The sequence below is a fragment of the Miscanthus floridulus genome, chromosome 8 (genome assembly GCF_019320115.1).
Source record: "Miscanthus floridulus cultivar M001 chromosome 8, ASM1932011v1, whole genome shotgun sequence".
In the NCBI taxonomy this organism is placed as follows: Eukaryota; Viridiplantae; Streptophyta; class Magnoliopsida; order Poales; family Poaceae; genus Miscanthus; species Miscanthus floridulus.
The window spans coordinates 80767811-80910642 of NC_089587.1; the positions used below are offsets into that span (position 1 = coordinate 80767811).

Below are 142832 nucleotides of genomic sequence, written 5' to 3' on the forward strand. Positions count from 1 at the left end.
AAGGCTGCCTTGCCTTTCTTGAGGGTATAGCCTAATCCATCTTTGTAGAGAGAAGCTCTTTGGCTACCCAAGCACATAAGCAAGCGGTCCTCACCACCATAGGCCTTAGCCAAGGTGTGAGTGAGCTTATTGACCTCCTTCTTGAGGTTCTCATTCTCAACCATTTGTGAGGTATCACAAGTGAAACCATCACTACTAGATGAGGTGGGAGTGGAAATACTACAAGAAGGGTTAGTGGGAGCAACAATGATAGGCATAGATAATGATTCATCAATTATATCACAAGTTAAGCCTACATTGCAAGTCTCAACATGCTTCTTTTTATTTTGTTCATTAAGCAAAGAGGAATGAGCTTTTTCAAGCTTCTTGTGAGCCTTGCCAAGCCACTCCTCACTAAAATAGTGACCAATGTGCCAAATCTTGAAGGTAAGCATCTCAAGAATTTGTGGGAGAAGTCCTTATCCTTCACCTCTTCTCCAAGTGCTTTGAGATTATTGACAAGCACTTGAAGCCTATGAAACATTTTTGGCACACTCTCATCATCCTTCATCTTCAAGCTTGCCAACTTCTTTTTGAGAATGTATGCCTTTGCACCCTTCATGGCTTGAGTGCTCTCAAATGATTCCTCCAATTTCTTCCATGCCTCATGAGCTCTCTCAATATTCTTGATTTGCTCAAATGTTCTTTCATCCAAAGCATCATAGATGGCACTAAGAGCAATGCCATTATTTTGGAGTAGCATCTCTTCGACAGTGGTGGGAGCCTCTTCATCTTCAATCTCAATCTTGGTCTCCACCACATTTCAAACCTTCCTATTGATTGACTTGATATATGTTGTCATCTTAGCCTTCCAATAGGGATAGTTGGAGCCATCAAATTGGGGTGGCTTCTTTGTGTTGTTGATTTGAGCCATTTCTACACCGAAGGTTGTTAAGCCTCAAATCATGGTGACCTCAGCTCTGATACCACTTGAAAGGTCCTAATGGCTAGAGGGGGGTGAATAGCCTAATAAAAAAAATCTACAACAATACTAAACAAACCGGTTAGACAATTATGAGGTGAAGCAAGTGTTGCACTAGCCTATTTAAAAATGCAAGCCACCTACCATAATTCTAGTTTATGTAGTTTCTAATCACATAATGACTATGGCACTACACTAAGTTAGTGTGCTCTCAAAGGCTAACTAAAGAGTCACACTAACCAAACTAACAAGCTCTCACAACTAGCTACACTAAAGAGCTTGATAGCTAGTTTGCGGTAATATAAAGAGAGAGCAAGATAGTTATACCACCGTGTCGAGGAGTGAACCAAACAATCACAAGAATGAGTACCGATAAAGACCAATCACCTCCGAATCAAAGAATGACACAATGATTTTTTACCGAGGTTCACTTGCTTGCCAGCAAGCTAGTCCTTGTTGTGGCGATTCACTCACTTGGAGGTTCACGCGCTAATTGGCATCACACGCCAAACCCTCAATAGGGTGCCGCACAACCAACACAAGATGAGGATCACACAAGCCACGAGCAATTTACTAGAGTACCTTTTGGCTCTCCACCGGGGAAAGGTCAAGAACCCCTCACAATCACCACGATTGGAGCCGGAGACAATCACCAACCTCCGCTCGACAATCCTCGCTGCTTCAAGCCATCTAGGTGGCGACAACCACCAAGAGTAAGAAGCAAATCTCACAGTGAAACACGAACACCAAGTGCCTCTAGATGCAAACACTCAAGCAATGCACTTGGATTCTCTCCCAATCTCACAAAGATGATGAATCAATGATGGAGATGGGTGGGAGGGCTTTAGCTAAGCTCATAAGGTTGCTATGTCAATGCAAATAGTCAAGAGAGTGAGCTTGAGCCAGCCATGGGGCTTAAATAGAAGCCCCCACGAAATAGAGTTGTTGTATCCCTTCACTAGGCACTGCTCGGGGTGACCGGACGCTCCGGTCAGATCGACCGGACGCAAGACCCTAGCGTCTGATCACTCAATGCTTGCCACATGTCATCGGGTTCAAACGTTGTTCATCAGATCTCAACGGTCAAGTGTTGACTGGATGCTCTGCACAAACTGACCGGATGCTCCAGCACCAGCGTTCGGTCATTTCCAATAAGGTACCAACTGCGACCGGACGCATCAGTTGGATCACGACCGGACGCAGGACCTCACCATCTAGTCGTTTCCAGTAAGCTTCCACACGTGACCAGACACGTCTGATCAAGCTCGATCAGATGCAACCAGCATCCGGTCACACACTGCCTCTTAGTGTGCTGCCACATCAGTGCGATCAGACGCAGCCATCCAGCGTTCGATCACATTAACACCAGTGTCCGATCAAAGACCGATGATGCGTGTCTTCAACAGCAACTGACCAAACACGTCGGTCCATCCGAGACCAGCGTCCGGTCACTGCGTGACCAGCGTGACTAACCCCTTTTCAACTCTATCTTCTTCACCCTTGCTCAAATGTGCCAACCACCAAGTGTATCGCCTTGTGCACATGTGTTAGCATATTTTCACAAACATTTTCAAGGGTGTTAGCATTCCACTAGATCCTAAATGCATATGTAATGAGTTAGATCATCTAGTAGCACTTTGATAACCGCATTTCGATACGAGTTTCACTCCTCTTAATAGTACGGCTATCAATCCTAAATGTGATCACACTCGCTAAGTGTCTTGATCACAAAAACAAAATGGCTCCTATCATTTATACCTTTGCCTAGAGCCTTTTGTTTGTCTCTTTCTTCTTTTCAAGTCCAAGTACCCGGTCATCACCATGGCATTGTCATTGTCATGTCATGATCTTTATTTGCTTCACCACTTGGAGTGTGCTACATATCTCATGATCACTTGATAAACTAGGTTAACACTTAGGGTTTCATCAATTCACCAAAACCAAACTAGAGCTTTCACCAGCCCATAAGATGAAGCCTTACGGGGCACAACTCTGCTCGGCGCCTCCTGCAAGACACTAGGAAGATATCCTAAAGATACTACAAGATCTGTTAGGATATGTATGATCCCAAGATTCCTATAATCTGTTATTACTTTTTGGTTATCTCTCAGATCTAACCGACCTATAACCCTGCCCCGGACTATATAAGGCGGGCAGGGACCCCCTCCAAACTCACGCAATATTATACGATAGCTAATACAAACCAACAGACCACAGGAGTAGGGTATTACGTTATACTGACGGCCTAAACCTATCTAACTCATGTGTCTCTATTGCCTTCTTGTTCTTGACTGCACGCCTATCTACCGATCAATCTACCTTCATGAGATACCCGTCGGAGGACTGCCGATGATATTCTATCGACACCAGGTCAGCCTCCATGTTGGCAGCCGACGTGGGCGTACCTTTGGGACCAGGTTAGGGTTCCGCACGTGAGGTTACAGTGGGCGTACATTGAGTTCACGAACAAGCTAGACACGCTCACGGCATCTAGTGTAAGTAAATTTTATTTCCCATGCTGGTTTGAAATGGTTTAGTATACCATCTAACATCTTGTTTGGACATGTTGCAGGTGTCGTCGGAGTCGTACGATGGAGAGGGGCACTTCCTTTTCATTTGAGCAACATGTGTGGGTGCAACGATGACTTCTATAGGATGAGGTGCCCTCTAATATGTTTCTATGCTATCGAGTTCCACCTGCCAGATAGAGTTGCATGCCAATTTGGAGTAAGATAGCTTTGGCTAATGGCTCCATTCTCGATTGGTGTTGACTTACACAAGTAAGTGTTTTGCTATTTCAAATGTCTCGTGATGGTCCATTTCCATTAATATGGTGACATGTACATGGATTCAAGTAATGATGACATACGTGCAGGTTGGATCATCAGAAGAACAGAAAGATTTTTGACTAGGAGAAGCACCACCAGTACAACATTGAGCAATGGGAGTAGATGCACGACAACGTGGACGAGAAAAACAAGCTACACATGAACCGTGAGTTCAGGCGGTACCAAGCTTGGTACCAACGTGCGACATGTTGTAGGCTGAGGCTACAATGGACAGAAGATGACTACGCCGACATCGAGTCCTCCGACGATGAAGACACGGCGTACGACCAATCTACTAGTGTAGGAAGGCAAGTGGAGGCAGGACCAATCTTGGATAGAGTGGTAAGTCAATTGCCTTATTTTTCTACGTTAAGTTGCATACCAATACATTATGTGTTAGAGGTATCTATTTTAGTTAGTGTGACCTTTGAGCTATAGCATCCTTATAATATGTTAGATTCTTGTACAAAAAAACAAAACCTGTTGATATCTGTTCAGAAGTATTATTACTAAGAACTTTGTTGCAGGGAAATACCAGAAGTATTATTACTAAGAACTTTGTTGCAGGGAAATACCCTCAAATGCTCCATTGAAGACATTGAGTGCTTTCGTCCGAGAGTCAGGGACGACGACACGCGTAGCTTCCTAGACGTAAGATTCAAAATATTCTTTCAAACATATTATTAATACGTTAGATTCTTTCAGTTAACATAATTTTATACAATAGAGGTTGTCACGTCGGCTACACTGTGCGGCTGCTCGTTGTAGTTGTAGGATAGACACGATGCAAGACGTGTATGTTCCTTCCACAGGCAGAGGGGACTTAGGTTCCTGTAGCCAAGCACCTACAAGGGATGAGGACAAGGATGACGATGACGTGGACCAGAGGCACGAGGAGCTTGGCCCATCTTAGCTCTAGGACGCTCCCTTGACTCAGCCTACATAGCTTCCAGGCACTAGGCGACGCTGTCCACCTGACCCTTACACTCTAGGTACCAGCGCTCTTGGTCACAAGGGTAAGGGTAAGACTAGGAGGCAGTGAGGGTTTGTGGTAGATGTTAGTATGTACTATTATGGATTTTGTAGTTATTTTCCTATAACTATTTGGGACTGTATGGACATTGTGGACTATGCAGGACTATGCAGGATATGTTATGTTGATTGTGATGTTTGTTATGGTTGTATTGTGCTCTTTGGATGATTAAATGTTTGGATTATATAATGATGTCTCTATTTGTAACTGTGGATGCTCCTGAAACAAGGGAAACTCTTGCGATTTTTTTCCGTGAATCATTAATTATACTACACTGCTAAAAAGGCACAAATATAGCGCACATATTAAATGTAAATTCATTAGAACGTGTATAGTCCAATCGTATCGTATAGACGATTTGCAGATGAATCTAGGCTTTTCAGTAACAGTGAACGAATCTAGGCTTTTCAGACAATAAAAATAGACTTTTCAGTTACAAGGACGAGGAGTACGATGACAGCAGTGATTTATCACTTCATTTACATAGTACACCTATAACATCTAGGCTTTTCAATAACAGCGAACGAATATAGGCTTTTTAGACAATGAAAATAGACTTTTCAGTTACAAGGATGAGGAGTACGATGACAGCAGCGATATATCACTTCACTTACATAGTACACTTATAGCATCTAGGTTTTTCAGTGATTTATCATGTCAACGATGAATAGACTTTTCAGGAAACGAATCTAGGCTTTTTAGTGTCCACTGAAATAGGCTCTTCAGTGAAACTAATTAGGCTTCTTGTGACCAGTTAAAACACATTGAAACAGCAACTAAACCAGCCTCTGCCTATATACACAATGTTGGATGCATTGCTACTTACTTCCTGACTAGTATTTTCTTTCGTTGCAGTACCGATGTCTGGATGGTTGTCCAGAGGGAGAGGAAAGGGGAAGGGAACTACCATTGTGTGGGAGGGTTCTATTGGTCCTAATTTCTTTGAGGAAGCTCCTTTTGAGAGGTTCCCAGTTGAGAGCAAAAGTGATTTCACCAAAGAGGCACCACTGAGAGGATATGATGAACGGAAAGAAGAGTGACCAAAATGCATACATGGTGAGGACTGCCTAGTGTAGATGTTCACCGAGAGAATAGATGGAGGTCGTTGTTTCTTCAAATGCCCGCGAGCATGGGTAATTGCTATTACTATTTGTTTCTTCAATATGTTCCTCTTCTATACAACTTACATGACAAACTTATTGTAGTCTTCCTTGGCCGAAGAAAACTATGAGTTCACTAGGTGGGTCGATCCTCGACCTATTTATCCATATGCAGAGTATATCTACTACCTGCAGGACCGTATCTTTGATCTAGAAAGGGAAGTTAGCAGCGGTTACAAGGACCGAACGACAGGACGACAACAACAATGGTGCCGATTCACAGGAGGCACTCTGCAATGATCCATATTGCACCTGCACTAACCACAAGAACAAGGGGCCTTCGTCGTCACCCCTGTCACCACCAACACCAACAATGGGAGACTACTGTGGAGAAGGTGCAACACAATTTGTTATGTGGTCACACTATTAGGACGACCCTATCTTATTCACATGGCACATCCATGTGTTTGTTTTTTTGTTTAATTACCTACATGTTAGGTTTAGTCGAAGAAACTTTGTACCCTAGTTTGGTACATATTCTCACATGCCATTTCATGTGTTTTGTGTGTTGAATTATATAATGCCCTACTTCGTTAGGTTGTATTTGCAGTACGTGATCATATTTTACTATGTCTGCAACATTATACTGAATATTATGACCACAAATAATGAAAACAACCACATAATTAAAAGTCCAATACTATGCCACATTAAATAACACAATAATACTAGAAGTATGTGCCGATAATAGACAACATTGTTCATGAATAAACCATAGAACTAGCAAGTCATGAAGACTACTGAGTGCAACGAGGCCACTTTCCCTTCCTCAGGGCATTAGGATTCTCCTCCATCGCTGCTTTCGCTTGGCATGCACGCTCAAGCTTCGTCTCCCTCTCCTCCCTGTACGCAGCAACACGTCTCATTTCCTCCTCTTCCTTGTTCTCCTTTTTTCAGCCTCCTCTCCGTGTCTCTTCTCTATCATCTCCTTGTTCTCTACCTCCCACCGCAACAGTTTCTGCATTCATTCCTTGTCTTCAGGCTTTATCTCAGTGTCGATCCACTGCTCAAAATCACAGTGCCGTGAAGGGGTCTGTAAAAAATGTAATTGTTACAAAACAAAAAAATCATGCAAGATGTCATATGACACAAACATCAATTCCTTTATCTTGTTAATGCGACGCTGACGAAGTGTAGGCTCAAATGCAAAATTGAAACACATCCAATACCTCTGCCTATACGTGTCCTCTTCATTGGACTTGGCTACCTTACAAGGATCGCCGCAAAAGCACATGGTCACTGAAACACCACTAGGCAGAGGCAATGGGTCGAAGGTATTTTCGGTCATCCGGCTATAACTACAATACAACCAATTTCGTTCTAAGAATCGAAAGCAATTAACATTAAACCCTAAACCTAGGGTTTTCCATTTGATGCACAACAATGAACCCATAACATAACAACATACGCTGCGGTTACCTTGGTTTGTTAGTTTTTCTACGCATTGGCATCCTACGGTTGTATAATATAAATATTAAAAATTATATAAAACCCTAAGTAATGATGATTCTTAGGTTGAAAAATCCGACTAATATATACCGAATCGATGCGAAAAAAATTAGGACGGCTTGCTCTCGAAGATCTACGGATCAAATCAAAGTTTTCAAGGTCTAATATGCCGATTCGTGAGGTAGGACGAAGTGGGGAGAGAAAAAACCCGAGAGGGAGGAGAAAGAAGAGGAAGAAGGCTCGAGCAGGAAGGTTGAGGGCGGGGTTAAAACACCATATCGGCGCCATAGATCCTGGCGCCAAGCTCGGCGTCAGGATATACAGCGTTGAGCTGTCTGCCAAGTCACCGCCACGTCTACGTCGAGCCCAAGACCTCGGCGCCAGCAACGATGGCGTCGAGCTAAGGGTCTAGATTTTGAAATCTTATCTCCAGGGGCATATTTGTGAAAAATTTTCAAAAAAAAAGGCTAAAAAATAAAAAATTCGGTGCTATACACTGGGCTCTGCCTGTGTCCACGAGGCTAGCCCGGCGACACTTGGGCCTGCAGGGGGCCAATGGACACGGGCCGGCCTCCGACAGCGGCCCTTGGCCCATGTCCTCCCTCCGGCCGTCTTCCGTGTCCGTATATTTGGCAGTGGCATCGGCATGCAGGGCTCATGATGAGCCACACGTGCACACTGATTAGCTACCTAGCTGTGCTGCTAGTCTTTTTGCATGCATTGCCTACCTTTTAATTTCTGATGATGGTGGTCGATGATGATACTTGATACCTTATTATTACCAGCCTTTAACTTGAACTCCGTCGTCATGATGACACGGCCATAATTAATCTCTCTTTCGCGCGCGAGTGCCCAACGTACAAATTAATGTCGAGTATCTTTCTTATTGGGAACTTGATGCACGTAGACGGAGCTACCATACACCACATATACATACATGCACACACAAATGAAAAATGATACCATTTCATCAATTAAAAAAAACACTCTAAAAATGATGCCATTTCACCATCGCATCACGCACAAATGATGCCGTTTAGCCGTCACGCAGCTAGCACACACATCAACCATCTGTTTTTTTTTCTTTATATATATGTCGATGCGTACGTACCGTCTCCATCGAGACATAAGTTATATCGTCGGTTTAGGTTTGACCTAGCTAAAGGACTCCAGGAATATAATCAAGAATGCATTGGTCGTCACTCACACATCCACCATAAGTGTATATGCAACAACAACTACTTGAATAATTAATTGTTGTTCATATGATATGCATGCGTGGTTGAAGCATCTTTTTTTGGTCCCTCACATGCATACATGCATTCATGATTCATGGCCGTTGAATTGATCCATATCGTCCACGAACGATATTAGCAGTAGTTAGTCGACGACGACGTCGACATAATACCAGAAGCGTATATACCCGTGCGTTGCTGCAAGGATGAATTTTGGTGCATGGATGGTGCATCATGCTAACGTGGACAAATAAATGTATATTCATAGATGATGTGATTTATTGCTGATATGGATAGGTTGCATGAATTAATGTTCCATATAAAAATTGGATGCGCTAGTGGGACGTCAATTTGAATGACTTACATGTCTAGATAAAATTGTAGTCGGGTTTAAGATTACGAGAGACAGAGATATCATTCGGTGGAACAGGTCTGTGCCTCAGGCTCACTCGACTCGAACTGCAACGACAATTTGGAACAGTATCGTTCAGACTTCGCTCACAAGATTGTCATTTAGACTTCGCTCACTGGTACTAGAGAGAAACGCCGGGGACCCTTCTGCCTCGGCCTTGGGAAACTTGATTTCGGCAGCCTTTATCGTCTTTTGCAGCCCAGGATTGCGCCACCATACCCTGCTGCTAAGTTCATCTGGAATAGTCATGCTCCTCCAAGAGTCCAATTCTTCGTTTGGTTACTCGTCGCCCTGTGTTACTCTTCAGCTTGACAAGTCCAAACCACTTCCCAAGTAAGCACTTTCGTCGCCCTGTGTTACTGGAACTTGTGGAAACGTAGGAATGGAATCATTTTTAGAAATGAGGCACTCACACATCAACAGGTGTTTCGTCTCATTCACAGTGATGCAAAACTGTGGAAGTCCAGACTGCCAAAGAGAGACAAATTGATCGCTGATGCCTGGTGTAACATTCTGTTATCAAACATGTAGCCTAATACAATGATGATGATGTAAAAGTTGTAATTTTCGAACCATGATGGGTCCACTGGATCTAGATCAATGAAATCCCCCCACCCCCGACCGTCAAAAAAAAATCACTCGGCTGACTAGCTGCTGCAGCTCGATCGTAACCTCCAGAAAGGAAGGATGGATGGACGGCCAGCAGGACAGGTCACAGCCAGAAAGAAGTTTTGACGATCCGTCCTGGCTCCTTCCTGGGTCAGGGTGGGTCGGTTGCTGCGTGCCCGTCGACGGCGACACTAGCTAGCTTCCTTGTACGTACGTGCCGGCCCATGCCGCCCATCGTACGTACTTACGCGTACGTGCCGGCCCATGAGCTAGGCACTACTACCATGCATGCATGGCTACTGTGGCTTGCCCAGGGGCACGGGCAGCACAGAGGGAGAGCGGTGTTTTGTGTTTGGTTGGTGGTGAGCGCCGCATGCAGTTCGCTCGCGGATGATCAGGTACGGTGGAGCCGGCCGGACGCTGGCTGGTCCAACGTAACAGTGGTCGTTGCAGCATGCAGCCGGCCAGCTCCAGCGGCTCACACGCGCGCCAGACAGCGGCCTGCCGCCTGCCGCCTGCCGCCGCCGCCCCCGGCCCGCGTCGGCAGGTGGCTGGCTGCCTGCCTGTTGGCTGTTGCATGCGTGCGCACGGCAAGGCCCATTTCATTCGCCGCTCCGACCTAGCCCCGTGGGCGTGGCAGGAATGGATCACTGTAAAAAGACGGGATTTTTATCGCTGTGCAGAGTGCCAGCAGAGTGCTCCAGGCGGTGGTGGCGCAGCGCTGCGGCTTTCTCTGCTCGATCGCGCGCTCCTGCCTCCTCTGCCTGATGCCGTGCAGCACTCCACGACAGCTTTTGGCTTTTGGCTGCTTTTCACCCTACCCCGTGCCTAGCTCTAGCTTTCGCCCCTGATCTTCTCCGGGCCGCCGGCCGGTACGGCACGGCCGTCGGCGTCGGGCGTCGGCTCGCCTGGCCCGCGTCCGCGTCCGCGTCCATCCATCCCATCCCTGTCGTCGTCAGTGTCATCCCGACAGACCGACCTCTGGCCCGCTACCGCTCGCTTGCATTGTCCAATCATTCCTCACCGTACCTGCATGTTGTGTCCATCATCGTCTATGCATGTGTCCCAGTTTCGATGACCCAATTCTCAAGAAACTAATGACCTGCGCGCGTCGGTTTAGGGGACGTTTGGTTCGAGGTAGTAAACTTTAGCAGCTAATAAACAGTTTAGTCATTTTTAGTAATTCTAGAGTTACTAGAGAGGACTAAAGTCCTTTTAGTAGCTTTTAGTCATAGCGGTTGGTTAAAAAATTATTAAAGTGACTAAAAAATACTAAATTTAGTAGCTACTAGGCGAACCAAACAGGCCCTTAATATGGCCATGTTTGTTTCTATAGGACCTTCTAAAGCTCCTGTCACATCGAATGTTTAGATATATGCATGGAGTATGAAATATAGACTAATTACGAACTAATTACATAACTTACGACTAATTTACGAGATGAATCTTTTAAGCCTAATTAACCTATGATTTGACAACGTTGTGCTACAGTAACATATGCTAATGACATATTAATTAGGCTTAAAAAATCGTCTTAGAAATTAGTCTCCATCTATGTAATTGATTTTGTATTTAATCTATATTTAATGCTCTTTATTAATATCTAAACATTCGATGTGACATGAATTTTAGGAACAAATAAAAAACCAAACACCCCGTATATGTCATACGAGTAGTTCCCTCGTCTAAAAAACACCCGGCCGGCCGGTACGGTAGCTTAGCTTAGTCGTCGCATGTCAACTCAACCGCACCACCGCGCACTTTCGGTACACCAACACCAAACCGCTCAGAATCGCAACTTATTCACTCATCACGTAGGCAGCGCGTGGACTATCAATCCGCAGCAGCGACTGAGAGGCGACGGGCGACGACCGACGGCACAGCGGTGGTTGTGGCGGTTACATTGCAATCGCAACAAGCTGTTACGACGATCGAGCTGCTTGCATGGTGGGTGGCCCGCGGCCGCCCGGTGCTGCAGGTACTGGTAGCAACTCGCAACCTAATCGCCATCGCCAGCCACCTAATGACACACCCAGCATGCAGATGCAGCAGTCCCCTCACCTCTAGGCTCTAGGGACGACTCCTCGCTAACCCCTCGTCGCTTTCTTTCTGGCAGCAAAACGCGCGCGCGTCATTACTGAGATCCGCTACGGGTCGGGGTCGCCGTCGTCCAGCCCTCCTGCAGGTCACACTATTCGCTAACGGCTAACCCTCTTTGCCCTCCTCCTCGCCGTCATCATCGCCTCGCCTCGCCATTACTCCCGTGTCCGGCCACTGTTTGGACTCAACTCTGCTGGAGCCGGCCGGCCGTTCGCCTCTCCCTGTCCTTTTTTACTTCTTTTAATTAATATAATGAATTAAAATAGGGGAATGAATTAGCAGGGGCAACCCAAGGACGACGGCAGAGGGACCGGCCGGACGGCATCGTGATGGCGGAGGTGCCCTGCGTTTCTCTTTAAATTCTTTCTTTAGTGCTTGCCTCCTTTTTCTTAATCTTTTTCCCTGATGAGCGTTGGGCGTATCTTCCTGCAGGTTTCATCCCCTTTCTTTTGCATTTGGCCTCCTGCGTGGGCCACCTCATCATCAGTACCCACCGGCTACCTAGCGAGAGCTAATCCATCCTCCACAAATATCACCTCTAGCTTAATCCTCCTCCAACTCCAACCCACTATTGTTATCTGCCTACCGTCCGTTACCGCTAGCTAGCTAGCTATCATCATTAGCGCGCACAGCTCCTGTTCATCGTTTTCGTTGAGCTCCGCTGCGGCCTCTGGTCCCTTTGCACCTCATCACCTCACCTCGTATTCTGCTCAGTTCATGCCACGCAGCAAGAGCTCATAATACGTTAGTACAGTTAGCTCCTAGCGTTAGGGATTACATGATCTGTATCCTTACCTGAAGCTTGTCATGCACAATTAGTGTTGCTTACTTAGCTTGTATCCAGTTCCAGTGCATGCTTGGCCTTGACACTTGGTGACTGAAGAACAGAGCATCCATCAGCCATGGAGAACGCTGGACGACTAGAGGCGCTCAAGGAAAGAGGCTTCCGCGACGCAGAAACACCAAATGGGGGTCACTCATCTTCGTACCTGCAACACCGACACTCAAGAAGGTTAGCATCAAGCACTCCCTTCTATATTCATTCTGTTTTCTTTTTCTTTTTCTTCAGCAAGCATCATGTCGATAGGCCCTTCAAGCATTGTCAGCATATATTCTGTTTTTTTCTATTCTTTTTTTCAGCAAAAGTGACCATATATTCTTTCTACAAAATGCAGCTCTAGTGGTTTCCATTGACCTTTTTTTTCACCCCCTTGGTGTTACCGTTTTATCCTTATTTGATTGCACAAAATTAAAGTGAGCAGCATGGGGGTTTTCTTATTTCCACTCTCTACAAAAATAAACGTTTTTTTTTGTGCAATGGACCCACTTCAAGTGTTTCCTTCTGTTACTGTGCTCTGTCATTGTCTTCAGCAGATAACTTCAATTCAGGTGATATGTACTGCGAGTAATACTGAAAGTTTCTGTTCTAGGCTTCTTGCAGCCAGAGCGCTCTTCCATTTTCTGTCAGTGAACAATAAGAATCCAGAATAGCAATATAGACAGTTCAGTTGTACTCCCAAAATCATTTTCCAGCACCGTAGAGTAATCCCCCCACCTCCTCCCCTCCCCGCACACCCCCCGCCCCCCCGCCCCCCCCCCCCCCCCCCCCCCCCCCCTCTTCCCGGTGACATAAAAAAAAATCATCTGTTTGCTACTATGTTTCTGGTGCCCTTTGACTGAAAAAGAAAGGATCGATCCATCTCTGTCTGCAAAGTTATTCAGTTTCAGTAGCCTGCCTACCCAAGCTTTCAATTACACTGCAATTCTATGATTCGGTGTCTTTCTAACCTTAGTCAATCGTTGTATTTTCAGTGCTATGAGCACGTCTGTAAATGTTCCTGATGTGTCACCACGACTCTCCGATCACATACCTGTGGGTAATCTAATTTGTCTTTGGTTCTTGCTCATACTTGTCCTGTTCGTCAAACAGTACATGAAAAGATTTCTCCAGCTGATATATTCTTGCTGAAGTTTGCCTTTGCCACACCATTTCATGATTGTACAGGCAGTCAATCGCAGCAAGATGGCCAACAGAAGATATTCACTCAACCTCCCTGAACAATTGCCCGAGCATCGCATCATCACAACTGCAGAGAGAGCTGAAAGAAGTATTTCAAAGGTTAGTTCTGGACACTTAGCAAATTAGTTCATGATCTCGAGGGCCTAGTTGTTTCCAAAAGCTGAATAAAAGCTGTTACAATGCAGGTCTTCCGTCCATACTTTATGAATCACGTTCCTGTTCTTAATAGTTTAGTATATCTATCCCTGATGCCAACAGAATGATGCTTTGTCATATCTAGGGAGAAGTGACAAAAGTCATGAGTTATCATTATGCTTCTTTTTTTCTTAATGATGTACTACTAGTACGTGCTATAGTCAGGAACTGTGTCTCAATTCCAAAGTTTGAACAGCAATTAACAAGAAAGAGAGAGAGAATAGTACAGATTCAAGTACGAATTAATTATGCCTTTTATTTATTGATTCCTGATTTTGTTTTGAATGCAGTCAGTTGCAGATTTGGCCTGGGAGATAGCTGTCCTTGAGGAGGAAGTTGTTCGCAAGGAACTGCACCTGCTGTCCTTGTACAGAGCAGCATTCGATCAGTACCTCGGTGTCTCTCCTCGTGCGTCCGCTCAGGTACAAAACTTGTGGAACACATCAATGTTCAGATGTCATGCTGCATGCTAACGAAACAGTTATGTTATGATCAAATCAGGTGGAGCAGGAATCGCACCGTCAACACAGCAAAAGGACTACTGACGAAGGCACCCTTCGCCTGAAAAACATCAAGGAGTCTGCATCCTACAACCTGCCAACACTCTCAGATTCTAAACGTGTATGAACAGCATCTCTTATCTTCGACCCATCTTTCCAGTATTTACCATCCACTTAGAAAGATCCCACAAACGACACCCCATGCCCTTTTAGCTCTGTTTTTAGTAGCTGGTTCTTCACAACAGAACAGAAAGCATCTGACACAATTCTGATGTTGCTGAAGCATACACAGGAGCTGTCAAGATCATCTTCAGGGCGGTCTAGCCTTGCCAACTTCTTGAGCGCTTCGATCGCTGAATATGTGCCCGAGATCTCGTGCAAGCTTTCAGAGGACATACTAAGGTGCATTTCTGCTGTCTACTGCAAACTTGCAAGCAGGCCATTACAAGAGGCGAATTCTGAGACGGCATCCACACCTTCTTTCTCATCTGCATCGAGTTCTTTTTCTCTCAAGTACCCGGTCGATGGTTGGAGCCCTCGATGCTATTACAATGCCGATGCAACCTCAGATATATATACTTCATCTGATGGGAATAATGGGCAGTACAGTGGGATGATAATTTTCCCAAAGATACATATAGATGAAGACAAATTTGATTATGCCTCTAAAATGCTCGATACTATCAGGTAAGCAACCATGCAAAAAAGATTAGAACATAGGAAGGGGGAAATGCTTGATTTATAGGTGGTATCTTGTATCCCAGATCGCTGATAAAACGGCTGGAGAAGATTGATCCTACAAAGATGGCACATGAAGAGCAACTCTGTTTCTGGATTAACATCCACAATGCTTTGGTTATGCATGTAAGTTCAATATTGTTAACAACTGACAACTTAAAGAATATTCAACTTTAGCCTCAGCATGACGCATAACTAACTACCCTTCTGAAATATTGCAGGCTTTCATGGCCTATGGATTACAGGAAAAACGAATGAAAAGCACTGACTTGATTTTGAAGGTATAGTTACCATACTTTTAACAAATAGTCATTTAATAGTCACACGGGAATCACGTATGAATTTCTCTGACAGTGTTGAGCAATTTGTTCCAGGCTGCATATAATGTGGGTGGACATTCAGTAAATTCCCAAATTATTCAGAACTCAATTCTAGGATGTCAATCCCACCACCCTTCACTGGTATAGCACTTGTCTATATAGAAATCAGCAGTCAGGATTTAAACAAACGAAAAAAAAAAAGTTTCGCATCTAATCACTAACATATTGATGGGCATGAAATTACAGTGGGTTCGCACACTATTTACACCAATGAAAAAATCAGGGAGCTCCATACATCCATATGTGCTTCGTTATTCAGAGCCAATTGCTCACTTTGCTCTTTCGACCGGAGCATTTTCAGATCCACCTGTAAGTTCCACAGCTCTTGCTAGTTTTCCAACATTCCAACCATATGTTTCTTGAGTTATAGTTATTGTTAATGATCTATGCAGGTAAGGCTGTACACAGCCAAGAAATTATACCATCAACTGGAGCAAGCCAGAATCGAGTTCATTCAAGCAAATGTTATGGTCCGGAAGCAGACCATCTTCCTACCCAAAGTTCTCCACTTCTATGCAAAGGATGCTTCCCTAGAGTTGCCTGACCTTGTTGACATAGTATGCGAGAGCATGCCTGAGCTACAGCAAAAAGAGATCAGACAATATCTTAGGAGGAGGATTGACAAGTGTGTCGAGTGGTTGCCCTACAAATCTTCTTTCAGATACACTGTGCACAGGAGTTTGGCTGAGTAGGCACTCTTTTCCTCTATATATGTGCTTGTATGTAAGTGAGGAGCCAAGATTCTAAGAACAATCTGTTGGTGCATGTGTAAAACTGTAAATAGGTAATTGTGATAGTTCTTTCTTAGAGAGGAAAATTATAGCTTATCTTAAATCCAGTTTGTGCTTTACCACACTACTGCGAATTTGTGGATTTCAGTTGAGTGTACCGACAGAAGGAAACCACATGCTTTCATTTTGCTTGCTCTCAGAAAAAATATAGAGATTATATATACTCAAGGTCAAGGATACCAGTTGAAACTTGAAAGAGGACCTTGCATTATCAATTATCATTGCCCAAATATTCAAGAACAATACAACCTGATGGTACAAACAAAAAGATTCACCTGAGAATAAAACATACTACATTGGAACTAGAGACAAGATGAGTACCTAAACTGCAGTAACCAAACCGAATTTCATGGCAAACTTCTTCTGGTTACAGTCTAGCATCTCGCTGAGACTGCAACTCGAGTTCATCTGCTTGAGCACCTTGTGACGGTACTCCAGGCTCCTCTTGAGGCCATGGCGAAAGAACTGGGGATAATCTACCACCTCGCCCATGTCCCGTCCCATTTCCTCGACCAGGAACTTCATCCTTGGCTCCAGGCAATGTTTGATGCTCTTGATGAGAACAGGAGGGTATCCAGCTACCAATGCCGTAACCTGATTCCTGCTGAATCCACAGCTCTGCAGGAACGCTAAATTGGGCCACAGAATCTTATCCACATCTCGCGACAATATATCCGGGAAGCTCATGATCAGCCTTTTGAGATCTGCCCCCTGTAGCCCGACTGCCAACTTGAGGAACTCGGCAGTGGGACGCAGCCGCTTGTCGACACTGTACCCCATGATATACGGCTCCTTGGTGAGGATCTTGCCGATCATGCCTTCCTTGTCGATGCCGAGGCTGACAAGGAAGTCGACGGTCTGCGAGAACTTGGCCTCGATGCTGTAGCTGATGAGGCGCGGGTTGACCATGAGCAGTTTGGCGAGCTGCTTCTCGGAGACGCCGAGCGTCTGGAAGAAGGCGAGGAGCGGGCAGAGCTTCTCCTCGACGCTGTGGAACAGTATCTGGGGGAACTTGGCGATGGCCTGCGCCACCTCCCCGGGCCTGGCCTGCAGCGTGGCGAGGCACTGCACCGTGGGCACGAGCTTGCCGTCCACGGACAGGGTCAGCACCTTGGGGCACTTGGCCACCACGTGCCGCAGCTTCCGGCGCTCCATCTTGACGCACGTCAGGAGGTAGTCCCAGACGCCCGAGGCCTCGCCGGCGTCGAGGCTGTGCAGGTTCCTGCACCGCCTGGACATGCGCGCCACGGCGTCGTCGTCGAACCCGTTCTCCCGCAGCCAATGCGTCAGGCTCTTCCCGCTGCCATCGCTGACGCCGCTGGCCATCGCGACCTTCTCCCCCTGTCGAAAGACCGAAACTCTGTCTGAGATTCAGACGCCACACGATGGCATGGCGCAATAAAGAAACGAGAGAGGTGAATCGTCGAACAACACGCGCGCGCGCATGAGAGTGGTAGCCTACAACATCAGCGGCAGGAATTCTGCGCGCAGAATTGGGAACGAGATGCAGCACGTACGCAATGGGTTGACAAAGGAAACAACAGAAATCACCTTGGTCTTGCACCAGGCCGGTGGCAGAGAGAAGATGAGGGATGCGGACGCGTAGCCGAGGAAGGAGGGGAGGATCCGAAGGATAAGAGAAGATGAAGAGTGGCATCAGCTAAACTGACGCTGCTTATCTGTTGCATTGCGTCCTTTTTTTTTTTTTTTGAGCAACTACCCCAACCAACCAGAAGCTGCACATCCTCAAGGCCCAATGGCAAAATAGGCCCGTAAGAACCATGGGCTGGCCCATGGCTACTGCTATGCAAAGTGCTCACCTAGCGCAATCGAAATGCCTCCCCTAAAAAAAATGGTTGCTCAATCCAATGGGATAATCTTGTTCAACAATTGTAATCACATAAACAAAAGAAATGTGAGCTGAACAACCTTCCTCTTTTCTTATTTTTACTTTTTATACTATCTTTCTAGTGGTTACATAACCTTCTATGGTCAAACACCCCAAGATAGATAAGAGCAAATATAGTAAGGGCTCATTTGATGTGGCTATTGGAGCCTCCGACTTCTCTACTATAGTAGTAGGAGCCGGTGAAGCTCCCAATAACGGCTTCATTGCTCCTAAATTATTAGTTATTCTAACTTTATTGGAAAGTCAAAAGATCTCAAGTTTGATCAAAATTATAGAGAGGATTATAAAGATTTATGACATCAAATAGGTATATTATGATAATATAATTAATGAAAAATCTAATGATACTACTGTCGGTGTTTCGAGTTACCACCGACGAGTAAATTTCTAATATTACGCGTCTGGCTCAGATGGTGTGCTTAGGGGACACGATGTTTATACTGGTTCGGGCAAAAAGTCCCTACGTCCAGTTCATCACTACTGCTCATGTTACTAGCACTGAAAGTTTGTAGTATGGGTTACAAATAGGCGAGAAAGGAAAAGGATCCCAAGTCACTAGTGGAAAGAGTGAACGGGTGCTGAGAGCTCGATCGCTGCTCGACCGTGTGTTCGTGTCGTGTTCTTGTGTATTTATCTTGTGTTTTGATCGGTTCGGGATGATTCGATCGGCCCCCTTCAGGGGACGCCCTGTTTTCCCTTTTATAGGCCAAGAGAATGCACGGGTTACAACGGAGGAAAATGAGAAGAATGAGAGAGAAAGCGAGGAAAGCTTCCACGATCGCCGGGTCCTTCTTCTCCTTCATGCGGGTCTCACCGACCCTGTAGATGTCAACAGGAACAGCTCCACATCGTGGCCCTGTCCGTCACTGGTGCCACGTGCAGGCGTCGTCTGCCGATCATGGCGTTCCATCCTATCTTGGCGGACGTCGTGGTGAACTGACGTGCCTATCACCGTTCGTATGAGGGTTAGGTGGAACAGCACCAGCACGCCGGACGCTGTTCTTGATGTGAACCCTCTGGTATGGCTCGTCATGGCCACAGGTTACATCGAGGTGTGCCAGTCTCTTTCCTGATGTCATGGTCTTGACCCAGGCCCATACGCCTGTACCTAGAGTCGTTGGCGGTGATATGGGTGGTTGAGCGAGACGGAGCCTGCACCCACGGGGTTGGGCGAGGCGGAACCCACCCCCAGAGGTCGGGCGAGGCGGAGATCGTGGCCTCGGGGTCGAGCAAGGTGGAGATCGCGACCTCGAGGTCGGGCGAGGTAGAGCCCGCCCCCAGAGGTCAGACGAGGTGGAGCCTACGGCCTCGGGGTCGGGCGAGGTAGGGCCCTTCCTCAGAGGTCGGGCGAGGCGGAGCCCGCGTGCCTGGTGGTCGGTTGGAGCTATAGTTGTGCTCTTGACTGCTCGGATGAATCAATATTGATGACCATTAGTTCCTTCTCTTCGGGTACCCTAGTATTGGTCCCCGACAGTAGTCTCTGAGCCTGCAGAGGAGTAGAATACTCCTTCGGAGGCTTTTCCAAATGGGAGGACCCTGAGGGCCTTGGCCTTCTTTTGTCGCCCACGGCGTGACCTGGGGACGGTGATTCCCTTTCATCGAGATCAGACCCCTCGGGGGTATAGCCGTGAGATTAGGTGGGTCAGAAAAGGTCTTTCCTAATTTTGACCCCTATGGGGGTCTGCCGTTCTAAGACTGCACGTTCGGTCTTTGTGTGAGTCCAACTTTCCTTGAGCCCTCGCCCGTAGCAAGGGTCCAGTCGAGGATCGGCTCATCTTTGCGATTGTCTTCCCTCAAGCGTTTTTTTCGATAAAAATGGAGGGGTCGAGCTGTGTCATGATTTTTCTCTATGGACGAATTATGTTGCTCAGTGAGCTATTAATGGGCTAGTCCGAGTGCCGAGAGCTCTTTGCCTTTCTTCGAGGAAAAACCATGGATTGTATCTGGCCAAGACTTGAACATGGGCCGAGATGCCCGTGACGCTTGTGCGCCCGGGTTCTGGCTGCTAGCGGGCCCATCCCTTTCCATCCCTCACTCTAAAGGTGCTCAGAGCAGTTTGTCGAACCCATCGATGGGCCAACCTTCGAACTCCTAGGCATAGACGGGTTGTAGGAGGGTTTTCAGCTCTATATCCCTTTTACTTGTGACGGGTCGTGGCCCGTTCAGGGAGGCAAAATGTTTGGCGTGTTTTCTAAGGGGACAGCTATAGGTTGTGTGCGCACGCCCCGCGACGAGTCAAGGTGATAGGTCATGGCAGGCGTGGAGATCTAGGTGGACGGTTGGTTTCCTCGCACTCGTCACCCCTATAAAACAAAAGGGCTAGCCCTCCATGTTTCATACGCACGCCTACATCCCTACCTCCGCAGCCACGCCATTGTCGCCAACACTTAGGTTTCCTGCCTCCGCATCTCCACCACCGTTGAGCCCACATCCATCTGCCCCCACCTCTAATGGATCCGTGGTGCCATTTCGACATCACCTTCCAGCGCATCGAGGGCCTCATCCATCACGGTCTTCTCTACACGTGGACCTCGACCAAGGAGTGGTTGCTGCCCAGCAATGAGGATTTGCCATCACCGCTCGATGGCTACGTGGTGTCGTTCGCCCACTTCCACGAGCATGGGCTCACGACCCCACCCACAAATTCCTTTGGGGGCTGCTGCACTACTACAAGATTGAGCTACAACATCTCAATCCCAATGGGATCCAGCACATGGCGGTGTTCGTCGCGCTATGCAAGGGATTCTTGGGGATTAACCCCACTTTGACTTGTGGAGGCATTTCTTCACCGTCAACCTCTAGAAGAAGAGGGAGAAAAGCGGCAGGCAGGAGCTGCACATGCCGATGGGGTGCGTCGGCATCCAACTTTGGAACAATCGGGTCACACGAGTACCCGTCCATGCGGCTCTCGATGTCTAACAAGGGGTGGCACTCATAGTGGTTCTACCTCAAGAATGACGCCGCTGCCCCTCTGCCGGAGTTCACCGGGCGCCTGATCGAAGAGGCCTCAGAGCAGTGGGGGAAGTTAGGCATCCCGGAAAAGGATAAGAAGATCTGAGACCACATCGCCGCCATCCACATCCTAAAGGAGAATGGCCTGAAGGGGTCAGGCATCATCAGGGATTACCATGCAAGGAGGGTGGCACCGTTGATCGAGGCTTACCACGCAAGGAGGGTGGCACTGAGGGAATGCTCCCTAACTCTGAGATCACACAATACATCAAGGAGGCAATGGAGCCTTTGTGGGATGACATGGGTGCTGCCCTCAACTTCATCTACCCGGTGTCGGGGCATCCTCCGATGCGGCCAGAGCCAGGCTACATTGTCTTTGTAAGTTTCCCTTTCTCTTGCCTTCTCTTCAATTGATTTCCTAACCCCGTGATACTAATTTTAAGAGGGGCAAGACCAGTTGAGGGACCTCATCCTCATGGATCACCCAGCACCGTTGCCAAGGGATTTGGCCATGAGGACGGTGAATCACGCTGAGGGCGAGAGGCTAAGGAAGGCGAAGGAGGACAAGAAGAGGAAGAAGCAACAGAAGCTATAGGTGTATAAACAAGGGGAGGACACCGATGACAATGATGATGACGACGATGGTGATGATGACGAGGTGATGAAGGAAGAAAAATCAGTAGCCGACAATATCGAGTGGGACAACCTAGAGAACGAGGATGTGCTGATAGGTTTTGGTTCATCCTTGCAGGCATTGGGACCCTTCTCGTTCTATGGTGGGGAGGGCATGTTAGGGGAGCTGGCAGGGGCAGGATGTACTGTCGACCTGCCCTAGGAGCCAATAGAGGTGGATGACTCTTCCATCATGCCTGAAGAGCCAAGGCGAACAGGGTGTTCCGCTAGTGTGCCCTAGGAGCTGCCAGGGGTGAGCCCCTCTGCCCAGGAGCAAGGGGTAGGCTCGAAACGGCCTTGTTCCAACGAGGTGGAGCAAAGGTCAGGGGGTTTGCCCCCTAAACACATCTATCGCCCGATGGCGCTGAGGTGAGTTATCAATTCCTCTGTTTTTCCTATTTTAGTCAGATTTTATTATGACATATGTTTTTTGTCCCTTGTAGCATTGGCAGGCTGTGGAATCCTTTAGCACTGGCGCCAAAGAAGAGCATCGCCCTCCAATCGAGACGACAACCATTAGCTGGTGTTGTGCCCATTTTGGGTGGGAGCGGCGCCAGTGTGACCGTGTCATCAGTCGATCAGGAGCTGCCCACGGTGGCGCCTATGCCCTTGATGGGATAGGCGGATGCGGGCATTCAAGGGGTGCCTTCGGAGGTCACGGAGCAGCTGATGATGGCTGTGATACTACTACCGATGGCGGGACAGATGGGGCTACCTACCACGCTCGTGGCACCGCTGTAGGTGGAGGTGGCAGCGACTGTGACAAGATGGGTCACAGCCGGCTACAACCGTGGGTTGTGCCATCGGCGGCCCAAGCGACGGTGCCTGGCGTAGGCCGAATGGAGGGGTCGCTGTCGAGGGTCCCTGGGAGTCATGGTGCTTGGAGAGAGGTTGGCATCTACATCGCTGACCCCTTTTGTCGTCGGAGGGGGCATCCCAGCAGGGACGTCGCAGCAAGAGGGGTCTGCGGCGCTAGGAGCTGGCAAGGAGTCGTCCCTATCCCTAACGTCAGTGGGCAGCGGCTCGCCCACATGGGGCGAGCCCCTACTCTAGTGGCGGATCCACAGGATCCGGTGTCGATGCTTTTACCCTGGATGACGCTGCAGAGAGCATGGAGCAGGAGAGCCTTGACGTAGGGATCATGTCCGTGCTCGAGGCCCTAGAGCACACCGTGGGCGCATTGCATGACATCGTTGTTCCCTTCGGTCAGGTATTGCTTGGTCCTACTTCTTGCCCTTATCTTCCTTTATATACTTTTTGTATCCTGACCATTGTCTTTTTGTAGTCCCTTATAGCTCATAGCCAGGGGAAATCTCGGTTCCTTCGTCAATAGAAGGATACCTGGGACTGTCTCATCGAGGAGGCATAGCTACACGGGGATGTGATAGCTCAACTTGTTGCTGCCCAGCTGAGGGTGGCCGAGTTGACTCCCTTTACCGAGGAGGCAGCCAATCTTCAGTCATGGGTGGCTGAGGCCCGTCAAGATGCTGATGAGGACAAGAAGGCATTTGAGGCCCTATCGGTGAGGTCATAGAAGGATGGTGAAGAAGCCACTAGGGTCAGAAAGGAGGGAGATGAGTTGCTCCAGAAGGATGCCGAGACCCGCCAGTGGATCCTTGACCTTTTGGGCGAGGTTGAGAAGGAAAGGGATCTAAAGCTAGTGGCCAAGGAGAAGCTCGTGGCCCTAGAGAAGAGGGCAAGCCTAGATGCCATGGCGGTCGCTCGGCTACGCAAGGAACGGGATGAGCTGCTCCAAACCACGAAGAGGCTCCGCTCGGAACATGGCGCGGCTCGCGAGGAGCGTGACCAGGCTTTTCGAGAGCGTGATCAGGCCTACCAAGAGCGCGACGACACACAGTAGAAGGTCGGCTCCCTCTAGGCCAAGCTCGAAAGCGCGATGACCTACAAGCTGGAGGCCGAGAGCACTTCTGTTGGGCTCACTGTGGACCTCCCCAGGGTGAGGAGAAATCTTTAGGTGGAGTGTGACGAGCTCAGTATCCTGAGTGCTACCCTTAGAGTGGTCTACGATGACCTTGAGGTGGTGTGGTTAGAGGGGACTAGCTTGCTCGTGGCTTGTGCCATCGAGATCATGGCTTGGGTGCGCCAGGTCGAGAGGAGTGCCCTCTGTGCTGAGGTCAATCAGTCCTTTGTGATTGCTCATTCTTATTATGGGGACAACATCGATTTGAAGGCGATGAGTCATGGCTATGCGCCCGGTTATGAAGTCCATGAGCTAGAGGAGATGGAAACGGCAATGGCTCCCCTTTCGTAGGACATGGCGAACAGATAGAAGGCATAGTTCTCCCCCAGAGGGGCTAGTTAGTTAAATAGGTTGGGAGATCATTTTTGTAATAATTGAACAAGTTCCAACCCTTGTGTTTTGTTCAAACAAGTCTATTCTTTTTATTTCAGTGTGAACAAATTTGTTTTTTCCCTTTTTATGTATAAAAAGGGGTTAATGAGTTCTGACCCTTCCGTTTGTTAAGACCGGAGAGCTCGGGGTGTGAGTGAATAAACTCTGATCATGCTGGTATGGTAGAACCGCCTAATCTAATGCCCCCTAGGAGTGCTCGTCTTCCATTAGACACTAAGCACTCGAAGCAGGTGGTAAGCAATCAGAGTTCCTTTTTCCATCTTTCATCTTTTTGTTCTTACTACGGTGCTAGAATTTAGACAAGCCATATCGGATTTCCCAGCGATTCGTGAATCAATGCCCCTAGCTAGGTACCCCGAAAACACATGCCCCGCTTGTACCCTAGGCACAAGCAGGACCAACCCAACACCCTTCTGTCATAGGGTCTAGGTCCCCATCCAAACTTGGACTCCAAGCCCCTACTCCTAAGTCTCAGACTCAGTGCGGTGCAAGGACCTCCACCATCTCTGCCTCCAATCAGTCGGTTCGGAAAGAGCTAGAACCCACGACAAGAGAGCAATAAGTCTTCCAAGCACCCATACCTAAGTATGTGCTCGGGATAATAAGTCTGTGACTTGCCTAGCATCTTATGCAACGGCTGGTGCTTAACCGACACAGACAGGGAAAGCAGTGTAACCAAGCTATGCCCCACTGCCGCAGGACACAACCTCTTACACCCACCAATACCCAAACCATATCCCTGCCTGGTCACCATTTTTCCTTTCCACCATTTATATTTTCCAAGTGATAATAATACAGTAATATATTTCCTATATCTCGCGAATGACAGGCAATCGCTCGACTTCTACCGGAGTCCTATAGCATAGCAATCTACATGATCCTATCATACTAGTAAGACTCAAGGATAAAGATATATATGCAAGTGGGTTTCATTCAACTCCTTAAAACTTAATGCACAAATATAATTTAAAGTGCAACAAAATGAGAGTTATGCACCGGGGCTTGCCTGGGTAAAATATAACCAAAAGTTAGCATTCCATTATGGCGACACAATCTCTAAAAGCACCATTCTCCCACAACTCTCGATGACTCCATGATCCATTGACGTCCCTATTATGATATGCAATGCGATGCAATGCAAAGACGTAATTAATCAACTAAAATCATGACTCGTAAAATATGATTTATGCGTCTTAAGTTAACGAGCTAGTTCTAATGACTAATGTACTAAGCTACGTATCCAAGTTGGCGAATAAGGCATTATTTCCCAACAAAGGTTTAGTTATACAAACTCAAGTTGTTTCTTTGTTCCATTCTATCAATTTAATCTTTATTCGAAATGGGCATCATTATCTATCTAGCAACTAATTATTCTAGGGCTATAAAAATTATAGTGAGTAGCTAATCATATTAATAATTTACTGTAAAATTTTTAGAGTTAATACTATCACCGCAAATTAATTATATAGCTTCCAAGAATATTATCAAACTATGTGAACAAACTATACTAACAGATAGATCATGAATTTAGGAGCCTAACAAAATTGGTTTCATAATTTATGGTCAACTACACAAATTTATATAGATTTTACAAGTTTGTTTCCGAAACTAATTAACACTTGCTTTATAAAACTAAAAGGGCCACCGACCACCTATTCGGCCCAGCGGATGCACGGCCGAGGTGCTCAACGTGCGCATGCGGCCCAGGCATAGGAGGCACCAGGCCGGCCCTAGCGGGCACGGGCATGACTGGCGGCCCACCGGTGTGCTCGATGCAGCGGCCCAAGGCCGGCCCAAGTGTGCAGGCGTGGACGTACGCGGCCTAGGCGTGGGCGGCATGCGACCGGCCCAGCGGGGCGTAGAGCAGGCCATGGCCACGGAGACATAGGATGAGCAGCCCAATAGGCTAGCCCACGCGGACGAGCCCATAGGTGCGATGGCAAATTTGCACGAGGGCCCCCGAGTTCTCAAATCAACCCGCAGTACAAATGCACTATTCATGCGAGTCACGTATTTTACACCTAGAACTCTGTACAAACTTTCTACTTGGATTCTTACCCTTCTCTCTCCCACGGCAAAATAGAGGAACAGAGGAGCACCGGCTCTAGTCGATTCCTGCCGGTGGAACGGCGACCAGGCGGCACAGGAGTAGCGTTGGACCCGCCCGTGTGCACGGGCATCGGCGATGTGGCCAAAGGCGGCCCATGACACCCTAGCCTCACACACGTGCAGCTAGCCAAGGGGTGACGGTGTGGCGCGACAGGAGATGGAGCGGCGCAACACGAGGATGCACCGATGGCGAACTACGGAAGGTGCAGCGACGGCGGAGGTGGAGCGGCGCGGGTCTAAGCAGCCCGGGCATGCTGTGGACTTGCGCGCTCATCCACACGGTGGCAGCAGTGGAAGCAGCCACGGCGGTGTGGAGGAGCGAGGAGAGACGAACGGCGTGGGGGGAACAACAGGAGCTGGGACCACAGCTCCAGCGCGGAACCAAGGGAGCCTCACACACGGGAAAGAGCCAGCACCGGTGGACGTAGCCATGGCGGAGCGTTGTGGCTCGGTACGATAGGCATGGCCATAGCAGGGTGCGGCATGCTCGCGTGCGGTGCTTGGTGCTCGATGGAGGCAAGGTGGGGCTATGCACGGCAGTGGCATTGGGGGCGCAGCGGGAGCTCGGGCGCTGGGCAATGGAGGTGAAGCTACGATGGGAGCGGAAGGCATAGTGATGGTGGCCTAGCGACGTTGCTACTGAGGCGCATGGTGGAATGGCACGTGGGGCAATGGCGGCTCTGGAGGGGCAGCGCCATGGGCTTCGGTCCAGCGCATCCGCAGGGGCAGGGTGACGGTAGGCGCGAGATGCTGTGATGGCGGGCGTGGCCATGGCGATTTCTGTGGAGCAGCGGGCATGGCATGCGCCGGTGACCAAAGTAGTAGCTCGGGCAGCTGCGCAGCGACGAAGGAGCAGGGAGAGAGTCACGCACGGGCGTCGTTGAGCTACGGTGCGTAGATGCAGCGAGGCATGTTGGGGTCGGTGGCACGAGGAGCAGGCCAAGGTGACGTGGCCACAGCAAGCATTAGCTAGAGACAGAGAATAGGGCAAGGATGAGTGGAGAGCATGTGAGAGTGTGTGAGCAGGGCGAGAGCAGCTTGACGTCCTCAAGAAGCAGAGGAAGGGGCAGCAGCATGTGTGGCCTGGCACAACGTGGCCGGAAGTGACGCCTACACGCGCATAGAACATGAAGGGACACGGCGCGGTAGGGACAGAACCACGTGCTCTGCTAGCATAGGCAGGCTGAGTTAATGCAAGGAGACGACGTGGCAAGCAGTAAGGGCAGGAAAGCAAGCAAAACCGTACATGGCAGCAGCAGCAAGGACAAGGGTAGGGCCAACGAGGACGCAAGCGCACATGGGTGGCCGACAGTGTCGCATCAGTGCTGGGACCAAGACGTGACGCGAGATTGTAGGAGCACAGCGTAGAACGAGGCAGTGGCAGCGGTCGGAACGACGTCGTGCATGCTTTTAAAAGTGAACCGAAAACAACTTACTAAGGCGACGAAGGCGTAAGTACACACTTTGATGCAACCAATCGTACTAAACACGAAACTAAGATTTAGAAAATTTTGTTAGAATTCAAATGCCGAAAATAACATTTTATCTACTAAACTTGCACTTCAAACTTTTATCTAAATATGAATTACCAGCTATATTTTATTTGGTTTACAAAAATTGTTTTTTCACACTTAATCCCATAGAACAAACCATCCGCTACTTATTTGCTAGAATTGTTGTCAGACATTCCTAAATATCTTTACGCACTGAGTAACTTGGGCATTTATTTGAGTCTACAAAACTGAGTCACACCGAATTCGCTTATCGCTTCAAGTATGTTTTAAATAAAAAATCTGAGAAACTCGCTTCGGAAATTTTTCTTAGGCCTAAATCGCGGTGCTAAACAAGCTCGTAACACCAGAGGTGTTACAACCAACCCCCTTAAAAAGAATATCATCCTGAGATTCGAAGCAAGAACCAAAAGAGGGGAAACACGATTACATTCTATAGATCATGGATTACACGATAGATAACACGACTTCGAATACTAAACCACATGGGGATCTAGGGATACATGGTTTAGAGTGACCTAATACAACTAAGACTTAATCTAGAAGTTGAGATAGATGAGGGCAATAGAGAAACAACAAGATAATGAGTATCCAAAACATGACATAGGTCCAACAGATCCAGAAACAGTCGACTGAGAAGTCAAACATCATGAACCCAAAGGCCAAACTACCCAAGGGAACTTGAACTTCTTTGATAAACTAGATTCTTTCTTCTCCTCAGATTACACCATCACCTCAGACTAATGAACCTAGCTTCATAATGTCGACTAGATTTCGTAGCTCTGCTCCGAATGCGAGGGGAATGGAAATGAAGAAGAAGAGCAAGGACCAAGGGTATCTTATAGCAGCAAACGGAGGTGGGGCGTAACACACCAAAAGCGGATGCGGCGGGGATGGGATACACAGATGGTTCATGCTGTGGAGATAAGGTCGGACATGGTGTGCTTCCTGCGTGAGCGGGCAGAGGATAAGGGTGGGGAGAGGAGAGGGGGGCTCGCTCGATGAGGCAGGCGTGTGGATGGCCGTGTCCCCAAAAGAAGAAAGAAGAGAGGGTGAAGAGGGGGGGTTCGGTACGGGGGACAAGGGTGCGGGGTAGAGAGCCGAACGGATGCTAGGAAAAGGAAAACGCACAGTGCACAAGGACGGCGAGTGCGGCACGATGCTGTGGCCACGTGAGAATGGGGAGCTAGAGGGCCTGACATAGACGGCGTCCGCAGGGCACGTAGCGAAACAATCCGGCAGGCGTAGCGTGGTCAACTAAACACGGGGCTTGGGACTTGACGTCCACTCAGGCTTTTACAATCACTCCTGACTACCCAAGGCTAACTTTCCTTACTACTCTTCTTTTTATTTTCCTTACTTAACCACATCCGTCTTTCATGCAGACTAAGACCATGTCCTACATTCTTTCTCCAAAACCATGTTCTCTTGCTTTCTTTGATAGAACACTATTTCATCAACCCATTGTGGATTTCCCATCTGAACACCCGAATATTTCCAAGAAATATTTGTAGCAAAAGGGTATGGCAGTGTAATTTGGTAAGGGTACTTGACTACTTGGTCAACAACCTCTATACCAGCGCGTGCCGAGCAGCATCACCATGTGGCAGCTGTTCCACAGGCGCCCTCGGTTTCGTCGTGGCACTGTAAGCTATTAACCAAAGGAGTATTGCAAGGAAAGACTCAACAACAAGGGTTCCCTTCACAACAAGGGACAAGGAATTTAAATCCAACGGCAGATTTGATTTAAAGAGATTCATGTGTTCTGCTAGGACATCCATAATTAGTCGAGACAATGTCCTATGTTCTCCAATCACCACTGGTTTGCTAACCTTTGAATGATAACTTCTTTTGTAACCCACTTAATATTGCCCTTAAAAACTCTAAGCACATTTAACAAAACTTAAGGTAGATGAACTCAATAAACATAGTGAAATAAATAAATTGCACATTCCAACGATCTAATACGGGTACATCATACAGGCAGGCTCCCATTCATGGCACATGCTTCAGCTTCCCTACGGTGGACGATCTCAACAACTACGGAGCAACAACAATGGCAAGAGTACAATACCGGAGGACAACGACGAAAAGCACTACTACTATGGGTATAGCATCCCAAGGCGACTAATCTACTTGGGACCACGCATTTTCATTCCAGGGCTCAGTGAATTCTTCTACTTCCCTAGCTATGGATCTGCCTCTTCTCTTGGTAATGGCTGAGTGAGAGGAACCAAGGGTTATACTTCTAACACTTCTAAGGGTGGAGGTGCTGGCGACACTGCAACACCAGTTCTCCTTCTTTATGGTGGGTGGATAGGGATTCCCTCCATGATCAAGGGATCCTACCATTCCACAACCAGCGTCCTTCGCTTGGCCCTAGTGACAAGATAGGCCTCACCCAACTGATGAACATGCCGATCTTCAGCCTCCTTCAGAGCTTCCGACATGGTAGTGTCCTGGCTCTCAGCAGCTGCCGCACTGGCATGCGCTTTGGTGAGCTACACTTGGAGCATCCGGGTGAAGATCTCAGCTTCCTTGGCTTGATGGAGACACTTCCTCATCTCCGAGGCTTGCCGGTCATACTGCTCATCCAGAGCAAGCAGGTACATGGTCAAGTGCACCACGGTTGGACTATCCTCTTGCGTATCCCACCCTTGCAAAGCCTCCATGCGAGCCCACCATGCCCGTCGATTCTTGTCTAAAGGTGGAAAGAACCTCATGGGGGTACGGGCAATGGGCTCTTCATAGATTTAGCAAAGGTACAGCAAGGCTTTGTGGGCCACAACCTAGTAGGTGTCGACGAAGCAAAACTCAGTTGTGGTCACACTCCAGGCTTCAGTGAGGTCGGCGAACTCTTTACTCTTCCCGATGTAGACGGTAACCTCACACCGCTCGGTGCCATGCTCCTTATACTCACAACCCTTATACTCGGGATGATCTTTGACTCTGAGCTTTTGTAGGGTGGCATGTAGGATTCTGGGAAAACCCTCAATGTTCAGGCAGTAACTACTAACCTAGGCTCTTGCCATTCCTAGCGGTTGTTGCAAGGAAGGCTGAGTGAAAAGCTTGTTCAAAGGGAAAGTTAGGTGAGCTAAAGTGCACCGAGTGGTGGTACCAATAGCTAAGCCAGGCTCTACTTATAAAGGCAAAGCATTCAGTGGTCCTGGTACAATCCACTAGGGTTCCCGCATGGGATCACTATGAGTGAATGACCAAAATTCCACGCATTCGAGGTGAGCGATGTCCGAGGCCATTTCTGACTAGTATGACTATAAGGCAAGTGTCCGATAAGAGCACAAAAAAAGAGTACAGGGAGACATGGGTCATGACAAGCGTGAACCACGGGCGAACATGAAGCACGATGCCACAGTGCAGAAATAACTCCAGAACAGGAATGGTCAGTCGTGCACAATACGACACGCGTGACACCTATGGATGGCATATCTACAAGCAATATGAGCGCTACAAAGCACAAATAGGATATGCATGAATGCATGTCCTATATGTCCTTCCACTGTTACCAACATATAAGGCAACTATTCTCAAATTTTTGGCACATCGTTCTCTCCCTATAACTAGTTGATACTATCGGACTATGCTCGGTGTTAGTGTACCTATAGAAAAATTGATTAAACCTACCTAAGTCAGCAGAGTGCCATCTATCCTGGATACCTAACCATAGTAATAGGGCTACTTATATAACTTCGCATATAACGTCCTAACTTTTTGAAAAGTATTTGTTGTCAAATTTTATTTTAGAAAAAGGTTTTCAAAGCTTTATTTCCTCATTTATTCTCTGATACCACCTATGGCATAACCGCCTAATCTAATACCTTCTAGGAGTGCTCATCTTTTATTAGACACTAAGCACTCGAAGGAGGACACTAAATTACATGGTTCCATCGGGCACACCCCAGGGGAGAACCGAAAATCCACATTTTTCTATTAGGATCACAAATGAGAGAATAAAACTTACATCATTCTTAACCATTTCTTACATCTCTTTACATGTAACATCAGAGTATAACATTTATTATTTAACAGTGAAATGTATTCATATTATCAGAGTTATGAACAATTTAATGTAACAGCAGATTATAAATATGTGATCAGAATTACAACAAAAATAATTATCTATTCATGGCATGATGAAGCATTGATATGTAAACTATGACAACCGTTTATAAACTTTCATTTATAAAAAACATTTAGTGAGAGTTATAAATAAAAACTATGATCGCAGCGTAAAGGAATCCTCTCTGAGCCCACCAGGAGGAATCCACACACAAAGGTTAGCTCTAGCATCCACCTGTCACCTGCAACAGGGGGAAATAAAACCCTGAGTACTCAATTGTACTCAACAAGACTTACCTAATAGGAGGAAAGAAAAGATTCCAAGGATATGCAAGGCTATCTGACTTGTGGGTTTATTGCATCTGCAGGAAGCATTACTAAGCGTGCGTCCTTATATTCGATTTTTATTAGTAGTGCATTAGTTCATTAACTAACCATTCTATGTAAGCACATGTGCTACTTTCAAGCAGGTGGTAAGCAATTAGAGTTCCTTTTTCCATCTTTCATCTTTTCGTTCTTACTACAATGCTAGAGTTTAGACAAGCCATATCGGATTTCCTGGTGATTTACGAATCAATGCCCCTAGCTAGGTACCCAAAAACACACGCCCCGCTTGTACCCTAGGCACAAGCAAGACCAACCCATCACCCTCCTGTCATGGGGTCTAGGTACCCGTCCAAACTTGGACTCCAAGCACCTACTCCTGAGTCTCGGACTCGGTGCGGTGCAAGGACCTCCACCATCCCCGCCTCCAATAGACAAGCCGTACCGGATTTCCTGACGATTTGCTAATCAATGCCTCTAGCTAGGTACTCCAAAAACACATGCCCCGCTTGTACCCCAGGCACAAGCAGGACCAACCCATCATCCTCCTATCATGGGGTCCAGGTCCCCATCCAAACTTAGACTCTATGCCCCCGCTCCTAAGTCCCAGACTCAGTGTGGTGCAAGGACCTCCACCATCCCACCTCCAATTAGTCGGTCTAGAAAGAGCAAGAACCCACGACAAGAGAGCAACAAGTCTTCCAAGCGCCCAAACCTAAGTATGTGCTCGGGATAATAAGTCTATGACTTGCCTAGCGACTTATGCAACGATTGGTCCTTAACCGACATAGACAGGGAAAGCAGTGTAACCAAGCTATGCCCCACAGCCGTACGACACAACCTCTTACACCCACCAATACCCAAACCATATCCCTACCCGGTCACCATTTTTCCTTTCCACAATTTATATTTTCCAAGTGATAATAATACAGTAATATATTTCCTATATCTCGCGAGTGACATGCAATCACTCGACTTTTATCAAAGTCCTGTAGCATAGCAATCTACATGATCCTGTCATACTAGTAAGACTCATAGGATAAAGATATATATATGGAAGTGGGTTTCATTCAACTCCTTAAAACTTAATGCACAAATATAATTTAAAGTGCAGCAAAATAGGGGTTATGCACCAGGGCTTGCCTGGCTAAAATATAACCAAAAGTTAGCATTCTATCAGGCGACATGATCTCCAAAAGCACCATTCTCCCACAACTCCCGATGACTCTGTGATCCATCGACGTCCCTATTATGATATGCAATGCGATGCAATGCAAAGATGTAATTAATACACTGAAATCATTACTAAGCTACGTATCCAAGTTGGCGAATAAGGCGTTATTTTCCAACAAAGGTTTAGTTATACAAACCCAAGTTGTTTCTTTGTTACATTCTATCAATTTAATCTTTATTCGAAATGGGCATCATTATCTATCTAGCAACTAATTATTCTAGAGCTATAAAAATTATAGTGAGCAGTTAATCATATTAATAATTTACTGTAAAAATTTTAGAGTTAATACTATCACCGATTTATCACGAAAATTCCTACAAGTCTATATTTTTACAATATTAAGTATCTTAAATTAATTATATATCTTCCAAGAATATTATCAAACTATGTGAAGAAACTATACTAACAGATAGATCATGATTTTAGGAGCCTAACAAAATTGGTTTCATAATTTTTGGTCAACTACACAAATTTATATAGATTTTACAAGTTTGTTTTCGAAACTAATTAACACTTGCTTTATAAAACTAAATGGGCCAGCAGACACCTATTCGGCCCAGCAGACGCGCGGCCCAGGTGCTCAACGTGCGCACATGTCCTAGGCGCGGGAGGCACCAGGTCGGCCCCGGCGGGCGTGGGCGTGAGCGGCCTAGGCACACACGGCCTAGTTAGCCAGACTGGTGGCCCACCGGCGCGCTTACTGCAGCGGCACGCGACCAGCCTAGCGAGGCGTGGAGCAGGCCACGATAGTGGAGACGTAGGGTGAGCAGCCCAATAGGCTGGCCCATGCGGACGAGCCCATAGGTGCGATGGCAAATTTGCATGAGGGCCCCCGAGTTCTCCTCAAATCAACTCGCAGTACAACTACACTATTCATGCGAGTCACATATTTTACACCTAGAACCCTGTACAAACTTTCTACTTGGATTCTTACCCTTCTTTCTCCCATGGAAAAACAGAGGAACAGGGGAGCACCGGCTCCGGCCGATTCCCACCGGTGGAATGGCGACCAGGCAGCACAGGAGCAGCGTCGGACCCGCCCGTGCGCACGGGCATCGGTGATGCGGACAAAGGCGGCCCATGGCACCCTAGCCACGCACGCGCATGGCTAGCCAAGGAGCGACGGTGGGGCGCAATAGGAGGCAGAGAAGCGCAACACAAGCATGCATCAATGGTGAACTACGGAAGGCACAGCGATGGCGGAGGTGGAGCGGCGTGGGTCCACATAGCCCGGGCATGCTGTGGACTTGCACGCTCACGCGCACGGTGACAGCAGAGGAAGCGGCCATGATGGCGTGGAGGAGCAAGGCGAGGCGAATGGCATGGGGGGAACAGCAGGAGCTAGGACCGTGGCTCTAGCTTGGAACCAAGGGAGCCTCACGCGCGGGGAAGAGCCGGCACCAGCGGACGTAGCCATGGTGGAGCGCTGCGGACCGGTATGGTGGGTGTGGCCATAGCGGGGTGTGGCACGCTCGTGCGTGGTGCTTGGTGCTTAATGGAGGCAAGGCGAAGCTACACGTGGCAGTGGCGCTGGGGGCGCAGCGGGGGCTTGGGGCGCTAGGCAATGGAGGTGAAGCTGCGATGGGAGCGGAAGGCGCAGTGATGGTGGCTTAGTGATGGTGCTCCCAGGGCCCATGACAAAACGGTGCATGGGGTAATGACGTCTCTGGAGGGGCAGCACCATGGGCTTTGGTCCAGCGCATCCGTAGGGGCAGGGCGACGACAGGTGAGAGATGCTACGATGGCGGGCGCGGCCATGGCAATTTCTGCAGAGCAGCGGGCATGGCATGCACCAGCGACCGAGGCAGCAGCTCGGGCAGCTGCGTAGCAATGGAGGAGTAGGGAGGGAGTCGCTCGCGGGCACCGTTGAGCTGCAGCGTTCAGATGAAGCAATAGCACATCGGGGTCAGCGGCACGTGGAGCAGGCCAAGGCGATGTGGCCACAGCAAGCAGTAGCCAGAGAGGGAGAATAGGGCAAGGACGAGTGGAGAGCATGTGAGTGTGTGAGCAGGGCGAGAGCAGCTCGGCGTCCTCAAGAAGTAGAGGAAGGGGCAGCAGCATGTGCGGCCTGGCACAACGTGGCTAGAAGCGACGCCTACACGCACATAGAACATGAAGGGACATGGCGTAGTAGGGATAGAACCACATGCTCTGCTAGCAAAGGCAAGGCTGAGTTAATGCGAGGAGACGACGTGGCAAGCAGTGAGGGCGGGAAAGCAAGCAAAACCATGCACGACAGCAACAGCAATGACGAGGGTGGGGCCGATGAGGAAGCAAGCGCACACGGGCGACCGGCAGTGTCGCAGCGGTGTTGGGACCAGGACATGACCCGAGATGGCAGGAGCACACGCAGAACGAGGCAGTGGCAGCGGATGGAACGACGTCGCGCACGCGTTTAAAAGCGAACCGAAAACAACTTACTAATGCGATGAAGGCATAAGTACACACTTTGATGCAACCAATCATACTAAACATGAAACTAAGATTTAGAAAATTTTGTTAGAATTCAAACACCAAAAAATATTATTTTATCTACTAAACTTGCACTTCAAACTTTTATCTAAATATGAATTAACAGCTACATTTTATTTGGTTTACAAAAATTGTTTTTCACACTTAATCCCATAGAACAAACCATCCGCTACTTATTTGCTAGATTTGTTGTCAGACATTTCTAAATATCTTCACGCACTGAGTAACTTAACTTGGGCATTTATTTGAGTCTACAAAACTGAGTCACACCGGATTCGCTTATCGCTTCAAGTATGTTTTAAATAAAAAAATCCAAGAAACTCGCTTCAAAAATTTTTCTTAGGCCTAAATCACAATGCTAAGCAAGCTCGTAACACCAGAGGTGTTACAGCTGGTAAGCAAGAGTGCCATAGCTGCTAGGGTGTAGGTTTCTTGTAGTCTGACCAGCCTTACTCAGTCGTTAGTTTCTGCAAACCTTGCCACTATGTTTTTAATGTGAGAAAGGATCAGGCATGGCGACTATTTTAGAAAGGGTATATATACCTCTACCAGCCCTCGAGTAAGGCCTGACCCCCTGCCATTGCTGGGTCGGGTGTCACTAAAGATCATGGAGAGGATAGCGAAACTAGTAGGAGAAAGCATATCTTGTTTTAGAAACGTTATTCTTAGTTTTTACACATTCCCCTCCCTAGGATCTGAGCCATCGTTCTGTGACCGCGCATTCAGTCTCCTTGCGAGTCCAACTTTCCTCAAGCCCCTACATGTAGCGGGGGTTTGGTCGAGGGTTGGCTCGTCTTTGTGATCATTACCCCATCTGCAGTTTTCACAACCGGAGGGGTTGAGCTAACATCACTTACCTCAATGGCTCAAGTGACGCACTCGGTGAGCTCGCTAACGGGCATGTCCGAGTGGAATCTGGGTCCGTCATTCATGATGGGGTTGACATAGCCCTCATATGACATTCCACTGCTCCTTAACTTGCCTCCCGATAGATGCTTGAGTCATTTTGGAGACCGACTCAGGTGGCCCACTGGCCTCCCCTCGATGGAGATTCTGTGGGCTTGGCTCAAGGTTAGGATTGAACAAGAAGGTCGAGATGACCCTATTTGCTTCTGAGTAGGTCGGGCAAAGGCCGCTAGGGCTCATCTATGTTTTCTCCCCTGGCTCTATTTAACATGAGGCGGCCTCGAGCCCTTCGTGAGCTGGCCTTCGAACCTCGGTCGGTCGGATTCCCGAGTTGGGGTTGGGCAGCTCGAGCCCTCGAGCCCCGTTGGGCTCAGTAGGGGTCGGCCATGTTTTATGTGTCACCCCATCCACGGTTTCTGCAACCAGAGGGGTTGAGCTAACAACACTTGCCTCGATGGCTCGAGTGTCACACTCGGTGAGCTCGCTAACGGGCACATCCGAGTGGAATCCGGGTCCATCATTCATGATGGGGTCAGCAAAGCCCTCATGTGATATTCCACTGCTCCTTAACCTGCCTCCTGGTAGATGCCCGAGTCATTCTAGAGACCGACTCAGGTGGCCCACTGGCCTCCCCTCGATGGAGATTATGTGGGCTTGGGTCGAGGTTATGATTGAACGAGAAGGTCGAGATGACCCTTTCCGCTTCTGAGTGGGTCGGGCAAAGGCCACTGGGGCTCATCTATGTTTTCTCCCCTGGCTCTATTTGACGCGAGGTGGTCTCGAACCCTTTGCGGGCCGGCCTTCAAACCTTGGTCGGTCGCCGCTCATATCGAATGAGACGACTACCGCTTTGTGACGTGACATGAAGCATTGTGATACAATAATTGCTTATGCAATGCTTGGATGTACGGGATGAATGTATGGATGAATGTATGAATGCATGCATGAGAATGGATGAATGGATGATTATGCACTGGAAAAGTAAAGTGGGGGTTGGTAAAGTTACCTTGATGGCTCGAGTGATGGGTTCGGGCAGCTCTTACCGGATATGTTTGAGTGAAATCTAGGTCCATCATTCATGATGGAGTCAGCCTAACCCATGTGGGGCATCCTGCTACTCCCTCCCATCTCTCAGCAATGGCCCGAGCCATCCAATTGACTTGGGTGACCTGTTGGCCTCTCCTCGATGGAGATTCCATAGGTGGGCCCCTTCAAACCCTTCCTAGGAAGGAAGAGCCTAAAGCTCAGGGTGTGGGCAACAAACTCTGATCCTGCTGGTGAGCAAAAATGCCATAGTCGCTGGGGTGTAGGTTTCTTACAGTCTGACCAGTTTTACTCAGTGTTTGTTTTCGCACACCTTGCCTTTAGGTTTTAGCGTGAGAAAGGGGTCGGGCATAGAGAATGTCTACTGAATAGACACTCTTGCCAGCCCTCGAGTGAGGCCCGACCCATTGCCATTGCTAGGGCTAGGTGTCACTTAGAGATGACCCATCTCTCGGTAGCGGCTCGAGCCGTCCGATCGACTTAGGTGACCTACTGGCCTCTCCTCGATGGAGATTCCACTGGTGGGCCCCTCCAAACCCTTCTTGGGAAGGCGGAGGCTAAAGCTCGGGGTGTGGGGATAAAAACTCTGATCATGCTAGTGAGCAAAAATGTCATAGCCGCTGAGGCATAGGTTTCTTGCGGTCCGACCAATTTTACTCAGCGTTTGTTTTCGTACACCTTGCCTCTAGGTTTTAGCGTGAGAAAAGGTCGGGCATAGAGAATATCTACTGAATAGACACTCTTGCTAGCCCCTGAGTGAGCCCCAACCCCTTACCATTGCTAGGGTTGGGTGTCACTTAGAGATGACCCATCTCTCGGTAGCGCCCCAAGCTGTCCGATCAACTTGGGTGACCTACTGGCACAGGACTTACCTTGCTAGCTCGAGTGATGGGTTCAAAGAGCTCTTACTAGATATGTCTGAGTGGAATCTAGGTCCATCATTCATGACAGAGTTGGCATAACCTGCATGGGCCATCCTACTACTCTTTACCCATCTCTCGGCAGTGGCCAAGGCGTCCGATCGACTTGTGTGACCCGCTGGCATAGGACTTACCTATGGAGATAGAGGATGAGATCATCCCGCCTAAGAAATTAGTTAGGTAGATAAGCTAGGTGGCAAACTTGTATAAAAAGGTTAATGAATTCTGACCCTTTCCATTGTTAAGGCTGTAAAGCTCGGGTTGCGGGTGAACAAACTTTGATCACGCTGGTGAGCAAAAATGCCATAGCCACTGGGGCATAGGTTTCTTGTAGTCTAACCAACCTTACTCAGCATCTATTTCCGCAACCCTTGCTTCTAGATCTTAACGTGAGAGAGGGTTGGGCATAGAGAATTTTTGCCAGGTGGATACCCTCTTAAACAAGTACCGACTCTTTCCATAGTTAAGGCCACAAAAGCTTAGGGTGCGAAAAAAACTCTGATCACGCTGATGAGCAAAAACGCCATAGCTGCTGGGGCATAGGTTTCTTGTAGTTCGACCAGTTTTACTCAGCATCTATTTCCACAATCCTCGCTTCTGGGTCTTAACGTGAGAAAGGGTTGGTTGTAGAGAATGCCTACTAGATAGATATGCTCTTGTTAGCCCCTGAGTGAGGCCCGACCCTTTGCCATTGCTGGGGTCGGGCGTTACTTAAAGATTAGGGAGTTGATAGTAAAACTGATGAGAGAAAGTGTGCATATACTAAGGGTAAAAGTGACATAGCTTCTTAATGTTCTAAGCATTGATGAAGACTTCACTGTCGATGGTCTTGAGCTTGTAGGTGCCTGGTCAGAGCACCTCCACAACGATGTACGGTCCCTCCCATGGCGGAGAGAGTTTATGGCGGTTCTTGTTGCTCTAGACGAGGCGGAGCACTAGGTCCCGACATTGAAGGCCCATCCACGCACTCAATGGTTGTGGTACCAGTGCAATGCTTGCTGGTACTTTGCCGAGCGGAGGAGGGCAACATCGCATGCTTTAACTAGCTGGTCCATGGCATCCTCGAGGGACGCCTCGGCTCCCTATTCGTCATACACCCAGACCCTTGGTGCTCAATAATCAAGGTCAGTCAGGAGGATAGCCTTGGAACCATAGACCATGAAGAATGGTGTGTAACCGGTGGCCCAGCTGGGGGTCATCCTCAGGCTCTAGAGCATCACGGGAAGCTCCACAACCCATCATCCACCAAACTTGTCCAATCGGTTGAAGATCCTAGGCTTGAGGCCATGTAGGACCATGTTGTTTGTGCGTTTGACCTACCCATTCATGTGGGGGTGCGCCACAGCGGCCTAATTGACGCGGATGTGGTATTCATCATAGAATCAGATGAACTTCTTTCTGGTGAACTGCGTGCCATTGTCTATGATGATGGAGTTCAGGACCCTAAAGCGATGGACAATGTCAAGGAAAAACAACATGGCTTGCTCAGACTTGATCGCGGAGATCGATCAAGCCTCTATCCACTTTGTAAACTTGTCTATGGTGATAAGCAAATGCGTATAGCCCTCGGGTGCCCTCTTGAGAGGTCCAACCAGATCGAGCCCCTAGACCACAAATGGCCATGTGATGGGGATCATTTGGAGTGCTTAGGCTGGCAAGTCAGTCTACCAAGCATAGTATTGACACCCTTTGCAGGTGCGCACAATCTATTCAGCATCGACTACTATGGTTGGCCAGTAGAAGCCCTATCAGAATGTGTTTCTGACTAGGGTCCTTAGTGCGGCATGGTGCCCGCAGACCCCACCGTGGATATCACTTAGCAACTGCTTCCCTCATTCAATGGGGATGCAGTGCTGCAGGATCTAGGTGTGGCTTCGCCTGTAGAGCTTGCCCTCAATAAGGACAAAGGACTTGGCGTGACAAGTGAGCCGCTGAGCCTCTGTTTTGTTCATCAACAGTGCCTAATGGAGGAGGTAGTCGAGGTAAGGAGTCCTCCAGTTGGCCAAAGGGCTAGGCTCTATCGCTGGATCCTCCTCAAGCTCCATGACTTTGGGGTCGAATGGAGCCATTAGCTTGTTAGCCCCCGAGCCCAAGGCAGGCGGCCCATCACCGGCTTGTTCTAGCTCCTTGTAGTAGACAAAGGGCTTGTATTGATCACTGGTGAAGACGTCCGTTGGCACTGGCTCTCGACCAGACATCGTTTTTGCCACTCCATCGGCCACCTTGTTGATACGCCTTGGGATGTGATTGAGCTTGAGACCGTCGAACTTATCCTCTAGCTAGCAGACTTCTTGGCAATATGCAGCCATCTTGGCATTATGGTAGCTTGATTCCTTCATGACTTGGTTGATGACCAGCTAAGAGTCACCCCGGACATCGAGCCGTTAGATACCCAACTCGATGGCGATGCGTAGGCCATTGATGAATGCCTCATACTCGGCCACATTGTTGGAGGAGGGGAAATGGATACGAACCATGTACCTCATGCGTACCCTAAGGGGCAAAACGAAGACTAGTCCCACACCAGTGCCTTTCTTCATCAGCGATCCATCAAAGTACATCGTCTAGCACTCTTGGTCGATGACTGCTGGCGGCATTTGGACCTCGGTCCACTCTGTAACGAAATTAGCTAGCACTTGGGACTTGATGGTTGTCTAAGGGGCATATGAAATGCCTTGACCCATCAGCTCGAGTGCCTACTTCGTGATTCTTTCCATGGCATCCTAGTTTTGGATGACCTCACTGAGGGGGAAGGATGTCACGATCGTCACCGGATGTGACTCGAAGTAGTGGCATAGCTTCCTCTTGGTGATAAGGACGGCATACAGGAGCTTCTGGATTTAGGGGTAGTGGGTCTTGGAATCGGACAAGACCTCGCTAATGAAGTATGTGGGACACTGCACCTTGAGGGTGTGTCCCTCTTCTTCCCGCTCTACCACCAGGGTGGCGCTGACCACTTGCGTGGTGGCCGTAATGTAGAGCAAAAGTGGTTCCCCATCGGTTAGAGGGACTAGGATCAGGGCCTTTGTCAGGAGCTGCTTGACCTTGTCTAGTGCCTCCTGGGCCTTAGGCTTCCATTCAAAATAGTTGGCCTTCTTCAGGAGCTGATAGACCCCAGTCCTCATTCATCGAGACGTGAGATAAAGCGGCTGAGTGCGGCGAGGCACCCTGTAACTCATTGTACCCCCTTTATGTTCTGAATTAGGCCCATCCTCATGATGGCCGAGATCTTCTCTGGGTTGGCTTCGATGTCACGCTCGGAGACGATAAAACCCAGCAACATACCCCTTGGGACCCTAAAAACACACTTCTCGAGGTTGAGCTTAATGTCGTTTGCTCAGAGTTTCACAAAGGTCTGCTCTAGGTCGGCTATGACCTGGTCAGCCCATTTGGACTTGACCACGATGTCATCTACATAGGACTCAAAGGTTCACCCAATGAGGTCCCTGAAATACTTAAGCATATAGCGCTGGTACGTAGACACCGCGTTTTTCAGACCGAACGACATCATAATGTAGCAGAATGATCCGAATGGGGTGATGAAAGATGTCACGAGCTGGTCAGACTCTTTCATCATAATTTGATGCTACCCAAAGTACGCATCATGGAAGCAAAGGGTTTCACACCCCGAGGTCGAGTCGACTACTTGGTCTATGCGTGGCAAAGGAAATGGATCCTTTGGACACGTTTTGTTGAGACTAGTTTAGTCAACACACATTCTCTATTTCCCATTGTTTTTCATACCAGAATGGGATTGGCTAACCACTCAGGGCGGTATACTTCCTTGACAAACCCGACCACCAAAAGCTCCATAATCTCCTCATCGATGGCACTATGCTTTTCCTCGTCGAAGCGATGTAGGCGCTGCTTCACCAGCATGGAGCCTAGCCTGATCTTCAAGGCATGCTCGATGACTTCTCTTAGAATGCCTAGCATGTCTAAGGGTCTCCACGCAAAGATGTCTCTGTTGACACGGAGGAAATCGATGAGCACGCTTTCCTATTTGGAGGAAAGCGTGGCGCCAATGCACGCTACTTTGCCCTTAGAACTGCTAGGGTCTATGAGGACCTCCTTAGCGCCCTCTATAAGCTCAAAAGACCAAGTTGACCGCTTGGGGTTAGGTGCTTCTTCGGCGACCTCCTTCCTAATGGCCGCAAGATCCTTAGAGGCGATGATTGCCGTAGCATGTTCCCAGCACTTGACCTCGCATTCGTACGCGTGCTGGAAGGAGGTGTCAATGGTGATGACCCCATAAAGTCCTGGCATCTTTAGCTTAAGATAGGTGTAGATGGGGATGGCCATGAACTTCGCGTAGCATGGACGTCCTAGCATGACATGATAGGTTCCATGGAACCTGACCACCTTAAAGGTAAGGGTGTCCATCCTATAATTGGTCAGATCCCCAATGGTGATGGGTAGATCAATCTGCCCAAGTGGCATGGCCTACTTTCTAGGCACGATGCCGTGGAAAAGGCGCTCTAATCGGTCAGATGCACGATCGGTCGATGCCTATGGCGTCGAGTATTTTGGCGTACATGATGTTGAGGCCGCTACCTCTATCCATCAGTACCTTGGTGAGCCACTTCATACCAATGATTGGGTTGACCACGACCGGATATCTTCCTGGCTATGGGACGCTTTCTGGGTGGTCGGTCCAATCAATGCTTATGGCGGACTTTGACCATCAGAGGAAAGTAGGCGTGGCCGGCTCGGCTGTATAGACCTCGTGGTGCGCAAGCTTCTGGCGATGCTTGGAGTCATAGGCCGCTATCCCTCTAAAGATCATGAGGCAGCCATCCAGCGTGCATCTAGGGTGTTCGGGGTACCCTCGGTGGGCTTCCAACCCCCTTGCAGTCAGCAGCAGCCACGAGCGAGCTCTCGCACCATTTCTTATTCTTCTTCTTGCTAGGACGGTTGGAGACACCTTTGCTGGCATCCTCGTCCTGCTTTGCCTTACCTTTGAGGTGGTCAAAAATCGCCCCGACCACCTCCTCACCCGAGGCATGGCTGGTGGCAATGTCAAGGAGCTCCTTGGTGGTTCATGGGCCCTTACATCCCAGATTGTGAACTAGGGACTCACAGGTGGTCCCAGATAGGAAGGCTCCTATGACGTCGGCGACATTAGGAAGCTCGTTGCACTGCTGGGAGAAGCATCAGATGTACCTTTGAAGAGTTTCCCTGGCCTTCTGTCGATAGTTTTTGAGATCCCATGGGTTCCCAGGACGCGCGTATGTGCCCTAGAAGTTTCCCATGAAAATCTCTTTCAGGTTCGCCCAACTTTGGATTCTATTGGGTGGAAGGTGTTCCAACCACGTTTGTGCCGAATTGGCTAGGAACAATGGAAGGTTGTGGATAATGAAATCACTATTATCCGCTCCACCAGCTTGGCAAGCAAGCCGATAATCCTTGAGCCACAGTTTGGGGTTTGTTTCCCTAGAGTATTTTGGGATGTGGGTCGGCGGTCAATACCACGGTGGAAAGGGGCATTGAGGATGTGCCAGCCAAAGGCCTAAGGTCCTGGCAAGTTAGGGCTCGAGCTTCGGTCCTCGTCGCTGTCGTAGCGTTCGTAACAATGAGGGTGGTAGCTGTGGCTAGCCCCCTCCCTCACGTGGCCGTAGGCACACCTATAGGCATTGATGGTGTCATGCGCATCACGTTTGTAGCTGAGACACTCATGCACTAGGACCATGGCGTGCGACTTGCCGCCTTGCCATGCCTGGTGGACTGACACGTCCATGTTGGGCCACTCTAAGGGCGTGCGCTGGCTAGGGTCGAGCTTGTGTCATCAGGACAACAAGCTCACGTCCTGCTGCGCCACCGCACGCTCGAGTAGCGTGCGAATCTTGTGATGGGCCCGTCGATCTTTGGGCGTCGTGGGCCTCGGAAGCCCCTGGAGCAAGGTCGTTGTGACGGTGATGTTCTGGCTTGCCCGGGTGAAGTGTGGGAGGGCCTCATTGTCCTCAATGATCCTCTAGTTCACGTCACGAGCCATGGCGCGTGCACGCCCACCGTCTCCGTGGCGCTTGAGCTCATGTGTCCCTACTCGAGCTAGAGTCATGCTTCCTCGAGCTCTTGGTGCCAGGCCTTCAGCTGCTCCACCCATAGGTGAGGTGGGGCCCTTGTATCCCTATCGACCTCATTGTCGAGGTTGTTCGTTGGGGTAGCCTCTCCCTCGTGGATGCTTTTGATGTGTCCCTTGGGGGTACCTACCATGAAATATTCATGAGAAGGGTGATGGCTCCCCTGCTAGAGTTAGAGTCAGAGGGTGACCTTGACTCTCCCGTGAGGAGGTCATGGAAAGATTTCATGACATATTCGGTCATTCCCATGAACTCATCGCTCGTGGGGGATGGAGGCGTGCATTGCGCCACGAGGTGGCCAACGGTCTCTGCGGTGTTGCGGAGACAGGACGGGAGCGCTGTCGGGGTGCTCCGAATGAGGTATTCTAGGAAGATCGGCTCTCCTCCTGCGAGCTGCATCATGACATTAGTGAATAAGAAGGTGAGGTGGCGTAGGCCCTCCTAGGATGGCCGGGGTCCTAGAAAGGCGCCAAGCTAGCACTCTAGCCTCCCGTAATCGAAGCCGAGGAGCTAGTTGCTCCCGAGGGTGTGGGCCTCTGGTGCGTGCAGTTGCAGCTCTTCAAGCACCTTGGCGATCGTGTTGAGGCCGGTGAAGTGGAGAGGTTGGACGGCAGCGGGAGCCTAGACCAACCCTCCCTCTATCGTGACGATGAAGTCTAGGTTCTCAAAGCGCACATGCGCGCTCGAGACCCAGCTGACACCATGACTAACCATTCGAGGCCTGATGTGGATGTCGACACATGCAAAAGGCCCCTACCTGGCGCGTCAACTGTTGGTGTTTCGAGTTACCATCGATGATAAAATTTCTAATATTGTACGTCTGGCTCGGATGGTGTGCTTAGGGGACATGAGGTTTATACTGGTTCGGGCAGAAAGTCCCTACGTCTAGTTCATCGCTGCTGCTCGTGTTGATATGGCTATTGGGGCCTCCAACTTCTGTACTATAGTAGTAGGAGCCGGTGAAGCCCCAATAATGGCTTCATTGGTCCCAAATTATTAGTTATTCTAACTTTATTGGAAAGTCAAAAGATCTCAAGTTTGATCAAAATTATAGAGAGGATTATAAATATTTATGACATCAAATAGGTATATTATGACAATATAATTAATGAAAAATCTAATGATACTATTGTTGGTGTTTTGAGTTAGCACCGATGAGTAAATTTCTAATATTACGCGTCTAGCTCAGATGGTGTGCTTAGTAGACACGAGGTTTATACTGATTTGGACAGAAAGTCCCTACATCTAGTTCATCACAGCTGCTCATGTTACTAGCACTAAAAGTTTGTAGTAGGGGTTACAAACAGGCGATAGAGGGAAAGGATCCCAAGTCTCTGGTGGAAAGAGTGAATGGGTGTTGAGAGCTCGATCGTTGCTCGGCCGTGTGTTCGTGTCGTGTTCTTGTATATTTATCTCGTGTTTTGATTGGTTCAGGATGATTCGATCGGACCCCCTTCAGGGGACGCCCTGCTTTCCTTTTACAGGCTAAGAGAAAGCATAGGTTACAACGGAGGAAAAGGAGAAGAACAAGAGAGAGAGAGAGGAAAGCTTCTAGGATCGCCGGGTCCTTCTCCCTCATGCGGGTCCCACTGACCCTATAGATGTCAATAGGAATAGCTCCACATCATGGCCCTGTCTATCACTGATGCCACGCGTAGGCGTCGTCTGTCGCTCATGGCGTTCCATCCTGTCCTAGCGGACGTCGTGGTGAACTGACACGCATGTCACCGTTCGTACAAGGGTTAGGCGAAACAGCGTCGGCACGCCCGATGCTGTTCTTGATGTGAACCCTTTGGTATAGCCCGTCATGGCCACGGGTTACATCGAGGCATGACAGTCTCTTCCTTGATGTCATAGTCTTGACCTAGGCCCATACGCCTGGATCTGGAGTCGTTGACAGTGGTATGGGTCTCCGTCAGGCGAAATGGAGTGCGAACTCAAGGGGTCGGGCGAGATGGAGCCCGCACCCACGGGGTTGGGTGAGGTGGAGCCTGCCCTAGAGGTCGAGCGAGGTGGAGCCTGTCCCCAGAGGGTCGGGCGAGGAGGAGATCATGGCCTCAGGGTCAGGAGAGGCGGAGATCGCGGCCTCAAGGCCGGGTGAGGTGTAGCCTGCCCCCAGAGGTCGAGCGAGGCAGAGCCTGCAGCCTTAGGGTCTAGCAAGGCAGAGCCATCCCTCAAAGGTCGGGCGAGGAAGAGCCCTTCCTCAGAGGCCGGGCGAGGCGGAGCCCGCGCGCCTGGGAGTTAGTTGGAGCTGTAGTCGCGCTCTTGACTGCTCGGATGAATCAATGTTGATGACCATTAGCTCCTCCTCTTCGGATACCCTAGTATTGGTCCCCGACATCTACTCCGTATTTGGTATCATAATTATTATTTTATTATATAGATTTGGTCAAACTTGAGAGGTTTTGACTCCTCAAAAAAGTTAGAATGGCTTATAATTTGGGACAGAGGGAGTAGTTCATGTTTGGGTTGATGAGACTAGATCACTTTTTCTAAAGTGATATACAATGCTAAATAGTCCAAACATTCCATGCCAAACAGACCCTAAGGCCTTGTTTGGATACATGTGTATCCACTTCAATCCACATGTGTTGAAGTGGATTGAAATAAAATAGTTTAATTCCACTTCAACCCATGTGGATTAAGATGAATACATGTGTAAGAGACCATGACTCATAAGAGGAGGGTGAATTAGGCAACTTAAAACTCTAACTCTAAACTATGGCATCTTTTTCTATCTTTAACAAAAAACTATGCAAAAGATAAACTATCTAAATATGCAACTACAGTTTTGCTAGTGTGTTGCTATCTCTACTGCAAAAAAGAAGTTATGCAACATAGGTTCCAAACCTATCAACTAGCCTATCACTAAGCTAGGAAAGTAAAGCACAAACTAAGATTGCAATGTAAATGTGGAAGCTAAAGAGTAAGGTAGAGATATGCAAACTCCCGTCGATGACTCCGATATTTTTACCGAGGTATCGAGAAGCGCGTAAGTTTCTCCCTAGTCCTCGTTGGAGCCCCTCGCAAGGACCAAGCTCTCGGTCGGGTAACTCCGTGGATAGCCCTAGGCCTTCCCCACGCGCAAGTGGGTCTCCGGTGTGCCTTCCGGCAAGCATCTCACGGACCGCTCTCCGCCGTCTTCACAATCAAACTTCCGACCGAACCGCCACGGGCCTTGTTCCCTTCGGTACATGGTGGCCGCCACACCACAAACGCGGTTGGTGTGATCTCGCAAGACTAGAAGCCCCTCTAATGTACAACAATGGTGCGCGCAAACACCAAATAATAAGAGGTGTGCAAACCTCACTAAACAGTAGGCCTAAACCTAGAGCAAGCGCATAAGCGGTGGTCTAAACAACCTAAGCACTTTACAAAGCACCTACGCTAATCACCGAATGAATCACTAAGCACTATGCAAGTAGAGATCACTAAAATAGTGTATCAACACCCTTGGTATGTTTCCTCAGCTCTACACTCCTCAAATGCCTGGTTAGGGGGTCTATTTATAAGTCTTATAGAGAACGTAGCCATTGGGGACGAAACCCATATTTCTGCTATTGACCGGACGCTGCTGTCGTTCTAATCGGATGCGTCCGGTCGTCCCAACCATTGAGCGCGCGCGTAGAGATCGGACGCACTGCTGAGTCCGGTCATCATCGACCGAATGCGTCCGGTCGCATTTGCGTCGCTCTGGAACCTCTCTGGACATGATCGGACGCTGCACTTTGTGCGTCCGGTTATCCAGTGCCGCTGCGTCCGGTCTTCACTGAGTTGTTGCCGCAACGATAAACAGTGAAGTTCGTGCGTCCGGTCACTTCCTCGCTCAGCGTTCGGTCACTGCTGCTGACGCCTGCTGTTGCCGAGCAACTGATCGGGCGCGTCCGGTCCTCATAGGGTTATGTCCGGTCACCTCTGTCGAGCTCGTTTCTTCGCGATCTTGTGTCCGGCTTGGTTCTCATCTTCGTGCTTGGACTTTGCTTGATATCTTGGGTCTTCTCTTGTGCTTTTAGGGTCTTGCTTATGGTATTGATCGTGGGATCATCATGTCGTATTTGTCCAAATCACGTCTTGCACCCTATTGAACTACAAAACAATTACTTATAAATTCATTAGTCCAATTTAGTTGTGTTGGTCATCAAACACCAAAATCCAAAGTAAATGGGCCTAGGCTTCATTTTCCTTACAACATGCGCATCTAAACAAGGCCAAGATGAAATAAATTGTCAACTATATTTATATTGAGACGTGGGAGAGAACGGATGAGTGATAAGATAAACGAGTTGCAGACTTACAACTAGCTTTGACACTTTGTAACAGGCTAAAAATAACTTTGTAAGACAATAAGGCAGACCATGAATTAATGGTGATAACAAATTTAACTATTATATAAGTTGCTATTGGTTATAGGTGACATTGCACTAGGGTCCGGCTAAACTATTAGCCATGGTCCGACAAACTTTCCACCAGCGACTGATAAAACTTTTCAGATCAAGAGGCTACGCGTGCCGGCGTCCTCGGAGGTGGGGAGATGGCCATGGCCTCTGAGCGAGTCGACGGCGTCGTCGAACATCTCCTCGACGCCCTTGAGGTCCGCCAGCCCCAGCGTGCGGGCCTTGGACGTGTCGAAGCCGTATGTCTGCTCGCCGTAGACGCTGGGCAGGCTCCTCGGGATCGGGTACGCCGGGAACCGCCGCGCGAGCAGGGCGACGAGGTCGCCGCAGCCCAGCACTGCCGCGTTGCAGATGTACCTCCCGTGGGCGCCCGCGGACTCGTACGCCAGGATGTGGCACCTCGCCACGTCGTCGATGTGGACGTACCCCATCCTCCCGTACACCGTGAACTTCGCCGTCTCTCCTGCAAACACAGCAGCAGCGTGCTTCTCATTGCTCACCCTTTCATAAACCTTGCATGCCACAAATCGACCTTTGCATGCATATTGTTTACAAAAAAAGTTCAGTCCGGCAATCCCGTGCCGTAGTTCTTCTTAGAAAACAGTGTATCACCTGTTCCTGTTCAGGTTCTTTCTTTAACTATTTATAAATTTATCCAGTATGCCCCTTAAAGAAAACAGTGTTTCATTGGTATTCTGATAAAGGATATATGAGACTGATGAGGGTTCTGTCCTGACAGGATTTTTGCATACCTTGGAATAAGCCTAGGACATCAGAAGCAGTGGGGCTGAGCTCAGGAGACAGATTAGGTCCGATAACGAATGTCGGAAGAACAGTCACAAGGTCGATCCTGTGCTCTTTGGCAAACTCCCAGGCCGCCTTCTCGGCGAGGATCTTCGCAACGGCATACCATATCTATGGAGCAGCACATCACGATCTAAATTACTCTTCAGAGAAAATCGTTGCACAAGATCACAGCCTGAGTTTGGGTTTGATAACCTTACGCTCACCTGGAGACTTTCGCAGTACTCAATGGAGCTCCACGACGTTTCATCCAGCAACACGTTAGGGGGCAGGTCGGCTTCGTCCTTGATCCTCACGGTCGCCGACGAAGACGTCAGGACAACCCTCCTAAGGGATGGATTCTTCTTGCATGAACGTAGCACGCTCAGAGTGCCGTTTATTGCTGAATCAAGCATTTCCTCCTGCAAAGTGGCATCGTCATATTTCAGTTGCTATTTGTTCAAGATTTTCTGAAGCTGAAAACATGAGAAACCTTCAGTTTCCAACAAAAATGGAGTGGTCAGAATTGGTGTTTCGCATGCCTTGGAGTCAGATTTAGTGATGACAGGCGATGCAGTGTGGAAGACGCCCTCACAAGCCATCACAGCGTCATCAAAGCTCCCTTCCTCCAAGAGGTCAGCTCTCACAAGCTGCAGCCTTTCCTTTGCGCCTTCCAAATCCCAGAGGTGTCCTACTTTCTTGTCATTTCCTATCAAGACATGAAACGAGTTACCTTGCTTTCAGTAGTGATTCATTTGAGAAGTAATAAAAACGGACATAAACCATACCAGGTACTACTAATAGATTAATTCAGATCATCACAATAAGATGAAACTGACCTGGATCTCTGACTGTCCCGAGGACATGGTACCCAGACTCAAGAAGCCGTTTGACGAGCCAGGAGGCAATGAAACCAGACGCCCCAGTGACACAGACTTTACCCTTAGCAGTGCTAGCCATTCTCTCAGACTCCAGGTGCTCCTGTGATTTGATCCAAGGTAGTTTATATTTATATTATGCACATTGTTGAAGTACCCAGTATGGCTAGTGTGTCACCCCTTTTTGGTGACTCAGTTGGGCAGGTGGAGAGTTGGCTTGGTCATGTGCAGATTCCACCACAGCTTAGGAGGCTCACAGCTTCTGCACTCCACTGGATCAAACCACTCCCATCCTACAAAAGTTCACAGCTTAGAAAGGCATGAATTACCAACCTACTTGCATTGCAGGAACGTTCTTCCTTCCTACTGAGACGCTGCTTTATCAAAATTTCTTAAACATGTGTAATTTCATCAGTTCAAGTTACTGGTTAGTTTATTCCAATGGCAACTGTCACTAACAAAATGAGGCAATGCACAAGAAGTTTCATTCCTGGACATTTTATTCTGATTACATCCTTTTTCTCGAAACAAAAATCTGATTACATACTGGTTGATGATGGCATGTCACTGCAATTCAATCAAAACTGGCACAGCAAAAGAATTACAGCCTTAATGTACACAAAAAATGTGTAGGGAAACTAAATTCCTACAGAGCATGCAAAATGTATGTTGTACAGTTGATCTTCCTTAGGATCCCTACTCTAGTTCGGAGTAGATTCCAAATGCTGGGAGTTAAAGAGGGGCCGTTGAGGAGAGTATCCTGGAAGGAGAGAGTTTCACACTAGCACAGATCTTCCCCTCAATATGCGAAGGTACAGGCAGGACTTGGATCACAGTGCAACAGGCAGACCTGGTAGTGTGCAAATCCACTGTCCAATTTCACTTCTGAGGAGATAGGCCAAATGAAGAAGCAATTTCTGCCAAGTGCTGCCCTGTTGAATTTGTTATGAAGGCTATAGGGACTACAGGCTGAAACATGAACTCATCATCCTCCACCTGGAGGTCATAGCATGTTTTGAGTTCCATTGCTTTAGATTCTGCAGCTTCAGCTTCTTTACGTAGTATCTCAACTTCATCAGTATCATCTGTTTCAGTTGCAGCAGTCAATTCTGCTCTAGCAGCAGCACAATCTAACCGGAGTCTTTTGTAACTTGTCAATGCTGACTTTTTTTCTTTAAGTACAATAAGCCCTTCGCATTCCTGTATCTTGTCTGTAGTTGCTACAATGTCCTTTTCTATTATCTCTAGATCAGTAGCAGCTTTCTCTAACTTACTATGCAGTTCGTCCTTTTCGGAATTAAGAGCTTTTGCCTCTGCAGCTATCCTTCCTGCTTCCTTAAAGTTTCTTGCAGCAGCCGCAACTTTCTTTTCAGCCTCTAGTTCAGGGCCCCTTTTGTCAATGAAGCTCAATTTCTGCTTAAATGAATCCATTTCTTGCTGTATGCTTGTTCTCCTTGAAGATACCTCCTGCAAGACAAAATCCAGTATAAAATATTTCGAATAGCTTACATCCAAAACAAAACATGAAGCTCAGTATTTAAATAATACAAACATTAAAAAATAAAAGAATAGTTGGTGTACCTGAAGAGTAGTTCTTGCATCTGTAATTTTTTGCCTAAGCATTTGAATGTCTTGCAAAATTTCCTCCTCCATTTTTAGCAACCCAATTCTATCCTCTCTTAACTTCAAAATCGATGATGCAAGCTTTCTTCTTATTTCAACTGATTGTTGGCAAGTTTTTGCTTCAGAGGAACAAGCATCGATAATTTCCCTCAACTCTGAATCTTTTTGCTCTGTTAAAGAAATGAACCTATCAATTTCATTCTTTTTCATCACAAGTGCTTCAGTTTCTAGATCCACTTTACTTTGGGCTTCCTTCAAGGAATTGAGCTTCAAGTCAATATCTGACTGAGAGCCATGGAATCTGGAGACCACTGCACTGATTCTTTCTTGAACTTCATGGATCCGGGCATTGTTCTCAGCTATCTCTGCTTCTTTCAACCTCACCAACTCTAGAAGCTCAGCTAACTCCTTGGTGAGGATTTCTCCTTTTGTACTAAGCGTATCTTTCTCTAGTTTGTCTTCTTCAACCAAATGCTCTATTGACCCTTCCAACCCAGAACGTGCTTCAAAAACCAACTGTGTTTCAACCTCCATTTCCATCTTCTTTGTTTCTAGTAACTCCATTGATGTTTGCCACCCTTCTATTTCTTTCGAGGATAATTCTTTTGCTTGCTTGCTCTCTGAATTAGCATGTTCATTGGCATCCTAAGAAAGGTAGAGTTTTACAAATTAAGATAAAAGAGTAGATAGAAGCCATTGCAATTATACCATAAATAGCAATTGCTTGTTGTTTAGTTTGTATTGTAGATCATCGTATGTTGTTTCGACTTTTAACTGTGGTTTGGAAACTAGATGGTTGCAGCAAGTTACATAACAGGAAGAAAACATATATTGGACAAAGCTATGTGATGCAGCACAAGGACCTAATTCAGAAACTGCAACGACCAGTCCCATGTAAAATAGTAATATGTATCCTTTTCGATCATATAGGATAGCTCACATTTGCAGCCTGTAGTCAAAAGGTTGGAAATATTATCTTGTTTCAAACTTTTTGCCAATAATTACATAGTAAACATAGTGAATGACTATTCCTTGGAGCGTCAACAAAAATTGCATCAATACTACACATATTATGATAGGACGTTCCAGAATTTACAGGTTCTATCTTGTGTTGAAGGGCGGGCCTGGTGCAAGCGGCAGAGTCTTACCGCCTGTGACTGGAAGGTCCCGGGTTCGAGCCGCGGTCTCCTCGCATTGCACAGGCGAGGGTAAGGCTTGCCACTGACACCCTTCCCCAGACCCCGCACAGAGCGGGAACTCTCTGCATTGGGTACGCCCTTTATCTTGTGTTGAAAATTAGCCCCTCGCTAGGTCATGTCTATAAGTGTTCTTCAAACAAAGAAAAGATTACAACAAGATTGTATTACAAGGTAAAAATTGTAAAAATGGTATATAAGTAGCAAGACTTCATATTTGAGAGTGGAAATTCAGATGCCTATGTGGTTCTTACTTTAATGTTTGAGCAATGGTTATTTGGAGCTAGTACAATTCTATGCGAAGTTAAAACAATACTGACAAAGCTAATTTACCTTTGCAAATTGCTCCAGAAGGGCAGCAGCTTCCTCCTCTGCAGCAATGCGAGACTCAAGCACCTCCTGCAGCTCCGAATCCACCGAATCATAGTCAAGCTCAGCATCACGCAGCGCTGTCAACAGCTGATCCTTCTCCTTCTCAAGCGCAGCGAGGGAGTCACTGATCCTCTCTGCCCTCTCAAAGTCCTCAGCCTCACAGGCCTCCTCCAGCTCCCTCTCCAAATCCTTGTGCCTGGATGCCACGGAGGCCGCCTCCTCCGCCACCTTCCGCCGCCGGCCAGCCAGAAGCCTCCTCTTGGCAGCCACGGCAGCAGCCCTCTGCTGGATGGAGTCGAGCTTGCCAGAGATTTGGGATCTGAGGAGAGCCAGCCTCTCCTCGATCCCCAGGGCTGCAACTCCAGCATCTTCATCCTCTTTCCCATCATCGTCCTCCTCCTTTGCCGACTCCTCTACACGCGGTGAATTGGTATCCGCATCCACCGCCTCCGCGTGCGCCTCGTAGCCGTTGACATAGACATCGACTTGCCGATCAGGGAGCTGGTCGAGGGTACGAGTAGCGGCCGGATGCGGCGAAGCGTCCAGGAAGGCGACACTGCTAGCGGAGATCGCAGCAGCAGCTGCGGAGGCACGAACCGTGGCAGGAGGGGAAGGCGGCGCGGGCTGCGGCGAGCGGCCGTACCCGATGCGCACGGCCCTCTTCTTCTTGCGCAGCGACGAGGAGGGCTGCCGGGAGAGCGCCGCAGCAGTAGCTTGCGGCGCTGGCGACGGCACGGGGGCAAGCGGCGCGTGGCCCCGATCCTCACCTTGCGGGGGCGGCGGCTGCTCCAGCGAGAGCGGCTCCTGCGGGGCGAGGAGGGTGAGATCGGAGAAGAGGTCCTCGTCGAGCGGCGGTGGCGTGGAAGAAGCCGCGTCGGCGTCGGAGCGAGCGGCGGGTGGCAGCTCAGGGACAGGGACAGGGACAGGGGCGGGGGCGGGGGCGGGGGCGGGGGCGGAGGCGGAGGCAGTGACAGGGGCAGGGACCGACTCCTCGGCGGTGGCGGGTTCTGGCGCAAAGAGGACCATGCCCTCGAAGAGCGAGCTGCCGTCCTCGACGCCTCCCCACCCATCGTCCTGGGACGCCATCGCCGCCGCCGCTGCCTCCTGACCAATCGGTGGCTGACGGATCGGGAAGAGTAAAGACGACTACAAGGTGGGCGGTGGAGTGGACTGAGCAATGGATGTGCCGTGGGCAACGCCGCCGCTGCGTGCGTTGCTAGATTAGATCATGGAGGAGTAATCCGTGTGGTAATCGCCGTGGTCTGGCATCCGAGTCTGTCACGGTGTTACCTTTGTCGCGTACTATCACGGAACTGCTTCGGATGGGGTGGACGATGATGAATTTCCGGGTGCCTGCTTGCGTTGCAAGGCTTACGTGGATTACTTTCCTTTTTATTTTTCCTGTTTTCCGTGTTTTTTCCTGTACAAATAAACTGATTCCTCTAAAAATTTTATATGATTCTTATGAAATGTCTACCTTACAAAAGACCTTACTAATTTTGTGCTAGAATTTTGGTACAGCCGGGGGAATCGTCCTTGTTTGCTTGGAAACAGCAAACTCTGCTAGTCCATGCCAAGAATTTGATTGTTTGCTTCTTGAGTAGGATCATCAGGTACCATAAGCATCCGTTGTTAGAACTGGACAGTGTTTCATTTCACACAAAGAGAGAAGGCCTCTTTACATGAAGTTCCAAATTCTTGCAGGAACAGAAGAAAAAAAAAAGAGCTTGCATTTCATGTGGTACTTCACTCGGTGAGATTCCGAACGCAATCCTCATTTTCAAGGCCCTGGCCCCTGGCTATAATACAGTGAAGGATCTTACAAGAATTGCAATAATCCACTGTATACTTTCCACGCATTTGTGCGAAAGCCTGAACAAACTTGTTTCATGGAAACCCTAGCCCCATTAACACCGGCTCCTGGATGATGGAAAACAATGACTAGAACTTCATTTCATTTCCCACGGATGCAAATGTAACCACTGTTTATGCTAAAATTGAACGAGTCGACAATAGAATAATGGACATCATAACATGTACACCTACAGCTGCATCGGTCAACAAATAGCAAAACACACCTGTACACAAGACACTGCTGCTATCGACAGTCCATGCATACACAGACCAAAATAACGGGAGTGCAGAGGACACCTGACAGACTCCTGTGTTTCCTCTACTTCAGGTTCAAACTGCGCATCATGCAAATGATCTAGTATTACAGGAAATGTTAAACAGAGCCAATAGGACAAGCAGATTTCATCTCGACTCATGGGATTCGATCCCTCTGTGCGCCAGGTGGAGCAGCTGGCATTGGGAATGGACAATAGACTCCGTTAACATGAGGTGCCTCCACATATGGGCTCTAGAAAACAGAAGAAAGCAAGTCAGTGGCTTGCATGAGAAAGAGTCAGGAAGCTTTTCCAAGATATCAATAACTTGATGGTGTTACAATGGCAAAGCAATCATGTTTACGAAGAGGAGCTGTTACCGGGACAGGAGGCTGATTAGGAGTGAACGGTGCCTCCCTCTTTGGGGATGAGTCAGGGGAGCTGCCATCATTGTCGTCCATGTTGTCTATATTCTTCACTTGTGACGTTTCCCCCTCGCTAGGGTTGAGCTTAACCCGCTAAGTGGAGCAAGAATAAAACTCAGATACTGGAAACGTCAACGGCTTTATTGCTATACAAACAGAAATTGAGCAATACCTGAAAAATTCTTCCTAAAGTTTTTAAGCCTTTAGCACGAAGGCGCAATTCCTCCTTCCTGGCACTACTGTCTTGAAGTACCTGGTATTGGTAGTGTTAGAAATCTACAGGTACACTAGCCATGTTAATAAAGTACTAATGGCTGCAAAGGGAAAGGTGCAGTTGTTGGGACAGACCATTTGACAGACATGGGATAATGTGGCTTCTATGTCAGCAACATTAAGCTTCCACAAGGAATCAACCATGACTTCCTTGTGGTTTTCCATGTACATTTCAAGTTCTGCCTCTGTGTACTGGCCCTCGGCACTCATATACTTCCTCAAGTCCTCTTGCAACTGCATAAGAGCTATTGCACCTGCCAAATAAGGAAACAACAATGTGTCAAAAACTAAGGAGACAACAAAATTCATGAAAAACATAGCACATCAACATAGATTATGCCAAAAACTGCATTATATGCTTCCAAAATTTTCAGACAAAACTCCAGTTAAACAATGATCAGTTCTACGTTACCTGTGGCAGCTGTTACTTGGGATTTGATAAAATGCCCTTTGTCTCTGAACCATTCAGCAATAAACGGAACCCCCAAAAACATCGCTTTCTTTCCAAGTTCTTTTGCAGCTTGCCTTGAATATACATAGCCAATAGTGTTCAACATAACAATTCCATATGCTGCCATATAAGCAAAACAGAACCAAAAGAGGGAAAAACTTCAGTTAACAGAGCACAACTTCTTACCTGGAAAGAACAGATTAAAAGAATAGCCTGAAGTGAACAAACATTGAGTGCATACTGATAACACTAAACAACAGGTTTGGCCAAAAAAAATATTTCCCATAGGATTATGACACTATCATAAACTTCAGGGATAAGGAAGAATGGCATATCTGCCAGCTGTGATCTTATGTACACCTTTTATTTCAGATAAGAGGTCGGTTTCAAACCTTATTTTCAGTTATTAGTTAAGAGGGCATTAAGAAATTCGAATGTGCTTCTCGTGCTTCTATTTTCTGCTGCATTTAGGCGAATAAACACAATAAGTGGTTGTTTTAAGAGTGATGTCAAATGCAGTAATACTTGTCAAGATATTTAACTATCTATTGAACCATATGATAAATAAAAGAGACAAGAAAAACTTATTCAATACCATACGCCAACTAAGAACACAGACAGCATGGGATTAAAAGGAAGAACATATTTAGCATTGAGGGACAGAAGGGATTCGTAACGGCTAAAACCTGCATTGCTAAGTTTGGACACCTCTGCTTCAGCATGCTGGATGAATTCTTTCTTATTTCCTTGAACATAAGTGTGTAGCCGGTTTTTCAGCGTCTCTGCAAGTTTTTCTTCCCGTTCCTTTTGAACAGCCTGCAGTTTTAGTTTTCCATTCAGCATGATATTATTGCAGAAAGAGTATGAAATGCAAAAGAAAAAAGAAAAACATGGATGGGATATTGACCAACCAACAACCATGATGATATTAAGTTATTAACCAACTATCTCGAAGTTTATATAACAATCCTGCTAAAGGAACATACCTGCATTCTCTCTTGCAGCTTTCTTGCATCAATCTGCTCATCTTCACCAAAATTATCAAGTGAAGCCATTGATGCCATTGCCAGTTGACCAATGTAATTCTCAAAAAGCTCACTACCAAATAGAATTGCAAAAATTGCTGCTGGATCAATAATTCCTTCCCTGTCAAATGTTGAAACCATGTGAGTAGGGATTTTGCTCTCTTATAAGATTATTTGCAGCATGAGTGAAATCACTGGTTAACCTAACAAAATCCCATCTTCGGTGGGAGAACATTATTTGCTCTAAAAAAGTTCCAAATACGATATCCATGATGGTTAATCATGAATCTTGACTCTATGAGCTTAACACCCTCCCCTTTTGGTACAGCATCTGTTTCCTACTCAAAAGATGCAGCAGAATCATGCCATTTGGTAGCACTCCGAAGCAGTGCCAAAAAAAAGAAGGCCTTGGACTGGTTTGGAACAACATGAAATAGTTTGTTTCACATAGGAATAGGAAATTTTCCCATGTTCCAACAAGCCCTAGTTCCTTTGACAAGCGGCAGCATGTAATTTATTTGTAATTGAACATACGTTGAGATGCCGTCTTTCCCATGTGAATCATAAGCTTGGCGCTGTGTGGGATCACTGAGAACTTGGTATGCTTCTCCTAGTTCCTGTTATGAAAATTCTATTGAGAACAAAATAGTATGCAAAGTTGCAAACAAAACTTTGGAAAGAGCATCATATCTTTCCTCATAAAGTAATGCCACGTAATGGTATCAAATCGTATTTTAAGACTGGTCATGAAGAATCATATAAGGTATATATAACCATTCAGTAGCAACGCGCAACATGTTCATTAGTGATGTAGAAGTGTTTTCACTGTAAGCATGCATCTATGTCACATATTCAGATAGAGGGAGAGAGTGTCACATATCACAGTTTGTCAGTATATAATATCACCAGAATCACAAGTAAAATGTCATCATAATTGTCCCTGCACACCGTCACAGACACCATACTAGTGAAATAGCCTAGCTCAATGCAACAAGTAAAGAGCATTCAACCTACATTGAGGATGTTATCTTTGGATAAAGGAGTTTGTTGCGGAATTGAGAAATTCACGTCTCAAGTATGAGCAATCCTATTTCTAAAAACAAGACAAATGAAAAGTCTCAATGCGACCTTTCTTTTTAAAATGACATTATGATACATGTATAATGTCTCCATTCTTAAAGCAGCAGCCAGATATTTTGTAGGCTACAAAGAAGAATGACTATCTAAATGTGCATTACAAAATGATATGGAGCAACTCTTCAGTATAAAACACTAAAACAGTAACAGAATGCGTCATATATGTCTGAATTAGATTTTGTTCACTCGTCAAAATTGTTGTTTAAGAACTAGATTCCTATTAATCATACTTCCTGTAATAGATTGTTTTGACTATCCTGTTAGCAATATTAAGGTATCATTGAAGTGAACAGTCGTTCAATAGCAAAGTGCTACGTCTAGCCACCAAATAAAACCTATTTAAACCAGAAAACCCGGCAGTTAGCACTGCCAAAACTTTTTGGGCATTGGTGTCGAGCAATAAGTCCCTAATCTGATTGAATCAAGGATTCTACACTACAGGCAGAGTAGCTCACAGCAGCATCTGTTAGCTGAGCCATTGAATCGAAGATTGTACACTACAGGCAGAGTAGCTCGCAGCAACATCTGTAAGCTAAGCAAAGTATAGATACCACAAGCTGAGAAATGGCAAAAACACCTATACCTGGAACTTCTCCGCGGCCTGCGGATCATTCGGGTTCTTATCGGGGTGGACCAGCCTCGCCTGCACAGACACAACAAGCAGCAGCGACAGGAATCAGATCAAACGCCCGCGGCAGAGCAAGCGGGAGCGAGGAGCCGGCCGCTTACCTTGACGTAGTACGCCTTCTTGATCTCGGACTCGGTGGCGGACGGGTCCACGCCCAGCACGTCGTAGTAGCGCGTATCCTTCACCATTTTGGCTCTCTCTGCTCAAGCGTCGATCTCCCCTCCGACTCCCACCGGATCAGTCTCCAGGTGGGAGCGGATCCGTCCGGGTATCCGGTTGGTGGAGAGGTGACCGGGTGCACCGGGTGGTGGGAGCTGGCGGCGGTGGCTGTGGCGGCGGCGGTGGGGGCGCCGGGGTCGGGGGAGAAGCCGGCTTTTGAGGTCCGGCCACGCACACAGCGCGTCGACTATGACTTTTTCTAAGAGTCTCTTTACTCAACAATCATGCGTTTTATGCGGTCTAACCCATGAATTTTTTTCATCGTACAATTAAGATTCAACAGTCTACATCCTTCTTTTACATCTGATCTTCTTTTATCTTCGTACAATCATAAATCATAAAACCATAAATTACGTATTATAAGAAATAAATTTTTCTACGAAAAGACAGAAGAGGAGGAAAAATCCTAACACGCGCAATTCTAATAGGCTGGAGCAGCCAGACAGGTTGAGGTGGTGCGCCAGCTTTCCATGTGCAGCATATGAACGGGGCTGGTGGAGTACTGACGACCATCCGGACAAATCCAGGTGCCGCAATTTTATTGATCACCGACGCATCTGGCAGTACTAGAAGGACGTGGGCAGACCTTTCAGCCTCGAGCAGCATGACAGGTCACAAGAAACAGGGCCTCGTTTAGATTGTAAATTTTTACAATTTGGACACTGTAGCATGTTTCGTTTGTATTTGATAAACTTTGTCCGATCATGGACTAACTAGGCTCAAAAGATTCGTCTCGTGATTTACAACCAAACTGTGCAATTAGTTATTTTTTTACCTACATTTAATGCTCCATGCATGTGTCCAAAAATTGATGTGGTGGAGAGAGAGTGAAAAAACTTGGAATTTGGAGGTGATCTAAGGAACCGTTTGGCCAGGCTACTGCCGGCTCCTGCCCCGGCACTGTAGCAGGGTGTCGGCCGCTGGGCGACCAACAGGAGGCTGCCGGAGCCGGAGCCAGCGGAGCTCGAATTTCTAGCTCCGGCTGCTGTGAGAAAAAAAGGCTTTGATGAACAGTGAAATACGTATATATAAACAGTGATTTCAGCGCAGGAGCCGGAGCCGCCCGCAGCCAGCCAAACGGGTCCTAAACAAGGCCCAGGACGGCGTGATGGAGCCGGTCACAAGAAACAGGATGGCGTGATGGAGCAGCATGACAGGGGCGAGCTCACCGGAGCCAGTCATCACATGTGAAAAAAGATAGAGAAAATCCAGGTGTTTTTTCCTTTAAAACGCACGTATGTTCTATAGCATTTTTGTTTTCTAAAGTTTACAGACAGAATTTTGTCAATTGCCACGCCCACGGGTACAGGCCATTGCTTATAAACCTTACTTTTCAGCAATAAATAGTATTTTTCTCTAACAATAAATCAGCCAACAGTATTTTTAATCATGGCTTATCAGCCAAGCGAACAGACCACAAGCTGCCAAGTTGGACTGGGCCCCACCCGTGGACTGTAGTCCAACGACGAAATCCATATGCCCCCCCACCCTCCATTTGCATTTTGCTAAATCCAAATAGTCCTAAATTACAGCTCAAAAGAAACTATAATTCAGGCCTACAGCTCAAAAGGAACAATTCGAGGTTAGGTATTTTAGCATATTAATAGGACACAACATGTCAACATTACACATAGGAATTAGTACTTAATAACGCAATAACAAAGCCTGATCGAGTGACTTCTCAAAACTAAAACTAGCATTTTGTAGGTGGGATAGGGCTTTAGACTTTGGATTAACAGAAATCCCACAATATTCCAAACCTACAAAAAAATGGTTCTAAACCCGCCATTTTGATTCTGGTTTTATGGCGATGGTAATTTTATTGAAAATTCTACGTTTAAGGATTGACCCGTCTCATCTTTTATTAGTATATGTGCACATTAGTTTAGTGTTGATTATTGCCAGTGATGATTACTTGAGAGAGGGGATAGATAGACCTAGTAAGATTTATAATTAATATCACAAACAAGTTACAGCAAGTCGATACGATGTCTTATCTTATAAAAGTTACAACAGGCTTAACCAACTAAGAGGAGCACCAAAGAAAGAAACTGCAGCAACCCAATTTACATCCTCTACTACTTACGCCAAATTTTTATCTGATATTTACTTTATTTAAACAAATAAGTTAATGTTGTCTATTTTAGTGGGAAAACGATTGAGTTACAAGGTTATAGGCTAAGGCCACCCTCAATAAGGCCCCCGGCGTTGCTAGGTGAGCTGAATGAGAGAAATAAAAAAATATTTTACTCTTTTTTTATCGTCTAGTTTCACATGTTCCTCTTTCAAATTCTCAAAAGACGTGTAAAATGTTTGACGATTTGTTCATCACTAGCGAACGGTTTCTCTCGTTGCTCTGTCATCCACGTGGACAAGGGATGTCTGGTGACGTGGCCTACCATTGCGGACACCTTTAGGCTGTGTTCAGCTGGTTGGTAGGCGGCTGGCTGGCTGGCCAGCCACCTCACGAAATCATTATTCACATCTTGCCAGAACAGTATTTTCCTCTCACAACAATCAGCCGGAACAGTATTTTTCAGTCCTGCCGAACAGACCCTTAATGTCTTAAACATATACCTATCTATTTCTATCTCTATCTTTATATGTATCTATATCTATATTTATATCTGTATCTGTATCTCTCCACTCTAGTTTATATTTGTATGTGTATCTCTATCTCTACCGAGTACTCCTTCCACTCTAGTTTATAAGACATTTTATTATACTGGTCAAGAGTCAAACTTTATAATCTTTGCTCAATCATTTTGCTAACAGCTCTTAACTATTATATACAAACTTGATAATATTATATCTATAGTAAAATTACTATCAAATAGTCATAATTTTATAACCATAAAAATATAATATAATATAGTTGCATGGTCGACGTGTAATTTAGAAGATTGTGCCACCAAAGAGAGTACTAGAGAGCAAATAGTCTCTTCCAACCCGTTTTTTTATTCTCAAAATGCTCTTGTGTGTTCCATGTCACGTATATGGTCCAGACTCACAACCCAACAGCTCGTGTCCAACGATGGTACGAAATCTAACTTCAAGACATATTAGATCATGTTAGTAGTCCATGGGCACGTTTGATAATATAATACTAAAAAGCGAAGTGATTTTTCCATCTGCCTTTCTTTTATAAAAAATGCGCTTGTATTCCATGTTGATCCGGAATCACGACCGTTCTCATGAGTTAGAACAAATCACATTTAAGAATGGTATAAAATCTAATTTCAAAACTTATTGAATTGCATTGCAACACATGATATTTTTACTAAGGCCTCCTTTGGAACGCAGGATTAAAAAATGATGGGGCAGGAAAAACGCAGAAATGGGATATGAATGTATATGCAAATCAGAGGAATGAAAAATGTAGGAAGTTTGTAGGAATAGGTGTTTGGATGACCTGCAGGAGAAATACACAAACACAAAGGAAAGTTTCCTCTATTTTTCCTACATGCAATTCGTGTGAACCTAACAGCACTATAGTGATTCAATCTCTAGGAATGTGAATCCTACATTTTCCTTTATTTTTTCTGCAATTCAAAGAGGGCCTAAACGATCATTGTAGAAGCACTTTACTAAACGATAATTGTGGAAGCACTTCAAAATTTCGAAAAACATAGGGCACAAAATGACGAGAATACCCCTGGCTGTGAGCAGCTAGTCATTAACAGGGTGACGGAGTGACAGCTCACCGTCTCCCTCCGCGTCGACGACGGTCGCTACCGTTTCCAGCCTCCTTTCGTCCTCCACTACCGTCTTTTTTCTCGCTCCCCGATTCCATCGAATCCTCGGCTCGCCGCGCCAGACAGTGTTGAGTTGGTTCGTCTGTGAGGAGAGAGACCACCCAAGACAGCGATGGTGGGGACGCGAGGGGCGGCATTGCTGCTGCTTCTGCTGGCCACTTCGGCGGTGGCGGGCGGCGAGAAGGTCTGCGACAAGGGGTGGGAGTGCAGCGGCAGCCGGTTCTGCTGCAACGAGACCATCGGCGACTTCTTCAAGGCGTACCAGTTCGAGGAGCTCTTCCCCAAGCGCGACTCCGATATCGCCCACGCCGCTGGCTTCTGGGATTACAAGGCCTTCATCACCGCCGCCGCGCTCTTTGAGCCCCGCGGGTTTGGCACCACCGGAGGCAAGGAGATGGGCATGAGGGAGGTCGCCGCCTTCCTCGGCCACGTCGGCGCCAAGACATCCTGTACTCTACGCTCTCTTCTCTTTGCTAACCACTCTATAATTGAGCAATCGGATGCCCTGGGATCGACTGATAGATTCAGATGATTTGGTTTTTGAACTGATCGCTTGATGCAGGCGTGCTCACTAGTAGAATTCGCGCTCTAGGCATTTAGGCATGTTCTTGTATGCTGAGATCTGTAGCTAGATTTTTGTAGATGAGTATAGGATTCGAGGAAAAGATGATTTGCCTGATATTGAATTGAGGATCTCAATTATCTGGCCTTCTCCAAAGAATTTCACAGAATACCTTGAGCACTAGGATCACAAACACAGACAATGGAAACACGTGTTGTTTGTTTCATTTCAGTAATATCTAACTGTCGAATGCAATGGCATACCCTGTGATAGTTCTTACAGTATCTGGGTTTTAGATCTGCCATCCAGTTTTTAATCCAGGAAAACAAACTGTAATAGATTTTAGTTTGATCTAGTTGTGACTTATGAGGCTAGCCAGGTTGGATTTACACACTGTAGTTCTGTTTGATTGATTGGAAACGTTGTGTAGATTAATCTGAATTTCGTCTGATATTATTATTATAATACACTAAATACTGGAATGATGTGTTCGGTTAGGTGGATACAAGGAAGCGCCTGATGGTGAAACAGCTTGGGGGCTTTGCTACAACCACGAATTGAGCCCAAGCCAGAGCTATTGTGATGATAGAAACGAATTATACCCTTGTGTTGAAGGAGTTGAGTACTATGGCCGAGGTGCTCTTCCTGTTTACTGGTGAGGGTGATATGCCCTGTCTTCACTTCTGTTGGTTATGAGTTGAGCAAGTTAAGTGATTGACGATTAGCTATGCTGTTGATGTTTCCCAGGAACTACAACTACGGTTTTGTTGGGAAGGGTATCAAGCAGGATTTGTTGAACCACCCAGAGCTACTGGAACAGAATGTCACACTTGCATTTGAAGCAGCCATTTGGAGGTGGATGACTCCAATGAAGAGGAAGCAGCCATCTGCTCATGATGTGTTTGTTGGTAACTGGAAACCCACCAAGAAGGACACATTATCCAAGAGGTATCCTGGCTTTGGTGCTACCATGAACATCCTGTATGGTGATGCCATCTGTGGTAAAGGATCCACCGATAAGATGAACTTCATTATATCCCATTACCAACATTATCTCGGCTTGATGGGAGTTGGCCGCGAGCACTCTGGAGATAACTTGGATTGTGGTGACCAGGTGGCTTTCAATCCATCATCAGAGAGTTCTGACTTCTAAGAAATATGTTTAAAAAATCCTTGAATGCTTGGCTTCCCCAGGCTATAGAGACCATATCTGTGAAACAATGCAATGTACTATTGAAGCAGAGAATTAAAATCCAGTTATGTGTCAAATGCACTGTAAATTATGCTGTCTCCGTTGTTGCTTATTCTTTTCAGATGTCATGTATATTGTTTCAGCAATAACCTTTTTCTTTGTAGGTTGGCCCCTTTTGTTTTGAGCTAGTATAGTTTAATCCGTCACTTCTAGTTGAGCTAAGCTTCAAATTAGGGTCTCATGGGTTGCTTTGCTTTATGAATTCAGTCAATTGACGGTGCATGCTTTTTGTCTTTTGGGTCATTTTGTATTTCATATTATTCTTGCAAGTCTATTTTGAGAGGCACAATTTTGGAGAACTCTTCATCTTGTAAAATCATAAACAAAAAGACAAGGTATGTTTGTGCCACAGTGAAAAAGACATCAAAGACAGTGAAATTTCATTGTGAATTACAGAGATAAGCAAGGGTCTTTGGAGGCATAGCTGTAGGACAAAAAATGTAGGGATAAATATCTTTGGAACACAGCTTATCCAAGTGACTTCGTGGGGACCGGAAGTTGGCAACCACACATGGATAGCCAGGCATAGATAGCCTGACTAGTGGGTTGTGTCCTTTTCTTTTCTTTTTCTTCATTTCAGAGCTGTGGCAGGCTGGTAGCTGTTACTAGAGAAGGCAAGCCGGGAAAGGGGATGGAGCTCACCAATATCCCCTATATTGCGTCGTCTTCCTCCTCCAGCTGCTTCTACTACAGCTACAGTAGCCGTGCCTGCAGGTGATGTTAGAGAACTCTCATTCCTGTTTGCAGATGCAGTCTCGTCTACATGGAAACAAATAACCTGAGAAGTCATTATGTACAGAGGTAGAAGAGATGGGAAGCTGGTAATAAAAGCTTCTGCAGCTGGTAGTAAGCGTGCTGCTGATTCAGTATGTTCACAACTCTCTCAGCAGCAGGAAATTGAAGATTCCATTTCAGGTACACATCGCAGTTCTTATGCTTTGTGTTTCAGTTAGAACCTCATATATCACTTGGTTCCAAATCATTTTTGCTGAAGCTGTAAATATTTTAATGACAATGGGAAACTTTTTGTTGCTTGGGCTGATGCCAGACCATGGAAATTAGTATAGTCAACTCAAAGTTTCTCTTCTCTGGTGGCTCCAGGTCCCAGATCATCCTGGCGTATAAGAAGGAGAGACTTTGCTTCTGCCATTTTACTCCCTTTTCTGATTCCTCGTATTAACATCTCTATTGCGTAAGTGCATTATTATCACTGAATTTAGCTATTCAGCTCTTAAAATTACCAACCGACATTCAAAAGAGCATCTTCTTGATGTTTCAAATGGTAAATACTGTGTGAACATGGATTTAGAAGGAGAAGCATGTAATGAGCCATATTTGAAAGAAGGAGATTTGGAAGCATACTGGGCTAAATAGATGAAGCTCGCCTACAAGCTCACAGGATCTCTGAAAACAAGTGCTCTCCCTTCCTTTCTTGGATAGATTTGTGTACATAGTTTGGTCCAGCCTGCCGCTACCTGTTTCCGTCTTTGCTGCTGTTTTTTGTTCTGTCTCTTTTGTACAGTTGGTTCTTTTTGGTTTAATAAATTACTAACAGTGGGGGCTTCCCCTGCTGTTGTTCTTTCAAAAAGAAGAAGGAGAAGCATGTATTGAGCCATAGTCGAATCTAGTAAACTTGGAACAGTGATCTAGTAAAGGAAAGATCCTAAAATCTGTTTCTTGCTCCTAAAACAATAGTTTTATTTATAAGAGAAGTTATCTGGTTGATTGCACAGGGCTGAGATATATGATGCATCAATTATTCGAAGTGGTGTGAGGAATGTTTTAACCAAAGCCAAAGCTGCTGGTGTGCTTCGATTGGTTTTCCATGATGCAGGGACTTTCGAAATTGGTGACAAATCAGGTTAGCCTCTTAACACCATGGTTGATTTCAGGTTGAAGTAGTACACTATCAAATTCTTTGGACTAAGAAAACTGATAGGTTTTTTAGTAGCATTTGTATAAGAAAACTTCTTAATATAATGATACACATCTCTTCTGTGTTTTCGAGAAAAAAAAGCCTTTGTCTATGAAAATGATGCAAAATGGTATTGTTAAGGAGATATAAATTCTATTTGTAAAAGGAAAGAAATAACACCATTTGTGGTGCATACACTGGTAAGATTGCTATCTCATTGCTATATTAGTTCAGCAAAGAGACATATTTTCCTTTCCTCAGACTACCAATATTGATACCTTTCAGGTGGCATGAATGGCTCCATAATTTATGAAGTTGACAGACCTGAAAATACTGGGCTAAATAGATCCATAAAGGTGTACTCCCCCTACCCCACACAAATTGCTTTATCTTTACTTATTTTCTTGAATAATATCATATCCTTCTTGATACTATCTTTCCTTTAGTTGATGTGTATTTAATTGCCTCATAATTGAACAGATACTAAGAAAAGCAAAAGAAGGAATTGACAACGTTCATAAAGGTATGTAAATTATGCCATTTGCTGGCTTGCACTTTCTTTATGGACTCCAGTTTCGGTGTTTCACATGAGTCAAATTTCCTGCTGTTTCTGCTGACAGTGTCATGGGCGGATTTGATTGCCGTGGCTGGTGCTGAGGCAGTTGCGCTCTGTGGTGGGCCTGAGATTCCAGTAAGGCTAGGAAGATTAGATTCTAGGTGAGACATCACAGTGAATTTTTATTTTACTACTTTAACCTACAATTTAAGAAAGCTATATATTCCAGATTGTGTTTTGTCTCTGTATCAGTAGTTTTCTGAAGAACTCATTTTTTTTTTGCAGCACTGCTGATCCAACTGGTAAACTTCCTGAAGAAACATTGGACGCAACTTCCTTAAAAACATTATTCAGCAAGAAGGGCTTTTCGTGAGTTGTCCTTTTTCTCAAATTATATATATTTTGTGAATTCCAGTTCTTAATTTTGGTCTATTTTGTGGACCTCAGCTCCTCTGACCTGGCAATATTTGAACAGATTTTATGTTTAATCCCTCTGCCTTCTAGCCATTGCTCCATAAACCAGGTTGTGTTAATTAGACTCTGTCTAAAGTTATATTTGGTACTTAACAGGGTGCAGGAGATGGTTGTTTTATCTGGAGCACACACAATTGGAGGTAAAGGATTTGGGAGTCCAATTGTTTTCGATAACACCTATTTCAAGGTGCTCCTTGAGAAGCCGCAAACATCTTCAAGTAAGTGCATGCCCTTATTAATTGTTTCGATCCTGTTTCTATCTCCCTTGGACTTTCGAGAGGACTTGTCCATCATAACCCATTTGATGTTTATGCTTAATCATCAAAACTTACTGTGTGGGCTTATCGTGTTCCTTTGTGAAGCTGGCATGGCGGCAATGGTTGGGCTGCGCACGGACTGGGCACTCACCGAAGATGACGAGTGCTTAAGGTAGTTTGATGAAATATGAACTACACCGCCTTTCCTCGATAACATCTCTTTCCCTCAAGTACTAATTCCGTAAGAAAAATTTAGCATGTGGCTACATGGAATTAGATGGGCCAAGAAAATGCTAAATGTTGCATGCTTGAAATCTGCAGATGGATCAGGGTCTATGCAGAGGACCAAGCTAGATTTTTCGACGACTTCAGGGATGCATACATCAAGCTCGTAGACAGTGGAGCCTCGTGGAGAACAGCTTAATTAGAACTATCTATTTCTCTATACAATGTTAATGAATCTCCCCCCGTACCAGTGTCTCTTTTGGAACATACGAGTCACACTGAAATTTTACCAAAACACAAAGCATTTTGTTTGCAGAAGGTTAATCGGAAAAAGGCTCTATTTTAGATTCATCCAACCTGTATTCTCCCCAGCCATGAATCAACGATTTCTTGCACATAACTTGTGAGACAAGAGTTTACAAATTGTTATTCCCTCGGTCCCAAAACAAAACAATCTCTAGAATCACCCTAAGTAGACAATTTCAAATCTGACAAGCTTTATAAGAAATGGTAACAATATTTATGAGTAAGTACATTTTGAAAATATATTTCATGATATATCTAGTGAAAAAAAATATTTCTGTTAATTCAAATTAATGGAAATGAGGTTACTCGGGTGGAAAAAAAATCTAGTGAAAAAAATTAGTTAAATTTAGCGTCATAAAAATTAATACTAGTTTCTATAATAGTTTGATTTAGAATAATTTAATAAACTAATTTAATTTGGGACGGAAGAGTACTGAAAAAATAACTGGTTCACTCCGACAGCACAGCATGCCAGGAGGAACCACACATCTTTGTCCATGTGTACAACGCGCTCCAAGTCTCGAACACGATAAGCTCCTACAGCCAGTGGTTGGTTTCATGCGCGGCTGAAGCTGTAGCAGGCGATGGAATGAGGCTCGCCGCAGCCAAGCCTGGAGCCATCTCCCTCTCCGAACGCCAGCCGATCGCGATCCCCATCCCCACATGCAGCTCCAGCTGCAAGCAGGCCAAGACGAAGAGCCGTAGCGACCGTCTGGCATGGAGGGTCGCAGTGGCAAGCGGCGACGCCGAGGCTGACGGTGCCGAGGCGGGCGCTGGCGCGGGCCAGGCACCGACGGCGCGAGCGGGGCGGCGGGCCCGGCTGTCGGCGAGGCGGCGGGAGCGCGTCTCGCTGCCGGACGGCGTCTCCGGCGTCGGCGTCGGCGAGTTCCTGCGCCACCCGGACGCCGTGGAGTCCCTCCTCAACACCGGCGCGCTCGAGAGCTTCGCGCCCGCGCCCGCGGGGTCCGGGCCCGGCACGTTCACCTGCGCGCTGCGCCGCATCGGGCTCCTCGGCTTCGAGGTCGCGCCAGTGCTCGACCTCCGCGTCGCCCCGACCAGCACCGACTGCACCATTGAGATGCTGTCGTGCAGGGTACGTGACCGCCGCCTCAGGCCGCACGTGTATTCATCGCTATCCATTACACTCTATCACACGTGGATTGAGTGGATACACATGCATCCAAACAACACCTCCATGATTTTCTGATCCTCGTCTCCTCTAGGGATCGGAACATTCACTGATCTGAGCTTCTTCCCTGCATGTTTTCAGTTTGAGGGTTCAGAAGCACTCGAGCAGCAGAATGAATTCTTTTCAGGTAAGTTCAGGCGTCTGTTCATCACTTGTGCCACCGATTAGCCATTCTGAAAATCAAGTGTTCTTCCACAATCAATGTGAATGTGATCGATTAGCTATTCTGCAAAATCTATGATGCGTTCTTCTTCTTCCCCCATCATTCGGATTTCTGAAACTACTGAATTTTGGCAGCGTTTATGAGTAACCATATAACGTGGAGCGACGATGCCGAGGAGCCCTGCCTAGACATCGATGTCAGCTTGGAGGTCACTCTGGAGGTATGCTTTCCATTCACTACTCGGCTGTAAGGTTTCTTATATTCTTTTTTTTTCCAAGTTAGAATATACGAAGCTAATAGTGTGCTGATTGCAATTTACAGGTCTACACTAAGCCATTCAGCATGCTTCCACTGTCAGCAGTGGAGAAACCAGGCAACCTGTATGTATGCCTGCCTGTACATTCTTCACATTTCCATGTGTTATTTAGGAGCAAACTCTGGAAGAGAGCACCAGTGCCACCTGAATCTTGTTAAAAACTAGTAGCTCTGAAAGACCCCATGCAGACACTTTACCGACTAATAGAAATTATGATGGTTCATATTGTATTGTGAATTGTGATCAGTTTTCACAATTCATAATGACACTTGGATTTGACATTTCCACTGAATTCTGTTGCAGTTTGATGCAAGGCCTGCTGGACATGCTTGTTCCCATGCTGGGAGAGCAGTTGCTGAGGGACTACCATTCCTGGGTTCAGCTTCAGCAGCAGCAGCATGAATCGTCTTGAGGCAGTCTCACTTCTTGTTAATGAAATATGCGTTAAGTCGTGTTCTTGAAAAAAAAGGGGTCTTGATGAGATTGAGGCAGACGACCGGCCATCCTTCAGAGATCTGGGAAGGAGTTCTGGGGATCCATGCTCGGGATGGTTCATTGCAAAATTGGTTGCTCATGTATATACAGTACAGCTGTCGAAGGATTTAGCAAATCCAGATATAAAAGAATTCCTGAATCAAGATGCTCGATTTTGGTGCACCAACTGGCCATCAATTTGTGCTTGTGTGCAGTACTTCATCAGTAAATAAAAATTCTGCTGTTTTTACTTCATCAATGTATCCAATACGTCCTCCAGTAAATAAAAACTCTGCTGTTATTACTTCATCAGTAAGTGAAAAAGTACAGAGGCACAGCAATAACAAATTGATTCAAGTCAGCAGTACAAAAATAACTAAAGCACAATAAAAAGTTCGGTTGCCGGGACCTCGAACCCGGGTCTCTCGGGTGAGAGCCGAGTATGACTACAACGGAGCTGTTGGAACGTGTAAAACGGAAATTTATTTGTTTCATGCAAAAAATTCTGAAAGCATATACTACTAAATAACGGCAAAACTAACATAAATAATTCTCCGATCTAAATCCGAGTTTCTAGACAGAGATTTTTTTTCTGATATTCTTGTGCAGTTGTACGTGCAGGGTGCCAGGGTAGGATATGAATTAGTGAAATCTGTCGAACATAGATTATCGGAAGATTACAGTAGGATAACCCGATTACTTCAAGGAGTCCAAGTGCTCAACACTGTTCGTTTGGCTGTGGCTTGTCGTAAACGATCGTAAATTTTCAGCCGGAACAGTATTTTTCTCTCACACAAACTAGCCAGCAGTACTTTTTCACGAACCAGCAACGATACGAACGAGCCAACCGAACTCGTACAAGCAATCTTGAAACCAGCAAGCCAAGCACCTGCATGGCGTGGATTGGTAGAGCTTGATCAACAGACGGGCGACGCCAGTCCTGCACCTGCATGACGCTTCACGCTGTCAACAGCACAACGATCAAGTTTAAACCAGACCGAATGTCATAGTTACGTGGGCTAAATTTTCTACAATCTCACATCAACCCACCTGAACCATTACGGAATACGGACCAAATTCAAACCGGACAGGATTTCAATTTCATCCAACCTAAAAATAATCCATCGGCGTCCCCAGCTCTATATTCTGACTCCTGATCCATCCCAACCGCATAATATATGCAGGGTAGGCACGGAGCCAGCGGTGGGGCTACCCTACCGCTCGCGAGCAAACGAAGCCCCTTGAGCCGTCGTCTGAAATTTCAGCTGTAGATGTACAGGTAGGAGGGGCTGAGATTTGCTGAACCTCTTTTCTTACTAATTGCCGTTGTTTAGCCCTTTCTAAATTTTTTCCTAACTTCGTCCCTGACGCAGGGTGCAAGGTACCTCAACACAAGGACCCGAACGTGGCCAAGTATCTCTAATCACGACAAGTCAGCATATGTGGATTCTGTTGGAGAAGTGAAGACAACCGGTTCATCTGGTGCATCCAACAAGCTCAAACTCGCAGATGGGCGTGGGCCTGGGCCAGCCAGACTTGCAGCTTGGGCCTCTAAAAAACAGGGCCTAGATAATTCTGAATGTTTGCGTTCTTAGATTTCACATAAAGTTTGTGGCAATGGTTGGTTTTCACTCATTTTATTCTTTGCTCTTCATTCCCTCCTTCACATTATCCCAACAAAATGGCATCCGAACAGCCCAAAATACTTGCCATATACTCCGCATGTAATACTGTCGTATGCATCGGTTAGACGCATAAAATACTGAAATGCTATGGTGAGTACGTCCGATCCTCCGATCCGGACACTCGTGTTCGTAGGCCGCAACACCAGCCCAATAGCTCGATAGTCATAACCTCTCGTCCACAAGTTCTTAACCGTAGCTTGCTGTCTCCATTCTCTAGAAAAAAATCACCACAGCTCGAGCCATGGGCGGACCTACAGTTGTGTCCGGGTATTCCTAGGCATACCCAACATTTTTGAGAAAAAATTTAGTAGTTCTTAGAGGTATATACATGTACAATATAGTTAAGGTCTCAAAATTGCGACTCTTCACTATTTTCTGCCTGTAATTCGCATCTAACTGAAAAGCAGCCCACAGGCCACACCTAACCGGATGGCCCAATGGCCCATCTGGCCTTCCCACTCCCTAATCTCCAATTCACCACTCCCCAAACCCATCAGGAGGCTGCCGTAGGGGTAGGGCAGCCAGCAGCTTGGAACATTCGAGTTCGACGGACGCGGAATCGCGCCGCGCCGCCGCTCGCGGCGCCGGCGCCTCCCGTCCCCCCTTGCCGCCCCGCTCCCCCCGGCAGCTGCGAAGCCAGAGCTGCTCGCTCGGCACGACCCGAGCCGCAGGAGCCGGTGAGCCCGACTGCTCCAGTACCTCGATTTGATTTTTTCGTTCAGAGGTAATCAAAATTCAAATCCCTTTGGCCTTTGCTATGTTCAGAGGTAATCAAAATTCAAATGTCTTGGCTCTTGTGAACTTTTTATGTTGTTCATCCAAATATTTTCTTGCCATGGGCATACCCTACTCTAAAATCCTGGGTCCGCCACTGGCTCGAGCAGACGCGCTCCACTATGACCGTGCTCCGCCGCGCTGCCCTGGTGTTCTCCACGGCGACCGGAGGCCCGACGGCTAGCATCTCCACCGTGCCAGAGCGCGGCCACCCGCCTTGATCCCTCTCCATCGCGCCTCTCGGCTGTCTGCCTTCCACCCTCTCCACCGTGCCTCTGGCCCGCCGCGGTCTTCTCCAGCTCGTCGACCGCCTTCTCCACCAGAGCAGCGATAGCTCATGCCGGACCCGCCATGGCCTTCTCCCCAGGAGCGGCAATAGCTCACGCCAGCACAAGATCTCGGGAGCGTCACCATCAAGCGCCGCACCGATCCACCTTGCCCGTCGCAGAAGGAGAAGCAGGGGAGGCCTACGCATGCGCCTGTACCCCCATCCACCTCACGTTGTCGGCAGAAAGGGGAGGCCTGCACCACCGTAGTTCCCCATCAAGTAGGTCATGGCCGTGCGGCGATGCCGTGTTTCAAGTGTTTCTAGAAGTTTTCAGACATGTTGCAAGCTTATGTTTTAAGTGTTTCAGTTGTTTCAGATGTATGTTTTAATTATTTCATACGGATGTTGCAAGTAAATCAGGATGTTGCATATGTTCCAATGGTTGTAATGTATATATGTTGCAAGTGTCTATCCCCAATGTTTCATCTGTTTTTAACACGTATGTTGCAAGTGTTTCATCTGTCTTCTTTTGTATGTTGCAAGTGTTGCATCTGGATGTTTTAAAAGTAGATTGTGATGTTGCACATTTTTGCACTGGTGTTTCAACTGTATGTCCCAAATATTTCTTCTGTTTTATACGTACTCCTATGTTCTAAAGGTTTCATCTGGATGTTGCGAAAGTAGATCTGGTGTTTGAATGTTGTAGTGAGACCAACTTGCCACAACCACCCGCTTGCCGCTGCTGGGCCCGTGTGCATGCGTGTGGGAGTGGAGGGTATAGATTTCCATTTGGCACGGGCACTATGGGCGGCACATACATGACACTAAGAAGCATGACCCGGCCCGGCTGCCGTCGTGGCCGTGCCAGGCACGGCCCGGTCGTAGTGCCATGCCTAGTCCGCTATGTCGGCCCGTAGTGCCGGCTCAGGCACGGCACAATTATTGGGCTGGCACGATCTGGCCTATTTATTCTCCACCGTTAGATACGACCTGATGAACCAGAGCCGTCGGTATATAAGCATCTCTCACACACCAAACCCTACTTCCTTCTCTCAATCTCTCTCTCCTCCTCTCATTTCCTCAGATGCGCCGATGCCCCAAGGGCTTCAAGCCGGCTCGATGGCTCCCTTCCCCCATGCCCCGAGGGCCTCAGGCTGGCTCCCTCCCCCATGCCCTGAGGGCCTCAGGTTGGTGGCATGCCAGCGCATCTGCAACAGCGGCGGGCACGTCGGCCGCCGCCGGCGCATCTGCGCGCGGCACGCGGCCAGCGGCGGTGAAGCAGCGCGCGGTCGGCGGCAGCGGTGGCGGAGCAATGCGCTGCCGGTGGCGGTGGTGGCGCATCTTCTTCCCCGGCCACTCCACCTCCCGCGGCAGCGTGGTAGCCTCTGTGCTGACAAGCTGGAGAGCGGCCTCGCGGCGCGATGGCCAGGGGCGGCACGGGCTGGAGAGCGGGCTGCCATGCCCAGTGGCACGGCACGGCGCAACTAATAACTTATAGTGCCGTGTCTGGGCCGGGATGCCGGCACGGCGGCACTACGCGGCACGGCACGGCAGCGCCGCCGTGCCCCGACGTGCCATGCGGCGTCGTGCCATGCCTGGGCAGCCCGTTTGGCCATGTATAGAGGAGGGGCACGAGCAGCAGGCGCCGGAAACGAGAGCGGTCGCAGATCGAGTCGGTCTGGTTGGCTAGCTCCTCGTTGGACATGTCCTCGATGATGTGGTAGGGGCTGTAGCTTCGTAACATCGATGACCGTCTTGGGCAACTTGGAAAATAGGACAGTTGCCATTTATGGAACTTGCATGTTGCATCTTGCACGCTACACAGTACAAAAACTTGTTTATGATTCTGAATTTCTGAATCATATTGCATAAACAGACGATCTAAATCTTATTCAGACCCACACATATAGACGCAGACATTTGCTCTATCTTACTGCGGCGACCCACTTGGCAGTTCACAGAGCTTGCCAACTATCCGTGGCCCGTACGTCAGTACTCTCGCCGGTCACTTCTTCGGCGTCGATGGAGCATAGGCTTCTTTCATCAACAGCTCTTGTCACGAGGTTCTCGCCATCCATGCCGTCCGTGTTGTCATCAAGTAGTGCAGATGCACCTTCACCGGCAGAAGAAGGACCGGCCGCCGCCACCACCACCAGCGGTGGAAGGCGGGCGTCGACGGCGCGGGCGTGCCTCTCCGCGACGGCCTTGACGCTGCCGACGTTGAGCTGGACGCGCACCCACGCGGGGATGTCGGGGCGCGGCGCGCCGGGGTAGTTGAACCTGCGCCTCCTGGGCAGGTGCACGCCGTAGAAGCAGAAGACGGCGGCGTCGTAGGCGAGCGCCGCCTGCCTGTCGGTCTCGAAGGTGCCGATCCACAGCTTCTGGCGAGTGCCCGGCACACGGACCTCCGCCACCCACCGGCCCCACTGCCGTAACCTCACGCCAGTGTACATCGACGGCTTCTGCGGCCCAGCCAGCGCCGGCGCCGGCACTCTCCTCGCCGCCCCACTCCGCGCCGCCCGGCTGCTGCTCGTCGTCATAGCCGTCACCTCTGCAGGCTGCAAGAAACACACAAGGCAAGAGCACGGTCGGTGCATGTGTGACTTGTGAGGACGGGCTTTATAGGCGCCATGAGGATGACACGCGGCTCACTGACGACGAGGGTATGTACGTGAGTCGTGAGGGTGAAGAGAGACCGGTCGAGTGTATCACTGACGCCGGGCTTTGCCACCGAATAAAAACAGTAGTCAGATCAGCCGCCGCTGATGAGTTCTTTATATCTTCGATATATATCTCTAATAAACTGCGGGTAGCAGATGCTGGAACTTTGTTTTCTTTATTAAAAAATCTCTAAGAAAGACTCTGCAGTGTCTATACTGATGCATACGCGTGTAGGTCGACATGGAGGATGTGGTTTTGTTACCAGAGATATTATTTTTTTTATAAGTAGATATTGTTGCATTTACGTTGTTGCATGCATGCATGCGTGCACCGCTGAAAGAGAAAAGATTAGGTGGGCATAGACCAAAGCAATCCACCTGTTGACTTGTTGGTTTCAGTTAGGGCTTATCAGTCATAATACAATATTTTTCTCTCACAATAAACCAGCACCAGCTGGACTTATCAGCTCAGAAACAAACCAGTGAACAGACTGAATTTCGCTACTAATAAATAACTCTTTAATTAGAGGCAACTCGCTTTTTGTGTAAAGGCAAATTCATCAAAACCCGACTCTACAAATGATTTCTACCAACCCAAATCAACTTTTAGAGGTGGCTACAAAGCCTAGTTAGCTCTAAAAATGCCCTCTATTTTAGAAATGGTTGGAAAGGCAGTCCACTCTAAAAATGACATTTCTAGAGGAAGCTAGTCTTTCTAGCCATCTCTGGAAATAATGGAGGAATTTCTAGAGGCAGGTTAGAAATCTTATCGTGTCTAGAAATATATTACAATAGACAAGGTAGTTGGTAATTTGGTTCACCTATAAAAATAGGTACAACATAGTAAAAATCATGAGACATGACTTTTTCAAATTAAGTTAGGTGAGTATAAACTATATAAAATCTGTAGTACTAGAAGAAAATCTACAGTTTTGTAGTTGGTGGCGTTTTCAATTGAAACCATTTAAGTCACAGGAAATTCTATTTTATGTTTTCATAATTTGAATACTACCATGATTGATAGAAGGTTCACTATCAACATATGTGTGAGATCATATTTGCATGAGATGAACAATAGACCAAAAGATATATAATCATGTTGCCTACTTAGTTGCTTACCATAGTTGATCAGCCTCTCAAGTGTGGTGTCATTAAATTCTTTTTCACATGGAAACTACTATAGAAACTATGCGTTGGAAGTGAGAGTTTTCACTGGTTATTTATTGCTCTCTCCTCTAGAAATTATCCATGGAAACTATGGGATGGGACTGCCCTCATATCTGTATATGCAAAGAGAGGGAGAGGTAACTAACTCTCAGATGGCTTGTACTAATAACAATTGTGGATGCTCTAGGATTGCATGTACAAACATGAAAGTGTGTGTGTGTGTGTGTGTGAGTGAGAGAGAGAGAGAGAGAGATCATATCTCTCTACATGCAAATTAAAGAGGGGAAATGTGACTAGGGGCGTGCCTAATCACCTCGCCAGGCTAGCATGGAGCATGAAAACCTTGCCTGGCTAGGAGAGCCAATTTGGCTCTCTCAGGCAAGCAAGGCATCAAAACTAGCCTGCACAAGCCCTGAGGAGGTTAGGCAACATATCCAAACAAGCAAGCTTGCCCCATATCCTCGCTCATCAAGCAAGACGACACAGTCCCTGGTGAAGAAACCAAGCAACCCCTAGATCGATCTCAGATGGCTTGTGCTAACAATTGTGGATGTCTTTAGAATTGCATACCACACAAAGAAGTGTCTATTTTACACATAACATCTTACACATTGATACAAAGTACAAAAACTTGTGATATATTGCATACATATATAATAGTCTAAATCTTATTGATACCCATATAGAAGCAGACCCCTAGATATGGCTTCGATATATTTGTAGTTCACACAGCTCTTGCTAGGATCAATGGTTAGTACTCAGTATATATAGAGGTCATGATGGGACCCAGGCATCCGGACGGACGCCGAGTCCGGACACCACCTCTGCTCGGTGCCACACCCACTGCGACACCACACCACCACCGGAGACGAAGACGACGACGGTTAGGGTTCCGATGACGGCGGTGACGATCTCCCTCTCTGGTCTCTCCCCCTCTTCTTCTCCAACTCCGGCGGGCTTAGAAGGGGTTTTGGTGGGAGGGAAACAGGTCAGTCCAGGCGATGGGGATGGCGGGCGGGGGGGGGGGGGGGTTAGGGTCTTGCCGCAGTGGATGCGGCCGGGCCAGGGTGGGGCGGGGGCATCGCAGCGGTGCTTGCCGACACTCATGGCCATGGCGGTGGCGGGAGGGGGAGGGGAAGGAGGAGGCCTGCCGCAGGCGCGGTGTGCAGTGGGAGAGGAGGAAGGCAACCGTCGCGCGGGGAGGAAGAGGGGCGGAGGGGCAGTCGGGGTGCGGAGAAGAAGAGGGCAGAGAGAAGAACATGCTTTCATCAAGAGTACTTGTAATGACATTATTCTTATAAAAATCCCCCACCTAAATTATATTTGAAAAGATGAGAATTTCCTCATGGTGAGCATATGACTGTTAAGTTTACCTACTGAAAAAAACTGATGACATAGCATTATAGTAATAGCTAGTTGATACTACATTTTGTATATATACGTTTCATATGGCCATAAAATATTTTCATATCAGATTATATGTTATATGCACAGTGTGAAATTGACATGTGAAGAAGATGGATACTCCATCCATCCTGTGATATTGTACATCCCAAAAATTCTAGGACAACTTAAGGGAATACTCAAATGATGCATATACCCATGGATCGGATTGAAACCCAATAAAGGAGTTTCTCTTCAAATTATGGTTTTATTTTTAACAAACTCCTTCAAATCTGAGCATGGGCACAACATAGAATGTCTTATATTTCAGTACAAATTTTCAGATGTCATAAGACACTTTATTTATTCCGGGATGGAGGGAGCATGTGTGACAAATGTTCCATATCTTGTCTACTATTTGGAGTACTATCACTTTTAATTTTTAAGTATTTCAGACAAATTGTTGTTCTTTGACTATATATCACTATTGGCAACTGCATTTTCTATACACCAAGAACCGTCAAGGAAATAAGGAAAATCGTTAGGGAAATTAATTATATGTTGGGAACCTGATAGGCAAATCCCATCAAGGATAGGATCAACAGAGAAATGAAGTTTGCAAGTGAGTTTCCTAATAGAAAGTTTATTTGTAATAATGATAATTAAGGTGATAGGAAACTGTAGCACCATTAGGTTTACAAAAGCATCAGGAGCCATCATGTGAATTATTCTACAGCCTTACCATTTGGGATATTATTAATTTTTCATATAGGTTTCTAGGAATTTCTCTATCAGTCAACCTTCAAAGAAATTGTAATACTTATACATTGGCTTTGCACAAAATCTCTGTTGGGTTCTCTTCAAGGAATTGTATTTTCTTTAATCAAATGTTCTTTTTATCATTTAAATCCATTCTATTTCAGGAAATAATAGCATTAAAAAAATCATGTAACATGTTGCTGAATTCCAAGATGCATAGATATACCAAACGTTATATGCATAACTCACATTTGTAGCATATGAATTGGAAGGTCTACCAAATTACAATGCATTCAACGTGGGTCGGTGTAGCAATATTTTTGTGTTGACAAAGTACAAGTCCATCTAAAATTCTCCTACCAAAAAAAAGTTGATGACATAGCATATGCAACAATAGCTTTTTGACAAAAAATTTGTAGTCATTTATCTTTCCATGAAGTGTTTGCATATGAGAGTATATGTTACATGCACACAATGAAATTGATATGCGAAGAAGATAGATACGTGTGACAAAATTTTCAAATATTGTCTATTCTTTGGAATACTGACACTTTTACTATTTTTCATATATAGTTCGGTGACTATAGGTACATCCAACTTCGCCCACAATTTTTGTTAATTATTAGTTTTTTAGGAAAACTATGGCAATCAGATTGGTTGCCTAAACTTTTTTTATTGCAAAGGAGCAACATTTACGAAAACAATGCAAAGCTTTGCAAGAGATAATTACATTAGGGGGAAAGGAGAGAAGCAGCAAAGCAAGGAAAAACAAATTGTCAAGCTAAACAACCTAACTTACATAGAAAAGGAATTACCCCACTCTCATTCAACCACTCTCCATCAGAAGTTCTATGGCACTATATGACAATAACAGCAGCTCATCACGTTAAAGACAATAAATTTAGGAAATTGCTTCATCATTGTGCCTGGAAATCTTGAGTTCCTACATTTCTGAATATTCTAGAGGATGCATATATTAGAACCATGCCTCTAACCTTCATGCCTTGTTCTTGGAGGAGGTTGTCTACTGCTTGCCAGAGAGAACTCAAATCAAGGATGATGAAGCACCAGAATTCTGAACCCCAGCGGCAACTTAAAGAAGATAGAAGCAATCGTCCCGTTCTAAACAAAAAAGGGTACTGCCCCAAGGGTCTCATGTTGAGATAACTAGTTTTAATCTCTGCTGATGTGTTAACCAAAGGAAAATTTTAGTGCACTTAAGAGGCACGAAAAGTTTCCATATTGCAGTTGCAAAACCATCATCTTTGTGAGCATTGAAAGCTAAGTAGGTAAGAATTCCTCATTTTAGGGGATTTTCCTAATACATCTAACTATCTAAAAACTCTTGAGTCAAGAGTTGTAGAGTAGATCAAGTTCACTGAGAAACAAGAGAATTGAAGATCCATCAGTTCTGAGTGTGACATGCAACATGCATGGGTTATACTAGGCCTAAGAGAAAGCTGTAAGTTTCCACTGACGATTGTGGAAAAGCATGTATTAAAACAATCTGGATTGTAAAAGGCTAGGATTTTTTTGGCATCATGGATTGTAGGATTATTTGATTGTATCATCGGTTGTGCAATGTCTGTAGTACGCCAAATGTTATCAGTGTATAATTATTACTTTTTATCCATTTTGTAGCATTATTTGTCTTACATCCAATTAAAAATGAATAAAATGATAAATTATCTAATCATCATAGACTTACATAAAAATGATACATCATCCGATGAACATAGTGCATCTAATGTAATACAAATAATACATTCAAGCATCAGCTACATATAATTCATCCAAGCAACTGAAGACATGACCCCTAATACTAGGATTGCAATAATTGAAAGAAGGTTAGGCAAAACAATGAAAACTGCTGTTGCGCAATGATACAGCTAACAGTGCAGCCAAATTTGAACATACTCCTACACAGGTTGTGTGTTCACATGAAAAGCACATTCATTTTGTATACATCAATCTTTCCAAATATAGAGCATCCATAATGCATCCATCCATTCAAACAAGTAGTAAACTTAAAGAATGGATAAACAAAGGTTTAATGAATGTAATTTAATCAATATAAGTACACAAAACCCTGAATATACTGCCATAGGATAGTGAAAATGAGGCGGTGGTCTGGTCTAGCATCGATCTAGTCTTGCCTTAGTTGAGGAGTAGGCTTCCACCGAGGTAAACTTCCTGGCGCCAGTTGAGTGCATTAGTCAGACGTGAGGGAGATGCAGGGTCGACGAGCCAGGACTGAAGGCTGTGTTTCGGATGGCGTGTGCCACGACTGGGACATAGGCACATGTAAGGTGGTTGCCCACTAGGGTAACCGCATAGGCATATGATGATAGGGAAGCAAGCTAGGCACGTGTAGACGTGAATCTATCAAGAAAGAAAACGAATGGGTACATGTTGTTTAACCAATGGCGCAAAGGTGGGTACATATGTATGCTTTTTTTGAGGAATATGGAGGGGCCAAAGCCCCTACAGCTTTATTAGTAAAATGGGATCAAAGATAAGAAGAAAAAAGAAGATAACTCAAGAAAAAAAGGAAACAAAAAACAGACGGCTAACCAGCCAAGCTACAACAGACTCTGGATCCATTGATCAAACAAAGCGGCTACATTGGCTTTTGCCCGCAGAGATGTGAGGGTTAATTCCTCCATGAACACCCTTCTGCAAACGTTGATACTTTGATGTCTTCCGTTGAAGATGATGTTGTTTCTAGCACCCTAAATCGTCCAGCAGCATGAGAATTACTGCATTAAAGAAGTCCGATTGAAGATGTGTCTTCATTCTTAGAATCACCTCTGGAAAGGATCGGAGCACTGAAGTGGAAGATTTAGTCCAAGCAAGCTCCAACATTCTCTTGCAAAGGTACAAATGAGGAACAGATGATTTCGGCTTTCTTCAACTCCTTCCTGACAGAGAACACAATTGTAGGACTCCAGAAACACATGCTTCCTCCTCAAGATGTTTCTTGTACTTAATCTGTCATGGAGCAGTAGCCAAAAGAAACACTTCAAACTTATTTGATGTCTACTTTGGTTTGGTTAGAAGTCACAGTATGGTGCAAACAAGGGGAAGTAGATTGCTTATTGTTAGCAAAGGCTCGACTGTGAGAAATAAAAGATTGTGTAATCTAGTTGTTTGTTTGCACTTGTGGTTGTGAAATCACCATTTTCACAATCTGTAGTGGAAACAAATAGATCCTAAATCTAGTGAAGAGAGCACAAGAGACATTGAAGCATGCGGCTGGATGGTATGGCTAGCTGGAAACTTGTGGATTTGTTCATGACTTTTTTTGAACTTGGATTTGTTCATGATTAGTAGCACATCCTCATATATCATCCCCCACTATTGCTTTAAATTTGAATTATTCGAGGAAACTAGATCCCAGAATTCTAATGCCCCTGTTCTCAATTTCAAATCAAATTTCGCACGCCAACTGTTGGTTTCTGCGCCTTTTTTCCTCTTAATTTCATCCTTTCACGTTCTCTCCCAACAAAATGGCATTCACATAGCAAAGATTACTCAACATATATGATACTAGATCCCAGAATTCTAATGGCACAGTTCTCAGATTTCAAATCAAATTTCACATTCTCCCAAACAAAATGGCATCCACATGACAAGGCAAAGAATACTCAGAATCACACTGATGTATGTATCTGTAGACATCGATTGGACACACAAACTAAAACATTATTCCCATTTTAGAACTTGTTCCATCTTACAGACATTGATATCAGCTACAGAAACTTGTACTGATTTAATGACCAGACCATGGAGCCCTAAATAGACGCAGATCCATTTTTTTTGAAAGAAACAGACGCAGATCCATATATAGCAGTTCGCACTTGCCAGGATCGAATTAAGCAGAGAGCTCAGTATACTCTTCATCGGACACAATCACACAAGGTACGTCAGGGAATCGAGTTCAGCCTGGAAGGCCTCGATGTCAAAATCTCTAATCATCTGATCGAGCTCGTCGTCCTCGTCCAGACTGTCAGGAGGAGCAGGTCCACCTGCGCCAGCAGGAGGAGCATCCACAGGCACCGGCGTCGCGGGCGCCACCACCAGATCATCAGGTGCAGCTGCGCTGTCCGCGTCGTCCAGCGGCGGGAGGAGCGCGTCGACTTCGCGAGCGTGCTTCTCACAGATCACCTTGACGTCGGCGACGCTGAGCTTGAGACGCTCGCTCTCGGAGATCTCCGGGCGCGGCGCCGCGGGGAAGTTGGTCTTGCGCGCCTTGGGCGCGCGCTCGCCGAAAAAGCAGAAGACGGCGGCGTCGTAGGCGAGTGCCGCCTGCCTGGGGCTCGTGAAGGTGCCGATCCACACCTTCTCGCGGGTGCGCGGCATGCGGATCTCCGTCGCCCACTTGCCCGAGTGCCGAAACCTCAAGCCGGTCCACACCGATAGCTTGTGCTTCCCGGCCGCCACGCCAGGGTGCTCGCTCCTCACCCTCGCCTTCCCCTTTCCCTTCCGTGCCGCCGCGGCGCTGCTGATCGGCGCAAGCAACAGTTCACCGTTCTCGTTGCCGCACATACTGGCGTCACGTCAGCTCACCTGCAACTGCAAGCTGCAAGAAAACAGCACGAGGGTAGTGAAGGGCCGGCGAGGTCAGTGTGTGATGTGGGAAGGGAGCGGAGGGGGAGGGGGGGTTTTATAGGGCACCAGGAGCTGACACGCGGCCGCTTTGCTCGCTAACGACGAGGGTTCTCAGGGAAGAAAGCCGGGTGTTAATTGCCATGCATCTCCTTTCTATCTCTAAGCAGAGTGGTGCATGTATGATGGTATTGATGTCTACGCAACTCATATACGTGTAGGCCGAGATGGAGGATACGCTTTTGCTGGAAGGGATACTCTAGCATTAACGTTGCATGCATAAATGCATTGAATATTAGAGATAGAGTATTAGGTGGGGTGGGATGTAATTAAGTTGCATTTAAAAAAAAAAATCCGAAGCACAGTGTCAGTGAAGCTAAAACAGCAAGTTTTGGTCAAATAGAAATCAAAAGTGGCAGATCTAACTTAAGTATTTTATAAAGACAAATGAATTATTAGGTAGTACTAACAAAACCATATTAGCAGTAATTAACCGAACCATATCTCTATTGGTCAACTGAAGATATTATATATATATACTATACAGTAACATGCAGCCCTGGTCAACCCTATCAGTATGATCGTATAAAAAAAAACTCTATCAGTATGACATATCTCCAGATTCCAAGGGGAAAGAACAATAATCATCAATTGCCAAAGGGCCCCACGCTAAACTTGGTGCCAATTGTCTTGAAAATTTTTACTAACTACTGCTCCCTCCATTCTAAATTATAAGATATTTTGATTTTTCTAGATACATGACATTTGCTACGTACTTAGATATACTATGTCTAGATACATAGTAAAACCTATATATTAAAAAGGTAAAACAATGATTATTAGCTAACACTACAAATTATATATGTGGCGTTAAATTAGCATTTTTATTAATTCTTCTATTTGTAATTTCTATTCGTCTCTATTTGTAACAGTAAACTTACATAATACTTCAATTCAATACAATTCACATTATATTTACTTTTTGTTCATCTTATGCTAAGGGAAATAACCTGCACAACAAACATAAACCAAAGCTTTTGTGTATTGCCAATTCTAGATATAGGTGTTGGTTGGGAACATATGTATTTTGAGATCTGCAATACCAAAAACCCACCATATATTGGCAAATTATCTACTAATAACAATATTCACGGCGTAGTGCAGAACAACAAGCACAAGCTAAACGCTGCTTCTACCTCCATTCCAAATTATAGCGCACTTTTATTTTGTCGTAAGTCAAATTTCCTTAACTTTGGTCGAGGTTTTAGGAAAATATATTAACATCTACAAGTTCAAACCAATATATTATCAAAACATATTTCATCGAGAAATCAGTTAAACTAATTGGATACTGTAGATATTGGTGCATTTTTTTTATAAATTTGGTAAAACAAATAAACAAACAAGATTTATTAGGACAAAACCATGTTAAATTTTAATATATTTTGTTTATTGAGATGAGTGGTTTGATCCAAATTCAAATTTATTTAAAATGTTTTTGGAAAATGGGTTTGAAAATAGAATTCAGGAAAAGAAAAGAAAATTTTAAAATAAAAGAATTTAAAAGTTGTAAAATTTATTTTTGGAAAACTTACCAAAATTTCTCATTTTTATTCGAATTGAAAAGTGTATTTTAAACCATATTCGAATTTGATTTGGTTTACATTTGAATTTGGTTTTAAAAATAAAATAGAAAAGGATTTGAAAAATAGAAAATCCTCTCTTCTCTCAGTCTGGACCCAAAGGCCTGCTCCTCTTTCTCTCCCGCTGGCCCACTCTCTCCTCCTTCCCTTCCTCTCCCCGCAGCCCACAGTAGCGGCCTATATCCTTTTTCTTCCCCGCTGCTCCTGCTCGTGGGCCGGCCCAACCAAACCACGCGCACTGGCCCTAGTTAAGCCCGCGCCGCGCTTTCCCCTCTCCCCGCGCGCAGCCGCTAACGTCAGGGACTTCACCGGTCAAGGCCGTCTTCTTCCTCCCATCCTAGAACCGGACTCTACCGCCGCCACCAATGGAGTCCACGTTCGCCCCGTGTCGCCTTGCCTTGCGCTCCAAGCAGCTTCCCGGCCGTTAAATACCGATGCCCGCACCGCGCCACCCCCCTATCGTGTTCTAGAGTAACCGCCACCTCGTAGCGCCGCCGCGTCGAGCCGAAAACCTAGCGCCGTCCGTCCGTCGTCGCCCCGCCAAGCCGCGGGTCGTCTTCGTGCCTCCTCAGCCGCCGAGAATACCATAGGTGAGCTCGCCATCATCCCCTCGCTCGCCTGATGCCCTCGTTTCGTGCAATCATGAACCGTAGACCGTTTTCCAAGAACGCAGATGAGCTCGGTCACCGCTAGCCATGTCCATGGCCGCCTCCCCTTCCTGTTCTGGCCAGCGCATCTCATCCAACCGTTCCTAGCCGTCCGATCTGGATTGGACGATCCCAAATAGAAGATACCCCTTCGTAGGCAATTTTGCTAAAGAGTCCTCCAAGTTTTTACGTATATAACCTGTCGTCCTTGCAGTTTTGCTAAAGACCCCCTGCATTTTCTTGGAATTGAACCCGCAGTCCTTGGCCGGTTTAAAATCAAATTTTATTTATTTTAAATTTCGAAAATCAAGTTTCATCTATTTACAAAATTGCCACTATCTTTATTAGGCCATATCTTCTCCGTTTTAACTCCGATTTAACCCGTTCAAGTTGCGTTAGATTTATAATTGAGTAATCTACATGTTCATCCTACTGTTAAATATATTTTCAACTTTTGAAATTCGAGGTTAGATATAATCTATTATTTTATTAAAGGAAATCTTGTTTAATTCATAACTTTTTCGTTATAGCTCTGATTAGAGTGCTTTTCGCGTCTGTGTGTTCGTAGCAAGACATAGATTCATTTTATAAATTTTTCATCTTGATTCTATGTTTGGTGTACTGTTCTAATTTAGATCTATTGTTTGCTTCGTGTATGATTGCATGGATGCTTGTGTGGTGCTTTATGATCATGTCCAGTCGGTGAGCTTTGCGTTGGTGATATAAAAGAAGTTGGTGATCCAGAAGAAGTCCTTTGGAGGTTACAATTCAATAGAAGAAGGATTTGAGTTTAAGACAAGTATAGCATGGGATCTTACTTGTTGTCCTATTCACCTTAATATCATTTTAATCATATGCATGTGTCTACCCAACCGTAGTAATTTCTGAGCTATTTGATATCCTGGTTTCCTTGATTCCTATGGATTATTGCATTGGGTAGTATGATGCTAGTACTCAACTAAAGCTATGATCTTGTAACTTGAGTAATGGTATATGCAATAAACATTAAAAGATACTTTTTAGCAACATGGAACAAGGGGGCTAGAGCATTGGGTTGTTTTATGGTGCTCTAGATTTCCTCTTCCTAATGACTTATCTATAAGTGATCATTTGGGACTTACAGTATAGCTATGAGGGCTATATGGCTCTGGTTTTAGCTCAGTATGAGGATATTTTCTAGCTTGTTAGAGGTTATCCTTTATTGGCGTAAGAATGGCTTGCCGAATCAGGTATAGGACAACCTCTGTCCCCTTGTGTATAAGCTGCTGTGTCATTGTGCCATCGGGAAGGGGGGTTCCTACATCTATTTGCCGAGTGAATATAATGACCCTAACTTGTTAGATGAACCTTTGAAAGGCTTCATAGTGAACCCTGCCGAACCTTCCTTAGAAGTGGGTCAAGAGATTAGCTACCTCGAGCGAAAGGATAAATCACTGACTCATAGTGAAAGTGCACAACCTCCGCAGAGTATAAAACTGGTATATCAGCCGAGCTCACGGTCACGAGCGGCTTTGGACCCTTACGAAATAGATGATGAACACTAATGATATGGATGATGAAGATGCTCATTAATGATTACTAGTTTATGCTATTCATTATTCATGTTTACCTGATCATGTGTTTATATGGGCTTGTGAACTTGTTGCTACCCCTATGCTAAAATTGTGACAATTAAAAGCTAATCGCAGTTAAACCAGTGTCAACCTTTTGAGCCTCATGAACCCCTATGTTATATTTGTTGAGTATGACATGTACTTACGCTTGTTTTACTTTTTAAATCTTTGGAAAAATCTCGGATGGGTACCAGATTGCTAGAGTTTGGAGGAATTAGGCTTCTGATCAACCAGTCAGTCGTCCCTATGGAAGTGGAGTTTTCACCTGAAGATTAGAGTTGTCTTCCATTGTCTATACTCTGAGGTTGTATTCTTTATACAAATACGCTATGTAATAAGCATTGTCTTATGATATTACTCTTATTTATAGCTATATGTGAGATTTGACTTCCTAGGCTCACATATGATGTGTATCTGGTTTTGTTCTTAAAATCAGGATGCTACATAAGTTTAGCAGTCATGTCTTCGCTCGCAAAGGACTCGGATAAGACGTTATTAGTCATGCCTTCACTGAGCGCATAGCTCCAGCTACTTGTCGTTTCTTGAATAATCATATACATTTCTTCTGAGTAGCTCCCAAAGGACTGGGATAAGACGTTATGAGTCATGTCTTTGCTGAGCACATAGCTCCTCCTACTTGTCGTTTATCAAAACAATCATATACATTTCTTCTGAGTAGATCCCAAAGGACTGGGATAAGATGTTATCAGCCATGCCTTCATTGAGCGCATAGCTCTAGCTGCTTGTCGTTTCTTGAAACAATCATATGCATTCCTTCTGAGTAACTTTTGTTACTTGTCGTTTCTAGAAAGAAAAGATGTTCCTTCCATGGTAGATACAATTGACTTCTCGCTACTTGTTTTGTTTTGGGAAAACCGATGTTGCTATTAAATGACATGTAAGCAATAAAAACAACTATTTTAGGTTTAGTGCAAGCCTCCAAAAAGGACTAACCAGTGGGACATTCATCGAGTGTGTAACTCCCTACAACTGGTTTTTTAAAGAACTATTTTTCCTTTCCATGTTACCTGCAGTCCCATCCTTCCATGCTTTCTCCCTATTTTTCTCCTAACTTGAGCTCATATAAACACCCTCAACCACCACCACCACGACACACGCGCGCGCGCGCGCGCACACACACACACACACACACACACACACACACACACACACACACACACACACACACACCAGGCTTCATTGAGGAGTCACCCACTACACGCACAATATATCATCATTGTCCCTCATCACTAATGTCCAATGCCACCTTTTTTAGTAGTCCACGAAACTAAAGTCACCCTTACTGGTACTTTCATGTTCTACCTTGGTTGCTCCTCAACTCTATCCATGCATAAGTATCATGCTATCATGATTCCCTGAGAAAAAAAATAAATGATATGGCTATTTTGATTTTATGACTCCATGTCAGTTGCTATAATTTGTTCAATAAGCTACGCACTAGTGAACAAAAGTATAGTAAGAACTCATTGCACACATAGTAGCAAATAATGTGGAGACTGTTGAGCTTTGCATAAATGCTTTGGTAGCAACTTCTATAGCAATACATTTAGGTAAATTGATAACGACTTCACTACATAATTTCTTAATGTTGATAGAAACTTTATGTGTTTGATGTCAACTTTAATGCATGTTTAGTAGAAACTTATATGAATAATTCAATCCAACCTTACACAAAGCCTGCCAGCAGTAGTTACATGTAACTTGCCAATGCAATGTACACAAATGACTCATGTAGCTGCAGATCTCATCATGGGAAAATATAATGGTGCAAATCAAATTAGTAATAGAGACTAAATGAGAGAGTTATCGAATATTCCAAGGAGTCAGTGTGTTGTCAACATGTGCATCATACTGTTCTCGTTGCCATGGTCAATACTAACAGCTCAAGTCAGCAGATGCCACCATGGGTGTAGCTGCAAGGTGCACCCCCCGAGGTGAAGAAAACCAATGAGGCTAATGGTTTACTTCTCAGTTATGGCCTTGATGTTGGCAGATGTTAACTCGATCCACTTCAGATATAAGACGAAGAAATTAATCATATCGACATCAGATAGCCTTCATGCATGCAAATGTACACGCACTGACAGAGGGTAGTGGAGACTAAGCTAGGCGCGCTGCCCCCTACCTTCCCTCTTTGTTGAATGTAAACTCAAACTGACAGGCTGACCCTGTCTTCGTTTGGCACCATGCTCCGCCACTGTGTACACATTCATTTTTTGTGCATATTTAATTTTAGAAAAGGTATGAAATAATTATACGTAGCATGGGTTAAGTACTTAAGTCTGAACGTATACTTCTTCTTTGCCAAGCAAAGGTGGCGGATGGTTGGAAGGAACTATGGTAACAACTTTGTGTAAACTTTATGAGCAAGAATGATATGAACCTTTGCATGAGTTGAACCTTCCTATTTCCTATTGAACAAATTGATGAGTGAGTGGAAGAAACTAAAGATAGATAAAGAAACCATGCCATAGTGAATAAGTTAATGAGTTAATCATAATTACATTTGATAGAAAATGCATGAAAATGTAAACATATATGTCTGTGGAATTTCTAAATTCAAAAAAATATGAGAAAATCAGACCAAGCCTAGCTAGTATTATTAACATTTATGTTTCTAGCCAGTTTTACTATAAAATATATATTTATAATTCATTTAATTATACTTATTTTGTATCATAAATGTTAGTACTTTTTTTATATAATGTTAGTCAAATTTCAAATCATTTGACTCCTCGGAAACTAATAATTGTATCCTTCTATGGACATAGAGAGTAGTATCTTAATCTTTGCATAGTTAGTTGTTGCATTGGTGGATGGGCCGAATATACAATCATCAATTAGGTTCACTACTCAGTGATTCAGAGATGTACAAAACTACACAATTTTGTTCTGCTTCACAAATTAAAGTACATATATTTCATATCTCAAATGAATTTTTACAAGATTTTTTTTATAACTAATTATTCCTCAAATTAATTAGGCCATATACCATATAAGATGTGTGATTCTTTAATAACTCAAATAGTGAGATGGCTTGATGCCAACACACACATAACCATGCCAAAATTTCCAGTTCCATGCTTTGTCCTAGTTCCTCGAGCGTACTCATCATGGGGGAGCTCTCAATGCAATATTATCAACGAAACAACCACAACAAAGACAAACCCCTAAAGAAAGGACCAAGAAACCTCTGCCACCATGCTCCAAAAGGCATGATCTTTTAAACCCATTAGCGGCTTAAGGAGGTCAGGTGACAACACTTCCTTTAGGCATTTTCCATAGTGTTGCACCGCGTCCTCGTTGAGCGTCCTATCATTCCCAACAATGCCTAAATCTTTTAACACACTACATTGTGCAAAACATGGCACTCCGATGAAGTGATGATCTATATCGTAGGACGTATGTTGGTGTCTTGCTGTCATGGTCAATGATGAAGTGGGATGTATAGGATGTCATGCGAGATCTTTGGCTTCCCTAGGTGTGGCAGCCAAAGGAGATGTTACCCTATTGGTGGATCCACTGTCAACTGAGGCTTTTCTATGTTGACCTCGGTCGTGGAATAGGTAGGGCAATCTTTGATGGTTATGAGAAATATGGGTTCCCTAACTGTCACCTGTGTATCAACTTCATCATCAGACGATGTGTCCTCCACCAAAACATCAATAGAGGTGGCATCCGGTATAAACATCCATTTTGTCAATGAATAATGGAGGTCCATGAGGGCACCTCAATGGTGTTGTTTTCTATCATAACACCTCCAAGGCCATTGTTTGCCCAGTCTAGATTTTCTTCTTTATTAATATAATCAGTAGCTCTCCTGCTCTGATCGTTTCAAAAAAATCATGGGAGCAATTTTTGCAACCTACTACCTCCGTTTTAAAAAAGAACAATTCTCGGTATGAATCTAGATAAACATTTGTCAAGATTAATATCTAGAATTACATTCTTTTTGGGACGGAAGGGAGTAGATAGGAGAAAGGGATACATGAGAATAAAAAAGCAATGGCATGAAATAGCATTCTTAGTAAACCCTAATGCTTCTTTTGAAAATGGCATGAGAGATGCACAATTCTTAACATGATAGTAACATCTATATATGCAACCATGTCGAACCTTATAATATAACAACATTGGTGTTCTTAACAGATAGGAAAACCCCATATTCATGACACAAGGGATTATGCAACCATCTTAAACGCTAAAATCTGTCAGGGAAAAACTGATTTCCTGGTAGTGCCATGTGAAAAGGCAGTATTGATTAAAAGTCAGATTTCTAGTTAATAACAGTAGGCAGGGGAACTGTAAGAAATTACAATCCTTATACAGAATCATACAAATCTCTTCCTCTTTGTTAACGAGAAGATGTTAATTTTTTTTGTGGTTTTGTAGAAAAGGGAATAGTTCCGGCATCTGCAATCGCATATAGCAAATTCTTACAAAGGTTTTGGCTTAATTGTTGATCATCGAATAAATGGAAAGATCATACAAAAATGGAAAAAAGAGCAAAGTCTACCTACAAGTTGAAATTTTGGTGACAAAAGTTAATATATGGCCATTGAGTAGTCAAGCTATGTTGAAACATCTTAGTGATATAATAAGTTATTAGCTAGGATGCCTCTTATCTTAACATGATGAATAGTAATTTTTAGACTTGCTCATGGTGAGTTTAAGGAGTGACAGTCATTCAACCTCGAACTCTATAACATGCAGGTCTTGTTCATGATTTTTAGAATCCTATATAATATATATATGCTCCACTGTTTCAAGCCTGAATTCTAAGAAATTAGGCCTTGAATTTTAATTTTTATGAATCTCATATTTCTAATATCAAATTTTGTTCCATAGCTAGGTCGGTTTTCGCACCTTTTTCGTCAGTCTTCTGTTCCCACCTTTTACATTTTCAGGAGTACATAATTAGCTTGCTGCAATTGGCAATTTACAACATTGGGCCATTGAATAAACACATAAAATTGTTCTCATATTTCAAGACTTCTATCTTGTTGTATACATCTTACACACTGTACACAGACTGTGAACTTGTAATTTATAAATTTTATAACCACTAACCAGACGATGTGGTCTTCTTGTGAGACCCTCATTGCTTGACATCCATATGACTAGCTTCACACAAGGACACACATGACATGAGCTAGCCATCAGGATGATTCCAAAGATCGATCATTGATCGATTAGTACACTAGAGAGTACTATAGTGGGCAGTCGGCAGCAGTCAAGATGTCTTGTTAATAACCCATGTTGCTGTCATCCTTGCTGCCATCAGTAGTAGCATGCACTTCATAATTGGCTGAATGCTCTTCTTTTGTAATTGTGTCCAAAAGTGAATCTAGTAATTTCCCTAAAAATGACTTGCATATAAGAACAAATTAAAATCTTTTTTTAATCAAATACAACCTCATTTCTACTCAGCCAAATAGACCAACATATCACAATCGCCCCTATCCAAATTTGGGGATAGCAACTTTGGGTCTACTGATTCTCGACAATTTCCAAATATATAATACATAGCAAAAGTTATGTATCTAGCTAGAAAAGCCAGAATGCCTTACAATTTGGAACAAAGGGGAATATTATCTTAATCTTTGTGCGAGTTAGTTCTTGTATTATTGCTGGGCGTGGACTGAATAGTACTCGGTAACTCGGAGGCGTACAAAACTGCACAATATTGTTGTGCTTCACAAAGTGTATACCTATATTTCATATCTTTATAACGAAATGATTTTACATAATTTTTTACAATTAATTATTCCTCAAATAATTAGATCACGTACCATTATTGCCTTTAATCGTTCAGATGGTGTGGTAACTTCATGCCAATAGCTCTTTGATGCTTACTCATCATGGGCAATTTTTGCAACCTACTCCATCCGTCTCAATAAGAACAATTCTGGGTAAATGTTTATTAAGGTTTATACCTAGAATTGCATTTTTAGGATGGAAGGGAGCAGACAGGAGAAAAAACAATGGTAGGAAATAGCATTCCTAATGCTTCTTCTGAAAAATAACACAAGAGATGCATGATTCTTAACATAATAGTAACATTTATATATATAACCATCTGGAATCTCAGACTAATTAAGCATTGGTGTCCATAACGAACAGGAAAATGTATATTCATGACATAGGGGATATGCAACCGTCTGAAATGCTAAAATCATGTTAGGATTTTTTTTTATTTCCTGGTAGTGCCATGTGAAAAAGAAATGGTTAAAAGTCAGGTTTGTAGTTAATAGCAATAGGCGGGAAATTATAAGAAATTTAAAATCCTTATATACTGTAGCATCATGCAAATTTCTTCCTGTTTTCAACGAAAAGATGTTGAGCTTAATTGCTGATCATCGAATAAAGGAAAAGAACACACAAAAGTGGAAAAATTATAAGCAAAGTCTATTAAGTGGAAATATTTAATTTGGTGATAGAAGATAGTATATGGCCATTGAGTCTTCAAGATATGGTGAAACACATCTTAGAGAGAAGTTAGCTAGAATGTTTCTTAACCTGAATAGTAACTTTTGGACCTACACACGGTGAGCTTAAAAAGGAGTGACTGTCATTCAAACTCTACCACAAAGGTCTTGTTCATGATCTAATTTGTACAATCCTATATAGTATGCTCCACTGTTTCAAGCCTGAATTCTAGGAGATTAATTAGGCCCTCAATTTTAATTTTTTTCCAATCTCATATTTTAAATATCAAATTTCGCGCCATAGGTCAGTTTCGCGCCTTTTTTTTAATTCTTCTGTTCCCTCCTTTTACATTTTCAGGAGTGCATACTTGATGCCCGCAATTGACAATTTGCAACACTGAGCCATTGATTAAACACATAAAACAGTTTTCATTTCAAGACTTTCATCTTGTTGTATACATCTTACACACTGACAGACTGCAGATTAAACTAGTAACTTATTCATTGTATAACCAGACTATCTGGGGTCTTCTTGTGAGACCCTCATAGCTTCACACAGAGACACACATGAGCTAGGCATCAGGACGATGATGCTAAAGATCGATCACCGATCGATCGATTAGTACACTAGAAACTTGAAAGTATTGTATATAGTAGGCAGTCGGCAGCGGTCAAGATGTGTCTTGTTAACCCATGCAATTGTTGCCATTGCTACCATCAGTAGTAGCGGTTGCTTCGTCGGCAACAGCAGCAGCACCATCTGCCGCCGCCGCCGCCGCCGCCGGTGGTTGTGGTGGTGGTGGTGAAGCTGCTTCAGGGCTGACGGCGGGCAGCGGACCGACGTAGAAGTTGGCCAAGAAGCGGGCGTGGCTCTCCGCGATGCGCTTGATGTCGGCACGGGTGAGCGTGGCACGCACGTCCTCGCGGATTTTGGGGCGCGGCGCCTCCGGGAAGTTAAACCTGCGTGGGCTGGGCAGGCGGTGGGCGCCGTAGAAGCAGAAGAGCGCGGTGTCGTAGGCGAGCGCCGCCTCTAGGGCCTGCTCGAACCTGCCGATCCACAGCCTGGTGCGGGTGCCCGGGACGCGGATCCGCGCCGCCCACCGGTCCCCGCACCCGCTCCCGCACGCCCGTCCACGTGCACCCCTGGGGATGGTTCCTGCTGGCCGCCGAGTGTGCGCTGCCGCGGCGGAGCCGGTCCAGCGCCCGCCTCCTCGCCACCCAACTGCCCCTCGGCACCCGCGCCATGGTGATCACCTACAAGCTGCAAGAAACCACACACAACTGATGTGGATCGAAGAGATGGTGTGGAACTGTGGAATGTGGATAAATCATAAAGAGAGGATGGATGGAGAAGAAGGCGCCAGAGGGGGAGGTGGTTTTAAAGGCGCGACCAGCGGTGGAGGCGTGGCTGCCTGCGCGCACTTGCTGACGCGGTTACGAGAGAGCCCCAGTGTATCCATGCATCGTAGCAGGTATAATCTGCAGAAGATTTTCATTAAACAACGAAAAATTACTCAGATTTTTCTTTGGTATACTCTCATTTATCATTATGGATTATGGATGCTTCCCGTACGTAGACGACATCTACAACTATATCTCTTGCATCGCAGAGATACACTTCAGATAGACACGAGGAACACTGGAACAGACGTCTCACACCAAGCCACTTCCATATTTTTTTCTAAGGTTATTTAGAGGTGGCTTAATCGATAGTTCTCGATCCCTTTACAATTAGAGTTATGCTTCTATCTAGTTCGAGTGTAAGTTCGTCATGCATCTCCTTTCTATCTCTAAGCAGAGTGGTGTCTGATGATATTGATCTCGATCTACTGTCTAGGCCGAGATGGAGGATACGATTTTGGTAGAAGAGATACTGTGGCATTTACGTTGCATGCATTGAATTAGATATATAGTATTAGGTGCTAGGTGGGGTGAGATGTAATTAAGTAGCATTTTTTTTTAAACCAAAGGACAGTATCAGTGAAGGTAAAAATCCACGCACTTTGGTCTAAAAGAAATCAAAAGTGAGCAGATCTAATTAAGTTAAGTATTTTATAAGGACAAATGAATTATACTAAGTAGCACTCTCAAAAAAAATCTTAGCAGTAATTAACCTATATATGGCCAACGGGCCGGCACGGCACGGGCCCGTGCTAGGCCCGGCCCGATGATGCACGGCACGACAGGGCCCGGCGTGCCTCTGGGCCGTGCCTCCCTGGGCTTCGTGCCTCGCCGATGGCCCAGACACGGCCTACCGGGCCACTTTTCGTGCCGGGCCGGCCCGATGAGCCTGACTTTTTTAGCAGGCCGTGCCGGCCCGAGGCCCACTAAGAGAGTGGGAAGGGGAGGCCGGGAGAGCAGGAGGCAGCAGGCAGCTCCGCGACCACGAGCCGCACTGGCGGCGTGGAGGAGGCGGAGGTGGCCGGTGCTTGCGGTGTGGCCGCGCGGGGGCGTGGAGGAGGAGGTGGCCGGCCGGCCGGTAGCCACACTCGACGCCACCATGCTCGATGCCGGCGCCTGTGGTGTGGCCGCGCGGGTCGTGGAGGAGGCGGTCGCCGCTCGAGGGGGCGGGTCGTGAAGGAGGAGGCCGGCTGCCGGCGCGCTCGAAGCCGAAGGCTGCGCGCACGAGCTGCGACCGGACGTGCGGAGGGAGCGATGAGCGAGAGCCGAGTGCGGGTAAGGAGTGAGGAGTGGGAAGTGCGGCGCCGGTGCGCGAGTCGCGGACTCGCGGTGCGCGAGTGCGGCGCGTGGGGAGACCGGGAGGGAGACGGGATAGGGTTTTGGGGGAGTGGGAGCGTGGGCCTTTAGCAGGCCGACACCGGGCCTCCACTAAATTTCGGGCCGTGCCGTGCCAGCCCACGTGCCTGGGGTGCGGCCCAAGCATGGCCTGCTGCCTCGGGCCGGGCCAGCCCGGGCCCGCACGTCACCGGGACGGGCCGTGCTCGTGCAGGGCTAATAAACGGGCTTCGTGCCGTGCCGTCGTGCCTCAGGCTACATGGACATCTATAAATTAACCCAACCATATCTGCTGGTCAGCTAAAGATATTATATATATACACTATACAGTAACATGCAGCTATGTCAACTCTATCGTCAGTATGACATGCATCCGGATTTCAAGGGGGAAAGAACAATAATCATCAATTTCAAAAGGGTCCCACGCTTAACTTGGTGCTAATTGCCTTGAAAAGTATAACTAACTACTAAGTGACTATGCTAACACTACAAATTATATATGTGGCCTTAGATTAGCATTTCTATTAATTTCTTCTTCTTTTTTGTAATTTCTATTCATTTCTATTTTTATGAGTAAACCTATATACTACTTCATTTCAATACAATTCACATTTACTTTTTGGTTGTTTTATTTATCTCCATCTTACTAAGTGAAATAACCTACGCAACAAACATAAACCAAAGGCTTTTGTGTATTGCCAATTCTAGATATAGCTGTTAGTTGGTTGCGAACATTTGTATATATTTCAAGATCTGCAATAGAAAAAACCCCCCACCATATAGATATATTGGCAAATTATCTATTATCTATTATCTATTAATAACAATATTCCACAGTGCAGTGCAGAACAACAAGCACAAGCTAAACCCTGCCACTACCTCCGTTCCAAAATATAGCGCACTTTTACTTTGTCCTAAGCCAAACTTCTTTATCTTCAATCAAGGTTTTAGAAAAATATGTTAACATCTACAAGTTCAAATGAATGTATTATCAAAACATATTTCATCGGAAAATCAATGAGACTAATTTGATACTGTAGATATTGGTGCACTTTTCTATAAACTTGGTAAAAAAAATAAAGAAACAAGACTTGGAAAAACCGAAGTTAACTTTAAAACCGAAGGAGTAGGTTAAGATATGCTAGGTGACACCACTACAACCATTGACAAACCGTTATGAAATGGCACGCAAGCATGTCTCCTTAAGTTCGGGTTCAACAGTTATGGATGTCTTCGCTCCCAAAGGACTGGGACAAGACGTTACCAGTCATGTCTTCGCTGAGTTCATAGTTCCCGCTACTTGTCGTTTCTCGAAATAATCATATCATTTCTTCTGAGTAGCTCCCAAAGGATTGGGATAAGACGTTATCGGTCATGTCTTCATTGAGCTCATAGCTCTGACTACTTGTCATTTCTCGAAACAATCATATGCATTCCTTCTGAGTAACTCGATCTTGTTACCTCTCGTTTCTAGAAAGAAAAGACGTTCCTTCCATGGTAGCTATAATTGACTTCTCGCTACTTGTTTTTTGTTGGGAAGACCGATGTTTCTATTAAATGACATGTAAGCAATAAAACAACTACTTTATGTTTAGGGTAGGCCTCCAAAAAAAGGACTAACTAGTGGTGCGGCGCCTTCATCGAGTGTGTAATTCCTTACCAATGTTTTTTTAAAAGAACTATTTCCTCTTCCATGTCACATGTAGTCCCATATCCTTCCAAGTTTTCTCCCTAATTTTTATGAGCTCATCTAAACACCCCCAACTACCACCACCACACACACATGCACACACACCAGCCTTCATTGTGGAGTCACCCCACACAATATATCATCAGTGTCATCAGTCATGTCCAATGCCATCGTACCTTTGTTAGTAGTCCATGGAACTAAAGTTACCCTTACGGTTTAGGGTTTAAGGTTTAAGGGTTTAGGGTTTAGGGTTTAGGGTTAGGGTTTTAGGTGACAAAAGCCATCTGCAACTAATGTGATGACAAACCTACCTAATAGTACAGTGTTGCCAATTTTCATCACATGTACGAAAGAATAAGAAATGCACCTACATTTCAATGGTCACACACTACAAATATAAGAATGGGAAGACATCGCTTATTGAGGTTTTGCTCCTAGAATGTTTGGTACAAATTGTTATTTTGAATAAGTCTATGTAGTGTTGTGGGGGAAATATCGTCGTAATTATTGATAGGATACCTTACCTGTTTTGTTGAAACATTAATTGCACATAATCTTAAGTGAGCATAGCTAGGAAAGTCCATATGGTACCTTGCACGTAATAAGTAGTCATTTTTCTTAGATTGAATACCATGGAAACCCTCATCATCCCCTTCAGCTTCAAAGTTCAAACCCATCCATGCCGGTTATAGAGTCGGTAGAAAATAAGTAACATGGATATATAAAGGTGAGTATATCTACCTTTTTTACCCCTGTTGGGATGAGAGTTATTTTTGGTAGTGGCTCTAGTTATTATGTGTCGGTAGGGACAACTAATGGAGCACCTAAGTGCCATAAATTTTAATGCGGGTTAACATATTTTTATCCATGTTCTTGTCTGTTTCAACTAGAGACCGTGGATTCTACCTTTTATAATTCATGGTTGAAACAAACAACCATCTTTTGACCTTAGATTCCATAAAGTAGCATACCGTGATCCCACAATCGAATGATTTGATCAAACAAGCCAATGCTTCAAGGACAAGTTTTGTCACATAAGTTTATCAGCGATACCGTTATGCCCACAGGCATGTGAGAGAAACATTGGAAGAAGTCAAAAGCTAGAATACATGTTACCCAACAACTATCAAGTTTTCATAATCTTGGACCAATACATGCTACTTTTCAAAATCCCTACCTGCTACTAGCTAGTGCTTTTTTCTATAAAAAGTATTCGCACCTATTTCCTTTCCTAGGACTGACTCCCATCTGGTAGGTACCCTCACTCACTTTATTGGACAATTTGGTTTTTCTTGTTTGTCCTAAAGACTCTGACCTACTTTCTCTTTAATCTTAAGGAAGGAATAAACATCCTTCAAGAAAAGAAAACCACCTATAAAAACTATTTCAATATTTCTTGAAGTATTTCTTCATTAAAGTTTAGGTATTCTAAAGGTTTGGAAAAGTTTATAAAAAAATTGTATGGAGGAATGTTGGAGCGTAATTTTTTTAGAAACGTCTCCATTGTCTTGCTTAATTTCGAATGGAATGAGGACTCAAATTTTGAAGCTAATTAAGCACATGGGAAAAGCTTATGTGCCAGTGGATTAGGAGTCAAAAGTTTTGCTTGGATTAGAATGTGAAATAAATCAACTAAATCATGAATCATTGTATCACGTGCACATGTAGTGCCTAACATCTATGCGATGTTGGCGGTGGATGTTAAGGCTAGAGTAGTCATAGCGTGATTTTGTTTTAGCGACAACAATTAACTCCGCTAGGATTAGAATGGCGGCGAGAAAGACTACACCATCAAAATTTAGAAAGATCATGCATATATTATACTTTGTGTGTGTGTTTGTCTGTCTATGTGTGTGTGTCCCAAAAAAGATTAGATAAGGGTCTTTGACAAGCTATTGGGCCCGTAGAGGCATCCGCTAAGCCCCACATGCGCTAGGGCTCTCACCTGCCTTATCCATCCGCATGCACCCTTTTCCTCTTTCTTCTTTCCCTTTAGCTACATGGATGCACATGCCTCTTTCCCTTTAGCCGTCACCTCTTCTCTATAGCTTTGTCTCTTCTCTACAGCTCTAGTGACAAGCACCACCTATACAAGGTGAGCAACCATGGACACAAGCCCTAGAGGGACAGGATCCAAGGCTTAGGCTCTACCCGCATGGGCACTCAAATTCCTAGTGCCCGCTGCTGGTACACCAGGAGAAGACGGACTATGGGGTTCATCGGATGTAGGTGGGAGTGAGCTAGGGGTTGCATAGTTGAATAAGGGAAGGATAGTTGAATAAGGGAGGGATTATGTCTGGGATACTCAGGATGGGGGCAATGAGGACTACTATATCTCGGTTTGGATGGTGAAGGAAGCTTTGCTGGTTTACTTGTGGTTCGCAAGATGACGATGATCGAATTTGTGCTTGAGACTAAGCCCTAGGACTATGTTCCCATCAAGGCAACCATAGATTGGGACCAGGTTACAAGTCATCCTATGTTTGGGAATGATTATGTCTACATTTGGTTGTCAATTTGGTTTTTGAGTTGCTTATCTGTACCTCATGTGCAGGAACATGTATCTGGATGACAAGTTTATGTCCCTAGGAACAAGGATGATCAGGCACTAGCAACCAACAAGGATGTGTCAATTTTAGACGTGGAGATGGATGATGATGGCCTAAATGAACATGCAAAGTACCCTAGTTCAGAGCTACGTGATGATCCCAAGTTGAAACTTTGGTGATAGACATGCTATGTGTCCTTGCTCCTTAATTTATATGCAAGGGCTCATAAAAATACTAAACCTTAGGAGTTTTTGTTTTTTCATAGAGAATGTATAATCTTAGTTCAACCAACATGCATTTCATATATAGACATAGAGATATTAGAATAGTTCAAAATAAGTAACTTGTTTATATTACAATTATTCAAAAATGATAGTATGATGTTTCATGAGTTTTAGTGGCGAAGTACTCGATGACACACTCAGACAATTGATGGTGGCAGCTAAGAGATTTAGGTAGAATCCCAAGTGCCTCTAGCGTTTTCATATTCATGTGTGGAAGCTTGAACATATTGCCCCTTTATAATTCATAACTTCAATCAAGCATCCCTTATGAGGAACAGTATATATATTAAGCATAACTAGATTGTAGTCAGCATATTCTTTTTCCACATTTGCAACTAGCTCAGCCATAGTTTAGATGTCGTTCTATTAGCTAATGACTAAAGAGATGCAAAGAACCCAAGATCTAGGTAGTTTGTATCAGGGGGAATTAGGGGGCTGATCCATGAGATGTATATCTCACTACAAGAAACCAGAATGTTCCTATGTACCAAAAACCGTCAAGGAAAATAGACAAAACCCATAGAATATTGTTTTTGTTGGTCAACTGTTAGGCAAATACCATCAAGTATGTCTTGACAGACATGTCTTCTAGCATTATCTTGTTTGTGCAACAGCAACAGCAAATTCTAGATCATTTACTCAGAGACATGTGTTGTAGCATTATCTTGATGGATCCAAATGGTCTCGCAATGCCTCTCTTGGTCATTTGTCTCTTATAGCTAGCAAAAGTTTGGAGATCATACAAGCTCTCATGGTGCTCTTGTCAGCCTTGATATTCTTGGTTTATAGAGTCCGTCTTTCTCTATTGTCACTTCTCCTTTTTGTTGGTTCCTAGTAGTAGTATATGGAGACAAGTTAGTTTTCAGAAATGGATTGATTGGAAGATGAAAAAATGTGTGCTACCTTTCTTACAAAAGTCCACATGCCTAACTCTCCTTAAAGGTGTATGTACCTTCATCATTAAACAAAGTACTACAAACTGCTCACAAAAAAATAACCTTCTGAATCGCATTCTTGTTTTAGATTGTCTTGCATGGGTGGTCACTCTTTTGGTAGAAAGCAAAAACCTATATCATTTTTTGTAAAATTGAAACACTTCTCATCTAAGTGTGGATAATGTTTTTTTGCATATTAATAAACATGGGATCATGTGGCAACGTACACTGGTCAAACAGGGAGATACACCACTGCAACCATTCTTTTTTGTTTGCTTCCTTCACGTAAAGCTTAAGTGGGGTTAGAGTGCCTTCTTAGCTTGACATCTTTAAAAGACATGTGTAATGTGCTTCTCTTTAAACCTGGCTACTACTAGAGACTGTACAGTAGTCCTTTGCAAGAGAATATTAGTGACCTATGAGAGGCCTACTTCAACATTTTTTCTCCCAGAATTCTTTGGTTTCCTAGATGTAACATCGATTGGTAATCCCAATGCATGACACTTTTTAACACTATAACAAACATGCTGCACTTTTGCCTTCTAACTTTGAACTTTTTAGCAACCAAATTTGTGGCTGGCTTAGGTAATTTCCCACACTTGCTTATCTCAAGCAAAGCTTCATATGTCTATTGTCGTTATTTCCCTTTCAAATCATTACAAGGTACATGTTCAATATCATTCTCATTTTATTTGTCATCCAAGTCTGAGGATTCCTCTTGATCAAAGTCTATATCAATAGCATCATCATACATGTCGTAGTCCTCCAAGTTTGTGGGAAACAAATACTCTTGATGAGTTATTTATGGTGACTAGTGAAGGATTTTAATCTTAAACTATTGTTATGCTATTAAACTATTTATCATCTGATCAATAATATATGGGTGTTGGAAAACTGTACATCCATGCACTTCTTCCTGGGTTGCACTATTGAGGTCGGATGTCAGATTTTGTTGAGAGCTGGCTATCTATCTTGTTCATCAAGACCCACACTCACTACAAAATCTAAAATGTGGATATATGTATACTATGATTGATAAAAGTTTGAATTAAAAAAACTAATCCTAGATCGGTGAAAGGTCCTAATGGCTAGAGGGGGGTGAATAGCCTATTGAAATTTTCTACAACAACACTTAGCAAAGATGCTAGATAATTAAACGGCGAAGCGAGTGTTGCGCTAGCCTACTAAAAATGCAAGCCACCTACCACAATTCTAGTATCTATAATCTCTATGCACACAAAGGTTATGTCACTATACTAAGTTAGTGAGCTCTCAAAGACTAACTACTAGACCCGACACAAGCTAGCTCTCAAAACTAATTACACTAAAAAGCTTAACTACACTAAGAATGTAATACAAGAGAGGTGGTGATGTTTATACCGACGTGTCGAGGAGTGTGCCAAACACAAGATGAAGCCAATCAATCAATCACAAGATAACCAAGAAATCCTCGGACAATGATGACACAAGATTTTTTTACCGAGGTTCACTTGCTTGCCAGCAAGCTAGTCCTCATTGTGGCGATTCACTCACTTAGAGGTTTACGCGCTAATTGGCATCACACACCAAACCCGCAGCTGGGTGCCGCACAACCAACACAAGATGAGGATCACACAAGCCATGGGCAATCCACTAGAGTACCTTTTGGCTCTCCACCAGGGAAAGGTTAAGAACCCCTCATAATCACCATGATCAGAGCCGTAGACAATCACCAACCTCCGCTCGACGATCCTCGCTGCTCCAAGCCATCTAGGTAGTGGCAACCACCAAGAGTAACAAGTGAATCCTACAGCGAAACACGAACACCAAGTGCCTCTAGATACAATCACTCAAGCAATGCACTTGGATTCACTCCCAATCTCACAAAGATGATGAATCAATGATGGAGATGAGTGGGAGGGCTTTAGCTAAGCTCACATCAGGGGTGCTCATGAAGTGCATCCCTACCAACCAGGGGAAGTAGCTCCTCCTTGAGGTCCATGCCAGGATCTACGAACATCACGTATCCCCAAGGTCGTTGGTCGAAAAAGCCTTTTGCCAAGGGTTTTACTGGCCCACCGCACTACGAGATATAGAGGAGGTTGTCTACAGGTGTAAGGGATGCCAATTCTACGCTCGGCAAATTCATTTGATAGCACAGGAGCTTCAAACCATCCCCATCACCTGGCCATTCATGGTTTAGGGCCTCGACATGGTAGGACCCCTCAAAAAGGGCTCGTGCGGCTTCACTCACCTACTCATAGCGGTTGACAAGTTCACCAAGTGGATAGAGGCTAAGCCCATCACCAACATCCGCTCGGAAGAGGCGGTCAAATTCTTCCTCGACATCATTTACCGGTTCGGCGTTCCTAACTGCATCATTACTGACCACAGGACTAACTTCACCGGGAAGAAGTTCCTAGACTTCAGTAATGGATACGGCATCAGGATCGACTGGGCCTTGATCGGACATCCACGTACTAACAGTCAGGTCGAGCGTGCCAATGGCATGGTCCTCCAAGGACGTAAGCCACGCATCTTCGACCGACTCAACAAGTACGTCGGGCAATGGGTCGCAGAGGTCCCAGCGATCCTATGGAGCCTAAGAATGACCCCGAACAAATCCATAGGGTTCACACCCTTCTTCCTAGCCTACGGAGCTAAAGCAGTGCTGCCCTCCGACCTCGACCACGGCGCCCCAAGATTGAAGGCTTTTGACCACGACCGAGCCACGGAGGCTCAGCAAGACGTAGTTGACCTACTCGAGGAGGCCCGCGAGACGACCGTCATTTGCTCCGCTCGCTATCAGCAAACTCTCCATAGGTACCACAAAAGGAAGATAAGGGAGAGGATCCTTGAAGTCGGTGATCTCGTACTCCGGAGGACCCAATCAACGAAGGAGAAACACAAACTCTCTCCACCATGGGAAGGACCCTATACGGTGGTCGAGGTGATCTGACCGGGCACCTACCGATTGAAGGACGACAACGACAACGTTCTTACCAACACTTGAAACATTGAACAGCTACGTCGTTTCCCCCACGAACTTAACGATTACATTTGCTGACTACTTCTACTCCAAATACTACTGTGGCTGCTCGGCTGCATTAGCTGATGCCAAAAGAGAGGCCACGGCACACGCCGCCAGACATAACCACCGCTGCAAGGGCCCCGCCTGTTTCCGCTCCCTCGACTTTGACAAGCGCAATGGGTACCTCAAGGACCCCACCCGGTTCTGCTCCCTCGACTTCGGTGAGCGCAACGGGTACCTCAAGGGCATCGCACCCATAGATGCTCAGTAGAAGAGCATGGAGCTCCTGACCTTCTCATGCAGTCGAGGCAGCTCCTGGGTAGGGATGCTTCCCGCCGAAGTATGGCCGCCATGGCTGGAGGATGTCTCATCAAACTTTATGAACTGACCAACCTGAGCAGCTGCAGGGGCAAAACCTCCCACCAGCACAGTCCTAAGCGTCTTCCCCTCTGATAAGGCTCACCCGGAGAAGATTCGCCAGAAGGAGTCCATGTACAGCTCCATCCGGACGAAGGCCTCGCACACGGTGATGAAGCCAGCGACATACGGCACCCTCTAGTGCACCACCTCCTTTGGCAAAACCAGCCCCTTCTTGGTGAAGGTGGCCAGCACCATCTCATCTATGTTGGGGGACCTCCAACTCGACATCACGCTCCAAAATCATGAACGGGTCTGTGAGTTCTCCTTTCCTTCCCCCTTCCCCTATTTAAAGAAGAGGCAGAGCAGTTGAGGAAAGGCAAAAGGATTGAGGCGAGAAACCCTCTCCCTTCCCCCATTCAATGCGGATGGGAAACGACGGGACACGCCCTGACTGATGGGACGCACTCTGCCTAACAGAACGGTGCCTGGTCAGATGAAATGTGGCCTGGGTATGGCCCACCACTACCGCACGACCGGGCGCGAGAAACAAAGCACCACCTCGCGCAGGCGGCCCTCCGCCTTCCCAGGCATGACTTGGAAAGGCCCAACTACGGGATCTCCACCTAGGAGAGACCATCGGGCTTCCTAAGTCGATCGGACAGCTCAGGCAAATGCCGAGAGATAGGTAAGGAGAAAAGGGATGCCCCATGTGTGCCATGCCGACTCCATCATGAACGACGAGCATAGATCCTGATCGGACATTTCCGATTGGAGCTCTTCAAACCCCGTCACTAGAGTTATCAAGGTAACATTACCAACCCCCACTATTTCTTTATATAATCATTCATACATCCATACACGCATTCATTCATTCCATACACCCACGCCCCCAGACGATTCTACCCAAATTGCCTGGGGGCTCGGGGGCTAAGGCATCGCATATGCGGTTAAATGCATCACAACGCACCTTGTTGCATCACGAAGCGGCAATTGCCTCATTCAACATGAGCAACGACCGATCGGGGTTCGAAGGCCGGCCCACGAAGGGCTCAAAGGCCGCCTCGCGTCAAACAGAGCCAGGGGAGAAAACACAGATGAGCCCCGAGCGGCCCTCGCCCAGTTTGCCCTGAAGTAGATAGGGTCATCTCAACCTTCTTGTTCGATCCTAAACCTCTACCAAACCCACAGAATCTCCATCGAGAGGATGCCAGTAGGCCACCCATGTCAGTCTTCATAACAACCCAGGCATCTATCGGGTTGCAGGTTAAGGAGCAGTGGAATGTCACAAGAGGGCTATGCCAACCACGTCATGAACGACAGATCCGGATTTCACTTGATCATACCCGTTAGCGAGCTCACCGAGCACGTCACTTGAGCCTAAGCCATTGAGGCAAGCGACGTTAGCTCAGCCCCTCTGGTTGTGAGAAACTAAGGACGGGGTAATGCACAAAACTCAACTGACCCCTATCAAGCCCAAACAGGGCTCAGGGGCTCAAGACACCTAAACTGTCTCGGCTACGCCCGACGCGTGTGCCCGACGCCAAGATCCGCGAGCTCCGTCTTGCTCGATCGTTAAAAACTGCCTCGGCTGCGCCCGATGCCAGGATCCGCGAGCTCCGTCTCACTCGATCCCTAAAAAACTGCCCCGGCTGCGCCCAACGCGTGTGCCCGACGCCAGGATCCACGAGCTCCATCTCACCAATCCCAAAAAACTACCTCGGCTGCGCCCGATGCCAGGATCCGCGAGCTCCGTCTCGCCCGATCCCTAAAAAACTGCCTCGGTTGTGCCCGATGCGTGCGCCCGACAACAGGATCCGCGAGCTCCGTCTCACCCGATCCCTAAAAAACTACTTCGGCTGCGCCCGACACCAGGATCCGCGAGCTCCGTCTAACCCGATCCCTAAAAATCTACCTCAGCTGCGCCCGACGCGTGCACTCGACGCCAGGATCCACGAGCTCCGTCTCGCCCGATCCCTAAAAACTGCCTCGATCCCTAAAACTGCCCGCTAACAAAACCCCCTAGGCGATTCAGCCCGAATCACCCGGAGGCTCGGAGGCTACACCCGCGGGTGCACTCGCGTGCACCCACTGACGAAACGAAACTTCTCCTGCTGACAACAACGAAAAATCCCCCAGATGATTCTACCCGAATCGCCCGGGGGCTCGGGGGCTAAATCCACGGGTGCGCTCGCGCGCACCCGCCGTCAAGACAAAAATCCCCCAGACGATTCTACCCAAATCGCCCAGGGGCCCGGGGCCTCCTGTCGGGTTCATAAACCCGGGTTCCCTCACGGACTGGCTTTCCAAAAAAGGCTCGGTCTAGCAGACAAATGTTGCAAATGATGTGCAACTCATGGGCCGACCCAAACACCTAAACGACAGACCAGAAGGACAATCCAATATCCAACCGAAAGGCCTAGCCAAGGAGGAACATAACCCGCTTCCGACTCCGGCCCGCCTCTCTAACCAGAAGGCTTCACAAAGGAGGAACAACGCTCACTTCCGACACCGGCCCACCTCCGGATAGCCTCTCCGACCAGAAGGCCTGGCCGAAACACCACTTCTGACTCCAACCCGCTTCTCCGACCGGGAATGCGCTGAACCCCTGCTTACAGCTCCTCTCCGACTAGCGCAATCAGAGCCGACTGGGACCAACCGACCGGGGATGAGCCAAACCCCTACTTACAGCTCCTCTCCGACTAGCGCAATCAAAGCCGATTGGGACCAACCGACCAGAGACACCTGCTAGGTAAGGACCAGGAAACAGACGGAGAAAGTAAGGCAGGGCACTCAAGTCAACTGCAATACCAAGGATCGTACCCTGTATACCTGCCGGACAGTACCTTGCGACCTTCCTAGCATGATAGAACCCAAGCGGTATTGTAGGCGTCGACATTTCCCATACAGTGTTGTGGGCACCATCAAACTCCTATACCAGACAAACGCGGTAAGGCTCCCCCCACGTGCCTCTGAGGCATCAACAATGTTGTGGGCGCTGGCATTTACCGTACCAGGCGAACATGGTAAAACCCCTTGCATGCCTCTAGGTATCAACAGTGTGGCAGGCACCGACGTCTACCATACCTAAAGAAGACGACACGACCTCCCACATGCATCTGACATTAAACAGTGTTATGGGCGCCTACAATCATCTTGTACCCGACGGCGTGGGCAACAAGACTTAGCATACATACACTCTCTCCCTCTCACTTGTAAGGTCATCCCCTTCATCTATAAAAGGGGATGCGCTCTCTCCAAAACAGATAGAGATAGAGCAGTTCACTAGGGCACAATAACAGAACCACCAGGTTCAAACCACAAGCACACGCTCGAACACTTAGCACATAGCGGAGCTCCCGTCACTCTCGGCCCCTCAGACCAGAGTCCGACCGGACTTCTCGTACCCCCATCTTTTTCCTTCTCGTTTGTAACCCCACTGCAAACTTCGAGCATCTGGGCTCAGGAATAAAGTCACCGACCGACTCAAACTGGACGTAGGGCACGTTGTCTGAACCAGTATAAATCATGTGTCATTGAGTGCTAGGCCACATCCGATCACAACGTACGGCAAAACTATAAATATTTATGTGTTGGTCACTTTCTGCACCGACACATATCTCCCCTTAACCACCCCTCCTTAATCTCTCCATTTTATTTTTGAGTAGTTACTAAATCGAAGAGCACAGTCGGCCTCCCCATTCTTCTGCTGCTCTCATGCATGCATCTCTCTACTCCTAATGCAAAAAATAGATGCACCAATTCCTTCCTCTCTTAGGCCCCGTTTGGTTTGCAGAATTTTGACTGAAATTGGCTGAAAAACACTTTTCTGGCTGAATTGTTGTGAGAGAAAAACACTGTTCCGGCTAAAAAAGAAGCCGAACAAACCGAATATGGGGTAAGCCGAACGGGGCCTAGTTTTCTAGACCACCTTTACTCCATCGGTTCTTCTCATCTTCAATTGCATGAATGCATGCAGCAGCTAATATCTCCTCACCCACTATTTCACGTGGAGAGGCCTCCCCCTCTTCTCTCTATGCTGCACTCTCCTCTTCCCCTCATGCAAAAACAGCAGAAATTACTCTCCTTAGATCCATCTCTCATAAATACAATGCATTTGGACACGTACCCCCTCTCCCTTCTTTCTGTTTTTCACGACAAGCACAGGAGCTGCCCCCTTTATGTGCCCATGCAAAAGAACTACAACACATCATGCTCTCCCTAAATTCATCGGCCCCCTTAATTCCCCTTTACTGCATCAATTTCCCCTTTTCCTTTACATGACATGCAGAAAATAGCCATGCTCCTCCCTCTTCTTCACTCCATCAGGACACCATCTCTTTTACCCCTGCGCAACTTCCCTTCCCTCATGCAGAAATAACAACAGCATATAATGCTTCCTCCCTTAATTCCCTTGGTCACACCTCTCTTTCATCCTCTCTTATGTGTGCTCCTTCACTCCATCATATTCAATTGCATGCATGCACATAACAGCGGCCATATTTCCTCCTCCCTCCCTCACGCACAAGTAAATAGCAGAAGAAACAGCTGCTGCTGCTCCCCTCCCACCTCCATGGACGCCCCCTTCCTCTTCCCTTCCTTCATCTTGCTCCTTTACATCAAAACAGAGAGCCCTCGCTGCTGCAAATTTGGTTTTGCCATTGCATCCCTCATCCTGAAGCCTGAATACGTCGAGGGAGAAAAACTGGTGTCGCCTTCCTTCTCTGTACAGAGCACATGGGAAGCAACCATGGTAAGGATGCCCTCCCTATCCCCTCTCTGATTCTTCAGTCCATGCCCCTCTCATCCACCTCTTGATCTCCTTCACACATCGCAGATCATCCCCGAGGAGAATCGTTGCTGCATCGTCGACCCCTTGCCCTCGCGCCGATGTCACCACCGGCTGCCGCTGCCCCTCACCAAACATCAAGGTCGTCTCTCCCTTTTCCCCTCTGATCCTGGTGCCCATGACCCTCTCATCCATATCTTGATCTCTCATGTGCTGCATGATAATCTGCGAGGTGGAATTGACGCTGCCTCAACGATATGATCAGTGGCCCTATCGTCACCCTTTGCTGCCACTGGCTGCCGTCGACCTCATCACCACCTGTTGCAATTCCCCAATGTGAGAATCCACACATCCCCCTCTGCCTGATATGTTGTTGTCTATTGCAATTCGTACTCCATAGTTCACGGTTTGGTCAATTTTGATGAAGTTCACGCTGCTGTTCCTCGCGACCAGCCACTGCATGGCCTGTTGTCATGCGTGCTCCTGGCAATCCACAATTCGGTTTGTCAATGCCTTTGACCCACACGTGCACTATATACTTATGCACACCTCTGCAAAATTTCGTGGCCATATGTTCAAAGATGAAAGAGATATCATCGTTTTAGTACCCGCTGTTCTGCTGTCCTAGATGTTGTGCAGCACTAACTTGTTTTGGCGTTTCCCATCAGACCTGCATTCCTGTGATCAAACCCTTTAACCAGCAAACACATATTATTCTTGCAAATGCCAACGCAATATTGTTCGCCCATTAGAGCCATGATGACCCAGATTTTGAGGCCATTGCGTCCGCTACTCCTGCTGTCATACAGTCAGCCGTGCAGCACATTTTGTGCCTGCGTTCCCCAGCAAACCGTGATCCCAATTATCAAACCCTTTGACTACATGGTAGATATCATCCTTGGACATGCCTGTATAAAATTTCCTGCCCATAGGAGTTCAGATGCTGGAGATATCATCATCTCTGTGTTCACTGCTCTGCTGCCCTCGCTGCTGCACCGCTCTTCATTGCATTGGCGTTCCCCGCTAATCCACTATCCAAATCACCAAACCCTTAATCCGACATGTTCATCATATCCTTGCACATGACTCTGCAAGTTTTTATGGTCATTCGTGCCATGATGGTGGAAGTATCGAGTCCATAGTGTTTGCTACCCCTGCTGTCCAGACAGCAGCCACCTTGTTTTGCAACCGCGTTTCCCGGCAGACCGATGGTCAAAACATCATGCCCTTTTGCCATAACATACTCCATACTATCCATAGCAGCTCCACAAAATATATCATCTATTAGTGCTACAAATACCATGCCTTTGATGATCGAAACTCTCACTGTCTACCGGCATGCACGTCTTGTGTGCACTACCGCTGTAATCAACACCCCCCCCCCCCCCCCCCCCCCGCTGATCTAGTATGGGTCTCCATGCACTGGCTGACTATGACGTGTTCTGATATATCCTCTACACATATCCAGCAGCACTTACTCATATCTCAAAGGAGTAGTTAGAACACAATATATCTATTAAACATCCTTGCTACCCTTGTATCTTCCTTAGTTTCGCTCTCCCCTAGTCCCAGCCCATCTCAACCACTACCACTATCATTGAGTCATCACTTTCTATAACTGGTGAGTCATCTCTTATCCAAAATCAATCCAAAGCTCCTTTTTCCCCAAAGTCATGTTGTCATCGGAGCCTCAACCTCTGTATAAGTTTCCTCTCATCAAGCTTGCATAGTCATCTCGTGTGACCTAGCCCTTACATCTTCGTATGCTTACTTCATTCTTCATAATGTCCGGTCCATCTTGTATACAAATCCTTCGATCATTTACCCTTCATCTATAAATCCACATGCTCTATAAATCTTTCAAGTTAGCCGACATACATCATGTCTATTCTATTCCTATCATTTATCAAACTTTCCAACTTCTACCTTTGAACTTTCATGACTTTTAAACCATAGCTCCGTTTAGTTGTTTTGCGCACTATGATCGTAGTTACAAGCCCTCTACGTATTTAAAAAGCTTTATATGTTGTTTTATAATGATTGATGTAATGTTCCTAGGTTTGTCTATGATGCTTGTGATGGTTTTTGCTATCGTTAGAAGAAGCTGTACAAGGATGATCCAAAAGGAAAGTTGGACAAGTTTGAGCACTATTTGAGGCAAGTGTAACATGAGACTCCTTGTTACCCAATAACCTTATAATAATCTTTCATATGCATGTGTCTAATTGATGAACCCCTAAGGATTTTACCTAGCACTCTTGTACCATGTATCCTTGTTACCTTGGGTTTATGCATATGGATAATTCTACTTACCTTGCAATCACCAAATGTTACAATTTTAATCTTGATTAATGATTTATGGAATCAATGTTAAAATGATGCTTTTTAGCAACATGGACAAAAGAGGGCTAGAGCATTGGGCCTTTTTTTGGGTGCTCTAGCCTGCCCTCCGTAAGGACTAAATCTTAAAGCGGCCACCCAGGATTTATCATACAACCATGAGGGCTACACGGCTCTGGCTTTAGCTCAGTAAATTGAACTTCTCTAGCTTGTTAGTGGTTACCAAAAGGAGCAAGAGGGGGGTGCCTCGTGGTGTATAGTTGTTTTCCTGCCTTGGAGTGTGCAGTGTCGCGACCACATGTGGCTCGTGGAGGAGGACACCTATGCACACTTGCCACTAAAACCTAGCGGCTACTAACTCGTTAGGGGGACTTTCGAAAGGCTTCATAGTGAACCCTGCCGACTTACCTTGGAAGTGAGTCAAGAGGTTGATCACCTCGGGCATATGGGTAACACGACTCATGGTGAAAGTGTACAAGCTCTGTAGAGTTATTTAAAACTGATATATAAGCCGTGCTCATGGACACGAGCAGTCCGGATACTTTTTGAGTTAGTTGGTTCTATGGATGGTTTGGGTGATGATTAATCTTGATGTTAATTATACTTTCACCTTGAGAGCTTAAGCATAACCTAGCAACATAGGTTTAATAAATAAAATATGACCAACTAAAAATGCTTACCGTAGTTCAGCCGTGTCCAGCCTTTTGAGCCTTGCATCCCCACATGTTATACTTGTTGAGTATTGTGCGCTCACACTTGCTTTACAATCAACAAAAACCTCGGATGGGTACTAGATGGTGGATCAAGTGTTGAGTTTTCCAAAGTAGTTCTAAGAGTACTAAGCGAGTGCTGCCCCAGTCAACTGTCCCTGTGGAGTATGGAGACCCGAAGATAAGATTAAGAATAGATTCCGCTATGCTTTGTAATAGATGTAAGTCTTGTTGTAACTATGTTTCGATATATAATAAAGCATTGTTCTTGATATTCTCCATATTTGTCGCTATATATGTTGTGTGGACATCCTAGGCACACATATAGTTAGCGCTTGGTATTCTTTCGAAAATCGGGTGCGACACTTGTCATTTCTAGAAAGAAAATAGGTTCCTTCCATGGTAGCTACAATTGACTTCTCGCTACTTGTTTTTTGTTGGGAAGACCGATGTTGCTATTAAATGACATGTAAGCAATAAAACAACTACTTTAGGTTTAGCATAGGCCTCCAAAAAGGACTAACCAGTGGTGCCTTCGTCGAGTGTGTAATTCCCTACCATAGTTTTTTTTAAGAACTATTTCCCCTTCCATGTTGCATGCAGTCCCATCCTTCCAAGTTTTCTCCCTATTTTTCTCCTAGCATGAGCTCATCTAAACATCCCCAACCACCACCACCACACACACATGCACACACACCAACCTTCATTGTGGAGTCACCCCACACACTATATCATCATTGTCCCTCATCGATCAGTCATGTCCAATGCCACCTTTGTTAGTAGTCCATGGAACTAAAGTTACCCTTAGGGTTTAGGGTTTAATGGTTTAGGATTTAGGGTTTAGGATTTTATGTAACAAAATCCATTTGCAACTAATGTGATGACAAACCTACCCAATAGTACAGTGTTGCCAATGTTCATCACATGTACCAAAGAATTAGAAATGTACCTACATTTCCATGGTGACACACCACAGATATAAGAATGGCAACACATCGCGTATTTAAGTTTTTGCTCCTAGAATGTTTAGTACAAATTGTTATTTTGAATAAGACTATATGAAGTGTTGTGGGGGAAAATATGGTGGTAATTATTGATAGGATACCTTACATGTTTTGTTGAAACATTAATTGCACATAATCTTAAATGAGCAAACCTAGGAAAGTTCATATGGTACCTTGCACGCATAATAAGTAGTAATTTTTCTTAGATTGAATACCACGGAAAACCTCATCCCCTTCAGATTCAAAGTTCAAATCCACCCATGCCGGTTATAGAGACGACAGAAAATAAGTAACATGGATATATATGGGTGAGCATCCCTACCTTTTTTATCCCGGTTGGGATAAGAGTTATTTTCTGTACTGGCTCTAGTTATTATGTGTCGGTTGGGACAACTAATAGAGTACCTAAGCACCATAAATTTTAATGCGGGTTAAGATATTTTTATCCATGTTCTTATCTATTTCAATCAGAGACCGTGGATTCTACCTTTTATAATTCATGGTTGAAACGAACAGCCATCTTTTGACCTCAGATTCCATAACGTAGCATACCATGATCCCATAATCGAATGATTTGCTCAAACAAGCCAAGGCTTTATGGACAAGTTTTGGCACATAAATTTATCAATGATACTATTATGCCCACAAGCATGTGAGAGAAACATAGGAAGAAGTCAAAAGCTAGAATACATGTTACTAAACAACTATCAAGTTTTCATAATCTAGAACCTATACATGCTACTTTTCAAAATCTCTACCTGCTACTGGCTAGTGCTTTTTTCTATACAAAAAGTATTCTCACCTATTTCCTTTCCTAGGACCGACTCCCATCCAGTAGATACCCTCATTCACTTTATTGCACAATTTGATTTTTCTTGTTTGTTCAAAAGACTAAGACCTCCTTTCTCTTTAATCTTAAGGAAGGAATAAACATCCTTCAAGAAAAGAAAATCACCTATAAAAACTATTTCAATATTTGTTGAAGTATATTTCTTCATTAAAGTTTAGCTATTCTAAAGGTTTGGAAAAGTTTACAAAAAAATGTACGAAAAAATGTTGCAGGATAATTTTTGTAGAAATGTCTCCATTGTATTCCTTAATTTTGAAGGAATGAGGACTCAATTTTTGAAGCTAATTAAGTACATGGGAAAAGCTTATGTGCTAGTGGATTAGGAGTCAAAAGTTTTGCTTGGAGGATTAGAATGTGAAATAAATCATCTAAATCATGAAACATTGTATCATGTGCACATGAAGTGCCTAACATCTATGCCATGTTGGCGGTGGATGTTAAAGCTAGAGTAGTCATAGCGTGATTTTGTTTTTGCGACGACAACTAACACTGCTTGGGTCAGAATGGCGGCAAGAAAGACTATAGCATCAAAATTTAGAAAGACCATGCATATATTATACTCTCTCTCTCTCTCTCTCCCAAAAATACTAGATGTTCTATGATTCAAAAAATGTACCAAAAACCTCATGTCCTGGGTCTTTGACAAGCTATTGGGCCTATAGAGCCATCCGCTAACCCACCTCCCCCCTCCCCAGCGCACATGCGCACCACAAGGGCGAAGGGTTTTTGTGGTGAAAATTTTCATCACAAAAGCTTACTTTTTCGCTACAAACTAGTCTTTGTGGCGACTTTTAAAATCGCCACTAGTCGCCACAGATACTCGCCTCACAGATACTCTAGTGATGATTTTTTATTCCCCACAAATGACCATACTCATTAGTGATGAATGGTGGTGCCACTAGTGAAGTGGCCATTTGTGGCCCCATTCGTTGCCACAAAAACATATGTATTAGTGGCAAAAAAATTGCCACTTATAATGTTTTTAGTGGTGAGAATAGTTGACACGACTATAGAGTATTTATGGCAATTTTGTTGTCACAGCTACCATTGTAAAAGTGATGAATTATATGGTCACTAAAGAATACATATTAGTGACCAAAGCTTCGCCACTATACAAGTTTATTGTGTCAAAATTTGTTCTCGCTATTTTAGTTGCAATTGTGTCTAGTTGACCGCCACAGTTTATATGGGAAAAAGTGGCACCTTATTGACACAAATGAATTTTATTTGTGATGTAACTCATCCTCACATATATATTACAGAGGCAAAACTTTTTTCTCACAATATGATCTTTTTGTGAGAATTGATAAGACATGTTATGTCGATAATTTCATCACTAAAAAACATAGCATTTGTGTGAAAATATTAGTTATGACAAATTTTGTCGCAAGTCTCAATTGTTTGAAACAATAGATGTTGTGGAAAACGATTTATCATTATCATCTATGTTTTAGTGAAAAAATGGCTCAACAGATATACATTGTACCAATATAATTATCTCAACAGTAGACCAATAATATTTATTTCAATAATTCTTTAACCATGACAATGTTGCAATCAAGCAATATACACAAAAAAATAATAACACTTGAAACTCTCAAAATAACTCACACTACTTCCAAATCTCAAATAATTTATTCAACTATAGGTATTAAACTCTATGTTGGAGACTGCAAAGCACCAGAATGAATGTGTGCAAAGAAATCAGCCATTTGTCGATCAAGTTGTTCTCTCAATAGATGCGCAACTTCTCCACTGTGTATAAACAAAATAAATGTAGATCAGCATAATATAGAGTAGCTAAATCATCGAAATAAACAATGCTGTAAAGAAGCATGTTTCATATTAGCAAAACACCTTTAGTGTTGTGTGCTGCAGCATTTAGTTGATCAAATTTATCTATAGCCACATCTGAATCAAATTGATCACCTACATTGTCAGTTTGCTGGTTGTTATTTCACCTGTTGAAACAATCTGACAATTTTTTTTTGAGAAATATAAATGTTGGAGTGGGCTGGAGGCATCGATGCCCATAGGCTAAATTGACGAGATTTGAACTCAAAAAATAATTGACAAAATTCCATCCTGGTACCTACACCTGCTAATTACATTTCATTGAAATTAGTGACGCCTCCTCTTTACCTTGCGGTCGATGAGATTGAGGATGTCGAGCAGGACGATGTGGAAGCGATTGTAGACGGGGCCGACGACGTCCTTGACATGCAGTGCCCTCAACGTGGTTGACTCCGGGGCGTACGCGTATGCCGTGTCCGCCAGCACCAATGCCAGTGCTGCCGCCTGCGGCATGAAACTCGAGATACCGCCGCCTCTCCTCCTCCGTCGCCGCCGCACTCTCAACCCACCTCCTCCTTTCCAAATCACTGAATCAGATAAGCGCCATGAGAAGCCACGCCAAACCCCTCTCCAAACCCGGCCAAATCGAATAGAGAATACCTCCAAGGGCGTGTGCGTGGGGACGACGAGCGAGTGATTGATTGATCAGCTGAGCAATTGCATGCAAAATAAGATTAGAGAGTGGGCGAGGAAATTAAAGGAAGGGATAGAGGGAATCAGCTGAGGGATTGCACGTAAGCACGCAGCATGGTTGACACGAGCGGGCGAGGGCGTGGGGTTGGGGGCGTGATATTTGTCTCCCATACATATGCATGGCAGGCAAACGTGATTTTCTCCCGTTAACATTTGATCTTTCTTTTTTTCTTCTCCTGCGTGCTTTGGAAGAACAAGGATAGTCAAAGGAAGTTATGGAATTACGGAAATTATGGAAGGAGAGGCGGGAGACAGGGAGAGGAAAGAGGAAGTGTCAGCGGTGGGTGGGGAGGAGCGTTGAAACCAAAGTGACCGTGTCTGTTGATCGTGGTGAAGCTACGAGAAAGGCATGAGCCATTGATTTTAATTTTGTTAGTTCACTGGATGCACAAACTCGGTGGACACAAACCTTGATGGACATAGCATTGTTTGTATTGTTCCGGAGAAGATAGAATATATAGATAGATGATGGAGGAAGACTTGGCAAAAAAAAATTCTAGTACTACGCAATTAGGGATGAAAATGGATGTCTAGGAATCTGAATTATCCGAATTTGTATCCGTTAAAACTTGTAATATGGATTTCCGTATTCATATTATTTCTAATGTGGATACTAAATGGATGTATCCGAATTCATTTTTCAGTAGTTTTCTCTATCCGATTTCAGATCCGTACTAAATATTCGACATATATCCATATCTACGAAGAACAGGGTATAATGAATTTAAAAGTTTTCTCTCCAAGACTAGTGACTAATTATTTAATTTAAATATTACTAATGATGCATTGAACTATTTAGTAGGATATCTATAAGTAACTTTTAATATTAATTTAATATTATTAATGATACATAAATATTAAATAAATTTTAGTATTTTTAATTTATTTTAAACCTAATATATTTATCATTGTACAAAAGAATTGTCACTTACAAACAAAGTGTTAAACTAATAATTTAATATATAAAATCATAAATCAATGATTATTTAAATCATATATTAAATATTTATAAAAAGTAATACAGAATACCATAATTTTCTATTCATAGATATAATGTTCACCACAGAATATGGTTCGAATGCTTATATTATCGACTTCTATATTCACTAAAGTATGATGAGTATAATAAATGTCAAATATAAAATCGGGCCCAAAACAAGTAACCAGGCTGCCTGCCATTTATTCATCGGCATTAATGTTCACCACAGAAATAGAAAGAAAAAGAAAATAGAGCAAGAACCTCCTAAATTTTTGCACCTGGATTTGGTAGCTCATAAATCTGAACTCGATACTCAATGGATACAGCTTATAAACCCAAAACAGACCCACACTGCTACGGCCGCCGCACACAGATCCATTTGCTTCTTGCCTCCGGTCTGCACACGTGCACATTCGCACTGGTGCAGAGTTGAGACGCTGGTGTCCAACGCCTCTGCGGACAGGTAATACTTCCAATATATGGTCAATACAAGCTGTCGGCACTATCATTCCTGTTTTCATCAGAAGCCTCTTCCCTTTCATAACCATACAAGTGTTTGTTCTTGAAGCAGCCCATGGGGTCACCGAGCTAGCACAGGTGACGAGGGACCTCGCTGCAGCCAGCTTGGATCCGAGCAGAAGCAGCGCGGACAACGTCGACTGGAGGCACCTGAGAAGGATGTGCTGACGGACGGAGAAGGGGGAGAGCGGCTGGATGACTTGATAAGAATCGTCTCTGATTTGTTCCTATTGTTGCTTGAGAGAAGATACAATGGAGAGGACAGATTAGTACTCTGCTACTTGGGTGACGAAAGAGGAAAGGGCCTGTTCAGTTAAGTGAGGAAGAGCACATCTGCACATGTGCTTCATGAGTTTCTTATTTTTGCAAGACGTTCTGTGGAAAAGTGCCAGAACAGTGGTTCATTTCTATCTTTTTGAGCTGTATCGTGCATACGTAATATGTGTATAATTCTTCAAGATTTATTAAACCAAATGCAAGAGGCAACCTTTGTCGACCAAACCCAACCGTACCCAATACGACGGTATGCTAGTTGATGTTCAAAATGTAGCCTGTAACTTATGTGTTCAGAAAGAAATAATTGTGACGAAATTTTGGCACAAGTAAAAATCTTAGAACATTAAGATAGAAATATTTAGTTACAAACAATCTACTAAACGTTGATAATATAATATTTTGCCACAGTATTTTTTTTACAAATTATGCATCATATGAGATGCATGTTTTTGTCACTCATAAATATTATAATAGTGAGAAAACTTTATTTGGTCACAAATAATCAGATAAACAGTGACTAAAAATATTTTGCCACAATGTCCCTTGTTGCGATATAAAATTTTATCACTGATAAATGTAATAATAGTGGAGGGAATTTTTTAGTTTATTTTGCCACAACATTTTCTCACTAACCTTGTACCATGTGGCAATATATTTTTTTGCCACTGATAAATGGCATAACAGTGAGGAAAAAATATTTAGTCACAATTAACCAATTTATTAGTGGCAAATTAATGTTTCTCCACTAAATTCGCCACTGAAGGTGCATCGTGTGGCAAAATAGTAGCTTTGCCACTAATAACTGAAGTAAATAGTGACGAAAAATAGTTTGGTCACTAATAACAGAGGAATCAGTGACAAAACAAAATTTCGTCACAATATTTTATCACTTATGCTCGGTTTCTCTGTAGTGTAAAGGCTCTCATTTGCCTTATCAATCCACATGCACCCTTTTCCTCTTTCTTTCTCCATCGCCCCTTCTTCTTTCCCTCCAGCCACATGGATGCACATGCCTCTTTCCGTTTAGTCGTCACCTCTTCTCTATAGCATTACCTCTTCTCTATAGCTCTGGCAACAAGCACCACCTCTGCAAGGTGAGCAACCATGGACACAAGCCCTAAAGGGGCATGATTGAAGGCTCAGGTGCTACCCACAGGGGCAGTCAGATTCCTAGTGCCTACCTCTGGTACACCAGGAGAAGACAGACTATGGGGTTCATCGGACGTAGGCAATGTTTTCCTAAACGCTAAATGGTAAACAGTCGATCACCTACCGTTTAGCCATTATTCGGGCAAAACGTCCCATTAAACGGGCTAAACGGCCAATTAAACGGGGTAAACGGGTGATTAAACGGAAACGACGCACCACTGTGTAGCGTTTACACGGTGTGTAAATGGGCTAAACGACCGTTTAGGCGAACAGTGGACGTAGGTGGGAGTGAGCTTGGGGTTGCATAGTTGAATAAGGGAAGGATTTTGTCTAGGATACTCAAGATGGGGGCTATGAGGACTACGATTTCATCCCGGTTTGGATGGTGAAGGAAGCTTTGCTGGTTTACACCTGTGGTTGGCAAGAAGACGATGAATTTGTGCTTGAGACTAAGCCCTAGGACTATGTTCCCATCAAGGGAACCGTATATCGGGACCAGGTTGCAAGTCATCCTCTATTTGGGCATGATTATGTCTACATTTGGTTGTCAATTTGGTTTATGAGTTGCTTATCCATACCTCATGTGTGCAGGAACATGTAACATGTATCTGGATGACAAGTTTATGTCCCTAGGAACAAGGATGATCAAGCACTAGCAACCAACAAGGATGTGTCAATTTTAGACGTGGAGATGGATGATGAGGGCCTAAATGAACATGCAAAGTATCCTAGTTCAGAGCTGGAGGACAATCCCAAGTTGAAAGCTTTGGTGATAGACATGCTATGTGCCCTGGTTCCTTTATATGCAAAGGCTCATAAAAATACTAAACCTTAGGAGTATTTGTTTCTTCATAGAGAATGTATAAGCTTACTTGAACCAACATGCATTTCATATATAGATATAGAGATATTACAATTGTTCAAAATAAGTAACTTGTTTATATTACAATTATTCGAAAATGATAGTATGATGTTTCATGAGTTTTTAGTGGCCATGTACTCGATGACACACTCATACATTTGATGGTGACAGCTAAGATATTTACGTAGAATCTCTAGTGCATCTAGCCTTTTCTTATTCATGTGTGGAAGCTTGTACATATTGCCCCTTTATAATTCATTAATTCAATCGAGCATCCCTTGTGAGGAGCACTATATATATTAAGCACAACTAGATTGTACTCAACATATTCTTTTTCCACATTTGCATCTAGTTCATCCATAGTTTAGATGCCATTCTATTAGCTAATGACTAAAGAGATGCAAAGAACCCAAGGTCTAGGTAGTTTGCATTTGGGGGAATTAGGGGGCTGATTTATGAGGTGTATATCTCACTACTAGAAACCAAAAATTTTCTGTGTACCAAAAACCATCAAGGAAATAGACAAAACCCATAGGAATATTGTTTCTGCCAGTCAACCGTCAGGCAAATAGCATCAAGGATATCTTGACAGACATGTGTTCTAGCATTATCTTGTTTGTGCGACAGCAATAGCAAATTCTAGATCATTGACTCAGAGACATGTGTTCTACCATTAGCTTGTTGGATCCAAATGGTCTTGTGGTGCACCTCTCTTGGTCATTTGTCTCTTATAGCTGGCAAAAGTTTGGAGATCATATAAGCTCTCATGGTGCTCTTCTCAATCAACCTTGATATTCTTGGTTTATAGAGTCCCTCTTTCTCTATTGTCACTTCTCCTTTTTGTTGGTTCCTAGTAGTAGTATATGGAGGCAAGTTAGTTTCATAAATGAATGGATTGAAAAATGAAAAAAAGGTGTGCTACCTTTCTTACAAAATTCCACTATCCACATGCCTAACTCTCCATCAAAGATGCATGTACCTTCATCACCAAACAAAGTCCTACAAACGGCTGACAAAAACATATCCTTCTGAATCACATCTTGTTTTGGATTGTCTTGTATGGGTCGACACTCTGTTGGTAGAAAGTAAAAACTTGTATCATTTTTTGTACCATTGAACCACTTCTGATCTAAGTGTGGATAATGTTTTTTTGCATATCAATAAAGATGGGATCATGTGGCAAAGTACACTGGTCTAACATGGACATACACCATTGCAACCATTCTTTTTTGTTTGCTTCCTTCATGTAAGGCTTAAGTGGGTTAGAGTGTCATCTTAGCTTACCATCTTTAAACCACATGTGTAATGTGCTTCTCTTACGTACACCTAAGGCTACTACTAGAGACTGTATAGTAGTCCTTCACAAGGGAATATTAGTGACCTACGAGAGGTCTACTTCAACATTTTTCTCCTAGAATTCTTTGGTTTCCTGGATGTAACATCGATTGGTAATCCCAAGGCATGGCACTTTTTAGCACTATACCAAACATGCTGCACTTTTTGCCTTCTAACTTTGAACTTTTTAGCAACCCAATGTGTGGCTTGCTTAGGTAATTTCCCACGCTTGCTTATCTGAAGCAAAGCTTCATATATCTATTGTCGTTATTTCCCTTTCAAAACATTATAAGGTACAGATTCAATATCATTCTCGTATTATTTGTCATCCAAGTCTAAGGATTCCCCTTGATCAAAGTCTATATCAATAGCATCATCATACGTGCCATAGTCCTCCAAGTTTTGTGGGAAACAAATACTCTTGATGAGTTATTTATGATGACTAGTGTAGGATTTTAATCTTAAACTATTGTTATGCAATTAAACTATTTATCATCTGATCAATAATATATGTGGTGTTGGAAAACTGCACATCCATGGACTTCATCCTTGGTTGCACTATTGAGTTCGGATGTCAAATTTGGTTGAGAATTGGTTGTCTGTCTTGTTCATCATGACCCACACTCACTACAGAATTGAATCTAAAATGTTGATATATGTATACTATCATTGATAAAAGTTTGAATTGGAAAATATTAATCCTAGATCGACAAGTTTGATTTAATGATATTTGCAATGCTACTGTAGTACTGCAATGAGAAAGTAAATACCTAGATGGAATTATTCATCTTCCTCTACAACTTCACCGTTGAGATCAAAAGTATGGGAAACCTGATTGCCACCTCCCTGAACACCACCTACAGCTAGCATGTTCATCTTCATGGACTTCATCTTGATCTGGAGTAGGATTATTGAAATTAGGTAATGCATCTCCATACCCCTCTTGTGGGTCTTGGTTGAGATCTATGACCATGGATTTGATCTCTTCGTTTGTTGTGATTATAGGATGACAACAACAACTGAAAAACGCTGCATCGGTACTTGCTATATAGGCCGTGAAATGAAAAGTTATTGCCGCTAGAGGATTTGTTTTTGGCATAAGGGCATTTGTGTAATGGTAATTAGACATGGCGTTAATATCTCTATCTCTTATAAATAAAAATTCCACTAGAGGGTCTATCTGATCCCACAATGATCCATGTTATCACTTAACCCAATCCATCTGATTAGATCTATCAACTAGATCCATCCGTTGCTCCATCTGTTTCACCTGTGCAGCAAAATAGCCAGCATGGTTGTTCCTCCCACCCACCAATCAGCCCATTGCTTTGTTTGCCATTGCGCAGCCGAACAAATGGCATGTCCTTATTAGCTGCCCACCACACAGTAGGGTTGATGCATTAACAATCCCTCACCTCTATAGCAACTATCTTGGCCTTTCCTGCTGCCTCATCCACACGCCGTAGCTGGTCCACATCTTCCTGCTTCCCAGTGACCTTCCTGGCCCCCACGATTATCGCCTTCTTCAAATTAGTTGCTTCCTCTAGCACTTGTGGTTGTGGTGTCTTCCTATCGTTGTTAGCTTCCCAACCATTGGCATCGAGATCGACTGTGCTGAGTTGAGCGAGCGGTAGCATAGTAGGTTGGATGCCCAAGAGGACACATATGACTCCGGCACCGATGAGAGGAGCTTTGACAAGAGGCATCCCTTATGGAAAGACACTGGGCCCATCAACGACAGGATCTCGCATGGTGCGACTAGGGCTATAGATGGCCAAATGGGCTGCCTGACCTAGCATAGCATGATGGGGATTGGGCTGACACGGCCCCTTAGCTCTTTGTGTCATGTCATGCTAGGCCCTACATGCCCTACCCCTGCACCATCAGGTCGCTCGCACTCGCGCTAGCCCAGGCCGCCGTTACCCGCACAGGTGGAGAAGAGGAGCACCGTCGTTGGAGCCAAAGTTATTTTCATCACCCACAGGGTTGTGGCCACCCACCGCCTGCACTAGTGCCTAGTGGTGTCTTCCGAGAAGCGATGGGGGAGAAGGGATGGAGGGCCGCTAGTGTCGTTGGTGTTAGGTACGTTAGAGCTGAGCAGCAGAGGTGAATTAGGAAGGAGGAGTACTCAATCAGGAAAGAGGGCATGCGACGGCGGTCAGGAAGGAGAAGGAATCAATCGAAAAAAGGCATGTGGCGGTGGTGGAGAAACTAGAGCAACATAGTCAGAGTAGGGGGCAAGGACGGCTGGGGACTGCGGGAAGAGGGTTGCGGCGATTGGAGTAGGGAGGAGTGAGTTTGGGTTTTGATATATTTATTTATATGAGAAGTAAAGGTATGGGTTGTGTCGAGGCAAAGGCCAAGCATGGCCCTAGGGTCGGGTTGGGCCGGCACTGGCCCCATAACAGTCAGGCTAGGCCGTGCCTAGCCAGGCCAAAACAACAAGCAATGGGTTGTGCCTACGGGCCACGGGCCTTATGGCGATCTATAACTAGGGGGCCGTCCCAAGCACCCCAGCGGGCCATCGGCCTCAGACCAAGGATGGGTTATCAGACCAACAGTAGCACGAGGGGGCGAAGGTAGGGCAGGAGCCAGCACACATCGCGGTGTTATCCTAAGCACGTAGATGCAACTGTTAAATAATGACATCTCCATTCTATCCATTTAAAGCACAAAAGTATTGCTAGTGAGGTATATACTCCTATATCCAATATCCACTGCTGCGCTCTACAATTATCATTTTTTAACAGGTCATCTCTTCCAAATTGTAAAGTTCACTACTTAAATCATGCAGATGCACCTTTAGCTTAATCTTATGGTATGACTTACCAATTTGACTGAATTCCCTTAGCAGTAATACATCACTGGGATCAAGTACTTTATACTTATCAAATTAGCATGTCATTCAATATTTGGTAAACTTTAGTTCCATCTTACTATCAATATCTTCGGTATTTTTTTATTTATCCATACATTGTGCACATCCGTCCGAAGAAACCACCAGAGGATTTTGCTTTTGCTGTAGGTGGATTAGTGTATGGGTAATTGGACTTGGCGCTAATGTTTTATATAGATAAAAAAAAACTTAGCATGGCGCCAAAATTCAAACCGACATGCGCTAGCTTTTCGTTGCCATGGCAGTATCTTTATATGCCTCCACGCAACGCAGTTTATTACAAAACATAACCATGCGCCATTCCTCTTTTTAATGTCTGAAAATAGGGGTATTAAGATCATTTCTCTCCTTTACTAATCTGTCTTGAAAATCTCCAGTAGGGCATTAAACTTTTTGGGATAAAAAGAATATATAGAGTACTACCTTTATCCTGAAAGAAGATGTAATTTTAGTTTTTCTTTTTAATCAAACTATCTAAAGTTTAACTAAATTTTATAGAAAAAATATCAACAATTATGATACCAAATAGAGATACTATTAAAATGTATTTCAATAAAAAAATTGATAATACTTATTTGGTAACATAAATTTTGATAGTTTTATATAAATTTGATGAAATTTAAAATGTTTTGACTTAATAACATGTCAGAAATGTGCAGCCCATGACGGGTTGACGGAGTCGTAGGTAACGAATGCAGCTGTAATAGAGTCACTCCTAAAGTGGTGTTCATATTGTGGCTGGCGTTTAGTGATCTCCATGATACACAGAAATGCAACTTGTAGGTTGTAGCTGCATTTCTTGTAATAGAAATGCAAATAGTTTTTTTCAAAAAAGAAAAGAAAAGAAATGCAAATAGTACTATGTGCACTTTGAAAGGGTAAGGGCAGTCCCAATGGTGCATTGATGATGGTTTCTATCCTCATTAAATGACTTGCCACGTAGGCAAAACGCTGACATGGCAACGTAATTAATGAAGAAAGAGAGTTCCAATGAAAGAAACTGGTAGTTTCTATAACATAGGATGCCGCACCAAAAAAACACTGTTTTCCAACCCATGGTTTCTATGAGTAATAATTATTTTCTCTTTCTCTCTCCCAACTCTATCTTCTTCCTCCAATGGGAGTGCGACACAAGCTCCCTAGAAACTGGTGGTTTCTCCCCAATGGCGATTTCATGGTTTCTTGGTGCATTGGGTCAAGAGTAGACCTGATTTCTTCATGAAGAAACCATTTCTATGATTTTTGCTCTCTTTCTTCATTAATTACGTTGCCATGTCAGCGTTTTGCCTACGTGGCAAGTCATTTAATGAGAATAGAAACCATCATCAATGCACCATTGGGACTGCCCTCATAGAAATGGTTTCTTCATGAAGAAATCAGGTCTACTCTTGACCCAATGCACCAAGAAACCATGAAAACGCCATTGGGGAGAAACCACCAGTTTCTAGGGAGCTCGTGTCGCACTCCCATTGGAGAAAGAAGATAGAGTTGGGAGAGAGAAAGAGAAAATAATTATTACTCATAGAAACCATGGGTTGGAAAACAGTGTTTTTTTGGTGCGGCATCCTATGTTATAGAAACTACCAGTTTCTTTCATTGGGACTGTCCTAAGTGGAACATAAGATGCTCTTTAGGAGATTTAATTCCTGAAATTAAGGACAGCTGGAAGCATCGGTTTAATGAGAAGAATGAAAGGTAAATCTATTTGAGCTGGGCTGCCAGTGGAGTGGCACAAATAGAGCTCCATTTGAACCATATGAAGAGAGAAAAATATATATGTAGCTTCCCCAAAATGAGGATTGAGCCGCCAATGTAGTGGTGCCTGTAATGGAATAGCTGATCATTCCAAGGGAATTTGTGCTGTCTCAATATCATTGATCAAGAGAATATGAACTAAGAATTTCTCGAACTTAGGGTTGGAAACTTTATACTACAATTAGGACGTGAAATGTATATAAGATGGCTTGTTTATGGCAGCATGATATCCTTTGTATTGTACTCTGTTATGCAAACAAATTGTTCAAGAGTAATGGTAAAAATGTGAAAAAATAATTCTCTTATTTTAGTACGTACACATGAGCCATCTAGTCCTGGAATTAAGAGTCTTAAACTTTTGATAAGGTGAATGATAAATTAACAGAACCTATTTTTTTTAGATTGGAGTAAGATTTAACTCTAAAAATAATAGGACTACTTAATTCAATGCTTATGATCCATGAACAAAGTTAAAGAAGAAGGTACTCTTTTTTGTTGAACCTTTAAGAAAGCATTAGTGCTTGAACGCACCAGATGTCACATGTTAGTAACTATATCCAAACTGTATGTGGAAAAAAGAAGGCGCCATAAACTTGGAAGAGGGTACACAGGTCCAATGGATTTTTCCAGAATGAATCATGCACAAATTTCAATTAGCAAAACAGATGTATTTGTAAGTGTAAAGCACAGATAAAAAAATCAAAATGGGAGAAATATGTGACATGAATGATATTTCCAATCTGTTCTAACGTGGTAGCTAGCTTCAGCTCTTCCACTCTGTCTTCAAGAACAACATTACTCGGATTTTATAGAAACGAGATTAAGGCCTTGTAGCATCTGGATAATTCTAAGTGCTACTAGGGGGGCTAGCAAAAATGATAGACCGAAACAGTGAGGATAATGCATAAACAGCAGCACCTTATCTACAACTTGTGTGCTAAGGGCAAACCTCAAATTTTATAGTCCAATCAGCACAGGTTCATAAAGCCTCTCCACAAATCCCAGAAATCCGTATCGTAGCTTCATTGTGTTGCAATTGGAGCAGAGGCCGAGGCCAAGGCCGGTGAACCCCAGGTCATCGCACTCCCTCGCCCTGAGCCGCTTGCCGTATAGAATATAACTGACAAAGGGGTCATAAATACAAGTTCTTTGGTCTGATACATGATGCCTTAAGCACAAAATTGCATAGGCAAAAATAATCATTCACGAATGATCACACCAAGGAGCAATCAATTTTTAGATGCAGATAAAAGCTAGCATCATTTGACAGGGAAAGCAAACTTCTAGGAGTTAAGCTAGAAGTTAATTCTGTTACCTAGATGCAGATAAAAGCTATCAAGTTCCGTACATTATAATAAATAAATAAATTTTGGCTAGAGTGACATATGCAAACATATTTTCCATCGGTAGAGGATAAAGTTATGAATCTAACAAAATTAATTTCATATTATTTGGATATATAATTATTTTCCTACAATTTTCTCAAGTTCCTGCGTGGATCAGTACAAATGTGTAAGTTCTTATTAGCTTGTACTGTTCATCTTCTGGAGAGAACGAAGGAGCAAACCCGCCATGGATCGACATCAAGAAGCATTCAAAGGGGTGCGCAACCCTTTGAAGGAGCTAAATATAGGAGGGATTTTTTTCTCGAATACGTCGAGAGCATCACGTATCATTTGCATTAAGAAGGAAAATATAGGAGGGATCTGGCTGGGGTTTGCCGTGTGCTGCGAATTTGAAGAAGAACAAAGCTCGCCGTGGGCATGACCTCTGGCTAAGGTGAAGAACGGGCACTGGTGGAGCACCCTGGTCCTCGTGATACGACTCTGAGGCGGCCGCGTCGGTCATCTCAGGCCAAGGAGCAGTAGCGGTGGCCGCTCGTGCCTAGGCCGTCGCGAGCCGGCCTATCCGTGCCGGTGGCTTGCCTGCTAGGGGCCTCCCACGCTGGTAGTGGTACGCCGACGCGTGAGGCCGTCCGATGCGAGGATGGGACGCTGGGTCCACGCCGCTGTCGCGCCGGGGGAGGAGGAGGGCATTCGTACTGGGGTTCACCTATCACCTCTGCCGGGGGCCTCCCGCGCTGGGGGCCGCCGGCGCTGGTGTGTCGTCCCGTCGCCGAGGCCACCCGTGCTGGGCTGGTGCGCCGCCACATGGGGACCGCCTGCCGCCGCCGAGGTGGCGCCTTAGGGGAGTACGGTCGTGGAGGGGGCACGAACTGGCAGCGCGTGAGCAGGCTGGCGCCCGGCGGAGGGGGTGGCATCAGACGGCGATGGCGGACGGCGGCGCGGCCCGCTAGGCTCGGATCGGACGGTTCAGCTTGTGTCCTCGCCTGATCGGACGGCCAGAAGACTAACGGGCGACGTGGCAGATCCAGTAGCCCGGCTTCTGGTGCAGAATTCGTAGAGCAAGAGATGTTGCGTGGGGCACTCTGCGTCCTGTCGTGCACCGAACACGCGTGCGTGGCGACGGCCGAGGAGGACCTTGGTCGGCCGGCCCGACAGGCCGACACAGGCCTCTGACTTTCGCAAACATGCACGTACTGCTAGCGCCAGCAGCTTACGTTTGCCTTGCCTTCTCCTCGGCTGTACCCGACTAGATACAAATCTAGAATGGCCACACTAAATCTATCTATATCTATATTTATATTTATTTATATAATATATAAAAAATTATAAATAAACTAATTATGTGTACATATCTTTATTTAATGTTAAAAATTCTACCACCTCTTACTCTTTCTTCACCGTTTATCTCTAAATTATTATAGTTATTTTGGAGCAATCTATATCTATATTAAAATTCAAATATTTTCTTCCATATCTAACTTTTCCCCTGTTGTCCGACTATCACTCCTCTTTATCTCTCGGTTACTTTTCCTACTTTGACTTTGGAGCTATAAAAGCATTGCGCCCACTCATGTCACGGCCTGGCTGCACAAGGTCATTTATGTGTGGCTCCCCTTCCACCCCTATTTAAATTGAGTCAATCTCCTGTCAATTTTCCATATTGGATTAATCATTTATTGCACTAACATTTAAGCGTTGGGATTTATTTGAATCAAACCCAAAAAAATAACAAACTCATTATCATTAGCACCAACACCACACAATAAATTATACATCCCGTTGCATTCTATATGCATATCTGCTAGTCTATGCGTAATATTAAAGCGAAAAAGTTTTCTTCCATTTTTTACTTCCAAAATGCCCTCCTGCCGTCTGTGTCCTGTATGATCCGAACTCACCACCCATACTTCATACAAGTTAGAACAACTTAAGTTTACCTTGCCTTCTCCTCGACTGTACCCGACTAGATAGAAATCTACAATGGCTTGCCTCATCGTTGTTGACGTCTCGTCAGCATCTGCGTATGGGATACACTATATCTATATCTATATCTATATCTATACTTATGTAATATATAAAAACATTATAAATAAACCATTTATATCTATATATCTTTATTTAATATTAAAAATTCTTCCACCTCGTTCTTACTCTTTCTTCGCCATCTATCTCTAAATTATTTTAGTTATTATATAATAATCCATATCTATATCATATCTACTAATAGAATATAATAATATTAAAGATCGATTTTTTTTCTTCCGTATCTCAGTTTTCCCAATTTCTCCAACTATCACTCCTCTTTGTCTCTCGTTCACCTTTCCTACTATGAGTTTGGAGATACAAAATCTTCTTTGGCGTTGCACCCACTCATGTCATGACCTGGCTGCACAAGTCCATTTACATGTGGCTCGTCTTCCGGCCCTATTTAAATTGAGTCAATCTTCTATCAATTTTTCATATAGGATTAATCATTTATTGCACTAACATTTATTAGGGGCATTAGGATTTATTTGATTTAAGGTTGGCCAAGCCCAATCAAACCCAACAAAAATGACAAGTTTATTATAATTGGCACGAGCACCACACAATAAATTATACATCCTGTTGCATCATATGTGCATGCTTGCTAGTCTATATACCTAACATTAAAGAGCGAAAATTTCTTCTTCCATCTATTTTTACTTCTCAAAATGTTCTCACGCCGTCCATGTCCCGGACTCACAACCTATACTTCATATGAGTTATAACAAGTCGCGTCCAGCGATGATCCGAAGTCCGATTCTAAGATGTATTGGGTTCTATTGCAATGTATAGGTACATTTGCTAGTAATATTAAAAAGCGAAAATTTCTCTCCCCAAATTTTTGTCTTTCGCTCTTTCCTGAGCCCGTCTGTCGTTCCACTCCATTGGGCAAACGAGTCTTGGCCGATTTTACTAGGATTAGTAGTACAAATTAAAGATAAGAGTCCTAATTGGTTATTGTCTGATCTGTGATCCAAACTCATGACTTGTGCTTATAGGAGTTAAATAGAGTACATCCATTCGCAGTACAGAGTCTAATTATAAAATATATTGGAATAGATGTACATTCTATTGCAACACATATGCATGTATACTAGTCTATCTAAGATATAATTATAGGTCTAGTTAAAGGCAAACAATAAATATAATGATACTTATTATATGATAAATATTATTATATTTTACATATATCTGATCGAATTTTATATTATTTGACGTTTATTTTAGATTATACTCCATCCATTCCAAATTATAAATCGTTTTGATTTTTTTGGTTCATCCATTTTGCTATGTATCTAAACATACTATTATATTTAGAAGCATAGAAAAATAGACGTAGAAAAAAAAGTCAAAGCAACCAATAATTTAAAATGGAGGGAGTATATTTTTTTTTAAGATGGAGTATCAACGTGATAAGGGGCGCTCCTAGTACCGTCAGTGCCGTTGAGATGCTTGCCTGACATCGTTATTCTATTTACTATTACCTTTATTTATTCGATAAACTACTTTACAAAGACTGAGATAATTCTAACTACTTTACACAGCTAATTGCAATACAAAAAGACTGAGATAATTCTAACTACTTTACACAGCTAATCCGCGCGAGAATAAATGATCAACAAAAAAATCGATAATAGTAGCAGCTAAAAAGTTCCGTTGCCGGGATTCAAGTTCAACAGCACAAAAATAATTGTAACTAGAAATTAAAAAATTTCGTTGCCGGGACTCGAACCCGGGTCTCTCGGGTGAGAGCCGAGTATCCTAACCAGCTAGACTACAACGGATTCGTTACATGATGTTAGGAATAACATTTCTTATTCTTTTTCTATGCCGATATGCAGGATGGAGATGTTTGTAAGCCACTGGTAGATGTAAAGGATTTACTAATACGATAAGAAGGTCTCGCAAAACCAGAGGCTGGAGCATAATGCAGTGGGCGTTGTGTTTGACACATGATAGTTATAATTAAGTTGTCTTCTAGCCCCTTTTGATCTACACCATAACTGATATATATTATTATTGTAGTACTTATTAGAATATTAGTTGCTGTGTACACACTATAGTTTATAGCTTCATATATATTTAATTTAAATTTTCCAATCCAAACTATTCTATAAGAGATATCGAGAATTTCTAATGTTATAGCATAATAACCATCGCCAAACCTCAAAAATATAGTGTCAAAGATAAGGATACATCATCCTTCTCTGCATCCGGGCTCTCCTCCAATGTCGTTCCGGTCAAGAAGAAGAATGGTCGGATACACATATGTGTCAATTTTCGGGACCTAAACAAAGCATGCCCCAAGGGAGAACCCCCTTTCTCTCCACAAGGAACTGATTCCTACAACGGTTACGGCTTCCTCTGATCGAGCTCCTCCAACGAACTACGAGCGTGCGCTTTCAAGGAATAGGAATAGAAGTCCTTCTAATGTCGTTACATATAACTGTCACATAACCTTGAACTTTATAGTGTCGGTGATCATAGGCGATAGGTTCATGACAGGGATTACGCAACCGTCTTGAATGGTAAAGTCCTTTGGATAAAGTTAACTTTTTTGTACTGATGTGATATATATGGAAACAGTCCAAAGTTGAGTTTATTTCTAGTTTTTAACATGAAAGGAACGCACAAAATCCTTATTTCCTTTTTCCTCATGTTTCTTAACAAGAAACTGTTGAAAATTTTTGGTGATAAGAATTATCATTATATATAGCATTTGAATCAAACATTTGTTTTTTACATGCATTAGTTCTTAGACATACATGGTGAGCACAAATAACTACTGATTAATATTCAAGTCCACCCTTCAAGATCCGTAGAATTGCGTGCTCTTTTTATGATAAAGGAGTATTTAATTAAATTTTTAGACAATGCATTACTTCGAGTTGATACAAAACCTTGAAAATAATACTTGGAGCCTTTTCTAGCAAGAAGCACACAGCTACATAATTGTGTGCTCTACTGCTTAAAGTTGTAATCCTAGGGATCATGACTCTTGAACAATTCCACTTTCGGATGTCAAATATCAAAGTTTGTGTTATACCATTTTCGCTCCTTTTCTTTCGCTGTGTTTCCACAAAATTTGCATCTAAACACCAAATACTTTCTGCAATCAACAACCTGTGTATCATAGCACTTCACCATTGAAAATATATACAGTACATAAACCAGCTCTCATTTCAAGAACTTGTCGCATACTGCATACATAATACATTTTGCACACACTGATGACAGAGACTACAAAGTTGTAGTGATTTATTGCACGCATATATAACCAGATGATCTAGTCTTCTTGATCGGCCAGCTTCACACACACACAGTGGCACATGCAGCTAGCAAGCAGGATTGATTGATCAGTTCTGGCCGATAAAGAGGTCCACGTCGTCGATGTCTGAAACCCCGACGAAATCATCTGGGTTGCAGGAGAGCAGGCAGTCAGTACTTGCCATGAATTCTCCATCCACACGGTTCCCGGCGTTGCCAGCAGCATGGACATCAGTTGTTGTGGAGGTCATTGCTTCAGCGCTGGCGGCGGCAGCACCATGAGTAACCGGCGCCGGCGCCGGCGCTGGCACCATCAGAGGTGGTGTCAGTGGTGCCGGGGGTGCAGCTGGTGGTGTAGGGCACAGCTGAACCGGCGCAGCAAAGAAGAGGCCGGCGCAGCTTCGACCGTAGTCCGCCGCGATCTCCTTGATGTTGGCGACGGTGAGCTGGACGCGGATGTGCTCGGGGATGGCGGGGCGCGGCGCGCCGGGGAAATTGAACTTGCGCTGGCTGGGGAGGCGCTCGCCGTAGAAGCAGAACATGGCGGCGTCGTAGGCCAGCGCCGCCTGCAGGGCGTGCTGGAACCTGCCGACCCACAGCCTGGACCGGGTCCGCGGGATGCGGATCTCCGCCGCCCACCCGCCCCAGAGCCGCTCCCGCACGCCCGTCCAGCCCAGGTCCTTGTGCGGCCGATGCGCGCCTGTTGCCGCCGTAGCGGAACGCCCGCCGCGGCGCTGCTGGGACTGGGAACAACGTCCCATCCTCGCCGCCCCGCTGCTGCTGCTCGGTTACCTTCAGGCTGCAAGAAACAAGACTACAAGAGCGAGAAGAGGTAGGAGGAGGTAGCGGTGGTGTGGAGTGTGTGTGGACGTACTGTGGATCGAGACGAAGGGGAGGGTGTGTGGTTTTGAAGGCGCGAGAGTGGACACGTGGCCGCATGCGCTCGCGCTGACAATGGTACGTGAGAGACCAGAGTTATGCTACTTGGGTTGACTTTTTGGATGCCTTGCAAACGTAGCCCTATCTCCATGATCGTACGGACGCGGACAGAGTGTGTACTAGATAGACAGGATGGATGTAGTTCTAGTTAGGGTGTGTTTAGATCCAAAAATTTTTGGGTTTTGGGCACTGTAGCACTTTCGTTTTTATTTGGTAATTAGTGTCTAATTATGGACTAATTAGGTTCAAAAGTTTCGTCTCGCGATTTCTCGTCCAACTGTGCAATTAGTTTTTTTTTCATCTACATTTAGTACTCCATGCATGTGCCGCAAGATTTGATGTGACGGGTACTATGCAAAATTTTTTGGGAACTAAACGGGGCCTTAGAGAGTGACACGCCGAGAGATACAGCTGCATTTATGTTGTGCGTGCACTCCATGTTTATATAGATATTAATATTATATGATGCCTAGGATACCTTTGCTTATAATTTTCTTAAGGAAGAGGGAACATTTATTTATTACTTTTCTGTGAGTCACGTAAAAGGTTTACACGTCTCTGTATTAAGATAGAGAAAAAGCTTAATACAACAACATCTTAACGACGCTCTAGGTGGTCAAGAGACGTGGAACTTTATTTATTAAGATCGTGTTAATGGATACAGCAGAATGAAATAAGGTGAGTGTGCGTGCTAGCCGCCTAGCCTTGCATGAGAGTGTCAGCGTCTGTTTTGAGAAGGCAAGGGAGGAGAGATCCGAAAGACTAAAAAGCCATGCATATACTCAAAGTCTCGGTTCAACGACGAAGTTGAGCTGCTTTGGCAAGTTTTGTATGCCTCTCGGTTGTTGTTCCTTCTTAACTAGTTTCATGCTTAAATCACTCACCCCCATCCTAAAAAGAAAAATATACGTGTCGGTTTTCAAGAAGACAATTGATTTTAAGTTTGACTAAGTTTACAAAAATAATATAAATATTTTTTTTCAAATCAGTTTACTATAATACTCTCTCCGTTCCTTAATATAAGCCATATAGATTTCTAAAGAAAATTCCAAAACATAGGTACGTATCAGCTCCTACGCCGATTAGTTTGGAAACCTTCCCACCGTACATAGCACATGCCCCAACCAATACCTTAGATTTAGGAAGTAATCTGATTGGGACAGAGAAGATGGCCTGATTTTCCTTTTTTTTTCTCGGTCTCACATCCTTCCTCAAGCCGTGCGTTAATATTGGTGCTAAAAACTATATGGCTTATATTAAGGAACGGGGGGAGTAATATATTGCATGGTTAATGTCATAATACTTATTCAGTATCATAAATGGATCTTTTTAATAAATTTCATCAAATTTAAAATTGGTTGACTTTTTTGAAAGTGAGATGATTAATAAAAAGATTGGTCAGATCTTTTATCGTATAACCATATTTATATGGATGCATGCATTGCCACTAATGACAACAGTAACTAGTGCACCGGCAAATTCTATCTCTACAATAAGATATAATATATATTATGTATACATTGATACATAATATATATTATGTATACATTGATACTTATACAGATCGAGATCGTGGGTATATATAGTTTTAGGTAGCAAGGATATAATGCATTTATTTAAATATCTACATATACATAACCCATGCATTTTGATACAGAGATTAGGTGGACCATACTCACCACATCTCTAACCAGCCTGATATTCTTGGCTTGCCAATTGTGCATTGTGTGTCCTTTCTTGACAAATACTACTACCTCCTCCAATCCTAAAACTAAGTCCATTTGTCTTGTTTAATTGAAAAACTATTTTAAATTTTGACCATGAATGACTAAAAGGTTATATAGATAGATATAGCATAATGTTGATGTTCACTACGTGAAAACAGTTTGTAGCAACGGGATAAATTTTTTTAGGGGCGGCAGGTGATGGAGCCGCCCCTACAGTGACGTGCTCGGGATCCACAAGACCAGCCGCCCCTAGAAATGAAACAGCAGGGGCGGCTGGTGATACGAGCCGCCCCTACAAATGGGTAAAATTTGTAAGGGCGGCTCACTCACCAGCCACCCCTAGTGTTTCTATTTATAGGAGCGGCTGGTGATTGAGCCGCCCTACAAATGCCCCACGTACAGTCACTACCCATCCAAAATATCTACTACCTCCTCTCTCTCTCTCTCCGTCTCGACTCCCTCTCTCTCTCTCTCTCTCTCTCTCTCTCTCTCTCTCTCTCTCTCTCTCTCTCTCGCTCGCTCTCCCTCTCCTCTGAGCCCCTCCGTCTCTCCCCCACACCGCCCCTCCCCACCGCCCTGCCCCCCGGCCACCTCCCGATACCTCCCGACGCCACCAGGAAGCCACGCCTCCACGTCTTCGTCGTCGTCCCCCCACTGAGTCCCCGTCTAACACCGTGTGGTGTGGGCGCCAGCGCTCTCGGTCTGCGGCTCCTCTCCCGCGCGGTGGAGAGGCTGCGGCCGCTGCTTGTCTAGGGGCCGCCGACGATGCAGCTGAGGCCGGAGGACACCATGGAGGAGGTGGAGGCCAAGGCAGCGCCCAAGGCGGCGGCGGGGCTGAAGTTAGGTGTCGGTGTTTCGAACAAGCACCGACAAGTAAATTTATATTTATACGCGTTAGGCCCGGATGGTGCGCTAAAGGACACAAGATTTATACTAGTTCGGGCTGAATGTCTCTACGTCTAGTCTGTTGCTGCTCGTGTTATTAGCACCGAAAATGGTTCGTAGTAGGGGGTACAAATGGTCGAGAGAGGGACTGGTCCCAGGTCTCTAATGGAAGGGTCGAAAGGATGCCAAGAGCCTGGTAGCAGCTTGACTGTGTGTGATGTGTGTTGTGTTGTCCATCAAAAGTCAGTCCCTCTAGTGGGGAGCCCTGCCCTCCCTTTTATAGACCAAGGGGGGAGCAGGGGTTATAGATGGGAGAAAGAAGAAAATACCAAGGGTATAGAAGGTCCTTCGAAGGATCCGAGTCTTCCCTTTTTCCCGCGCCTGCCCTGTATAACATGGCAGACCGTGTTAGAAGCGGTGTGTTTGTTGATCTTCGTAGGCCATGCCCTAGCCTCTTTTAGCAAGTGGGCGCGTCCCGTCCCGTCCCGCCCCTGCGGGCAGCGTGTCGGACAGGGGTGTCGATCTACAACCCCATGGGGAGCGGATGGCGCGGTGACTGCTCGTTCGCCATTGTAGAGGATGGGAGTCCCCTTGGAGCGTAGTGGTTGTCGTATGTCTATGTCGGGTTCTTCGCCCGAGGGCTGAAGGCGGCGCCTACAACACTGTAGGGCGGAGGGCAGGCGCCTACAACACTATTCAGGCTCTGTCATGTCTAGAAGGGTCTAAGCTCCCGTCCCATCACGCCCTAATGGTACTATCCTATAGGGGTGCAGGGCATGGTCCTTGATGCCGCGGTTGACCCAAACGTCTTGTCTTACCCTGTGCCCATCATCATTGAAGGAGCGGGGTGCGGTTGTCAGGCGAGGCGGAGCTAGCCTTTGGACATCGGACGAGGCGAGGTCCGGCCCTTGGAGGTCGATCGAGGTGGAGCCCAGCCCTCGGGGTCGGGCGAGGCGGAGTCTATACCTCGGGTGTCGGGCGAGGCGGAGTCTTGCTTTTAGTCATCGGGCGAGGCGGAGCTGGCCCACGGGCATCGGGCGAGGCGGAACCAAACTCCCGTCGCTCGGATAAGCAGCGCAGTAGTGCTCTTGTCCGTCTGGGGGTTTTTAATGTTCGATGGTTATTAGTTCCACCTCCTTGGGTACCCCGGTATTAGGTACCCGACAGTAGCCCCTGAGCCCCCGGGTGGTTCGGACAGAATCACCCTAGGGGTGTTTTGATTTCGTCGGAGTTAATTTGCTAGAGGGTGCGCGCAAGCGCACCTGGTGGGTGTAGCCCCCGAGCCCCCGGGTGATTCGAGTAGAATCGCCCGGGGGGTAGTATCGGACCCTCCGTGGGTAAGGCCGTAAGACTTGGTTTTTTTTGTCAACTAGACATTTTTAAGGGAATCGTAGTATCCCGTCCTCGGGGATTTCATTTAGGTCCGGCCTAGCTAGGGCTTGACTGTGGATCGAGGCCCTGGCGATGCTTGCGTCCTGGTTGTTTTGCAGGCCCATCCCTCGTTGGGATGGCCTTTGGGCTCTGGGGCCCTAGGTGGGCCAAAGAGAAAAGCTTTGTGACCCATGTTCCCTCGGTGGGAAGAGAATCCTGGTCCGCCTGGGGAAGGCGAACTGCCTGGCGTGACTTTTGCGGGAAGGGATAGGGATCGTGCGTGCGTGTCCCATGATGTGACGTGGCGGTGTGTCATGGCTGGCTTAGAGATCGAGGTGGACCGTTGCCCTTCTCGCATCCGTCGCCCCTATAAAACCACAGGGTTCGCCCCTAGGGTTCCGTACTTTGCCTCTTTGCCCTCGCATTCTCAACCTCCGCCGCTAATCGCCTGAGCTTCTCACACTCGTACTGCTCCCTTTGTCAAACTTGCTGCTGCCTTCTTCCTCGTGATGCTCCCGCCGTCGTAATGGACCCGAGGTACAGATCCAACATCTCCCCTCAGCGCTTAGAGGGCCTCATCCGCCGAGGCCTCCTTCGCTCGTTGACCGCCGCTGAGGAGTGGCGGCTGCCCGGTGAAGAGGACGAGCCGCAGCCGCCCGAAGGGTGCGTCGTGTCTTTCGCCCACTTCCACGAGCAGGGATTCGCCATTCCCGCCCATCCGTTCTTTCGGGGACTGCTGGACTACTATCAGGTGGAGTTATAGCACCTTACCCCTAACAGGATTCAGCACATTGCGGCGTTCATCGCCCTGTGCGAGGGGTTCTTGGGGATCAGTCCCCACTTTGACCTATGGTGGTATCTTTTCGCCATCAATCTTCTCAGGAAGCAAGAGCTACATGCGCCAGTGGGGTACGCTGGCATCCACCTTCGCCACCACCGGGCAGGAGCGTACCCGCTAATGCGTCTGTCCCCCTCTAACAAGGGGTGGCATTCACAATGGTTCTATGTCAAGAATGATGCTACCGCCCCCTTGCCAGCTTTCACTGGGCGCTACATCGTGGAGGCCCTGGAGTCATGGGGGTGGGGGGTCACGGCCAAGGGAAAGAAGCATCATAACGGCCTTCTCGCCGCCCTCCGAACTCTAAAGGACAGGGGCGTGAAGGGATTGGGGATTATCGGTGGCTACCATGCGAGGGTTGCGCCACTGATGGCGCGTGCGCTTCCCCTATATCAGATGGTGCCCGAAGCGTCGTTCGAAGGGATGGTGCTTGTCGACAAAGCGCTTCCTCCCTCTGAGGTGGCGCAGCGTATCAAGGAGGTGATGGAGCCTATGAAGGACTCCGTCGGTGTCATCCTTGACTTCGTGTACCTGGTGCCAAGGCACCCCCCGATGTGGTCGGAACCAGGGTTTGTTGACTTCGTAAGTTTTCTCTCCACTTGTTCCTCCTTTTCTTGAATTTCTGACCCCCTGAAGCTAACCTCGGGATAACAGGACCAGCCGGGGGGACTGTTCTTTAAGGATAGCCTGGACCTACTGCCGAAGGACCCAACCCAGATGGCAACGAACCGCGCCGTGGCTGGTTGGGACAAGAAGACGAGGGAGCTTGCGAAGAAAAAGGCGATATGGAAGCAGCAAGCTCGCGATCGAGGAGATGAGACTAGTAATGAAGACGATGATGATGACAATGAGTCTGACGAGGCAGCAGCCGGTGTGGATTGGGGTGACCTAGAGGACGAGGACTCGTTGTCCATGCAGGGACCCTTCCCATTCCATGTGGGGGGAAGCGAGTTCGTGAGGACGGAGGAGTCAAGCCTACCCCTAGGTCTGGTGGGAGCCGGTGGATCTGCTGTCACCCTTGGGGTGCCGGTGGAGGATCAGTGGAGGGGAGGTGATGGATCCGCGGCCTCCCCCGAGGTGCTAGTGGAGGGGGCGGCTTCGATGCCACACCCCGTGAGCTGATGGAGGGGGACGGCTCTGTCGCCACGCCCCATGAGCCGATGGAGGGGAGCGGCCCTGTCGTCTCACCCCATGAGCCGATGGAGGGGAGCGGCCCTGTCGCCGCGCCTTCGGAGACAAGGGAGACGAGCCCTCC

General features: G+C 45.4%; 9 protein-coding genes and 1 non-coding gene across 16 annotated transcripts; 3 read left to right on the top strand and 7 right to left on the bottom strand.

The window, feature by feature from the left end:
• The first annotated feature begins 12041 nt into the window (after positions 1-12041).
• On the top strand, positions 12042-16516 carry LOC136472734 (uncharacterized). 6 transcript variants are annotated; one of them, XM_066470439.1, is made up of 13 exons: positions 12042-12125; positions 12220-12572; positions 12671-12799; positions 13600-13660; positions 13793-13906; positions 14293-14424; positions 14504-14623; positions 14786-15189; positions 15267-15366; positions 15462-15521; positions 15615-15701; positions 15807-15929; positions 16013-16516. In XM_066470439.1, exons 3-13 carry the CDS (start codon positions 12690-12692, stop codon positions 16310-16312), a joined length of 1611 nt encoding a protein of 536 aa, XP_066326536.1. In that variant the 5' UTR covers positions 12042-12125; positions 12220-12572; positions 12671-12689; the 3' UTR covers positions 16313-16516. The 6 variants fall into 6 exon arrangements, with proteins under 6 accessions (XP_066326536.1, XP_066326537.1, XP_066326535.1 ...); XM_066470440.1 differs by having other exon boundaries at positions 12220-12531; positions 12632-12799; positions 14795-15189; XM_066470438.1 differs by having other exon boundaries at positions 12220-12531; positions 12638-12799.
• Positions 16517-16594: 78 nt separating this feature from the next.
• On the bottom strand, positions 16595-18096 carry LOC136472735 (transcription termination factor MTERF6, chloroplastic/mitochondrial-like). 2 transcript variants are annotated; one of them, XM_066470442.1, is made up of 2 exons: positions 17963-18096; positions 16595-17752 (listed from the first exon to the last, which is right to left on the bottom strand). In XM_066470442.1, exon 2 carries the CDS (start codon positions 17735-17737, stop codon positions 16733-16735), a length of 1005 nt encoding a protein of 334 aa, XP_066326539.1. In that variant the 5' UTR covers positions 17738-17752; positions 17963-18096; the 3' UTR covers positions 16595-16732. The 2 variants fall into 2 exon arrangements, with proteins under 2 accessions (XP_066326539.1, XP_066326540.1); XM_066470443.1 differs by lacking the exon at positions 17963-18096 and adding an exon at positions 17874-17923.
• Positions 18097-42914: 24818 nt separating this feature from the next.
• On the bottom strand, positions 42915-43355 carry LOC136469474 (uncharacterized). The gene has a single exon (XM_066467657.1). The coding sequence runs from the start codon at positions 43353-43355 to the stop codon at positions 42915-42917; it is 441 nt and encodes a 146-aa protein (XP_066323754.1).
• Positions 43356-49198: 5843 nt separating this feature from the next.
• LOC136476811 (tetraketide alpha-pyrone reductase 1-like) lies at positions 49199-51369 on the bottom strand. Its single transcript, XM_066474767.1, has 5 exons — positions 51012-51369; positions 50715-50881; positions 50400-50594; positions 50142-50304; positions 49199-49852 (listed from the first exon to the last, which is right to left on the bottom strand). The coding sequence occupies exons 1-5, from the start codon at positions 51130-51132 to the stop codon at positions 49482-49484; spliced, it is 1017 nt and encodes a 338-aa protein (XP_066330864.1). The 5' UTR covers positions 51133-51369; the 3' UTR covers positions 49199-49481.
• A 136-nt stretch (positions 51370-51505) lies between these two features.
• LOC136476810 (uncharacterized) lies at positions 51506-55865 on the bottom strand. Its single transcript, XM_066474766.1, has 3 exons — positions 54203-55865; positions 52632-53318; positions 51506-52517 (listed from the first exon to the last, which is right to left on the bottom strand). Exons 1-3 carry the CDS (start codon positions 55325-55327, stop codon positions 51930-51932), a joined length of 2400 nt encoding a protein of 799 aa, XP_066330863.1. The 5' UTR covers positions 55328-55865; the 3' UTR covers positions 51506-51929.
• Positions 55866-56061: 196 nt separating this feature from the next.
• On the bottom strand, positions 56062-60741 carry LOC136476814 (chaperone protein dnaJ 10-like). The gene is made up of 10 exons (XM_066474769.1): positions 60390-60741; positions 60244-60303; positions 59058-59140; positions 58485-58644; positions 58185-58314; positions 57460-57618; positions 57123-57301; positions 56947-57027; positions 56730-56867; positions 56062-56603 (listed from the first exon to the last, which is right to left on the bottom strand). Exons 1-10 carry the CDS (start codon positions 60474-60476, stop codon positions 56508-56510), a joined length of 1173 nt encoding a protein of 390 aa, XP_066330866.1. The 5' UTR covers positions 60477-60741; the 3' UTR covers positions 56062-56507.
• Positions 60742-64232: 3491 nt separating this feature from the next.
• On the top strand, positions 64233-66420 carry LOC136476815 (chitinase-like protein 1). The gene is made up of 3 exons (XM_066474770.1): positions 64233-64711; positions 65323-65479; positions 65572-66420. The coding sequence occupies exons 1-3, from the start codon at positions 64375-64377 to the stop codon at positions 65975-65977; spliced, it is 900 nt and encodes a 299-aa protein (XP_066330867.1). The 5' UTR covers positions 64233-64374; the 3' UTR covers positions 65978-66420.
• Positions 66421-66573: 153 nt separating this feature from the next.
• LOC136476813 (uncharacterized) lies at positions 66574-72260 on the top strand. Its single transcript, XM_066474768.1, has 15 exons — positions 66574-66790; positions 66876-66991; positions 67178-67268; positions 67810-67937; positions 68277-68347; positions 68472-68514; positions 68612-68708; positions 68833-68916; positions 69118-69239; positions 69384-69450; positions 70272-70902; positions 71080-71125; positions 71296-71381; positions 71483-71541; positions 71781-72260. Exons 1-15 carry the CDS (start codon positions 66708-66710, stop codon positions 71887-71889), a joined length of 1833 nt encoding a protein of 610 aa, XP_066330865.1. The 5' UTR covers positions 66574-66707; the 3' UTR covers positions 71890-72260.
• A 62001-nt stretch (positions 72261-134261) lies between these two features.
• TRNAE-CUC (transfer RNA glutamic acid (anticodon CUC)) lies at positions 134262-134334 on the bottom strand. The gene has a single exon. It is a non-coding gene; the product is annotated as a tRNA-Glu (tRNA).
• A 1572-nt stretch (positions 134335-135906) lies between these two features.
• Positions 135907-136578, bottom strand: LOC136469475 (ethylene-responsive transcription factor ERF015-like). Its single transcript, XM_066467658.1, has one exon. It carries the CDS (start codon positions 136576-136578, stop codon positions 135907-135909), a length of 672 nt encoding a protein of 223 aa, XP_066323755.1.
• Positions 136579-142832: the final 6254 nt, after the last annotated feature.

Excerpts from the sequence above, each read along its gene's own strand:
- LOC136472734 (XM_066470439.1), top strand. The coding sequence starts at position 12,690 with ATGGAGAACGCTGGACGACTAGAGGCGCTCAAGGAAAGAGGCTTCCGC. Across the intron at positions 12,800-13,599 it reads CAACACCGACACTCAAGAAG|TGCTATGAGCACGTCTGTAA; the intron begins GTTAGCATCAAG and ends TTGTATTTTCAG. Across the intron at positions 13,907-14,292 it reads CTGAAAGAAGTATTTCAAAG|TCAGTTGCAGATTTGGCCTG; the intron begins GTTAGTTCTGGA and ends TTTTGAATGCAG.
- LOC136472735 (XM_066470442.1), bottom strand. The coding sequence starts at position 17,737 with ATGGCCAGCGGCGTCAGCGATGGCAGCGGGAAGAGCCTGACGCATTGG.
- LOC136469474 (XM_066467657.1), bottom strand. The coding sequence starts at position 43,355 with ATGCCACTTGGGCAGATTGATCTACCCATCACCATTGGGGATCTGACC.
- LOC136476811 (XM_066474767.1), bottom strand. The coding sequence starts at position 51,132 with ATGGCTAGCACTGCTAAGGGTAAAGTCTGTGTCACTGGGGCGTCTGGT. Across the intron at positions 50,882-51,011 it reads CGGGACAGTCAGAGATCCAG|GAAATGACAAGAAAGTAGGA; the intron begins GTCAGTTTCATC and ends ATGTCTTGATAG. Across the intron at positions 50,305-50,399 it reads AGTACTGCGAAAGTCTCCAG|ATATGGTATGCCGTTGCGAA; the intron begins GTGAGCGTAAGG and ends GCTGCTCCATAG.
- LOC136476810 (XM_066474766.1), bottom strand. The coding sequence starts at position 55,327 with ATGGCGTCCCAGGACGATGGGTGGGGAGGCGTCGAGGACGGCAGCTCG. Across the intron at positions 53,319-54,202 it reads TTCTGGAGCAATTTGCAAAG|GATGCCAATGAACATGCTAA; the intron begins GTAAATTAGCTT and ends TACCTTTCTTAG. Across the intron at positions 52,518-52,631 it reads ATGCAAGAACTACTCTTCAG|GAGGTATCTTCAAGGAGAAC; the intron begins GTACACCAACTA and ends TTTGTCTTGCAG.
- LOC136476814 (XM_066474769.1), bottom strand. The coding sequence starts at position 60,476 with ATGGTGAAGGATACGCGCTACTACGACGTGCTGGGCGTGGACCCGTCC. Across the intron at positions 58,315-58,484 it reads AGCTGCAAGAGAGAATGCAG|GCTGTTCAAAAGGAACGGGA; the intron begins GTATGTTCCTTT and ends CTAAAACTGCAG. Across the intron at positions 56,604-56,729 it reads CTAATCAGCCTCCTGTCCCG|AGCCCATATGTGGAGGCACC; the intron begins GTAACAGCTCCT and ends TCTGTTTTCTAG.
- LOC136476815 (XM_066474770.1), top strand. The coding sequence starts at position 64,375 with ATGGTGGGGACGCGAGGGGCGGCATTGCTGCTGCTTCTGCTGGCCACT. Across the intron at positions 64,712-65,322 it reads CGTCGGCGCCAAGACATCCT|GTGGATACAAGGAAGCGCCT; the intron begins GTACTCTACGCT and ends GTGTTCGGTTAG. Across the intron at positions 65,480-65,571 it reads GGTGCTCTTCCTGTTTACTG|GAACTACAACTACGGTTTTG; the intron begins GTGAGGGTGATA and ends GATGTTTCCCAG.
- LOC136476813 (XM_066474768.1), top strand. The coding sequence starts at position 66,708 with ATGGAGCTCACCAATATCCCCTATATTGCGTCGTCTTCCTCCTCCAGC. Across the intron at positions 68,917-69,117 it reads TTCAGCAAGAAGGGCTTTTC|GGTGCAGGAGATGGTTGTTT; the intron begins GTGAGTTGTCCT and ends GGTACTTAACAG. Across the intron at positions 70,903-71,079 it reads TTGAGATGCTGTCGTGCAGG|TTTGAGGGTTCAGAAGCACT; the intron begins GTACGTGACCGC and ends GCATGTTTTCAG.
- LOC136469475 (XM_066467658.1), bottom strand. The coding sequence starts at position 136,578 with ATGGGACGTTGTTCCCAGTCCCAGCAGCGCCGCGGCGGGCGTTCCGCT.